The following is a 121896-nucleotide window of genomic DNA, read 5'->3' as shown; positions in this document are numbered from 1 at the left end:
ATTAGGAAATTAAACCATCATGAAATGTCTACTCGGGCGCTAAAGCCAAAAAGAGAAATCGGACCTTATCGGCTAGACATTGCTATGACATTAATATGCATTTATCATTCTTATAATCTCTAAATTTGGTTCTGTTCTGTTCAATAATATTCAACAGTTCTTCTCACTTCTCACGAATGAAATTCATTTCAAACAAATGCGATAAGAACAGCGTGGAAATTATTAACAGCAAAGCTAATGATTTATACACATTAAAAACTAAAAAAAAGTCAAACTTATAACGTTTCAATCATTAAATTAAACTACCTGATCCACAGGCTATCATCAGATAAAGTACAACCAAACTCAACAGTTGGAGAAACACAAATGAAATACCTTTCAATATCTGATGATGTTTCTTCACTAAAGATTGGTCCACCACCTTTTGAACGGTCACTCTTCACAGACCCAGAGTCTGATCTTTCACTAATGACAGAGCAGAAGGAAAAAACACTTCAATGAAGACATTTGATGTTATGAAAACTGTTTAACTAAAACTACATTTATTTCTACCAACTGCAGACATTAACTTTGGACACACTAATTATCTTTGGTGGTGTGTAACATTTGATTTGCCTTTTGTTTTTTTCACTGCAGAAATTTGATGGATGGAAACTGTTTGTTCTAGAAATAGTGTAAATTGTATAAAACATTAGGAAGTTCTTAAAGTTTTGCACACAATAGTGAGAGAAGCTTGAGAGAAACTCCTTGTTTGTTCCTCAGAGGGAAAAACCTGAAACTCCAGAAGTGTTTAACATGACTGTGTGAAAACAGCGGCAGTGTTACCTCTGTTTCTCTGAGAGACTCATCTTAGAGAGAGAGTCCTTTCCTCGCTCCTCTGACATCACTGCAGCTAAACACCCAGTGCAGACAGATCAGCACGGGTTTGTAAAACAGTCAGCTCAACATGACCTGGAGATGACAATATGTTAATGAGATATCACAAACAAATATACTTATTAAAGGATAATTCACGAGCAGCTGTAAATTAAATGATTTTAAAACCATTTTTATATTTAATTAGCCTAGTTCACGTCACCGAAAGCAACAGATAGGCTATGAGCTACATTTTATTTATCATCACCTCAAATCAAAATCAAGAGAGCGTCAACAGTCCTTCTAAGATCATTTCGTTTAATTTTATTGAAGATGAATGTGTGTTAAGCGTCTGCGATTTACTTTCACTTTGTGATAGTTTGCACGTTGACTTGATGTAGCCGCCATTTGAGGAAATGGACATTTGAGGCGGCATACAGTATTGCAGTTCAATAATTTTATTACACTCATTTATTTCCAAAAATTGTTTATTACTTCATTAAATTAGGCTACTTTTCTTTTCATTTTTTATTTGATCAAGCCCCAAGTTCACAATTTATTTCATTATTGTTTAAAATGGTCCTAAATTAATTTGTACATTGAGAGAAAACGTATATGCTGCACCGAATATACTAATTAATATCTGTGTGAATCAAAATATTATATTCAGTAGATCATTATTAATATTTATTTATTATTTAAATAATTGTTTGACATAATCGAACATTCCATGAGGTTTATCTGCCTTGGCTCTGAACGTCAATTTTATAGGCCTACTTTCGATTTCGTATTACCACAAAACAGCCTCCAGAAATGAAAATGGAAACCCCTTCTGAAACTTATTATTCATTTCCAATAACCCTTTCGAATAAACTTCATATTTTAACTTTCATCGCCTTCAAAATATGTATTTGTGTAAATTCATTTCTAAAAGCCTGCGTCTGTTTAGAGTAGCAATCCTAAAGGCTAATATTTCCGGAATAAAATAGGCCTAATTTAACTCGAAATTTAAATTACGGTGATATAAACAGTATAAAATCAATACTCTATTTCCCCAAATAACTAATCAAAGTTAAAACTTACTTGAAGTGTGAAGAGAATTTAGACTTAAATATCATTTTCTGTCCTTCACAATGTTGGCTTGTCACATGGTAGGCTGAGTCTAAAGCAAAGTCCAGTATCTGGTGGAAGAGATTTCTCGCCTGTTTATAAACTTTGTTAACGATTAACTGCTCAATAAAACCAGAGCCCGTCTAACGGACAATGGGCTATATGCACGCATAAGTTCCGCATTTGACGCAAGGATGCTCGTCTATTTCCGGTTGTGGAGATTAAAGCGGAGGAAAACCGGAGAAAACGGGATTATGGCAGAGTCTTCAATATTTACTGTCCTCCCGTCTTTGAAACGAAACGTACATACGTTTAGATGTAATTTTATATATAGTTATGTTTATTTAATATAATTTTAAAAAGAAGCATAAACACAACGAGGGGTGTCTGTTTTATCTGTTTTTGTGACTAACGTTTCATTAGTATAACCATGGAGTATAAAATTCAATATAAATTTTCGCTATTGCATTGGACTCTATGATCGGCGGAAGTTATCGAGCATCCCTAATGCTTCACCGGAAATACCGCCGTGCATAGAGCCCATTACACAATCTCTGATACAACCTCCTCTTTGCGGAAGCAAAAAGCAACCGAAAGCATGGGGTACGTTCAAGTTTCTGTTTAAAAAACGTTGTGCAACGTTTTGTCGGGGCTGAACGCAGATTGGAGGAACGGCGGTCGGGCACTGAAGTGGGGGTTTTTTTCACAGCATTGCAAACTTTTGTTCATAACATTTCTTTATTTATTAGCATTTAGTCATTTATTTGTAATAAACACTTTACGTGTGCTATCTAAATAGTGATGACCTCCGATGCAAAAGCCTCTAAAAGCAACTGTCAAAATTAAATGAGATAATATTGAGTAAATGCTCTCCGCATGAGCATCTTTAACTTCAAATTACTAGATCCAGTCCATTCGGAAATGCCTGTATTTGGGTAGAAACCTATAGGACTTAGGAGCCTGATACAAATGTTAATTTTAAACAAAAACTTCAGACGGTCTTCAGGTGTCAGTGCATTTATTAGTGCTTAAAGGGATACTCCGCTTTTTTGGGAAATAGGCTCATTTTACAGCTCCCCCAAAGTTAAACAGTTCAGTTCAGTTTTACCGTTTTCAAATGCATTCAGACGATTTTCTGATATTTAGAAGAATATCAGTAACCAGACAGAGTGTGTACACCAATATACTGTAAATGCACTGATTAGCACAAAAACACTTCAATTGATTTTAAGTGTAGTCAAAGTAAACCAAATATACATTTGTGTGTATATATATTCAAAACCTGTATCAATTTAGTTGTTCTGTTGAAAACAAAGGAAGATATTTTGAATAAATTAACAAATATTTTTCCGAGTTATTTGGTTCATTCAACGAACGAAATGAACGAACTGACTCGGAAAAAGATTTGTTCATTTTGATAAACGAGTTCGAACAGGAGAGTCACAAATGCGCATCACAGAACAGAGCAAGGCAAGCATTTGGGCTTTTTTTTTAATGAGCGATCATTATGCTTGATAAGACCCTTATTCATCGTCTGGTGTCGTTTGAAGCCCTTTGAATAGTTTGCACTGAAACTGTCTTTTGGACCTTGAACCGTTTGGTGCCCAGTAAAGTGCATTATATGGAGAAAAATCCTGAAATCCTGTTTATCAAAAACCGTATTTCTTTTTGAAGAAAAGAAAGAAAGACATAGATATCTTGGATGACATGGGGTGAGTAAATTATCAGCATTTTTTTTTTTTTTTAAGTGAACTAGGCCTACTTTAAGTTTGATCTAATTTTCTTTTCATTTTCAGCAGTGTTGGCTAAGTTACAAAAGTACTTGATTACTATCTTCAACAGTGTAATTAGATTACCGTAACTGTTTGGCATTACTTTATTTTCTAAATCCATATAAACCTCAAACAGTTGATCAATACAAGTATAACTGAACTGTTCAAATAAAATATAGCCTACAATTGCACAATTATTTTTGAACAACCAAAGTGTGTAAAGGGAGAAGGTTACATTAAAGACATACATTTTAACATTAAACCTGCTATTTTTTCTTATAGAATTGTATTTACAGTATTTAATGCAATTACATCAGGAAGGACAAAGTAATAAGTATTAGAGTAAAAACTAATTAGATTACTTATTAACTACGCCCAACATTGGCCACTAATCCAGTTGATTTGTAATTTTCATTAAAAAAATATTAAAAATGTCTCATTTATCATTATTAGTTAATGCATTGACTACATATGTTTTACATTAGTTATTTATTGATCTTTGTTCATGTTAATACACAATATTGTTGATTGTTTTTAAAAAAGATATTCAAATTAAACCATGTCAGATACATGTTGGCAGCTATATATTGATCTTTTTAATAGCATTTTATTGTTAGATTATTATATTTAAAAAAAAGTTATTTGAATACCCTGTTTGAAAAAGTTTCTGAGGGGTCAAAAGCTAAGAAATATGATACATATTTTGCTACATATTTTAAGCAATATATTGACATTTTAGAATTCATTTAGCATTTTAATTATTTAAATTCTTTATTATAAATTCATTCAAATTATAATAAATCCTGTTTCAAAGACAGTTGCAGCGCTTAAGAAATAGGATGTCAGTTTAGATGCCATCTTGGCATTTTTATTTCATTAAATTAGCCTATTTTAACTTAATGACAAAAGAGAAGCAATGCTGTAAGGGTTAGGGTTAGGAGATATGAGATATATTTTAAGATATATGATTTATTTTGTATCAACTTGGTAAGCTTGTTTTAAATTTGTTATCGGTATGATGGATGATATATTGTATATTGACTAAACTGCAAAAGAAAACGCGTCAGTGCTGCAAAATGGCCGACAGAGGTCAGTAATGAACCGAGTCACTAAAAGATCCGAACCACACCACACAGAAGAAACGAGTCGCTCTGATGGGGACTGTTGTTGATCACAATATTGGTGATATTCATCGATTTGTTGCTCAAGGTTTTGGATTTCTGAATCGGTTTCTCATCTGCAGAAGCCTTCTGAGCTGAATATAACCGTGTGAGGCGCTTAGATGCTTTGAGTTTTCGAGCCCGTGAAAATGTCTGTTGTTTTCGTTCCCAAACGGCAGCGCGGAAAAGCGCAAATCAACCAGGATATAATTCAAAGAGTGAGTAAACATTTAAACTCAGTGCTTAATTCGTTATCACACACACAGTTCTGTTATTTACGTGAAAAACTTCTTTCTACAAACGACCTCAGCCATATAACGTTATTACGGTATGTTTTCAGGACACACACGGAAATGACGGAACCGTACTCGACAACTAACGTTAGTTACGCCATTTATGTGCGTCTCGTATGTGTTGTGTGTGTTTTGGTAACTTACGGAGATGCAGATATTTGGCTAAATTCAATATAAAGATTGGAGATCCAGTCCGTTTCTGTCTTTCATCGGAGTGATCTTCTTCAGTTGTCCGTTATGCGCGTTCACGCAGGTTTAGTTGAAAACATGTTCGTTAAGATTTAAACTTTAAATTCGCGCCACTTCTGTTTGCTGCAGTGTAAACGTGAACATTTTACATTTACTGATGTACATTTACTGATCAATTCCAAAGCGACTAAAATATAAATGCTAAAATATGTTTCAAACACACACAGATTAACTGAAATGTGTTTGCATTAAAATCCCTAGTTTTGATTTTGTTCTCTAAAAAAAACTTTAATTAAATTAACTTGTTAAGCTAGGCAAGGATTTGAGAACACTGCATTTGAAATCCGAAAAAAGGGAAAATACAAAGTTAAACAAAGAAAGCCTTTATCAGTATGGCAGATAATATAATAAATGTGTTATTTTAAATTGAGTTAAAGATTTTACATTATGGGAACATTTTAACATGGAAGAATCTAGACAGTGAGGAGACTTGTTCTTGTAAATAAACCAAAATCTGCAATGCAAAACAAGAACATTTCAGAAAAATAAAGAAATCTTTCAGTGAAAATTTTAAATCACTTGTGTATATATATAAAAAAGGAGATGGTGAAAAGTTTAAATCACATATTATATAAAAAAAAGAGATGGGTACAACCTAAAGGCATAGTTTACTCAAATGAATATGACACCACAATTTACTCACCCTCTCAAGCCATCCTAGGTGCATGCATGACTTTCTTCTTTCAACCAAACACAGTTATAAAAATATCCTGACTTTTACAAGCTTTATAATGGTAGTGAATGGTACCTAAGATTTTGAAGCCCAAAAAACCCCACATCCATCCATTATAAAAGTAATCTGTACGGCTCTAGGGGTTAATAAAGACCTTCTGTAGCAAACCCATGCGCTTTTATAAAGAAAAATCTACATAATTATAACTTTATAATAAACTATAATCACTGGCTTCCGGTAACGCCCACACATGCGAGTCTAGTTGCGGCGGTAGAGTGACCTCTGACCCGACGAATGATGTAGTATTTAGGAGTAGCATGAGCCAAGTAATTCATGATCAGTGATCTTTCATCAGGTCAGAGGTTCAGAAAGATGCTTTAAAATAGTTATGAACTGGTGCAGAAAATCTTGACCTACTAAAGTGTATAATTAAAAAAAAATTTCCTAAAGTGAATCTACTAACTGATTGCCACTGTTTTGCAGCTGCTGGACGAGAACGATCAGCTGGTGAGATGCATCACAGAGTATCAGCAGAAAGGCCGAGCCACCGAGTGTGTTCAGTACGTGTGTTTCACGCGTCTGTTCTCTTCATATGCTTTAGTGCTTTTAACGACGGATGTACTTCATCTGCTTCACAGATACCAGCAGATTTTGCACCGCAACATCGTGTATTTGGGAACCATAGCTGACGCGAGCACAGAGATCGTGCCGGAGGAGACGCAGACGTCTGCAAACGACTCGGTCAGTTAGATGTTCTCTGTACGGGAATATTGTAAATTAAATTATATTGTATTGCTCAAAGGCTCAGTTGTTATGTACATTCGAATACGAGTGATGCATGTGCCAAATTTAGGCACCAAACATTTCTGTAAAAATGTTTGCCTGCCTTAATGTTTAGTTGTATATATATTTATATATATTTATTTTTTCTTTCTATCACAGAATCCTTAAGGAAACAGAATCCCATTGGCCAAAAGGAATCTCAGATGTTTTTGCTTTTTTTATGTACATAATTTTCATAGTATTTATACTTTAATACGATGTATAATAAATGCCATAAATAAAATACCATGTGTAAATCCATTCTGCACAAAATGCAAATCAGATTCCTGTCATTGAAGTACTTCTAGATCACGGTGGTATTGTTGTATTCGGCCTTCAGATTTTTAACTGCAATACAGAAAATTGAGAACATGAATTAGCAAACGTTACAGAGACACAAAATGTGAAAGCTCAGTTTGTATGCAAATTGAGTCAAAGACAAAATGAAAGCAGATGTTATGTTATATATTTATTTTTTGCATTGCTGGTACACTTGGAAATAATCAGTTGCCAGCTCTAGTGAACAATAAGCAACATAAGCCAAGCAGTCACCCATCATATCTTCTGTCAGGGCAACATCATTTCTTTCTTTTTTTTCTCTTTTTTTTAAACTCCTTTTAATTTTTTTGAAGCCACTAGTAAACCATTTTGACACAGCTGAGAAATGTTGAGCGTTACAGTCCAAGGTCATTGAAGATGTTTTATATTTTTAAAAAAAGAAAAAAGCCGAAACAGTTTGGGAGGAAAACACGGACGAAGCAACGAACCTACATTTTTTGATTGTGCAAAGCACAGAACTATAAAAAGATATATTTATATACAGCAAACGATTCTCTGTAAACATGGTAAGTATGTTAGTTTTCAGAAAACATGGTCATATCATAAATACAGGCAACATTGGCATCGGCAAACGTCACGAAATGAACATTCTGGGCTTTTAAGATGCAGCCCGAAACCACAGAAACCAACGGGATCTGGGCTCAAAAATAATAATAAATCCACCCCAATCCGACCAGAACCATTTATTAGTGTTTATAATGGCGTATTTGGTAACCTCTGTAGAAAGAAGGTACAGTTAAACTCTGTAGGAAAGGAAAACAAATGTGCTTCACATCTTGGGAAAATAACGTTTTACTTATCATCAAGCCTATATTATGCTAACTTATAGAGTAATGGTATAATGTGTAAGAAAATACAAAAATAAGATTAATACTGTCAATATTTGTACAAGAAATATATTGTATTTGAAAGGAATAAAATGTTATATTTATGAGAAGTGTTAGTGTCGTTCTGAAGAAAGCCGATGGGAAAACAAACACGATGACCATACAGAAGGGTTTTGTGTTTTTCATAAAAGGATTTTTTTCTTCTCTCTCTCTCTCTTTCTAGATATAACTACTACTACGCTCCCAAACAACGTTTCTTTTTTAATTTCAAATTTCAAGCACCATTTCCCCCCTCTAAACAATACTTTGGTTAGAGAAAATATCTGCAAGTGCTATTCAAAACAACATGGCACAAAGTTACTTACTGCTAACATCCTTTTTTTTTTTCTTTTTTTCGTTTTAAATCTGTCAGACGTTGGAAAAGTAGTGTATTTCTTTCAAATTACACCTCTGCTATGATTATTATATTTCTGCCGAGCCTGCTCAAAGCCTCTTCATAAAAAGTAAATTATTTATAGTTCTTTTTTTGTGTCTTTTTTCCGAGTCCTTTACAAGCTATGGAACAGTAGCTGAGAGCTGCAGTCGGGGTCGTCCCACGTGACATTTGGCAGTTACAGCTATTTTAACACAGTATCGTTATATGGGGCGAACCGGGACCCCGGGTCTTCGTAATGCGGCTGCAGTGAGTGAGCACGTGGCCATGCATATCGGAAAAGTCGCGTGTAAACTCGAAGCCGAACGAATCGAGCTCGAAGCGGCTGCCAGTGAAATGGTCCGACTTGCTGCTGTTTGTTAACGCGAGTCATGCATCGCTCAGACAGCGTGGAAGGCAGTTACGTTTCTGTTTGGGGACACGCATCTGTGTACAAAAATGTTATTAACCACTATGTTAAATGCAAATTTCCCTATAAAAACACTTCTAGTTCACAAGGTTGGAGTCTAGACCAGGTTTACGGCACACTTCACCACAAGATGAACAATCCCAGCTGGGATTATAAAACGTCATCGGTTCGACCCTGTGTTCGACCTCTCCCAGCACGGGTCCAGCTCAGTACTGGTGTAGGTATGAGGGTCGATGCTCGGGTTTGAGCGGGAAGGTTTTGAAGCCTTTGCTCAGGATCTTGTGCTGGGAAACCTGTTGCTGCTGCTGCTGTTGCTGCTGCTGTTGTTGTTGTGGTGTGAACGGGAAGCCGGAAGAGATCCCGGAGGATGGAGGGCAGTCATTGGCTGTCGACCACACCGGAGACTGCAGCATTTGCATGGAGTCGCCCCATTGGCTGGAGGGGATGGTCATCTGGTAGAGGGAAGAGCTGGGATTGGGCATGGTGTTGGTGTGTGAGGAGTGCTGCCATGGGGCTTTAGGAGGCCATGTTTTAGTTTTGCTGTCCTGTAACACAAACAGCACAAAACACATATGGAGCGAAACTATGAAAGGGTGCCGAAGGGCTAATGACAAATATTCATGTTCAAGAAGGTGAACGATTAAATCGCATCCAAAAGTGTGCGTTTACATAATATATGTGTGTGTAATGTGTATAATTATACACATATGCATGTATATATTTAATAAATATTTACATGTATATACTGTGTGTGTGTGTGTGTGTGGGGGGGGTGTATATATATATATATATATATTAGGGCTGTCAAACGATTAATCACATCCAAAATAAAAGTTTGTGTGTACATAATATATGTGGGTGCACTGTGTATAATTATTTTGTGTATATATATATATATATATATATATATACACACACACACACACATGCTTGTTTATTTAAGAAAAAAATATTATTTCTATATAAAATATTTATATTTATATATAATATAAAGTATATATAAATCTATATACAGTATATACATGGACATATTTCTGAAATATACAAGCATGTGTGTGTATTTATAAAATGATTATACACAGTGCACCCACATATCATGTAAACACATACTTTTATTTTGAATTTGACAGCCCTTATATATATATATATATATATATATATATATATATAATTCATTACAGTTGTCAAAAAATGACAACAACATGGTTGTATAGTGCAAACTGAGCCTTTATGGAAGGACTCCACATCCAAACTAAAGCAGCTTTTGCATTCTCTATCTTTATTATATTTGCTTGAAAAAAAAATTAATTTTGTATTCTCTATTTTCCTATTGAAGAAACATTTCCATTTTATTTTTTCCTTGTACATCTCAAGTTGAAAATAAAATATAATATTCTGTAATAGCATACTGTAGCCACTAGATGTCTGTATAGTCCTTTACATAAACATATATTTAGGGCTGTACAATTTAATACATAAAAGTTGTTTTTTAAAATAAAATCAGTCCTTGAAGTAATCAGTTACATTACTTTTATATTGTGGTGCTTGGATTACATTGCTGAATACTTTTGTTAAAAAAGTAATTTTGTATCTGTAATGGAGTACATTTTTAAAGTAACCCTCCCAAGCCTTTATGTAAACACAAACCTTTATTTTGTATGCGATTAATCGTGATTAATCATTGCCCAGCACTTGCATTTTAAAGTTTATAGTTTCAAAGTTTCTCATAAATGTAATTGTTAAATTCATGTTAGTCTGATGTAATATAAATAAATTTTAAATTCAACTTTTAAAAAACAAAAATTTGTTTAGTTTTTTTATTACAGTACTTGATTGCTAAACTTTTCTACGTCAATTTACAAATATTACTTTTTAAATCATTTGACAACAACATCTGAAGTAACAATCATAAGCGATCAGAATCAAATATGATATTTTAAGACTCCTCTGTGTGATGTCACTTCCTGGGATCCTGCATGTAACACCACACTGAATTTGACATGACATCATATGTCAGAAATTATGTTTATTTGGCTAAAAACTCCACTATAATCCAAACGTTAATTATTTAAACATTCTATGACAGAAGCGATTAACAGCAGCGACTGAATGTGTGTAAACACCTACTGTGAAATTCCATCTCATATTATTATGAAATAAACGTGTGTGTGTGTTTGATTCCTACCTGGTTACTGTCGTCACTGGTGTGGTGCAGTGGAGGAGAGGGCAGAGTACACACTTCCTGTTCACCACAGCTGTGTTTCCTAAAAAACACACTCAACATGAGCAACATCATCTCACATGAAGCGAGACAAAGCAACAAATCAAATGTTGGTTACCGTCTTTGTTTGACAGCCGCCACCAGGTCCGGCCCAGAGAACATGGAGAACAGACTGTCCCCATTGGCCGAGGAGGTCTCGTCACTCGAACTGGCTGAATCGCCCTGATTGGCTGACCAGCCGCTGTTGACCGCCTCCCTGCTTAAATACAAACATCTATATCAGTGTTTAAAACTATTAAAGGGGATCTAAAATGCCCCTTTTCACAATATAAAATAAGTCTGTGTGTGACGTTTCAGCTCAAAATATCCAACAGATCATTTTTACAGCATGTTTAATTGTCTCTTTTGGGGGCTCAGAAAAATGCACTGTTTTAGTGTGTGCCCTTTAAATGCAAATGAGCTGCTGCTGCTGGCACAGGGGGCGGAGCCTCACAGGCTCACACTCGTCTTCAGCGGCTGGCTCAGGTTTCGGGAGTAAATGTGGATTAATACATCCAGTCACACAACACCTACAGCGCTTGAGAGACATGCTCGTCAGTGCAGCGATGGCGGATGTGTACAACTCGCTGTGAACTGGATCAAGCCGGTTCTATGTTAAACGTCAACATTAGTGGGCGGGGCCTGTGGCTGTTGTGACGTCACACCAGCCCCATGGCTGAAAACAGGTCGTTGGGAGACACTGGTTATGGTTTAGTGGGATTAAAAAAAAAATGAGTGAGTGGATTATATCACTATAGGGTGGTTGAGCACCATGTGACTGGTCATGTGTCACTCACCCTTCGCTGTAGTATTCGGGGTGTGCCCAGCCCCTGTGCTGCTCCTCAGGGTGGGGCCAGTTGCTGCGGGGGTTGCTGGGACGGCGGACATGTTGAGCCTGGCGTTTCTGCTGCATGGCCTGATTGACCCCGGCAACATAACGAGCAAACTCTGGATCCGAGCCCACTGACCGAGACCGAGACACAGAGATGAGTGGGGTTAGTCCTGCTCTTTGTTTAAACTGACCAGCACAGCAGAAACACATAATGGAGACCAACACACACACACACACACACGCACACACTCTACTCCACTCACACCGAGAAAACAATTAAATTACCACATGCTATTTGCATTCAATTAAATTTTAAATTCATTACATTACAATTGCAATGTCAATTTGATGCATTGTTTAAGAGCAATTAAATAATTATAAACTAAAAAATATAATAATAATAATAATACAAAAAATGCAATAATAATACTATAAAAATATGCACATAATGGAAATGTGACTGAATGAATGTTTGCATATAATATATATATATATATATATATATATATATAATAAAATATAATAATAAATAAAATATAAAAATATAAAATGTATTAAATATAAAAAAATATAAAATAAAAATTAATAATAAAATGTAACATTACACTAACTATATTTATACAAATACATGCATAATAACTAACTAAATATGTAAAAACTAGTAATTAGAAAAATTCAGATTTGTTGTTATTTTTTTCAAAAAGTCATATAGCAATGTTTGTCAGCACAGCTTTAATCGCGTCAAAGTAAGTTAAAAGTATATATAAATCACTTGATCAGAACAGCCACTCTACCATGAAGCTGAGTTTTGCTCAACCAATGATAGTCAAACACGTCTGCTCACCTGCAGGGTCAAAAGGCATGGAGTCTCCCAGCACCCCGAACAGACTCTGCTCGCTCTGGTCTCGGTTGGGCCAGGTGTTGTTCCGCGGCCCCTGCGGGGGCTTGTGTCCGAGCATCTCTGACATGACGCTGTCCATGTATGTGCTGACCAGCCCGAGACTGTAGAGGTCAGAGCTGAGGTCGGGCAGACCCGGAGCGGGCCACTGCGTCAAGGGCCCGATCGGTGACAGGCCGCTCAGCGGACCCTGGGGCCACTTACTGGGAGCTCTCGGCTGCGGGGGCTGCTGGGAAGAGATCTGTGGAGAAACCGGGGCTTGCTGTTGCTGAGGCTGACCAATCGGCTGCAAGAGATGCTGGTAGAACGGCAGGGTCGGTTGCGGTTGCGACTGCGTTTGCTGTTGTTTTGGTGTTGAAGGAAGTTGTTGCTGTTGCTGCTGCTGCTGCTGTTGCGTCTGCTGCTGTAAGGTTTGCGCTAACGTCTGCACGGCGTTGTGAGACACTTGCGAGGTCGGCGGTTTCAAGTCGGACGCATTTGTCGACGCAACCGAGTTCCTTCTCTTCACTAACGGAGACGCCTGCTGGGATTTTCCCATGTTGAACCCTGATAGGAAGTCGATGACGTCTTGCATCTCCTGGTCGGTGGGAAGGTTCATGCCCTGCTCGTCGGCGCCGTTGGCGAGGTGTGTGTGGCTCGGGTCGGGGGTGCAGGGCATGCTGCTCATCTGAAGGATGCTGTGCAGGCGTGCGGTTTTGTCGTCGGAGTTGGCGCTGCTGCGAGACGGGGTGTTTGGGATGGAGTAACTGCCGCCCGCGCTGGAGTTGGACGAGGTTTTCTTGGTGAAGCGTGAGGTGAGTTTGGAGATGGTTTTGGGGAGGCCGCTGGAGGATTTGGTGCTGTTCCCGGGAGGGAGATCCACGGGGCCGCCGTAATCAGTCGTGTCCCGTTGAAGCTGGATCTGAATGGTGGGCAAAGTCTGTTCCCTGCACACACACACACACACACACATCAGCAGAAAATTACAACTTCTCTCTAATCAGATCAATATTATGATTGTAATATTTTCCATTTTCTATATTTTTTTCTATATTTTTTATATTGTCTATATAGTTTTTGAGTTTTCTTTCAGTTATTTTAGTACATGTGTGTATGTGTGTGAGAGAGATAGTGCATGTAAAATATTCTACATGCATGCCTTTAGTATAAAATTGTATATATTATAAATGCATATGAATGTATCATTTTCTACATTTTAGTAGAATATTTTGCACACACAATTTTTTATTTTACATTTTTAGTGATTAGTTGAGTTTTTACTAGTTTAAAAAAAGGGGAAATTTTATGTATTGATGTACATTTCAGTTATTTTAGTAAAAATCAAGTTATAGAGTTAGTTAACCCCAAATAAAAATTCTTATTCCCACAGAGAAGGAAATGAATAGTTGATAAAAGTCGTTATTTTAGTTTGTTTTTTGTGCACAAAAAGTAATCTCATCGCTTGATTAACGACTTGATAAAGATTGAGCCAAAAGCTTGAAGAAAAGATTAAGATTGAGCCAACGTCACTTGGACTATTTTAATGATGTCTTTAATAACTTTTCTGGGCCGGCCAGTTTCGATCACTTAAAGGAGTAGTTCACTTTTAAGAAAAACTTGCTGATAATTTACTCACCCCCATGTCATCCAAGATGTCCAAGTCTTTCTTTCTTCAGTCAAAAAGAAATTTAGGTTTTTGATGAAAACATTCCAGGATTTTCTCCATATAATGGACTTCAATGAGAACCAAACGGTTCAAGGTCCAAATGCGAGTTTTAATCAAAAATATCTTCATTTGTGTCCCGAAAGTGAACGAAAGGGTGAGCAACATGAGAGTGAGTAGCCTAATTACTGACAAAATTTTCATTTTGAGGTAAACTAACCATTTAAACTAAATGAAAATAAGAAATGCTTGAAATATTTATTTTCAATCATCCCTGAGTGAAGTGAGGTAAGTGTGTGATGCGTTTGCCACTGACTTGCGCTCCTTCCAGCGGTGGAGGTCGAACACAGCCGTGTAAAGCACGTCCACCAGGCCGAGGGTCTTCTCTGGATCCAGACTGCGCTGCAGCAGAGACATCGTGGCTGGATCCTCCTTCAGACACCTGCAAGACAAAACAGCACAGTCAGATTACATTTACAAGTCTTTATCATTTAGGTTATCAGCAAAGGCTAAGCTTTGAGAAGAAGCTTAAACTTAGAGAAATTAAATTAAAACAGACAATTATATACCAAAAACGCAATATTTTTCAAGCAAAATTAATCAAATATAGCAATTATATAATCCCTTTAAGTTTTATATTTGATAGAAAAGTTGATTTTAGCTAAATTAACCCAATTTAACAGGGGTTAAATGTCTTGACCAGCTTTTCTTTATTTTTTAAAGTTACCAGCCTTTACCAGCATTTTAATTATTACTTTCACACAATTTTCACCGGCCCCAGAACATATGTTGTAGTATAAATATCTAAACATGCAATATATCAGAAGAAAGAACAGATGATCTGCTTATAAACAAAAAAAATGTTTTTATTATAGCTTCATGCATTCCTTTTTAATCAACCCTTGAATGTGGGTTAGACTTTTAGAATAAAAGCAACATTCAGAACAAAAAGCTGAGAAAAATCTAGTTATTTTCAAAGACTACAACATGAGTGCATAAGCAATGCTTTTCTCGTTTGTTTTGATCCAGAGATTCAGTTCTCTATCAAAAGATTTGTAATAGCGCCCCCTACCGTATAACAGTGAAAACAGATAAATTCAGTCAATGGCGGTGAAAGATTTAAGAGCAGCGTTTAATTTTATTCATAAATATTCATTCAACAACATAAGCCATCTCAACTCTATACAAATGCAGTAAAGCAGCTCAAACTCTAGCAAACTAAAGAGGATGTCCATCTTCCAATTACGTTTAGTGATACTGAGATTTAATAAACTATTGCTATAATTCCCACAAACCTTACCCTATACAGTTACTCACCATGTGGAAGGAACCTGGATCACAACTTTAGATCCTTCAAGACAGATCTGAGGGGCGTAAGCTTCCTTATTCTCAATCTGAGCCGTGTCAACCACAACCTGCACAAACACATCATCATCAGATTTAATAACTGCACACACTGCAATGAAGCTCTGCCAGAGAATAAACCATTCATGTTACTCGTCCTGTGATCATAAATCAACACTTGGACACTCGAGAGCCGACTTTATCACCGTTTCCACCAGAAAACACAAATGAAACATTTCCCACAGTTCTTGAAAAGAGGTCGTGAAGTTTGAAACAGGGAGGCTGTTTCCTATCAAACAGGAAGTGGGCTATTGTTATTAATAGCGCAGGTGTATCCTCAATGTGACTCAAATGATGGGGACTCTACACAGAAAACACACACGCCCAAAGGTTACGGACCACACACACACACACCAAGGAAAGAAACGGCGTCATGGAAACGGCTTTATGATTTTTCAGAAATCATTTTCCTCACAGCCGGAGGCCTTGAGTTCAGACTTTTATTCTGTCTTCCGTGTGAACGTTGCCGTCAATGACCGAGTAGTTCGAGGAACTTAGTCCAAGGATCGAGCCACCAGGGTGGTTCCCCGAGAAATAATGGTTCCCCTAGGAACTCTGAAGTGATGTAAGACTTTGTTGTTGTGACTTTCATTTTGACTTTATTTTCATGACACTGAGAACGCCAGAGCCTGAACACACAATGCTCGCTTTCTGCGTGTTCATTCGTTTAAAATTTGTCTAACAGTCCCAGATATATCCAGACCCACAGCACCACCAGTTTCAGAACCCCAGCGCCAGAACCGGAAGTGAGGGAGGGGCGGAATTATTATTATTGCATTTTAGTTATTTTAGCAAGAATGTAAGGACAAAAAAGGCCTGAGAGTTCCTCATTTGATACATTTTAAGTTAAATTTATACAAGATTGTTGTGATAAAACAGGCCTAGCTAGGGTTGAATTGGTCATTTTATACATTTTTATTGTTTCGCTTAAAACAATGCCAAATTTTCTCTCTCTTTTTTAGATTTTGACATTATTATTTTACACAAAAAAATTCATGCTGCACGTTCTTGTGAAATAAAGTACATTTTATAAAAAAAATACCCATGCGTTTTTTATTATTATTTTTTTATGATTAAACAATCAAAATCATTCATATCTTCAATATCAAAACAATTTAAGATTTTTGTAAACACAAATAAATAAATAGAACATAAAATATCACAGAAATCTAATCAGTTATCGAATTGTGTATAATTTTGAAAACCTCCAATGCTTGTCTTGTTTTATATCTTTCAAAGCTTTATTATACAAAGTTAACTCATTCATAAAAAACAAAAAACAAAAGATCTTACCTTCATAAATCTACACGTATGCATAAACTGCTTAGCTAAAATTATGAAACCGTTATACATTAAAATGCCCATAAGTTTCAAGTATTATTTTTTCACCATCATGATCAGGAAGTAACTCATAATCCAATGAAACGGATAACTGAAACTATATACAATTATTTTACACAAAATCAATGTTTTAATGCTTATTGTACTGTAGGCTAATGTAGCATCATAACGAGTAGGACGTTTCATGTTCAATAAAAGCTGTTTCATGTGTAAAATACCCTCCAAATTACGTTAGGTGGCGTTATTAGGTTTCGAACCTAAGCTCCGCCCCTCACTTTGGCTCCTTAATCACGTTTTCTCCTCAGCTAAAAGGTTAAGAGGCTCATCTATCACTGTTTTCTATGTTCGTAGAGTTACTTTGTGGTGTAAACATATAGGTTAATCTGTGCGTTTAAAAATGGCTGGTGTTTCTCGTGCTTTCGGCCAATCAGCGTCACGTATAGTTCCTATAGCGCTGGTTTAGACCGACTCTGAAGTAGGAGCTCAATTAGTTCCTCCAAAAGGACTTCTAGAACTAAAATAGTTGCTAATTCCTGCGGTGCGAACACACCAACATCCGTGAACTAGTTCTAGCAACTATATAAAGGTTCCTGCGGTGCAAAAGACTTTCTGGCGTTAACTCACCAGTCCCGCCTGTCCGAACAGCAGCTGTACCGCGGTCTTACAGGCTCCTCTCCAGCTGGAGGGACACACCTGGTTCAGGACCTCAGTGACGGGGGAGTCGTCCCGCACCGCCACGCCGTTCTGGTCCAGCGCATCTTTGATCAGCTGCAGCACGGCATGCTGGGAAGAGATTACATTTGATGAATTGTAAAATTACTATACAATTTAAATAGACACTACTGTTTGAAGGTTTGGGGTCTGTTATGCTCACCAAGGCTGCATGTATTTGATCAAAAATACAGTAAAAACTAAGAAAATATTATTGTAATTTAATACAACGGTTCCAGAAGCACTTCCTGTTTCAGTTTTTTAACACTACATAAAATACAACCAGCAGAACATATAAAACTGAATCAAATAAAAATAAATTAATAAAAGAAAACAGTTTCAAACTGAAACAGGAAGTGTTGTTTACATCTAGCAAAATGGTCTATACAAGTGTAATACTTTACACTGAATACTCAGCATCATTACTCCAGTCTTCAGTGTCACATGATCCTTCAGAAATCATTATAATATGATGAAGAAACATTTCTGATAATCATTAATGTTGAAAACATTTGAGCTGCTTCATATTAATATATTATTTTGTGGAAACTGATGAATTTTATTTTTCAAGATTCTAAGATGAATAGAAAGTTGAAAGCATTAGAAATATCGTTAAAGATTATTTTCTGTCACTTTTGATCAATTTAAGGCATGCTTGTTTAACAGTATTAATTTCTTAAAAAAAAAAAAAACCTTACCAACCCCAAACTTTTCAATAGTGTGAGCATAACATTGAGAGTAAAACTTAAAGGGTCTTTAAAAAGCCACATTTTCTTAATAAAAAATATAATCATTTTTGTTTTGGATGTGAGATTCACGTATCAGTGTTTAAAACCATCTGAGTCATGCATGTTCCACCTAGCTTTACTTCTTATTTGTGTACTTGCTATCATAGATTACATTTGCACCTAGATCTCATCTCTAGTCATAATTCATAATATTGTGTTCAGAGAGAGAACAGAATACCGTTTTAAGCTTGAGGTTATCTGATGCACTTTCGTTGAAGGAAACTCCTCGGAGGAGATGCGAGCCGATCTGGACAGGAATTGTGGGTAATTCACACTGGATTGGCTGAGACGTGGTGTGAAACCGTCCGGCCTGCTGGGCTTCAGCGTCACTGCAACAGCCCTGTTCATAATCAAACACTGTTCATATGCACACACTCAATTAAACCAAGTAAATGACAAAACCTGTGAAGACGCAACAAAGTCATGTTTACAAGTAACAGCTTGAGAGCTCCTGAGGAAGATGAGGAAGTGAAATGTTATCTATTTGTGAGTTCGGCAAGCAGTTTTTTGTCAGATTTGTCATTGATGTCCGAAATAGCTGCAAATATGGCCGGCGAGTGAACAGACGTTGAATATGTGGAGCATATTTAAATATGTGGACATACACGTGTCTCTCTGCTGAACACATGCACATCCTGAGAGACGCTCTAATCAGCACTAAGCTGTAATTCCACACACGGCAAACATACCTGCAAAGCTGCTTCCACTGATTTGGGATTGAGGTGAAATCCGGCCTTCAGCGCGTATTCACTGTGACCCAGAGAGTCTAACGCCACTTTATACGCCTGCAACACACATGAACACAACGCCAGTGGGTCAGTCTGTGCCTCTCAAAAACCCTCATTATTAACAGAACACAAAATGATTACCTTTACATTTTAATAGCACTATAAACTGCTAGATCTATAATACTAAACATCTGTTTCTACATTCAACCATGTTACAGGTTACTTTTTATTTTAAGTTTTGCACCATCATGATTTTTTGCTCATTACATTCTTAAAGTAAAAATATTTAATTTGCTCAATTAATACGAGCTGTGATTAGGGTTGTAACGGTATACCGGTATGACGGTTTATCGCGATATTGACATGTACGATTATCATATCGTGCACATTTGCTTATCCGCGGTAAAAAAACAAAAAAAAACAAAAGAATTCACCTGCACTGCCGCATGCAACTTCTTTCAGCTTGACTGCTTACTCCATATCCGTACAGCACTGAAAATGTCCGAGACAGAGGCTGCGAATCTCTATCTACCGCCAAAAAAATAAAATAAAATCTGCAGTATGGGAATATTTTGTAACTTATATCCGAAAAACGATCGTGATGTTGTCCTTGAAGATGGATATCCAGTTTGCAAGATATGTGGACGAAGAGTGGCTGCAAAAGGAGTAAACACGTCGAACATGTTCTCCCATATTTAGGAACACCATCCCTCCGTGAAGATAAAGGTTATTCATAACTTTTATAACTTAAGGCCATATTATTTCTGTCATGCTGAGGGAATCCCGGTCTGTCAAAAAGACGCACACATGCGTCTTTTTGCGTTACAAAACAGATGCCACGTAAAATGTGCGATTTAAAAAGATAGATGGATAAATAAAGCAAAATATAGCTATGCAGTAGCCTAAATCAAATCGCGATGTGCGTGTCTGTGAATATACAACGCAAAAAGACTGGTGTGCAAGAATGAGAACGTGTCTCTGAATGAGCAGCGCCGTTTCGTCTAGTAGATCTACACACTCAAGTACGCATGACGCTCATGGTTTTTAAAGCTGTCTCAGCCACTACGAAGACGTGAACACATGAATATATCTAGACAGAGAACACTTAATGTGCACTTTATAATTATTTTTTTAAAGAATAATCATCAAATACACTGACTGAAACTCATAGGTGTTCAGTAGGTGTTAACGCGGGGTTAAATGTAACACGGACCGTTTACACAGTTCGTCAGGATCAAGCAGGTTGTCTTTCCGCTATTTTTCTCTTGCTGCCAGAAGACGGTCTCCCGCGAATTTGCGGAAAGTTTTGATTATATTTCGTGAAGATACTGGACAAAGAGTGTTTTGACACCATGAAAGTAATTTTTTTCATCATAGGTTTTTTTCGGTTTCTGAGTTGGGTGTATACGTTTCCAAATCTAACTTTATATTGCCTTAATCACCGTCTTGTTGGCTCAAACATAGCACCGTTTTGAAACATGTCAGCAATTCCTAGCGACTGTTAGCTAGGTTTAAAATATGTAATACACAGCGGGGTTAATTCTAACAGAGTGGTACAACTAAGCCTCCAAGTGTACAATGATAATCAAATGAAAACGGTGCCACACAACTTTTCAGGTTTGAGTATACATTTAACTTTGTTAGACGTTCACAAACAATGTTGAGATTTAAAATGTTTAAAATTTAGTGTTCTATGAATGATAACTTGTTTATTTATTAAAAATATGGCCTGTTATTAATGCAATAAACCCTTTACATTTTTATTTTAAGCTAATTTGTATTATCATTACTGTTATTATTATTAATAATAATAATTGTACATCATGCAGCTGCCACACACAAATCTAATTTAATTGCAATTACAATATTTATAATTTTATTTATTATTATTTATTGCAAAACTATGCAGCCCTTTTCTATGTCTCTATCCATGATATTGATCCATAATAGAAGGATGATTGGATGAGGGATATGTATGGATATCTGTCTATACAGATGCACAAACAATATCAAACTATACAAATAAAATAGTACTGAATTATGTGTGTTACACACAAGTGTTACAACTAACCCCTCTCTCTGTTACAATTAACCCCGCATATGGGGTAAGTTGTAACATTTGCCCTTCTGTCACTTTCAGTCCAACTGTACGAAAATGGTAGGTCCTAGAAAAAAACTTTAAGTGTTCATTTGTAGCAGAGATGTGCATGTTGCTTGTGTAAAAAAAAGTATTAATCTAACCTAATTATTTTTTAATTAATTGAGCCAAAAGCAAAAAGCGTTAGGTTGTGCCCCGCTCTCCCCTACAACCTGGAAAAAAAAAGTTTGGTTTAGCCTATGATTAAAATATATTACTATTGTGTATAGTTTTTTTGTCCATGTTTTAATTTATTAAACTTCTCTTGTGTAGACAAACTAAAGTTGTTACATTTTATCTGATTGCATTCTCAAAAATACATTTTGTATTCAATCACAGAATCCAGATCAGTTATTTCAGACAACCCAGAATTTCTGAGGAAATAAATATACATTTCATAAAGACTCTATTGAAAAAACCTTTGTTACAATAAACCATGTTCAACCAAAAACAATATCTGTTTTTATTCATTTAAGGGCCATTGTAGCTGATGCTGATTATAATAATGATAGGTTTAATATCGTATACCGTGAAACCGTGATATTTTCTGAGACGATTATCATACCGTGAAAATCTCATACCGTTGCAACCCTAGCTGTGATATAACTAGTAAAGTAATTATGGCATTAAGTAGATTAAACTTAAAGCAATGCACTAGTATTGCTGAGGTCATGGGTTTGATTCCCTGGGAATGAATGAACTGATAAAAAGTATACAGTATAACTTAAATAAGATGTCGCTTTATCACAATTCAACATTTTTTTAATTGTGATAATTATTTGATAAATGCTACTATCTAGCATGTACATTTATGCTTTTTCACATCAACACCCAGTCATCACAAAAAGACAACTTACAATGACAAACAGATTGACGTTCATTTATTCTGATTTCACAGCACTAGCAGTAAACTGTTGTGAAGGTGTGTGCTCACCTGTAGAGCGTTGTCGATCTTGGCGTTGAGCTCTTTGAGCTGGTGTTCAGGTATGGAGGTGTTCTGAGAGCAGAAGAGCTGCTGTACCTGAATGCCAGACAGACAGCCGTCTCTCCCTCTCTCCCTGAGACACGCCGTCACCTGAAACACACACACACACACCTATTTAACAAACAAAACTTCCTGCTACACTGCTGCTGCACACATTTATTCATTCAAGTAGTTTAGGAAGGTAGTATGCAGTCTGAACTAAATAGGATGACAGAGACTAAACACCGCATTTATATATATATATATATCAAAACGTGTGTGTGTGTATATATATTTTTTTTTAAATAAAAAAAAACATAAATGTTATATAAATGGAATATAAATTAAAATGAAATATTCCTAAATGTATTATAAAATATATCTAATATATATCCTATGTGAATTTTATAATGAAACATACATTAAAACATTTATTTTGCCAGAGCTTGTTGACTGCATCAGTGTTTATTTATTTTTATTTTCAAGTAGTTTTCATAGGTATTTAGGCTGGGCGTGGCAAAATATTAAGACAACATATGAGTAAATCTCAAAATGTTCTTATATATAAAATATAATGTGAAAATATATAATTAAATAAATAATATATTCAAAATTATATAACTGTCAAATGATTAATCACATCCAAAGTAAAAGTTTGTGTTTACATAATATATGTGGGTGCACTGTGTATAATTATTTTATATATAAATACAGACACGCTTGTATATATTTAAGAAATATGTTCATGTATACACTATAATTTATATTATATATAAATACAAATATTTTATATAAAAACTTTTTTTTTTCTTAAATATACATGCATGTGTGTATTTACTGTATATATATATATATACAAAATAATTATACACAGTGCATCCACATATATTATGTAAACACAAACTTTTATTTTGGATGCAATTAATCGCGATTAATCATTTGACAGCCCTAAATATTTTAAAATAATTTTGTAAGGGCTTACCGACTAAAATATATCAGTGTGTGTTTATTTTTGGGCAAGTATTTGAGGTATCATGCAGATTTGAACTAAATAGCATAACAAACTGGACATTATAAAACAATATTTGGACAATGAAATGGGTAGATGTCACAAAAAAAATATTTTTAAATCTAAAATGTAATGATTATATTGTAATCATTTTCACTCTGGTTGTGTGTGCATTGATCGGTGGTGTTGTTCACCTCTGACGCTCCTCTCCATGAGCGGATGGCTTCCTCCAGCTCCGTCAGGGGCCCGGGGTTTGTGTTCTGCGCGTGGGCATTCCCACGTCTCTCCTGAACCTGTGCCAGCGCCTCCGCCAGGCAGGACTGTGCCACCGGCTGGACTTTCTGCAACGCCTGCGACAGGAACTGAAAATGCACCTGCATGACCGTCAGGAAGCAGCGGCCCAGCACCTGAGAAGAAGAGGCACATCAAGCCTTTAACCCAAAATCACTCTCCTGCTCTAGGGTAGGTTTAGGTTAACTTTATTGTTCCCGAGGGGAAATTTTGCTTTGGCACCGTGCAGAGTTGTTTGATTTGAGATCTTTAAATAAAAAATACAAATATTAATCAATGAAACAAGGAATATTGATAAAAAACAAAAATGAACAACAAAGTAAAAATCCATACTTTCCAGTACTTCAAGAAAAACAAAAACAACCTTCTATTTACATGTGCAAAAAGCAGTAGGAAGAAGTAACATAAATGTTTCATTAAATAAACATCATAAAATCACAAAACAAGCAAATATAGACACAGAAGAAAAAAAGACATTATTGACTGCACACTTCCATGGATTAAAGTGCTAGTGTGGTTGTTGCACATTACTCCATTGTATTGAAGTTTATGTAAAGTGCATATGCTAAGGTGCTAGTATTTATATTGCACCGAGATCACAAGTAAGGTGCGGAAGTGCCGACATTTTATTGCACACAGTTTTATGTCACATCGTTCAGCAACTAGATAGAGACTGGCACAAATGATAATTTTAAGTGATTAGTTTTGCATTTGGGTACACAGAGTCTTCCTCCTGATGGCAGGGTTTCATATTCAGGAAAGAGGAGATGTTGAGAGTCTGATTGAATTTTCATAGCCCGTATCAAAACTGCCTGCTCTGTATAGGCTCATATTCTCTCCTCCCTATAATTTTCATGGGTATTTTGTGCATGTTGGCTCTCATTGTGAATGGATCATCAATGCATATTACTCGGCAGACAAAAAAAAAAAAGCTTTTATCAAAATCGATATTTATTTATCGATATTATCGGTCGATATTAGGCATTTTCTATAATATCGGTATCGGCAATTATAATGGCAATAAATGAATATTTAAAAAAGAAAATAAAAATGGACGAAACACGCTTCAATCATCTCTCCTTGGCCTGTTATATTGAAAATGTATGTTTTACAATTTGTAGTATGATGTTATCTATTGCTAAATTATGGCTCATCATAGACTAGCTAACCACAAAGCAAGCTAATGCCGCTATCATCAGTGGAAGACCGCTAACGTTAACATTAATGAGCTTGGAAACCACAATTAACTTTTTCTGCCTAAATAAAGTAATTATTACTGTATTTATAACTAGCATATCTCTAGTTACAGTCCCTGCATTGTAAAATGTAAGTTAGACTTGTGAGGAGTGAACATTTAGACATAGAGAAAAAGTATCAAACGTATCTTGTGTAGAAAAGTTAGCTTTTCTTTTACACGTGTGTGAAATCCAACAATATTTAATAATAAATAAATAAATAAATAAATATCGGCCGATATATCGGAATATCGGACTTTAAAACCCAAAAATATTTGTATCGGTATCGGCCTTCAAAATCCTTTATCGGTCGTGCTCTAGTCAAAAGAAGTCACTCAATGTGACGTTTTAATGTAAATACGAAAGAAATATGTGAAAAATATTCAGCCTGATTTCAAATGAAAATAAATTGTGTTTACATTATATGTGTATAATTATTTTGTATATATACACACACACACATGCATGTATATATTTAAGGAATATCAGCATGTATATACTGCATATATATTTATAACAGCAACATATAGCTGGTAAAAATAATGAGATATAGACACTGGATCATTATGTGCTCAGATCACTTGTTTGTCTTGTTGGCCCTGCGTGTGTTTATAATAAACAACAGAATAATGAATAAGATTTAAAATCGCCGTGGATCGACATAAAATAGTCAGAAATGCAATGCATGAATTGCTTCTGTTCATAAAGAGAAAAAGCAGGACACAGACCTGCCATCCACGTATACGTAAATATTTGCATACTGTATATATATATTTATATATAACATATCCAACACATAACAGACTTGTGGTGTACATCCGGTGCTGATGTCTTATTAATAAGCAGAACAAAAACCATCAAGACCAAGAAACCCCAACGAGGCCAACGCACCAGACAACGCTTGGAGTTCTGGGAAACGGTGGTCGATCCTGATAGTAATGAGCGCGTTCGGGAACATTCCCAGACACAGAAGCATTCTGATTTACAGCGTTACCGTCGACTCGCTTCCTAAATAGGGAGTCTTTCCTGACTCTTGTCTTACTCATCGCCACGGGAAAGTGCAGACAAGCTCGTGAAAATAATGAGATATAGACACTGGATCATTATGTTTGTCCTGCTGGCCCTGCGTATGTTTTCAAGAAACAAAATAAAGATTAAGATTCAGAATTGCAGTAGATCGGCATAGAATAGAGTGAGAATTGCTTCGGTCTTAAAGAGAGAAGACAGGAGACAGGCCTGTCCCCCCCCCACCCACAGCAGAAAGGGTTTCTTTTACAGGTATCTGCCGGAAATATCTACAGGCCAAGTTGTAAAGACAGAAATATGCCATCTTGTGCAACAGGAGACAGGAAAAACAAGGTGGCGCCAGTTTCAGTCTTTCACCCCTCGCGCAGAAGCACCTGAGAGACGGAAGCATATATAGGAGCCGCTCTTAAAAGAGAGCGAAGACAGATTTAGACTAATAAATCAACTAACTGTAAGGTTACCACTTGAACATCTTTATTCACAGCTAATTTAATGGGTTCAGGGCTCAACATTAACTCTTGTCTGCTTGCTGAGAGTTGGACAAGTGAAGGTTCAAACATATTAAAAATCAAATGTAAGGTCCAGAAAAATAAAATGTGTAATAAAATTGCAATCACTAATCATGATTAATTCATTTATTATTAATCAATCGATATGCAATTGCAGAAAAAGCATTCAAAGTTGATTCTTGATTCTCATGTACAGTGACAGACAAATAAAATAAAAAAATAGCAAAAAATAAATAGTAGCAAATGAAATATTTTCTATACACACACACACACACACATATATATATATATATATATATATATATATATATATAAGCTTAAAAAGTTCTTAAACTTTTATATATATATATATATATATATATATATATATATATATATATATGAAGAGTTCAGATGCAAAAGCCTCTAAATGCCATTTGAAATTTTCTTCTTTAATGATGCTTTTTATCAAACTTGTATATTTAAGTTCAGTAATTCGACTTAAATAACAATTAATAGGTAATTATCATTGCCATTTAATTGAAATTACTGAACTTAAATATACAAGTTTGATAAAAATCGCCATTAAAGAAGAAAATTTCAAATAGCATTTAAGGGCTTTTGCATCTGAACTCTTCAGATATATATATATATATATATATATATATATATACACACACACACACACACACACAAGTTTAAAAAGGGATTTTAAAGGCTTTTAAAACAACCTTAAAAATGGGGAAATATATTTTTATATAATGATGCAATAACAATAACCGGTTATATTTTAATTATTACTAATTACTACTACTAAATTATTATTATTATTATTATTATTGCTATTACCAATAATAATATTATATAATATTATAATATAAATATATATAAATATATAATAAATATTATATTATTATTGCTATTACCACTAATAATAATAATTATTATTAGTATATTATTATTATTATAAGTATTATTATTAACAATTAATGTTAATACATTGTTTACTAGCATTACTATTATTATTCATACATTATTATTATTATTATTATGACAATAGTATCGAAAGAACAGTGCAAATGAGAAACAGAAACTTAAGTGACGAAAAAGAGTGAAAACATGGAGTCATGATCCAAATAAAACTTCTCCGAATAAGTCTGTTCAACTGTTCATATGCAAACAAACCACATCACACAGTTTGGAAATCCGATCTAGGGTCAGTATTCTTACTGAGGGCATGCCGAGACCCAAAAAGAAGAGCGCAGCTGATTGGCCCAGCGATGCACTGGTGTATTTCTGTAGCGGCGCTTCATTGACACAATCGTGGAGTCAGGTAACACACCCCCGGGGACGGGAATACCCTGCTGTCGCCCTGCCAGCCCAACGTAAACAGGAGAATGAACTTGCCCCTTCACACACACACACACAGCAGATTCCCTCGAGGCAGGAAGGGCCACTTGCAAACAAAAACGCTCATTAGCAAATACAAGACGCTGAATAGACACTAGCTGCCGCCTGTAAAGATTGTGCCGTGTTTACAGAGAGCGTGTTCTGCTAATATATGTGTGCGTTTGAGAAACATTTCCTTCGGTTTCATTCACGATACAGTAGGCCGTGACTAATAAACAGCATGAAAGTGTCAAAAAACAGTGCTATATTGTTAAAAATACAACACTCTTGTATTTTTGTCTCGCCTGATTTCTTTTTGACACAGAAAAAGCATTCCAGTTTTACTGCTTTAGACACCAGGGCTATGTTTCCCAAAAGCATCATGAGCAAAGTCATAGACATAGATCATAGAGACTATTGGTGGTAATGGATCGAAGACCTACTGTACTTAGGCTTACAATGCTTTTGGGAAACGGAGTCCTAGTGTTTTTTAAAGCATCAAAACTGGTATGTGTTTTGCATGTCAAAATAAAAAATAAAAATAAAAAGAGAGAGACAAAAATACAAGAGTCAAACACTTGAAAACAGAGCCGTAAAGTTTCTGTTTGAGTATTCAGGGCATTTCTGCTTGTGCAAACATTATAAAACACTTTCAATATTTGAATACATTCCACAGTAAACTCGTTCAGGGGGAAAGAACTCGGAATTACCAGAATATTCCGTTACATACTTTTAAAAACTTTGGCGTTTTGTGTTTTGGCACGAGGTTCCGATGGGACTTTGTAAAGCTGGTCTCTGTAGCTGCCGGTCTGGCCCGGGTCCCTGCCACAGCGTGCCCGTTTTAAAGGCCTGCGGTGTGAATCCACATCCACCGGGCGCAAACCCTGGCTCATAAAGGCATCATTTCAGCTCATATGTGTCCCTCGAGTCGAGACACGGAGACTGACCAGCACAACACACACGGGGGAGGGAGAGAGAGAGAGAGAGCATCTGGTTTCTGAAAATATCTCGGAACAGAGGAATTCCTCTATAAAGGATCTGGAGGCCTCTCCTCGCCTCGCCTTTGAAAAATAATCAGTGTCTGGAGAAACAACAGGCCGATGGGAAGCACAAACACCACAGGTCTGATCGCAGGTAGAGCTGGATTTATAAGCATTCCTGACTGTCCTGTCTTTCTAAAATTGAGCTTTGAGCGAGACACTTAACCCCTTAGTTGCTAGATTTGACAAGACTGCCGAAAGCTACAGAACAGAGAAGCAAAAGATCTCTGCAATTCACAGAAACAACGTGGATTTTGCCATTTTCGTGTCAATAACATGGTGAATTTGGAGTAAAATCATAGGTAACACTTTACAATAAGGTTCATTAGTTAACATTAGTAAATGCATTAACTAACATGAACTAATAATGAGCAATGCATTAGTTACAGTGTTTATTAATCTTTGTTAATGTTAGTTAATACAAATACAGCTGTTCATTGTGCGTTCATGTTAGTTCACAGCCCTTTAACTAATGTTAACTAATAGAACCTTTGATTTTAATAACGTACTAGTAAATGTTGGAATTAATATTAACTAAGATTAATAAATGCTGAAGAAGTATTGTTCACATATTGTACACGTTAACTAATGTAGTTAACTAATGTTAACTAATAAACCTTATTGTAAAGTGTTACCAAATCATACCATATTGCATTTACAACTCGATTAAATATTTACCATCATATATTCTGCAGAATTAGATGTTTTTAAATAAACACTGACAAAGAACGATACAAGTTAAGGCTAAGATAAGATGATATATATAACATTAATATAAAGTGATCACCCGGATTTAGACATACCTATATTGTATTTATATAAAGAGGTTTGATCGCAGGATTTATAAGCATTCCAGTCCTTCTAAAATTGTTCTTTGAGCGAGACACTTAACCCCTTAGTTGGTAGTCTCCGCTTTTGATAGAAACAATCGCGATTCTAAAATCAATTTTTTATTCCAGAATCGATATTAATTCAAATTCAATTGCTTATAGACGAGGTTGACATATGTTAGCCACTTTCGTTCCAACAGAGGATGAAATGTGTCATTATTTATGAGTGTTGAGTGACGTAATATCCAAAGCGTAAACCCTCGCGCTACTCATATACTGAGAGATAAGACAATAGAGCTGCACGATTCATCTTTAAAAGACTGATCTGGATTCAAACACACACGCGATGATCTTTCAATTCGTCTGTCTATTAAACCTTAGACAAACTCATATCGGAACCATCAAAGCGGTGTTGGCGCTGCTGCTGCCCCGGAGAGAGTCGTCATTAAACCGCTTCACAAACACTCTTTTCAACCTCATAATAATAGCATTATTTCTGAGATACAATAGTTCAAATTATCATAGAAGTACTTGGATGAAAGTCTAAAGCTCAAATATGAACTCTGACGTCTATGATAGCATTCAAAACCAGCTTTTGATAGACATTTATACATTTACATTTATTCATTTAGCTGACGCTTTTTATCCAAAGCGACTTACAATTGCTATATAGGTCAGAGGTCGCACGCCTCTGGAGCAACTAGGGGTTAAGTGTCTTGCTCAGGGACACATTGGTGTCTCACAGTGGATTCAAACCCAGGTCTCTCACACCAAAGGCATGTGTCTTATCCACTGCGCCATCACCACCCCACTTTTTGATAGAAACTTGGTTCTTAAAATAACGCATTTATTGATTACATTGAATGTCAAAAAAGAATGTAGTTGTGTATGATGCTTCTGAAATAAAAGTCAGAAAGATGTGATGCTTTGTTTTTTGTAAATATGACTCATCTTATACATCATGTACAGTCTGTATAAGTTAGTGTATGATTTAACTTTTCCCCATGGTCAAGTACAAAAAAACAAAAAAACGCAATATTTATTATAATAATAATAATAATAATATCAAAATAGATAGAGAAATTCTTGATACGACAGCAGAAACATCAGCATGTATTAATATTAGGGCTGTCAAACGATTAATCGCATCCAAAACAAAAGTTTGTTTCCATAATGTATGTGGGTGTACTGTGTATAATTATTTTGTGTGTATATATATATATATATATATAAATACACACATGCATGTATATTTAAGAAAAAAAATATGATTTACATATAAAATATTTATATTTAATATAAATTATATATAAATCTATATATATGAAAATATTTCTTAAATATATACAAGCATGTGTGTGTATTTCTATAAAATAATTATACACAGTGCACCCACATATATTATGTAAACAAACTTTTATTTTGGATGCGATTAATCGTTTGACAGCCCTAATTACTATCAGTGCAGGTGGTTGTTGTGTGACCTACCTCTACGTCCTGCAGGCTGAAGTCGTTCTGGTCTTTAAAGTTAGCCGCACCTGCGCTGAGCTCCATCAGCATTTTGCCGATCTCGGGCTTTATTGCTGTGGTGAGCCGGCTGGTCGTTTCCATGACATGTTCCTGCACGTCCTTCAGTTGCATAGCCGCTTTGGAGTAACGGGAGTCCCGAAACACGCTGCCAAAGAGCTCGGTCAGGAACGCACTCGCGCGGCAGAACGCGTTCAACGCGTCCAGGTATTTGGAGATGCCCTGTTGGATGTCCGCGATCGCAGTCGTAGCGCCTGGGGGCGGGGCATGACAGCCAGAAGGGGAGGAGCCTATCGTTGCCATGGGAGAAGGGGTGGAGCAAGACGTGCCCAACGGGGCGCTGAGGGTCCGGCTGAGTTCGGGCAACTGGAACTGCTGGTGCTGCTGCACTTTGTGCTTGGACCCGCCAAGCAAAAAGCGCAGCTTGTAGTCCATTTTACTTTCTTGCGCACTGCAACAATACATAAGTGTCCAACGTGCCCAGGAAGAGTCGGTCCTCACGAAGCAGACAACTCTTGAATTTGTTTTTATGTGCACAAGTACTCTGCCTAATTTGGGTCTCCTGGAGTCAAGTAAATAGATAGCTTAAAGATCATGTCATGACAGTATTCCACTCCTGAGAGATGAGAGCGGCGCAAAGAAAAAGGGTTGAGGAAATCTTGCAGCCCAGCTGCAACTCTGGACGCTGCTCACATCAAAAAGTTTCCACTTATATCCCAGTGAAACTCCAATTAGCTTCAGGTATTTTCTATTAGAACTGGTTCCTTACGAGCAGGGGAAATCACTGCACATCACAAGCACAGCTTCAATTCTGGACCAAAATCCAAAAGTGCATAATCAATCCTTCAAACGGAAGTGAAAAACCCTTCTTTCCGAACTCTTTCCGTAGGCCTCTAATAAAAATAGAAAAATCTTAAAAATCTGTCAGCAAAAACAATATGAATTTTCAGAAGAGGGAAAACAGTGACACCGGAGGATTGGCGTGAGCTACAGGGTGACGTGGCCTGAGCCGCTCTGACGGATCCAGTCGGTCAGAGGGTTTTCGGAGGGCCGAACAGTGGATCACACGAGATCGACGGCTCCCTCTTGATCCGTTTCCAGAGCCTGAGGTAGTTAATACTCACAACGGAAACAAATGTGCTTCCAGATAGAGGTCTCTCTGCAAACGCGGACCGCAGCAACAAAAGCACAAATTATCTGTAAGGCCTCTCGGTCGTTTCCTGCGAAAGAGACAAAGAGAGAACGACGTCAGTGAGATTTCACAGGGAGGATGTGTTTTGACATTTGTTTCCAAGCATTGATTTGATCAGACGTTTGTTTTCAAACGCCACACTTATTACAGTATTCGGTTTATCTAAAACGCTGTCGTGTAATCGGCCGCCAAGTGGAAGTGAATGAATCAAAAACTAACTCTAGCTGGACAATAACTTTATTGTAGAGCTGCTGTGAAGACAAAACAATATCAGTTACTCTCATTTCCTATTATCACTGTGCAATTGAACAAGTGCTGAAGGTAACTTGACTTGACTAGTGGTCATTAAACCACTCAACTGCATACAGCCCAAATCAAGGGGTTTAAAGGTCAAAAGCCTCCCTTTGGACACAACGTACACAATAGCACCTTCATCGCCTCCAAATTCCTACTAATTTTCAGTAGCGAGAAAAAAAAAATCTTAATTAATGAAATTCAAAATATTAATAAACACTTGATGCAACACACCTCTCTTCAACAAGACATGATTTGAGGAATCATTCGTGTCAAATGGAGCATGTTTAGATGCTAAAATGTATTAATTTCATTAGGGCTGTCAAACAATTAATCCCGATTAATCGCATCCAAAATAAAAGTTTGTGTTTACATAAAATTTGTGGGTGCACTGAGTATAATTATTTTCTATATATAAATACACACACATGCTTGTATATATTTAAGAAATATTTTCATGTATACTATATATTGATTTATATATAATTTATATTATATATAAATGTAAATATGCACCCAAATATATTATGTAAACACAAACTTTTATTTTGGATGCGATTAATCACAATTAATCGTTTGACAGCCCTAAATTTCATATTACATGTTCCTTTAAATTGGAATGAGCAACAGTAATGCATGAGTTAGTATTCACTTGTATATGACAGGCACTGAAACAACAAATCACAATAGGCCTTGAACAAAAATCAGTGTTCGACCCTCATTATTCAAACCTGACAGAACACAATAGGATCCGAAAGAGCACAGCATCCCACTGTCTAAAGAACAGAACAGGGCCACAGTCCATCACAATATCTGCAATTCAAAACCACCAGGCAAAACCCATGAGAGACGTGTTGTTTCGGTCTGTCATTATGCAAAGAGTCCAGTCAGATTTGCATAAGCTGAAGAAGAAGAAAAAATGCTGCACAATTTTGCACATTTTCACAGCTCAAGTCGCCACGTTTCAGGTGACAGAGACAGGTGCAGGAGAGTCTATTATTGAACACAAAAAGACACCATTTTATACAAGACAACCCGTGACTAGCAGAAAAACTGTATTTTAGAAAGGCCAAAAATATTATTCAGAAACACCATTTAAAGATGTCCGTGTTACAGTGTATTGTAATTATGTTTTATAATAATTAACTACATGTACTAGTATGGGGTTCAGGGTTGGGTTTAAGGTTAATTATGCATAATATATAGTTATTATATACAAGAAACACTCAGTAAATCAGTATTCATGACGATATTCATTTCATCCAATTATTTATGAAGGAGATCTTTTCACATGTTTGTTGGACCTAAAGAATGAATGTAAACATTACTTATTTGTGAACATGTACCACAAATCTGTTTTACTTTTTCTAGATTCTGTGTTTTGTGTTTTAACTCAAATATATCATCAAAAATGGTGTCTATTAATTAAATGAAATCAAAAATGCAACTTAAATTTAAAATAAAAAACAATTTAATCAATCCTCAAATTTTAAAAAAAATGAAACCGATTTAAAATATCAGAACATTGAACACATTTTCTAATTCGGTGCTGCACAACAGAACAAAAGTAAACATTAAAATATAGATGAAAAAATATCTTTGATAGTTGATTATTATAAAATCTAGGGGTGCACGATATATCGGCCACCATATCAGTATCGGCCGATATTTGCTCATTTTTATATCGTTATCGGCCCGATAATAAAATTTGGCTGATATATTAAAGCTGATAAATAATGAATTATTTCCTTCAACACTTGACACCTGAGACACTTAAGATGCGGACTGTTTAACATGATTGATTTTAATTGCTTGAAATATGATTGGAATCAAAAAGGAAAATATAGTTAAGTGCAAAATGTGCCGTCATATCGGCTACATGAAATTATAATGAGAACATTACAATTGTGTTAGGGGACGGATTTTAATTGTGAGACTTTTGTTTTTGCAATCAGGCTTTCAAAAATTGGATTTAGATTTATCGGCCGATATATCGGTTATCGGCTTTCAAATATAAAGAATTATCGGTTATCGGTATCGGCCAAAATGTTCATATCGGTGCATCCCTAATAAAAACACTATAATAAATCAATTTAATGCCCTAAGAAATTTTATTATCATCATTTTATTGTATAATTTTTCAGTTCACACAGATGAAAAGCGTCTTTCCACTGTCACTGTGCCGCTACGGTAACTTGTGCCGTTAAACGGCATAAAAACATTCCAGAAGTCCCTAATGTTTATCCGCCGTGTTCCAGTGACCTCAAAATCTCACTTCCTTTGACAAACAGCAAGCAGCTATCTAGGAAAACACTTGCTCACTTGCACAACGGGACCAAATCGCAGACAAACACCTTTAGACGACAGACACGGGCTCCTCGGGCGAGCATCTGCTGTCTTTCAGAAAGAGAAGAGCAGACGCCTGTCTCCTGTAAAAGCCCAGTCTTTGAGCACTGACAAGGAATAGGCGAGCACACTTCCTGTCTGTAAACCCTGCGGATTAAAGTGTGTTTTCAGTGCCAACCGGGTCAAAGCGTTCACTGCTTTACCTGCTCACAAAAACAAGCTTCACACACACACACTACCCGATTGGGAGACGTTTGGGAAGCGCCACGGCCCAGAGAAGAGATTAAAAGGAAGTCTTGTGATGATTGATCATCTGTGCTGAAGGTCTCGTGCTAAATAAAGTCCAGAGCTTCCTCTGTCAGAGCAGCTTCTTTTAGTGTTGACAAAAGAGCAATACTAGAGTATCAGCTCACAGAACACAAATGAGCCTCGACGAACAATCAACTAGGGGTGTAATGAAACCCTCATGTCACGATTCGATACTGAACTCACATTACGATATTGCGATACTCCAAGGCATTTGGTAAAAGCTTTTTTTTACTGTTCATTAAAATGAATTGCCTTGGACTTGGTGCTGAAACCCAAAGCACAGGACAATAGAGACACCAGAATAACAATATTCATGATTCTGAAGATGAAAATACAGAATTATTTTAGATGAATATGCTTGCGCTCGGTCACTGATTAGATGTATTTAAAATAATGTAGGGCACTTTTTACTGGTAACAAGACAATTGGCATTATCAGAATACACTAATATTCAACCTATTGTATTATATACATTATATATAGCAGTTTAATGTAGTTCTGACACTAAAACTCTAAGTAAACTTGATTTTTTTTAGGGTGAACTATACACAACACAATACATATTGTTGCATAGTTGTATTGTGATATATTGTGACACCTACAATTAATCAGATAATATTGATGCAAGCTTGTTTTCATCCACTATGATCCTAAACTCACTGATAACACCAGAATAAGGTACACAAAAGCAAGAAGTCAATTGCCAAAGACGTTTATCCAGAGATGCACAGACACACAGTTAAAGGGATTGTGCATTGAGTTATAAAGGCTATAGCATTTTTAGGATTTCATGTTATTAAAATATAAATATTAATAAGTCATCCCAAACTTTTGAATGGTGAACCAGGCATAATTTCATTGAATTTCATGATAATTTACTCACCCCCATGTCATCCAAGATGTCCATGTAGTTCTTTCTTCAGTCGAAAACAAATTAAGGTTTTTGATGAAAACATTCCAGGATTTTTCTCCATATAATGGACTTCAATGGGAACCAAACAGTTCAAGGTCCAAAAGACAGCTTCAGTGCAAACCTCAAACTGTTAAAAGGGCTTTAAACGATTCCAGACGACGAATAAGGGTCTTATCAAGCGAAACGATCACTCATTTAATAAATAAATAACAAAGTTTAAGTTTTATAAGCTCAAATGGTCGCTTTGCTCTGTTCTGTGACGCACGTTCGTGACTCCTATTCGAACTCATTCGTCAAAATGAACAAATATTTTCCAGAGTCAACTCGTTCATTTCGTTCGTTGAATGAACCAAATGACACGAAAAAAGATTCGTTCATTTTAATGAACGAGTTCGAGCAGGAGAGTTACGAACGCGCATTACAGAACAGAGCAAGGCGAGCATTTGATCTTATAAAACTTAAACTTTGTTATTTATTAAATGAGTGATCGTTTCGCTTGATAAGACCCTTGTTCATCGTCTGAAATTGTTTAAAGCCCTTTGAACAGTTTACACTGAAACCTTGAATCGTTTGGACCCCATTGAAGTCCATTATATGGAGAAAAATCCTGGAATGTTTTAATCAAAAAGCTTAATTTCTTTTCGACTGAAGAAAGAAAGACATGGACATCTTGGATGACATGCGGGTGAGTAAATTATCAGCAAAAGTTTTATTTAAAGTGAACTCCTTCAATAGATATTTTCTGACTATATTAAATGTGTGTTATATTTCAGGGTTGTGTTGTGTATAAACGCGCTGTTGTTCATGATCCACCAGCCGTTTCCTGACGGGCAAAACAACTGTCCCCATATACACGAATAATAAACCTTGCAAACACACAGCTTTCCACTCGCAGGACACACTTTGAACTCGTCCTTCACATCTGTTACTAATGAAGGCCAGGAATGTTCCGCTCCGCACAGAAAGGTGGATCAGTCCAGAGACACAGACAGAGAGGATGGCTTTCGTCTCGTTCAACGTCAGAGGAAGATCACGACGTCATTTATAACGCAGATCAGACGATCATATCTGCAGTGAGAGGCAAAAATTCAGCAAGTTTGGGAAACTCAACACAAAAGGGACTAACCGGCGGCACACGTTCAGCTGAATTCCACAAATGTTTTCCAGACAGGTTTCGGTCTGTTGTCTGTTTCGGGGAACGAGAATTATTAAAATATGAACTTAAAATCTAATGTCCAAAGGGGTTTGGCTGACAAAAAAAAAAGCATATTAAAATAATATTTATACATCTTAACCAGCATAATTATTTATGGCTTAATGCAAACTTAAAGGAGTAATTCACTTTCAAAAAAACGTAACTCTCCTGTCCGAACTTGTTTATCAAAATCATTTGGTTCATTCAACGAGCAAAATTGAACGAGTTGACTCTGGAAAAGATTCGTTCATTTTGATGAACGAGTTCGAACAGGAGAGTCACGAACGCACATCACAGAGCAAGGTGAGCATTTGAGCTTATAAAACTTAAATTTTGTTATTTTATTTATTAAATGAGCGATCGTTTCGCTTGATAAGACCCTTATTCATCGTCTGGAATCGTTTAAAGCTGCACTGAAACTGTCCATGAACCGTTTGGTTCCCATTGAAGTCCATTATATGAAGAAAATCCTGGAATGTTTTCATCAAAAACCTTAATTTCTTTTCGACTGAAGAAAGAAAGACATGGACATCTTGGATATGGACATGGGGATGAGTAAATTAGCAGCAAAAGTTTTTTTTAAAAGTGAACTACTCCTTTAAGAAGCCCAAAATAATTATGTTGATTTATTCATTTTACTTTGGGGAATGAAGCTTCATGGAAAGGGTTTTAGTGTGCTAAAATAAAATGCAATATTAATGCATCAAATTCCTCTCTCTTTTGTCTTGTCAGCCTATAGTCAAGGCTAATGAAATACATATCTTAACAATATTTAATTCAAAATCGTGTCAAACGACTATTTTCACCCTTTTAATGACGCATAAGCCTTGATTTTCCCACAGCTAGACACACTTCATGCCTGAGAACACCATAACTGTGCTAAAAATCACTGTAAAGTGTCTTCATTGCATTAATCATGTTTTTTAGAGCCTGTTTTTTGTCATTTCTTCTCAAGGATCAATATAACATTTCATTCTGTGGATCTATTTATGCACCTCTAAGCAGACTCCAGAGCGTCTATGGGATTATTTCTGGCGTTTCCCATTGAGAAGACAGACAACTGGCGAACACAACACAAGTGTTACACACAGCGGAGACCCCTAAATCGACACGTGCAGCGTGCAGCTGTCATATGTGCTTATGTCAGCAAATAGCACCTAAAATCGCCAACATATATCAGTGCCGTATGTCTATACAAAACCCAGTTCAATAAGAGAAGCAAAACAACAATACCAGATCTAACTCTGTATCACTCATATACAGTATCTCTCAATTTTAGATGCGGTAACAAGCGTATGACCCCCTGAATTCAGACCCCTTCTCCAACTCATGACTCCATTTCAGCCGTACGCCAAAAGAGAGCACGGCTCGGGTTTCACACGCACGTGGTGCATTGTGGGAATGATGGCCATCTCTGCTACTTGGCTCGGTCGCAGGCCTGACGTGGATAAAGACTCTACTGGGAGTCTGAGGACTCTGTGATTTCTGCGATGGAAATGGTTTCTGTGGCTGCGATGGTTTCTAAATGCAGAATACGGATATAAAACTGAAGACGACAGGCGTGTTAAAGCACAAACTTGATTATATGTGCATATTTCCCAGCTCTACAGTTCATCTGACTTTATCCTGCACTGTTCCCAAAGCGAAACTCATTTTACATTCCTTGATACCCAACAGAACTGGAAAGCATAAAAATTACTCCTGACTTTATGAGCTCAGGCATTATTACCCCTAAAACCGTATTCTGGACAAATGTGGGCAAAATAGTTTTGATTTATTTTTAAAAAATACTTCCCTTGATCTGAGCGGTACAAGACTTGGCTACTTTTCCTAACTTTTCCTCCTGAACTCACTTTTTTTTTTTTACTCAATTCTACAATATTAAGTGGGTAAAAAAAACTCCTTAATCTTGTATTTGGGTCAAAAATGGGCACCCATAGAAATGAATGGGAAAAACTAATTTAGAGCATTAAACTAAAATAAGCCAAAATAAGACACCAGGTGACGACAGCAAAGTCACTTCATCTTTAGGTTTTAGCTCTAAGAACTTATTGGAATGATATTTTAATGTAGTTAAAAAAAATAAAAAATAAAACATAAAAATAAGCATAATTTACATAGAAAATATGGTACTTTTTAAAGTAAATAAATTCAAAATACCCCCAAAATAAAAATAAAAAACACCATAAATGGATAGACAAAACTTTATCGAATACCGTGATATAACATTTATAATAAATAAAAAGTCCTCTGTGCCCACATTTGTCCACAATTACAGGATTAAGGGCTATAAAATGAATACGGGCTACTGCACAACTCTCTGTTTGGAGGACTAGTGTTGTTATTGTTTAATAAAATCACTTTTTTGATGATTTCAATATGTATTAAGTCAACAACTGTGTATTCATTTTGATATGTCATGATTCAAATCACTGCAATATATCATGATGTTATATCATGAATATAACTGTACCAAAAGCTGAAAATAATCAAAGCAGATTTTTCTGTAAGTTTGCACAAAATAATTATATTTAAATGATAAATTAAGATCACATGTACCAATATAAATGTAGTACATCTATAAAAACCATTATTCACCAAGTGCATATTCAAAGTACTTCAATATTACAGCGATATTCAAAACAACATGTACTGTATATCAGCAACAAAGGAATGAAACGGATTCAAACGTTTTTAACTATTAATAATAATGATCCCCCAGTAAAATAATTTTCCCATTCACACTTAATATATAGGTCAGCGAAGGACCTCAATAACATCATTACCCAAAATAAAACACAAACTTCTCTCACTGAACACCTGTATTGTTTTTGCTATGGACAAAAATCAGCAAATTTACAGATGACGTCTGATCGTTAAAATGCAAGCTTCATAAACTAAAGTATTCCATGAGCTATTAACAACAGGATTAAATTACGACACATGAAATATGTTGGTGATACCATGGTACAGTGATGCCATCAGATGCCGATACTATGAAACAGAATGATTAAAATTCACAAACCAATTGAAACCATTGGTAACATAACATCCAAAACCATAATACTAGTCTGCTTTTGAGCACTTTGGGAGATACTACACTTTCAAAATGGAAAAACATATTTGAGAGATAAACTTTGTGTGTTTCAGCAGAAGTCAGAAATATTAATGCAGACAAGACTGCTTGCTTGGGTTTTCTTCCCCTCAGGAAATTAGACAAGCAAACGAGTTTATGCTGGTTACCTCAGAAACCAAACAGAAACTACCCCACGTAACCCCCATCCAAATCCATCACAGTCCCGGATATCAGGCCAAACCAAGCATCTAAATCTGTACCATCACAACGATTTGGGACAATTTGTACAGAACGTTTAGTGATCCAAATATAAAAAAATCATTTGCTCACTCTCTCATGTCAACACTTTCAAATGTTGTTTGTGCTGGCGCAAATCTAAACTTTAAGATCACAATGATGCGTTTGGGAATGACTGGGATTAACTGAAGGCAATCCCAAATAAGATCTGAAATGCTATTACGACTCAAATCACCACTAATTGATGGACAAATCACCTCTAAGTAGGGTAACGATACCCTCATGTCACGATTCTGATACTGAACTCAAGATATGACATTATTGCGATACTCCATGATAAAACGTTAACAAAAATAACAAAAGAATGTACTGACTAAAATGCTAAATTTAGTGTTTGAGGGTGGACATTAATAAGATTGCACTTAAGCACAGAACAACAGAGACACCAGAATAACAATAATCATGATTCTGAAGATGAAAATACAGAATTATTTTAGATAAATATGCTTGCGCTCTGTCAATGACAACTGGATATAATGTAGGCCACTTTTTACTGGTAACAAGACATTTGGCATTATCAGGAAGAACACACAAATATTCACCTATTGCATTTATGACACATTATATATAGTAGTTTAATTTAGTACTGACAAAACTTTCTTACACAGTAATTTTCATTTTGGGTGAACTATAAACAATACAGATTGATTGTATTGCAATATGTTGTTTTACCCCTACCTCTGAGAAAACAGCATTTTCTCAAAGACTACACTAAATGGAGACCCAAAAGAAATCCCAGATCCATCACTAAACAATTATTTGACACTTAAATAAAAATGTTTGAGGGAAGACTTTCCTCTAGCACCCTTTGGCAAACTTGAAACAACGTGACCTCTGCAAACACAAAGCTTAAAACAAAAGAGTCTTGCATTCATGCTGAATGACCTCATGCTTACTAAAAGCAGTCCTGATGGCTCCGATTCTGCCGTGGATAAACTCGTAACAGTGAGAAAAGTCATTTGTTTTGAGTCTAGAATGTGCTCTTTGTTCCTCAAAATCTTTGGCTTCGGCTAATGAAAAAAACAGCAAGCCTGTGGCGCACGTCGAGGAAAGCCCTGCTTCCCGTGAGGACATGTTTGCGGAGGGCGAAACTGAACCCTCTGTGAAACTCACGAGTCCTGCAGCACCTGTTTTTCAGATGACATCATCGGCGAGATGATGGACGCTTGATTATCGGAAGATTTTCGGATTTGAAGGGGGAAAAAACTCCTAACAAATCTGAGGTAATACATGTTGTGCCAAACCTGTATGACGAAGTTTAAATAACTACGTTGATTTGAATTTTAGTGAGTTATTTCATATTGCAATAACCCACAATATTCTGTTTCAATGGTTACGTCAACATGCAATCAATATTAAAGGAGTAGTCCACTTTTCAAAAAAAAACTTTTGCTGATAATTTACTCGCCCTCATGTCATCCAAGATGTCCATGTCTTTCTTTCTTCAGTCGAATAGAAATTAAGGTTTTTGATGAAAATATTACAGCATTTTCCTCCATATAATGGACTTCAATGGGAACCAAACGGTTCAAGGTCCAAAAGAGAGTTTCAGTGCAAACTGCAAACTATTCAAAGGGCTTTAAACGATTTCGGACGATGAAATGAAGGGTCTTATCAAGCGAAACGATCGCTCATTTAAAAAATAAATAACAAAGTTTAAGTTTTATAATAAGTCCTCAATCATGCATCTCTAAATAAATGGTAATTGAATTTTGACCCTGTTATTTTTTTAACCCCTCTTTAATATTGCATTAGTGTACCATCTAACAGGGTTCCCATATATGCGAACGATTAATCGCATCCAAAATAAAAAGTTTGTGTTTACATAATATATGTGTGTGTAGTGTGTATAATTAATTTGTATATATAAATACCCACACATGTATGTGTATATTTAAGAAAAACATGTTATTAACATATCAAATATTTATATTTTTTATATAATATTAATTATGTATAAATATATATAAAGTATATACACGCAAATATTTCTTAAATATATACATGCATGTGTGTGTATTTATATACAAATTAATTATACACACTACACACACATATTTTATGTAAACATAAACTTTTATTTTGGATGCGATTAATCGCGATTAATCGTTGCCCATCCCTAAAAGAGCTTGTGGAAGGAGTCAAATTGATTCTTGAAATCTGTGTATTATAATTGTACATATTGTTTTTTTGTCTACTGTTTATTTGCCACATATTCGTTATATTTTTACTTAACCTGTTAGTGATGTCTCGTTTATTCTATGTTTGAATTAATCTGTTACATAAACAATTTTTTTTGTCATAAAAGAGCCAATTTTTGTTTTTTGCTTTTCAAACAAATTTATATCAAATCAGAATCACAACAGAAGCCAATCAAGAGCAAAATCAATTCTTGAAATCGGTGTTAATACTCAGCCTTAAATTGTTTAACAGTGAATTAAAGGTGATTAATAAGTAAAGACTGAAGCAAAAACAAAAAAAGCTGAAAGCTCAATACTTCTTTAACACCACTTTAAAAAAAAAAAATAGTGTAGCCCTAAACTTTTAGATAACTAGTCCTAAAAATATTGAGCTAGTTAAGTTCGACTTCAGACAAAACTTAGCACTTCAAAAAATCCATAAAGAGGGAGAACTGCTAATCTGACTTCTGTTAGAAACACACACACACACACACACACACACACACACGCCCTTCCCCCATGAAAAGATTCCATTGTGACATTCTAAACTGCAATAGCAGTCAGCAAGAGAATGCAGCATATTCCGAAACAACACTGGAATGCTTTGTTAGTGGGATATCTTTCAGCCTGCTGGCCCGGCCAGCAAGCGCACACACACACACACACAGAGACCTCTGGCTCCCAATGTATCCAAACCTAAATGCATGCAACCTTGAACGTCCCTCTCAACTGAGCTAGCAGTCTAAGAAAAAACAATTCTATTTTCACAGACTGTTAAAGTTGCCGTGTGTTGCTCAAAGACTGAGGCTTCGCTTTAAGAGAACAGAAACTTCATGAAAACAGCGTGTTTGGTCGCTGGCTCGCTCGCAGCTGACCTGAGCATTATTGCCATAGCAACAGTATTAGCCAACACCACTGCTCATATTCCAAACGCTGGTCAAATAAAGAAACAGACGTGATTGTGTTTCACAGGGCGTACAGCTTGTGCATGATGCAATATAAAAATGCAGAAATACCGAGAAATGCATTTCAAAGCATCTTGGGACAAAATGCAAAACAATTTATATCCGTTTGAAGCATCAAATTATGATGACTTCCGTATAAATGTGACGTCAGAACTACTGTGTTTTCGTTTAAAAACGGAGATCTGTTTCTACGTTGGCACCTCCCGTCCAGACAAAAACGAAGACCTAAAACGGAGAAGTTTAGAAACCCTGCAGCTCCGTTTTGCGTTTTTGAATCTCCGGAGGGCCAACATGACATCATGACTTTTTTGCGTAAACATACACGCCACTTTCGAGTCAAGTGGCGTGTTATCTCGACGCATTTTGAGCTATCCGCGTGTACGTCTACGCCATTAACGTCCGCGTCATTCCGCGTGTCTGTACACGCCGTCAAATGTCCGAGCAAAACAAAGCAAAATGTACATCTACATCTGGGGAGCTATGTTTTTCTTTCCTAGGATGGTAAGGGAACAGTCATAAATGCCATTAACCCCAGTGACGGTTAGGTTTAGGGACGGGGGTCGATATATACAGTAATAACGTTAAGTCAACGGCGTTCATAAACACGCTGTAAAGCGATTATGCGTCTTGATAGCACGCCAAAAATGGAAATACGAATTGGCGTGTCATACACGCGCTACTTCATGAGATCAGTCCGTTTTAGTGCAGACGGGACAAAACGGAGGACTTTAGAAACGCTGACGCAAAGCCTCACACTCGGCTCTATGATTGGGTGTCATCAGTCATGACGTATCCTTCCCTGATTCGTCAACCACTGTTGACACCGGCACGCGCATGCCCAGTGTTGGTGAATGGTGACGTGATCCACGTTTTCAGTCGTTTTAATGTGAACGGAGGTCAATTCTAATACGCAGATAAAACGCTGGTGTGGACGGAGACCGTATTCGTTTTAATTCTCCATTTTTAAACGAAAACGCAGTAGTGTGGATGTCCACACTAACATTAATATAAGAGACCAGCGGCTAAGGCTACATCCACATTAATCCGGATACATTTGAAAACGGGGTTTTCGTTTAAAAACGCTCTCCGCCCACACTAGCGTTTTCAGGTGTTTTCCGACGTTTCAGTGTGGATGAGAAACGTATAAATTCACTTTACTGCGCATGCGTGAAACTTCACAAAAGCTCACTGAGATGATACAGATGGGAAAATAAATAATAATGTTATCGCACAATAACAGGATAATTTTATTTAGCAAAATATCTCACCATCACGGATGCGTCCAGGTTGCATTCAGTCACCATATGTTTGGTCTAAAACGCAACTGCTCTCCTGTTTTGCCGCAGGACAGCAAATGTGAGTAGACTACATTATCTGTTATCTTTGCAGTACTGTGCTATGAAGAACAGTAACATAGAAAGTAACATATTTTAGCAATAGTGTAAAAATGAATAACACATAACAGGCACAATACCGATAAACATGAATATCTATTGGTACTACATGGATCACATGACTAAACTTACGTCATCGTTTTGAAATACCTCCGGTTTCACCGTCCACACTACAACGCGAAAACGGCGTTTTCAAATTTATCCACTTTGGAGAGCGTTTTCCAAACAATACGTTTTTGTTGACTTAAAACGGCGTATCAGTGTGGACAGAAGGCCAAAACGGAGAGAAAAATATACGTTTTCAAACGACAACGTATTAGTGTGGACTAATGGCCTAATGTTTATTTATTCAAAAACGCCACAGCAATTTAGTCCGACCGTAACCGTCTGTTCTGCACATTTCACAAGAGACTGCTCCGTCAAACAGGCCGGTTTATCAAAGCAGCTTCTCCTCAAAGATGCTGCAGTCCCTACAGTTCATACTTTTACAAGTTTACCTTGGGCGTCATTTACAGCTTCTGTTCTCGCGTTCCTTGCACATTTACCACAAGTACACCTTTCACAGAAAAAAAGGAAAGAAATTGTACCACGTCAACTTACTGCATCAGTAGGAAAGCAATAGTTACATAGATTACCGCATTCAGTGTCTGTCTGCTAACGTTACATTTTATAAAGCAGTTAAGCGTTTCAAAATCCGAATATAACTAGCTATTAACATACATATTTTGGAGATTTAGAGTATGTTTACAGACAGTTTAAATTCGCGTTAAATCTGCGTGCAGCACTGATGTAATGGTAATTATAATCCTCTTACATTAACGCTGAGAGTAAGGAGGTGGTTGTGCAGGTCAGGACACAGCATACATGACCAATTACCGGTGGTTGGTCACTCAGTAAACAGGCCAATCAGAAGAGAGGCTCATGAATATTAATTAGACAGGCCAAAATCGACCTGTTCTTAGCAGAGCTCTTGAGAAAGGAGCTGTAAAATATACTTATACCGCAACTATATATTCTTAAGGACACCAAAACCAAAAATAAAACTTCAGAAAGGTGTACAATAAGGGAACTTTAACACAATAGTGGCCAAAAGTGATGTCCGAAGGGAATATTTGAAGAGTTCAGATGCAAAAGCCTCTAAGTGCCATTTGAAATTTTCTTCTTTAATGATCATTTTTATCAAGCTTGTATATTTAAGTTCAATGATTTCACTTAAATGGCAATGATAATTACCTATTAATTGTTATTTAAGTGTAATTACTGAACTTAAATATACAAGTTTGATAAAATTCATCATTAAAGAAGAAAATTTCAAATGGCATTTAGAGGCTTTTGCATCAGAAATCTTCATTTGTTCTTAATGAAAACCATCAAAATAATTTATATTTATATATAAAATAACACACATAAATAGGTCAAATCCCTTTCATGCATAGTGAAAAATCTCCTAGACGACTATAAAATATCCCTGCATGTAAACAGGTCAGGAGAAACAAAATGTTCCAGGCCATCATGAGAAAACACTTCTTTAAATAACTAGTACTGCTGCAGCATCCATTAAGCAGCGAGTAATGCTTTTTCTTTCATTCCCAAAACTGAAGGGACCCAAACAGGAAATACATTCCACATGAACTCAGAGAAGCCACTGCCAGAGTCGGGATACAAAAGCTCGGAGGGGCCGGCCGTCTGCTCGCAGCACTTTTCAAAAGAGGGCTTAGCGAAAACCCTGCTTGCAAACACACAATGAGGTTCACACAGAATAGAGCGTAATTGACCTACTCGCAGAAATCTAACAAACTAATCACAGGCTTTTGTGGAATCCAGGGTGAAGAATGTGGAAACCAACCATTAGGATCACAATCGCACCGTGTAAAAATGCTGTTTGTTTAGTTTGTGAGAATACTGTACATCAGTGGGTCACATGTCTGTTTTGACTGATCATAGAGAGCAGGGAACACATGCTGAAGGCAAATAATGTGACAAAAAATAGGCTTATCAACACCTAAAACAGGAGGGGGGATATATTTTACACATTTTTAGATGTTGACGTCAAATGTAGAGTACACAGCATTTTGAGACTACAAATCAACTCTCACATGGAAAGTCAGGTTGAGTGACATGCCCTCGTTCTCAAAAACCATAAACACTACAAAAGGTAAAACTCTTAAAATAGCAATGTCATAGAGGAAGCATTTTTGGTTGGGTCCCAAAAGAACCTTTCAGTCAACAGTTCTTAAATGTCTTAGTGTGAAGTAGGGATGGGCAACGATTAATCGCGATTAATCACATCCAAAATAAAAGTTTGTGTTTACATGATATATGTGTGTGAGGTGTGTATAATTATTTTGTATATATAAATACACACACATGCATGTATATATTTAAGAAAATTTGTGTTCTTAATATATATCAAAAATTTATATTTATACATTATATTAATTAAAAAGTATATACATGCAAATATTTCTTAAATATATACATGCATGTGTGTGTATTTATATATATAAAATAATTATACACACCACACACACATATATTACGTAAAGACAAACTTTTATTTTGGATGCGATTAATCGCGATTAATCGTTGAAGAACATTTTTAAAAGAATCTTGTTCTACTTTAAAGAACCTTCGGAGGTTCTAAGTATCTTCTTGGAACCGTCAAAGCCAACAATAAGATGATAAATATAGTTTGCACAGACACAACCATGTGTATTGTGTGGTGCATCACTGGCTTAAAAAATAGCATAATTAATTAGCCTATAAATTTCAACAATTGATCAAGATAACCAAATCTGGTCCTGTATGGTCCCTGCCTGCACACACTGTAAAATTTGGGTCCTCCTGAAATAAAACCAACTGCTAGCGCACCTTAAAGGGACAGTTCAACCAAAAATGAAAAATTTTCCGCAAGAACCAGTGAGGTTCATTCTCGTGTTACGCAGGGCGTTTGAGCTTGAACCAATGAGGTATGTTCTCAAAAAAGCTTTTGTTTATGTTCACTGATCAATGTTTATATGTGAAGACTAAATTCAATCTGTTCATCATATAAAGAGATAGAGGAAAATCTGGACTAAACCACTCAATTCATTCAGATTAGTTTAACAATCTCTTCATGATCTTTATAAAGCGGCAAAGTGGTAGTTGCGTAGCTGTCAACGGAGGGACAGAAAGTTCTCAAATTTCATCAAAAATATCTTTATTTGTGTTGCAAAGAAGTTTGAACGACATGAGGGCGAGTAATTAATGACAGAATTTTCATTTTTGGGTGAACCGTCCCTTTAAAAACAACCAAATAAAATCCAATGAAAATACCTTTTCACTTATTGGGTGACAAATACATTTAACTTCACACTGCAAAGTGTAATTTAAGCTTCTTACAGGGTTACACTGGTGTGCAGTTGACTCGAGTATAAATATCCTGAAATATTCTGAGCAACAGCCTCTAGAACCACAACAGGAATCTGGATCCTCCTGACAGTGACACTCGGACTGATTCTCCGACACATTCAATTAAATTCAACAAAAGACACACTTCAACACTCATTCCAGTAAATAGTCCAACCAAACCTAAGTTAGAACTGTTACACAGCGTTAAACTACCAGTAGAGCCTGATTATGATGTCTGATTACTGATGACATGATCATACATTGATTTGATCTTCACGATGCTGCAGTTCAAACTAAATCCAGCAGTTTCTGACACTTCAAATCCCCAAAACACTAATCCATCGCCGATGACACCCGCCAGGGGTTTGGGTGTGTGTCACCCGTCGGCTGTCATTAGGGTGTTAAAAGGCTGCAGTGAACCGTATCTGTGCCTTTTCAAGGCGTTGAAGGGTCTTCAGCCCCAGTGTGATTTAGGGACACCGTGGGCAGTTAATCACGTCGTTAATTGGAGTAATTAAGACCAGACAGTCAGACTGCAGCAGATTTGATGAGATTTAAACGGCTCAATGCTGATACAGATGAACCAAAACCCCTTAACGACCAAACATACACGCTTGACGTCGCTGAAATATCACTTTAATGGTGTCCTCCTGTCATTTCACTTTTTTTAACAACAGCGAACTGATGTTTCAAATGATTTTACAAAAAAAAAATCATCAGTATTTATAGAGCTAATCTCAGTTAGCCGTTAGCACATATCGTTGACACGGATTCAAAAACATCTCAAACACGTCAAAACACAAGCGCGTGAGTGTTTCTATTCAACGTGGGATTAACGGACACGAGTCCTACCTGTAGTGGCTCCGGGAAAGGCGTTTATTGGTGTGAAAAACAGCCCGAGCAGGCGGTCGGATCACGGCATCACTTACCAGCTGTTTGTCCCCACCCTCCTGTCTGTGGAGAGGAAGTGACGGAGTGCGGCTTCCGGGCGCGCGCATACAGAAGACGAGCACGAGCGCGAACTTTATGGTATCCACAGTTTTCATCAAAGTAAAGTTACTAATTAGCCATGGAACTTTTTTGTTAATACTGTAAAATATTGATAATAATACATTAAAATATTTTCTTCAAAGAGTCTACGTTTTTAGAGGTGGTCTGTTATGACAGACATTTTTGATCATTTTTTATTGTTTTATAATATTTTGTTTTACATTTTCTCATTTTATTTTATCCTAATACTATTATTATTATGTTTTTTATTTTTTATTTCCCCAGCCACAGATGACTGAGTTAGAGGGTGTTATTGATGTGATGGACTCCTGTGTCCCCTAGTGTTCAGTGTTTAAACAAACACAATATTCAATGTCTTTCACAAGATATATCGATAGATGGCGCCACAATCAATCACAATTTCCAGACACAAATGTAAAGCGATATTTTTGTGTGTGTTTAGGCCACATTTTATTCACTAACTACAATTTATAATACAGTACATTATATATATATATATATATATATATATATATATATATATAGAGAGAGAGAGAGAGAGAGAGAGAGAGAGAGAGAGAGAGAGAGAGAGAGAGAGAGAAGGCCACATTTTATTCGATAAATACAATATAATACAGTCAATTATATATAAGAGAGAGAGAGAGAGAGAGAGAGAGAGAGAGACAGAGAGAGAGAGAGAGAGAGAGAGAGAGAGAGAGAGTAAGCCACATTTTATTTAATAAATACAATATATCATGCATTATATATAGAGAACAGAGTGTGTGTGTGTGTGTGTGTGTGTGTGTGTGTGTGTGTGTGTGTGTGTGTGTGTGTGTGTGTGTGTGTGTGTAAAGGGGGTGTGTTGGGCTGCAGATCAGCTGCTTTCTTCGCCCTTCATAAGGCGGATCTGTGACATTTGAGTTCAGTTCAGCCGGAGATTCTTACACACACTCACACACACACACAGGTTCGGTCCGATACACGTCACTATGGGACTGACAAGTGACCCAAACTTTCAGAATCTAGAAAAATGGTACAAATCAAACGCCGCGAATCTCAACATGAGGCAGATGTTCGAGGCTGACAAAAACCGATTTCAAAAGTTCAGGTACTTTACTTTATTTATTTATTGAACTTACTCTGCATAAAACGGGTCATTATTTAAAGTAATTTAATTTATAAAAAAAATATAGCAATTGACCTTCACAGATCCTGCAGTAAATCTAGTGGGCGGAGTCACAAGTACAATCGTTTTTTGATATCCTGTCAATCATTATCAAACCCCGCCCACATCTAATTCATAACTTTTCAAAATATGTGTATTTATGAATTGTATGTATTTTCTATGTAATTTTAACTTAAGTTTAACTATCTGGTCTCAGGTTTTGCATGAGTTCAGCTTTATTATTTTTTTCCTCTGAACCAAGAGTTCATCTGTTTATTCTTTTAACAGCTTAACTTTAAAAACAGATGAAGGAGATATTTTGCTGGATTACTCTAAGAACCGTATAAACGAGGAGGTTATGAAGATGCTCGTGGAACTGGTAAAGTTTTGAACAGATGAATTTTCATGAGAATTAAATAGATAAATATTGTGTAAATATTATGATTCGCATCATAGGCAAAGTCTCGTGGTGTGGAGGCATCCAGAGACAAGATGTTCTCAGGAGAAAAGATTAATTTCACTGAGGTATTTCATGTGTGTGTGTGTGTGTGTGTGTGTGTGTGAATAGTTAATTCATACTTTTTAAAGCATTAATAAACAATTAATAAATCTCTTTTGTAAAAGCTTTTTGAGGCATAAATAGTCCTCACACTCTCAGAAAAAAAGGTACAAAAGCTGTCACTGGGGCTGTACCCTTTCAAAAGATTCACTTTTATACCTAAAGGCTGCATATTGGTACCTTAATGGTACATATTAGCACCTAAAATGTACATATTAGTGCCTAAAATATACATATTAGCACCTTAAATGTACATATTAGCACCTAAAATGTACATATTAGTACCTAAAATGTACATATTAGCACCTGAAATGTTCATATTAACACCTGAAATGGACATATTAGCGCCTGAAATGGACATATCAGCACCTGAAATGTACATATTAGCGCCTGAAATGGACATATCAGCACCTGAAATGTACATATTAGCCCCTAAAATGTCAATATTAACAGCTAAAATGTAAATATTAACACCTAAAATGTACATATTAGCACCTGAAATGGACAAAAGTTTACCTTTTGAAAAGGTACAGCCACAGTGACAGCTTTTGTACCTTTTTTTTCTGAGAGTGTACTTTAGATGAGCTCGAAGAAATAGTTAACTGACAACAAACTAAATGTTTCATAACTACATGAATTACAGTAGCATTTATTAACACACTGAGTAACTTACTATATGTCTAAATAATAAGATGTAAAAATATACATTTAATAGTTTAATTATAGTTTACTTCCAACTCCTAACTGGTTTGTAAATAATGCAATACTTAATTTAGAAATATAGATAAAATATGAAAATACAATTAGGCTATTAAACACATTATAGATATGCCATGCTTTGCTTTGTATTTATAAACTTATTAATGTCTAATAATGCTTTATATATACTAATGCTTAAATAAATATTCATAGCATGCAGTTATCATAAAGTCTTACATTTTTAAATGTAAGTTGCACTTGTAAAATGCTTGCAGCTCTTATAGTCTAGTAGCAACAGCAGGAACGTGGGTTTGATTCTCGGGAAATGCATGAACTTATATATTGAATGCAATGTAAGTTGCATTGGATTAAAGTGTCTGCCAAATGCATGAATCATATCTGTGAGCTTTGCATGATGATTGTGTCGTCTACAGGGTCGTGCTGTTCTCCACGTGGCCCTGAGGAACCGCTCAAACACACCCATAAACGTGGATGGGAAAGACGTGATGCCAGAGGTGAACAAGGTTCTGGAGAAGATGAAGGGCTTCTGTCATGTGAGTGTCATATCTGAGGATGGGATGCTGTTCAGAAATAATCCAAGTAGTAAAGTGTTTTAGCAGAGACCAGGTGCCGTTTTTGGGCTGAGGAAGAAGACGAGGCAGGTGTAGCAGATCTAAATGCAGAAGTCACTCTATTAAACAAAACAAAAGACATATATACACAAACAAGAGTCAATGAAACGGTGTCCAACACCAGACAATGAGCAAACTGAACTGAGGGCAATGGCACTTTTCACTTCGAGGTATCAAGGCACGTCCGAATCCAATGTTAGCTTCACTTCATGTGTCCTGAGATTCCTTCATCAGATCGATTTTTAAAGGAGTAGTTCACTTAAAAAAAAAAAAAAAATTAAAATGTGCTGATAATTTACTCACCCCCATGTCATCCAAGATGTCCATGTCTTTCTTTATTCAGTCGAAAAGAAATTAAGGTTTTTGATGAAATCATTCCAGGATTTTTCTCCATATAATGGACTTCAATGGGGACCAAACGGTTCAAGGCCCAAAAGACACTTTCAGTGCAAACTGCAAACTGTTCAAAGGGCTTTAAACGGTTTAAAGAATTTTTTTTTCAAGGAAAAACATTTAAATTTGTCATTATGGTGATCAAAGATGAGTTTCAAGGGATAAAAGATAAAAGTATTGACTACTGGGGGACTTTAATAAACAAGAAAACTAAGGAAACACCGGAAAGAATGAGAAACAAACTAAAAGTCCATGAAAACGAAGCTAAAACGACAGCTGAACGTGACACCAGGATGTTATTATAACTCGCAGGTTTTTCTTCCCGCCACAGAAAGTCCGCAGTGGCGAGTGGAAGGGATACACCGGGAAATCCATCACTGATGTGGTCAATGTCGGCATCGGTGGATCTGATCTGGTTTGTGAAATCTTATTGTGTTCTAGATCAAGGTTTTCAATCTTTTAGATGCCAAGGATGCCCATCCTAACATTGTACAGGGCAGGCATCTAAATAGTTGTTTTGTGTGTGTGTGTGTGTGTGTGTGTGTGTGTGTGTGTGTGTGTGTGTGTGTGTGTGTTCAAGGGTCCTTTAATGGTGACAGAAGCCCTGAAGCCCTACTCTAAAGGCGGACCTCGCGTCTGGTTTGTGTCGAACATCGATGGAACGCACATCGCTAAGACTCTGGCTGAACTCAACGCTGAGACCACACTCTTCATTGTCGCATCGAAGGTATTTAGAAACTAAAACATATTTTACAGCATTAGCGTTGATACACAAACAAGCAGAGGAAATTCACTTTTAAAAGAGGCCATTTTATGCACTTTTTCAAAGTCTTGATGTAGTTTCAGGCTCTTTCCTGCTTTAATGTTTAATATTTTCCTCATATTCTCCATTGTTGCGGCTCCTCTTTTCCCAGTCTGTCAGTAACGCTCTATTCACTTCCTGTCTCTATGAAGCCCCTCCTTTTGAAAAGCACACTGTGCTCTGATTGGTCAGCTGGATCTCTGTGTTATGATTGGTTGAGTGTGTTTGGGAAATGTCCCGCCCCATTCCATAACCGCCAGTTTAACACACTACTAACTAACTCAACCAGGCCCCGCCCCTTTATTCTGCGCATTAATTATTATAATGAGGAATATTGTGACGTGTTCGTTCCTGAGAGAATCTCAAGACTACAATGGAGGCGTTTCAGGAGTTCAGACACACTGATATAGATTTTTCATGCTCAAACAGCAACAAAATCAATTTGATATGTATCATAATGATAAAGAAATGAAGTGGTTTGTTGTCTGTTTGTCTTCCTCAGACATTCACGACTCAGGAAACCATCACAAATGCTGAATCAGCGAAGGAATGGTTCCTGCTGGCCGCCAAAGACGTGAGTCGCAGCTCTTTTACAGGGACGTGAGTGAGACGTCTGTGCCACTGCCACGCATTGATTCGTCTGTCGTTTTTGTCATTCTCACAGAAATCTGCAGTTGCCAAGCATTTCGTGGCGCTCTCGACCAATGGGGTAAGTTCATTCTAGTTTAGATGTAAAGGGCTCATATCATCAGGAATGGCATTTTTTCATAAAACTTTAAAAATGAAACACTTCATTGTACCATATTAAAACAAATTGTAATTTTCAATACTCAAAACAACACTGTAAAAAAATATTGATGGTTTAACTTAAAAAAGTAAGTAACCTGGTTGCCTTAAAATTTTAAGTTGATTGAACTGGAAAAAGTGAGTTAATACAATGAAGGAGATTAATTTAATCATCAGAAACTCAAAATTAAATGTTATCTGAACTAAATAAATTATTTAAGTTGATTTGACAAAAGAAAAAATGTTGTGATTACTACACTGTAAAAAATATTGTTGGTTTAACTTAAAAAAGTAAGTAAAATTTTAAGTTGATTGAACTGGAAAAAGTGAGTTAATACAATGAAGTAGATTAATTTAACCATCAGAAACTCAAAATAATAAGTTCTCAACTAAATAAATTATTATAAAGTTGATTTGACAAAAGAAAATATGTTGTGATAACAAATCTTGAAAATATTTTTTACAGTGAAACCAAAAAGAGCATTTATTGAAATTATTTTGCAAAATAAATTTATTTTGCACTTGCACTTTATCTACAGAATTATTTTTGTATCATTGAGAGATGATAAATATTTTTAATTATATTTATTTGTATGTTTTCTGTCCTCAGTTTTATTCAATTTTGTTGTGTTTTTTATCTTTTTTTTTATTCTGTGTCTTAAAGATAAAAATTATCAAAGAGACTAAATTATGACCAAATTATGAGTAATTGACCAGCATTATATTATGGACATCTCAGAGAGAAAACATAATCAGTAAAAACATGACATGATAACTTTAAAAAAGCAGACTTTTTTTTTTTCACCCACCTCCATCCCCCCTCTTCGGAGGACAACTTTATTTATATATTTAGTATTATTATTATTATTTATTTATTTATTTTTTATACAGAAACTTATATCTTTTTTTTTATTTATTTTTATTTTAAAATATTACATCAGTTCTCAGACCGACTTCATTCCCCTCTGTGTTTCAGCCCAAAGTGAAGGACTTCGGCATCGACCCGGAGAACATGTTTGAGTTTTGGGATGTGAGTGTGTGTCCGTTGAGGACCTGAGTTATTTTTGCCCTGTTGAAGTAGGTGTGTGTGTGTGTGTGTGTGCTCACAGCAGCAGCTGCTGGTAACCAGAGTCTCTCGACTGACCCGCAGTTATTCATGATCCTGACCTTCTCCGAGCGCAGGTCACTGGAAAGGCCGACGGGCTACTTTTACTCACATTGTTGATATTTAAAGGGCAAGGTTCCTTACAATCCCGTTTATTATGGACACTATAAACTCTCCAGCTTACTGTGTGTTTGAACAAGTACAGAAAAGCTTGATCAGTATGTTTGCAAAACTTATCTAATAATGCATAAATCTTCTGTATTGTGCCTCTTTTTTGACGTCAGTGGGTCGGCGGACGATACTCATTGTGGTCTGCGATTGGACTGTCTATTGCACTTCACATCGGTGAGTGTTATCATGTGACTCTCATGTCAGACAGTGAGTGTGAGAGATTCTCAAGCGTCTGTCTGATCTCTTCTGTCGCAGGATTCGAGAACTTCGAGAAGCTGTTGGCTGGAGCTCATTGGATGGTGGGTTTCATTATTGAGGACGTTATTAGTATAGTATTTGACCTTCATTGGCAAACCAAGTCAAACATTTATGCATAATGACCTGCAGATATACTTGTGTTTCAAAAGTATGGGGCTGATAACATTGTGTAACTTAAGTTAAAATGTCAAATATTATTAGAATTTCGAAAAAACTGTTTTCTATGAGGATATATATTAAAATGTAATTTATATCCTGTGATCAAAGCTGAATTTTCAGCATCATTACTGCAGTCTCCAGTGTCACATGATCCTTCAGAAATGATTTTCTGCTCAAAAACATTTATGATTATTAATTTTAAAGGAGTAGTTCACTTTTTAAAACACTTTTGCTGATTATTTCACCCCCATGTCATCCAAGATGTCCATGTCTTTCTTTCTTCAGTCGGTTTTTGATGAAAACATTTCAGGATTTTCTCCATATAATGGACTTCAATGGGGTCCAAACGGTTCAAGGTCCAAATGAGAGTTTCAGTGCAGCTTCAAAGGGCTTTAAACGATTCGAGACGATGACTAAGGGTCTTATCAAGGACCCTTAGAGTCATGACTCGAAAAAAGATTTGTTCATTTTGATGAACAAAGTTCAAACAGGAGAGTCACGAACGCGCATCACAGAACAGAGCAAGGCGAGCATTGGAGCTTATAAAACTTTGTTATTAATTTATTTTTTAAATGAGCGATGGTTTCGCTTGATAAGACCCTTATTCATCGTCTGGTGTCGTTTAAAGCCCGTTGAAGCTGCACTGAAACTCTCATTTGGACCTTGAACCGTTTGGTCCCCATTGAAGTCCATTATATGGAGAAAAATCCTGGAATGTTTTCATCAAAAACCGACTGAAGAAAGAAAGACATGGGCATCTTGAACAGTCGTGCTGCTTCACATTTTTCCAAGAGTGTTTGATGAATACAAAGGCATTTATTTGAAAACGTTACTGATCACTTGAATGCATCCTGTGCTGATATCTTTGCATAAACTCTCTGGCAGGACACTCATTTCCGCACGGCCCCCGTGGACCAGAATGCACCGGTTCTGCTCGCTCTGCTGGGCATCTGGTACATCAACTTCTTCCAGGCAGAGACACACTGTCTCCTGCCGTACGATCAGTACATGCACCGCTTCGCCGCGTACTTCCAACAGGTAAAACACACACTCCTGTACAGAGCTTTTAGAGTATGCTACAGTATATCTAATGCTGTGATTTTACAGGGTGACATGGAGTCGAATGGAAAGTACATCACTACTAAGGGTCAGCAGGTGAACTATCACACCGGGCCGATCGTGTGGGGTGAACCGGGCACTAACGGACAGCACGCTTTCTATCAGCTGATCCACCAAGGTTCACTCGCTGACCTGCTCAATCTGACATACACGACGAGGAGCGTCTGTCTGACCCTTCTGTCTCCTCAACAGGGACTCGAATGATTCCTGCTGACTTCCTCATTCCTGCCCAGACTCAGCATCCAATCAGAAACAGCCTTCACCACAAGGTACCGAGCTGCAGGGTGGTTTACCGAAGCCCATTTCAGACAAATCATGCTTTACACTCTTAGAAAAAAAGGGTTCATTGGGATTCTCTATATGAAGCATAGGGTTCTTCACTCAACTCCAAAGAACATTTTATGCTAAAAACGGTTCTATAATGACAAGAACGAACCCTTTTGGCACAATAGGTGATTATTTATTCATATATGACATTATTCTGCAACATTTTGTAGTTGTAATTAAATTATTGTTTATTATCACCATTTTAATTATGCTGATTTTTGGAGGACAAAAACTGAAATGGCTCTCTTCATGTGATATTGATTAACTACATAAAATTATATAAACATTTTCTAACCCCCATATCATATTTTGTGATCATTCACTTGCATTCATCAATACATTTTAGGCTCTTGATGTTTGTCAATAATATGTAATATTTAATCCGGAAAGGACAAAACAAATGATAATGTATGAATCCAAAAGGTTCCATATAGAACCTTTTTCCTGGTTACAAAGAACCTTAAATTGTTCTTATTATTGAACCCTTAAAAAGGGTTCTGAATCGAACGTTCCAAATATGTAGCGCTGATAGAACATAAAAAGTCGAAATTATAAAAGTTGTGATCATGAGGCTTAAAAAATATGAAATTAGACAAAAAGTCATAATTAGGACATACTAAGTCAAAATTAGTGCAACTTTTACGTCATAAGTTATGACATAAATCGAAATCACGACTTAAAAAAAGTCATAATTATGACATACTAAGTAAAAATTAGTGCGAGTTTTGACATGAGTTATAAGTTGACTTAAGTCGAAATTATGACTAACAAAGTCACATTTATGAGATAAAAAGTCGAAATTATGACAAATTTAGTGATATTTATGATTGTTTTATGAAGTCGAAATTATAAAAGTTGTGATTATGAGGCTTAAAAATATGAAATTAGACAAAAAGTCAAAATTAGGACATACTAAGAAATCACGAAGTATGAGAAAAGTCATTATTATGACACTAAGTAAAAAATAGTGCGAGTTTTGACATGAGTTATGACTTAAGTCGAAATTATGACAAACAAAGTCACATTTATGATATAAAAAGTCAAAATTATGACAGTTGTGAGAATTGTGATGAGATGAAAAATTTAAATTATGACTTCAAAAGTCATAATAATCACATGAAAAGTTAAACATTATGACATTAAGTCAAAATCACGACTTTAAAAACTCAAAATCACGACTAAATAAATTAAAAAACCAAGAGTTGTCTATTTTGATATCATGGTGACTTTAACTTTTATTTTCCTGCTGTTTTTTTCCGTGAATCTGCTTTGAAGCGATCTGTACAGTATTAAATGCTATATCAATAAATGTGATTTGACTTGTAGATCCTGGTGGCGAACTTCCTAGCCCAGACCGAGGCTCTGATGAAGGGAAAGACGACAGAAGAGGCGAAGAAAGAGCTGGAAGCTGGAGGACTGAGCGGAGAGAAGCTGGAGAATATTCTCCCACACAAAGTGAGAATATAAAGTCAAACACTGGCTTATACTGACCCCTACATGACACAAATCACAACTACACCACTCGTAATATTCATGCAGCAGGTATAATGCGCAGAGTGTGGATTTTCTGTACACAAAGAACACCCATATCATATATATTATGGAAAATATGATATTTTCTACTTGTGAACTGGTATTTACCAGTGTGTTGCGTTCGAGTGCTTTTGTTGTGGTAAAAAGATGGATATTCAGACCTGTTATTTAGCTAAAACTATTTCTGCTACAGCAAAAAAAAATATATTTTTCAAAACTCAAACGGTAAATAATATGCTGTGTATTTTCTAGATCATGAATTGTATATATTTTTACCATTCACGACTCTAGCGTCGTGAACCTCTGCCATTTTGAAAAGGTCAAAGGTTATCTCATCTCGGCAACTCGTGCATCAGAATATTCTACGAGTTACCCAGTGGAAAATACCACATGAGGGGGTGTTCGTGTGCATTTCCCACGTCGGCTTTTGGTATTTACCATAATTACCATAACTCATGAACACCATTATACTGTATTATATAGTAGTGTATGAGATAATGTATCCCACAATCATGACCTTCAGTTTTCCCAGTGTGATAAAATTTGACTCACGATTTAGTTTTCCATACAAATTTATAATTACAAATGCTAACTTTTATTTATTTATTTAATATTTTTATTTTCATTCATTGCTCACATAACAGTTATTAAATGTGCAAATCACATGCAAATTGAATATTTATCATTGCGTAATGATGATGTCAGATGCTATTATTAAAAAATAGCTGTGATACAATGTACAATACGCAAACATGTCGCAGTAGCACTAAAACATCATCCATGCGTTTCTGTCCAGGTATTTGAAGGAAACAAGCCAACGAACTCCATCATCTTCAAAAAGTTGTCTCCGTATACTCTCGGCGTTCTGATTGGTGAGTTAAACGCTGTTTTTGGTGTATTAGATATCATCGGATTTGCAGGTTCCTGACCTCTGACCTTTCTTAACAGCCATGTACGAACACAAGATCTTCATTCAGGGCGTCATGTGGGAAATCAACAGTTTTGATCAGTGGGGGTGAGTGAATATGATTAGATAAATTGAGTTTTGATGAGTATTATTACCAGACTAGTTTTATTTTATTATTAGTTTTTAATAATATTGTAAAGTAGCTTTTATTTTAATATTTTATATTATATTTATACTTTTTTTTTAAATGTATTAATTTAAAAAAAAAACGTATGTCTCGTTTTTGTTCATTTTTATTTCAGTTTTAATTTTAGTTGTTTCAGTGCATCAAGTTAAGTATACTTTGTTTTATTTCAATTAAGGAAAATGCTTTCTTATGGTTTTAGTTTTAGATATAAATATATACTATATATACACTATAATAGCTTGATAATGTGAATGTATCAAATAAAAAATAAAATAAACTATTTAAGAAGAATAAATAAAATTATCTCTGGAATGTTAATAAAAAAGGATGAACCCGTCAAAATAATTATATTTTTGATCCTGAGCTCAAGTTTAATTTATTAAATGATTTCTTTTAAAATTTAGTTTTAATTTAGTATAAATAAATAAATAAATATATATATATATATATAATTTAAAGATATATATATATTCATTTTTTGGGAATTTTTTCATTTTCATTTCTGTCAAAATTCTTGTTTTATCATTTTTTTTTATTCTTTGTTTTTTTTATTTTATTTTTTATATATATTCCTGTATAGTTTTCAGTATTTTTTCATAGCCTTTTTGAAATTTCAGTTGTTCGCCATTAGAGGGCGATTATCTCAATGAATACTGTCTAAAACTGTTTTATAAAGTTGTAGACAATTGTAATGACACATTTGTATGATAAAAAACACACAAAACAATCCCAAAAAATTCATAAAAGAGCTCATTTTATACCAACACTTCATATTTAATGGTGCTTGATGATTTGTAGATTTCATTTGATAGACTAACCTTTCAAGAAAACATTTGCAAATGGTTTGTAAAAGGTGTTTTTATGCTGAGTTTTCGTTGTGTTTGAATCAGTGAATCATTTTGAAGGAATTGATTAAGAGTATTGAAAAGCTTTGTTTCTCACGTCACTATTGTTAAGTACAGATGAGGAAGAAGACGAGACGTAGCTTTATTTTTACTAAACCAAAAGAGAATAAACAAACACGAGAAAAGACGCAACATTCAACTCCGGACGAAGACAAACTAAACTGAGTGCGTTGTAGACACAGAGAACTAATGATCTAAACGAGGAACAGGTGTGAGACATCAATGAGTAACCATGGCAACCAATGAAAACACACGTAAACACAGGGGATGATGAGAAATAAACGAAATATCCACGAAAACAAAACTAAAACAACTAAACTGAACTGATTCAAGATACAAAAATGTTTTCTTACGGTTTTCGTGGAGATATATTGACGTCTGACTTGTCTCTATTCTCAGCGTGGAGCTCGGGAAACAGCTGGCGAAGAAGATCGAACCCGAGCTTCAGGACTCCGCCGAGGTCAGTTCCCACGATTCATCCACCAACGGCCTCATCAACTTCCTCAAGAAGAACTTCGCTTGAATGAAGTTTCACCTTTTCCCAGAATCCCCTGCTGCACCTCAAAACCCCACCATCCCTCTGGAAGCACACGGCACAATTGTTTTTTTTTAATTAGATTTTAAAATATTTTGAAACTAAAATGTAGTTTATTTTTATTGTGTAACCATACGCATTATTGTGTAACCATAAATAGGCAGTATTGTGTTCAATTATGATTATGCATAATTATAAAAAGTTACCATCTTTGTTACACCAAACTCTGTTTGTACTTCATGAAAGTGGGAATTTTTTCCCCCCAAAATAAATCACTTTGCACTGAACTTGTTATTCATAAAAATAGCACTATTTGAGCTGTTAATAGTGTTAACACTATCATATTTAAATGTAATAATTATTGTAATTAATGGGGTTATTATTCAGTATTTCCATTAATTAAATGGACATTTCAGACATCTTCGCTTTCATTAAAACCTATAGGTTAGTTTAATGAAATCATTCAATAAGCGTTCTTAGTGTTGCTATTATGACATATCTTCAATTAAAATATAGGCAATTATTCAGATTCATAACAGACTGGGATTCTGCTTGCTCTGTCATTGGTTATTCTTCAATTATTATCAACTAAATTGTCAAAATGCACTTTAAAATATATATAATTATTAATAAGAATTATATCAAAGGTCATTTGTACAGTCTGTTAAAGTTTAGGATTTTGTTTGATAACTAAATTAGCAAATGTTTCTATTTATTTCTTATAATTTACTAAAATAATAATAATAATATATTTTATTTGTAACGCACTTTACATCAATTTAATGACCTCAAAGTGCTACAACATAAAAACAGAAACATTAAAAATAAATGAAATAAAAACACTGTTAGCCATAAAAGGCTTTTCTAAAAAGTTGGGTTTTAAGGCCTTTTTTAAAAGTCCACAGTCTGAGGGACCCTTAGATGGGTCCATATCCATAACAAATCAGATGCAGCTGATTTCTTCCATATATATATATATATACTGTATATATAGGAGAAATGAGCTGCATCTTATTTTCATGAGAGATCAGAAAGGCGAGTTGTTGACCAGCTGCAGGTGGCGCTGTAAGTCCATATGCATAACAGTTCATCAGTGTACCGGTTCCCAGTGTTTCCCTCTTTTGGATCACGAGGTCAAAGGTCAGTTGTTTTCTGTTCCACTCAAATCCCAAATCACACAGAGTCAGAACCAAAACTCACATCTGGAAAACATCATGTGAATGAACAACACTAAACGACCCTGTATTAGCACACACAGAAACGTTTAAACGCACGAGTTCTGGAGCTGTAAATAATTCCTGCATCTGATGAAATGATTGACAGATCAGAGAGAAATCTCAGAGAGAGAGAGAGATCAGATCAGGGGAAAATGTGCCTGTTGCCTGGCAACATGTCTTTCACTTCAAACATCGCACGCCCGGTTATTTCCGGCGTTTTCCCTGGAAGAAGGAGAAATAATTATCAGGAAGAGAATGATTTCTGAAATTTCATCTGAGCTGAGATTAAACTGGCGGTGAGCAAAATGAATGAACATATCAAGGTCCTCACAACAATTTGAAAGGCAATGCAGTTACCGTGGCAACAAGGCTAAAAACTGTAATAGGCAACAGTGATCTGGCATTTTCCATAAATGGAGCTGGTGTTCATTTAATTAAAGCGATAAAGCCTCCTGTTCAACTGAGCAATAATGTGAGATAAGACGTTTCTTCAGCATTTCTGCTCAATAACTCATATCTGATGCGCTTTCTTTCATGTGAACGTACTGAAAATACTGCATTAATATTTCTATTGAACAACCACTGAACATTAATGTATAATGCCAAAACATTTGGTCTGTCTCACCTCAGCCAACATGAAAGAATAAAATCATTTTTAATAACAATAAAAAAAAGTTATGAAATTTGGCACACGTCTCAATAGCTCATTTGGAGTCTCTAACTCAATCCCTCCAGCGCCACCAACTGTCCAAAGTTGCACTCACGTTTGTTAAGAACTTTTGAAATACAATTAGGCCGAAAGCCTTTTTCCACGCGCCTTTTTTAAATGGTTTAATGGGTTTTTTTTTCTTTCGCGCTGTGTTTTTTTACTGGTCGCCGAGAGTTGAAGAATGTTCAACTTTGGATAAAACCTCTGAGTAAAACGCAGCGCTCATCACTGTCACTGTTTACCCAACCGACCAATCACAGTGGAGGAGGGGCGGGGCTAATACCACACTGACCAACTGTCACAACATTCTTTTCGTACAATGACATCAACCAGCAGAGCTAACCAAACAACATGGATGAGAAATAATTTTTTTGTATGAAACAAAATTATCTGCGAAATCAGTTACAAGTAAACTGTGTGTCGGATATTCTGTATCATAGCAACGAAACGTCTCAACGGAAAAAAAGCTCTCAAGCGCCCAGCGCTAGGCGTCTTCAGCAGAGCGTCTAACGCTTTTAGCTAGCTAAAAACGCTTTGGTGGACACACGACCTTCTTTCCCCCCTGATTCCTTGGCTCAGGATGATTTTATTTCATCGTATGAGATAATTTTCCATCATGAAATTTTTTCGGCCATTCTGAATTTTCCGAAAAACATACCTTTTCGAACTCCTCCTAGGACATGATTCCACAAAAAAATGTAACTGGATCATTGTTAACACAAAACTAGCCTCTGTAGATTCGGTTCAGCTGAGTCGAACGATACCCAATTTTCCCATTCCAATAATTTAGAATTTTTGTCGTAAAATGCTATTTTTGGAAAAAATGCAAAGAGCTTTTCATAAGCTTTGCCTATTGTAATGAAACTGGTCTTAATAGATTCTTTGGGTCATGCCGAAAACATCCTGTCCGCCATGTTGATTTTCTTTCTTAACTTACAAACTCATCCTAGACGATTTTCTCCAAATACCAAATCATATCATCTTAAGATCGTGCAGGCAAAACGTTATGAGTGTCGATAGACGAAACCGTTTTCATATACCGCACCAACAAATAAAAGTTGAGGCTGTTTCTCTGCATCGACACCAAACTTTGCATGTGTTATTGTCGCCTCACACTAACCACACCACATCAATTTCATATCAGCGCCACCTATTGGTCAAAAGTGATAAAGCATTAAATCACATCGCTTGTGATTATATTTTTGATTTTCCAGCCATTTTGCCTGAAATGATCTTAATGACTTTTCTGACTCGTGTGTTTGGCCCCTTAACGGCTGCTGTCAGCTATATTTATTGTTAATATTACAATTATTGTTTGCAGATTTAAACATGCACAGTGTTGTTCACATGCTATTTTTGCATGCATGTACACTAGTGCAGACATCATCCCTGTGTTTATTAGAGGTCACTGGCACCAGATTTCATCCGACCTCAGGGATTTTCATTCATTCTCTGTCCAAACTCCATCATCACAGAGACTGGTGGAAAACTCTGCTTCTGAACTGATACTCTTCAATCTAGAAAAACAAGAGCAGCAAAAAGTCCCGTGATTCAGTTACACATCAATCTAATGGCAGAGATGCCGAGTGGAGCTCTGATTCCCAGCGCCACGGCTGGATTTACACACACACACACGTTCCCACGGATCCGGCAGTTATGCGAAGCCGATCCTCACTGTCCAGAGGTTTTTGGGTGGTCCTTTGGCCTGGAGCCCCGACACTGTCAGTGACAAAGAAACCCGGTCTGACATGGAAAATCTGCTTCAGTGTCAGCACTGATCTGGAGTCAGATGAGCACGATTTTCATCAGAGACCTGAGGACAGGGTCACAAAACCAGCACAATAATATCAAAACTCAACATAAGCTCTTCCATACACACATGGAAGAGCGAGTGAGTGGAGGCGGGGCTCATTTGCATATTCATGGGACCGCGCATACTAAATGATGCAAAGGAAAAAAAGCTTGAATATGTCATTTTGGTGGTCACAGATGAGTTTTAGGAGATAAAATTAATGACTACAGCGGGACTTGATATGACCTTATGAAAAACACGTACACTTTAGCATTCATGCTTATAAAAAGGAGTATGAATTACAGAAATAATACACTATCTTTGTGCAAACTGAATGCAATGTTTTCACACTTAAATGCAAGTTATTTGCAATTGAATGAAAATGTATTAGTTTAAATGTATTATTTGACCCACTGAAGTAGGACTTTTGTAAATCTTTATGAAATTTTATTTTATGAAAGTGCTGCATTTTTTACAGTCTCTGGAATGAACCGAGAAGGGTTTATAAACTAAAATATACTTCAATGTCATTTTCTAATTAAACTTGTATGTCATGTAATCACATATGAATTGCAATCTAGTACATTTACAATATATATTACATATAATATTAAATAATCCTACAGATAAAATGATTTCAAACTTACTTTTAAGATTTGAAGTACAAGTGCAGATTCGATGCAATTAGGCCCACTTGTGTTTCACACGGGTCTGTAACAGTCAGATGACCAGAACTGAAGCAGAGAAATGAAGAAAAACACAGTAAGAGTCTCATTAAAGTCAAAACACATCTGCGGTTCGTCATCGCGCCGCTAATGAACTCAACACCTCCTCTGTTCAACACCGACAGAAAATTCAGGAGGAAATACCACACTTTTCAGCATTATAGACTTCATGCCACTGTATAACTTAAATCCATGGACTTATATACACACATTTAACTGTTTGTTTTTTAATTATATATTTAGATAGTACATTAATATAATATTTAATTTAATATAAATTCATAAGAAAAAAGAACTCATTTAGACAAAAAATGTGTGTGTATATATAAAATGTATAAAGAATTTTACATAGGCCTACATCTATATATAATTCTTTAAAAATGTTACCTATACATGTTAATAATATAAGGAACACACACAGGCACACAAACACACTCATACAGAAGCACACACACTCACACATAAATTTAGTCTCAATGTTTAATATGCCATTATTTTCTTTTTTATATATATGTATTATCTTTCTGCAGTGTGATGTAAACCCAGATGAACACAGATTAGAAGATTAAAAGAAGTCGTTCTTTATGACGTAATTAATGTTTAATCCTCAAATCTCCTCCGCAACAGTAAACACACCAGATTCAGGGAAGAAACGATTACTTCTCTGATCCGATTACTGGCAAAACTAATCAGACAAAAGCTGACGGCAACTTCACATTAAAAGAGCAACACTTTATTTTGAGGAACTTTGTCAAGTAACTCTCATATTAGAGTGAGACTGATAGTTTCGGGTGAGTAGAATAACTTGACATGAGTTGCAAAATGACTTCTAGTCAATGGATTGTCTGAAATGGACAATCAAAATAAAGTGTTAGCCGATGATTTGATTAAGAAAAAAATGTTTTACCTTTATTTAAGCAGGAAGAGACTCCTTGGGATTAAAAATCTCTTTTTCAAGAGTGTCCTGGCCAAGAAAACATTGAACAACTGAAACGGCAAATCCTTTTCTCAGTTCTGACGTTTGTCACAAAAAAGTTGACGCACACCTTTAATAATTGAAACATTGGGTTTTCATGCTAAAAATTCATAATAAAACCATATAATCTAGTATTTTTCAAATTATTATATTATATTATTAAAAATAAAATTATAATATACTGTATATATAATCCTCTAAAATATAATATATTTTTTATCGCTTTTTTATTATATCACATATTTTAGTAGTTATCGTAAATTAGGTATCATTTGAAAGCTTACAAACTCAGAATTCATCCTGTGAAAACCGTTTTATAATTCAACGTTGCGTTACCATAGAAACGGTACTCTAAATTATTTGATCAGGCTCTGCCCCTTTTGGGCATCATATTTCATAATCTGATCAAAACCTTTTCTAATCTTGACAAAACACATATTGTCAGAAAGGTCTGAGTCTCAAGGTTCCCAATTTTGTGACAGAATTGATATTTGGACAGAAATGTATTAATTTGTTAAGGCAGAATGTATACAACTACATTCAACGGAATTCAATGGCACCCGGTGGCTGTTTTTGGTACTACGCCTAAACAAAATCTCATGGGAACTTCAGTTTTTGTGATATCAACTTCAAATTTGGAACATAACTTGGTTAGATTTATGACTTTGATTTTATAATAATTTTAGAGTAAAAGCTATTTTGTAAAATATCTATTTTATACCAAATAAACAATATATAGTACAGTATATTTGACTTACTGTAAATTTAAACATCCATAACTTTTTCATACTTTCATTTTTTGAAGTGTTTTCACTTGAGCAATATTCTGCAGAGTGTTTTCTTTAAAACAAGACCAAACTTGGGTATATTCCAAAACATTCTTGAATTACAACCATTTCAGTTTGAATAGTGCATTTTCACCCCCATTCTCAAAAAGGGGGGTGACAGGAAAAGGGTAAAATACTGATTTGATTGGAGTGACATCATTTTTTCCCCCTATTTTATTGTGCAATTAAAATATAATTACAAAGACATCTAAATGAAAGTGAGTGTGAATGAGATGTAGTTTTGATCCACACAAATAACTTCATAAGTCACACAGTTTAAGTTAACTAAAAAAACCACTTTATTGAAAAAGCAGATTACATAAATCTACGGTTAAATGATACGCCCCGACTTTTCATACATTAAATAACTTTAAACTTTTCATGTTTAGATAAATAAATCTACTTTGCTTTTTTCTTTATTTATGAAATATCTAGGAAATCAAAACATTGTACGATAAAAAAAGTGATGAAAGATGTGCATTTTTACCAACTAACTGAAGGAAAGCTACGCTTCACGGATTCTCCGATAAATGCAGGAAATACATTCTACTGTTTATTTACAGGGACTCTAACGTTGTGCTATACAATAGTAGTACGTTTTAAAAGTGGATTAAGACAACGTGGAGAAAAAAAAAAAAAAAAAACACACCGGTGGGAATGATAAGGTTACTGAACCGTTTAAAGGAATGTTCTGTCATTACACTGAATATTGATGCTGGCGATTCCCATAGAAAACACATCAGCTGCTCAAATAAAACAACCATTTGATTTTCTCTGAGAGTCGACGGCATTCATCCAGAATATTGCTTTAGCTAAATCTGCGGGAAAAGCCGGTCAGGATGACGAAATGCGAGCGGTCAGCAAACGCACATCTTCACAAGCTTTATCAGACGTTCTCAGGTCAGTAGTATCACAGCAGACAGAAGTGTGTACAGCGGCCCTGACGAGCATTTCGACGCTTCAAACGCTCTGAACGCCTCAGGATACGTTTTAATCAGCTGGTGATTTCGTTTTAGAATTTCAAACCACTTTTTGTGTCTCTTTAACAAACGACACTCGCATTGATATTTGATTCACACTCTTAGAAGAAAAGGTTCTAAATGGAACCTTCAAGATTCCGTCAGGCACTTCATTCATTTTATAGAACCTTTGGCTTTAGTTCATTTATTTTGTTTTATTTTTTAAATTTATGAATTAAACGGCTTGCAAACACGCCAAATTAAAATAACCCATTATACGTATTATGCAATAATTTAAAGGAGTAGTTCACTTATAAAAAACTTTTGCTGATAATTTACTCGCCCCCATGTCATCCAAGATGTCCATGTCTTTCTTTCTTCAGTCGAAAAGAAATTCAGGTTTTTGATGAAAACATTCCAGGATTTTCTCCATATAATGGACTTCATTGGGAACCAAACGGTTCAAGGTCCAAATGAGAGTTTCAGTGCAGCTTCCAAGGGCTTTAAACGAAACCAGACGAGGAATAAGGGTCTTATCAAGTGAAATGAATGCTTATTTAATAAATAAATAAAGTTTAAGTTTTATAAGCTCAAATGCTCACCTTGAGAAACATAGTCTTAGTCTTTTCAGCTGGCCATTATAAATCGTTATTTTTTCTGCACTAAACTAGTGAATTTTCCCAAGATATATTAAGAGATGATAAACAAGATGTTATAGACATCGAAAAACGAAATGAACTAATTGACTCAGGAAAAGATTCGTTCATTTTGATGAACGAGTTCGAACAGGAGAGTCACGAGTGCTCATCACAGAACAGAGCAAGGCGACAATTTGAGCTTATAAAAATTATTTATTAAATGAGAGATTGTTTCGCTTGATAGACCCTTATTCATCGTCTGAAATCGTTTAAAGCCCTTTGAACAGTTTGTAGTTTGCACTGAAACTCTCATTTGGACCTTGAACCGTTTGGTTCCCATTGAAGTCCATTATATGGAGAAAAATCCAGGAATGTTTTCATCAAAAACCTAAATTTCTTTTCGACTGAAGAAAGAAAGACATGGACATCTTAGATGACACGGGGGCGAGTAAATTATCAGCAAACGTTTTTTTAAAAGTGAACTACTCCTTTAAGACATTTCGCACCTTATTGGTATAAAGGGTTCTTTAAAGGTGAGTCAAGAAGAACTTTGTTTTCTAAGAGCGTAATGACATTCAGATGTTTTAAAGTGTGTAAATACTTATCAGGGTCACTGTATATGGAACACACACACACTCACAGCGGCCCAGCCACTAGTGTGCATGAACACATACACAACTACACACACAGACGAACACACTCACAACACGTCCTAACCAGATGCAATGCAATAAGCTTCTAATTATCATTCATGTGAATCTACTCAATCTAGTTTTAATCATTACATCATTCCCAGACTTCTACGTTCATGACTTTATTATTCTGACATGTGCAAAATGTTCTGTTGCTCGTGGCTTGATTGCATCGCGGCTGGTTTGGACAGCGGGTCACACACACACAAACATTGACTGCAGGACAAATGCAGGCCTGGTTGAGTCCAGCACATCCAGGCTTGACCTTTGACCCTGGCACACATCAGAGTCCCTTCAGAGTCTCCAGAGACACGTTACAGTGCGTCTCCTCCACGGTAAGGAACATGTAAGGCAGAAAGGCACCTCATCCGGAGACAAACCAGTGTCTGAAGAGCACGACGTAAGAGTTCATGGATCCAACCCCATTGTGCTGGTGTCGGGTCGTAACGTCAAAAGTCAGACTTCTGCAAAATATACATTTGTTAGTCCTGCTATAAGCAGCAGGTTTCACAAGAAGATTTTATCAGTGTTCGGCCCACTGCCGCCACTAGTTTAGGCATGTAATCGATGCTTAAAGGGACAGTTCACTATTATTCACTCGTTCCAAAACCGTACAAGACACCTCCGGGTAAAATATCAGCTAACAGATATCACTATAATTCCCCAGCTGATTAATCACAGTAATCTGAAACAATAGTTCTGAATTACACGTTTTATGAATATGCAAATTAGGCATGATCTAATTAAATATGCATACATTTCCAGAACAGAAATCTGAACATTGGTTCAAATTTCTAGTTATTTAGTCATCGTCTCAATTGTGCTGTAACTGAAATCCATAGACGTGTAATTACATAAACACTGAATAAAAACATGTTCTGGACACAAAAGAGCCTCAAAATTAACCAGTGCATGATTAATTGTGTCTTGGCTTAAAAAGGCATTTCAATAAATAAAAGTCATTCTGGTTTGAAGAAACGACGGTGAATAAATGATCAATGCAATTTTCGATTTTAGTGACCTGTCCCTTTAAAGACGCGGGCAGCTTGGCACAACACACACGCAAACAGAAACGGTGCATGTCGAAGGCAGTGAGCGAGGTGACGGGATACTCGATGAAGGCACAAGAAGTCGTAAGTGTGTTCAGTGCTGTTGTGTGGCATTCAGAGGACACGTCCCATGTGGCAGTGCTGGGTCACGACCCCTCCAAACAGCGAACCAGACCGGAGCGTGAGAGGAAGAGTGTGATGAGGGATGAAAGCAATAATAAAAACCTCCCTGGTTGGTCATATAAACCCCAAACAAGTGGAAATATGTAGACCGATTTCCCTGTTTATTGTTTGGGGGAATGCAATGACCCTCTTGCTTGTCGTTCCACCACTGATCTTCGGCGCGAGCCCGTGTGTGTTCACAGTTCAGTGACGTGTAGCGGGTAGCTCGGGGGCGGGTGTGTTGGTACAGGGGTCTTTAAGCGGTGCAGATGGCATCGGTGGCACAACAGGTGCCCCTCCAGCGGGTAACAGCGATGCCCCTCTTCATCATTCAACTGAAGACCACAATCCTGCAAGACACATCTTATCGTCTTAGCATGTTTGATAGAAAGGAAGTCAGGCCCAATAAAAGGCCTTTTCATGCATCAGAATATAGTGAATCATCATCATCATTACCACTGTAAATAGGACCTACACTGTAAATCATTTAATGAACAACGCTTCCTTTTTAGATGGAAATTAATTTCCTTCTGCAAGCCAACTGGGGAAATCCAGAGCAAGAGGAAGAAATCCAGAAGTGCGGTTTGGATTGTAAATAAATGACCGTGAAAAACAAATATGGATTTAATGTTTTGACAAGGCCTTCAACCCATTAACCCAATCTCAACCCTGTCAACGTGACAATTTTGTTTCAATTGTGAATGGGAATACATATTTTCGTGATAAGGAAATGATAAGTGATGTAAAAGTAATCAATTGAATATAAGCACACACACGGTATTTTTAATTATAATTTTTTATAATTATTAACAAAAGTAATATTACATTTCTATTGTTTAATATATTTAATATAAATTTTACTAATACAAATAATACATTAAATTTGAATAAAAATATATATTTCTGTTATATATTGTTATATTTATTTACCAGATATATATTTTTATTCAAATGTAATATAATTATTGTTCTATATTTTTATATTTATTTACCAGAAATCTATATTTTTATTCAAATTTAATATATTAATTTTACAAATACAAATAATAAAAATGATTATATTAAATTTGAATAAAAATATATTTTTCTGGTATATATCTAATTATAGTTATTGTTCTATATTGTTATATTTATTTACCAGAAATATATATATTTTATTCAAATTTAATATATGTAATATTAATTTTACTAATACAAATAATAAAAATGATTATATTAAATTTGAATAAAAATATATTTTTCTGGTATATATCTAATTATAATTATTGTTATATATTGTTACATTTATTTACCATATATATATTTTTATTCAATTTTAATATAATTATTGTTATAGTTATATTTATTTACCAGAAATATATTATAATTATATATATAATATAGTTAATATTAATTTTACTAATTCAAATAATAAAAATAATTACATTCAATTTGAATAAAAAAATAAATTTCTGGTAAATAAATATAACAATATATAACAATAATTATAAGTATATACATACACGGTTCATTTTTTATATTAAATATATAACCTAAATTCAATTTATTTGATATAATATTAATTTTAATCACTAAAAAAATATATTATATTAATGTATATAATAATCAACTGCTCATTGACAGTTTTTTTTTTTTTTGGTTGCTAAATTCAGAAAATTACTTGAATATCATTCAAAATATAAATAAAATTATATGTTAATAAAATATTAAGATAAAAAAAATTGCTTTCTTAGGCAGAAAAACTGAGATTTCAATAATTAATAAGTGAGATGTTTGACTCTTTGAGAAACATGTTTAAGTGAACACTACCTCACAGATTCAAAGTTTAGCTGAATGCCATCAGTCAATGATTCACAACATTAATGCACATTTATACCCGAGCCGGGGCCTAATACAAACAAAACACATCTTGCATAACTCCGGAGCATTGTCCAGGAGTGTAAACATGACCCCATTTACCTCTGAGCCAATCACAGTACAAGCAGCAATAACCACTGACTTATGAACGAGTCTGAATTACCTCACAGTGATAGCATTCCACATGGTAATCTTTATCCATGGACACCACCCGTACGGTCTCCTCTGAACCCTACACACACACACACACACAGCTAGTTAACCTCTGTCCTGAAGCGTGACCTCAATCCCCAGTCAGGGTTACTGTATTCAAACTCTCGTACCTGTGCTGGGAGGATCGGCTGGTTACACGAGGCACATTTAGGAGCAAAAACCCTGTGAAGATGAAGACACATAAAACCACATTATGTTTTCGCAAAATAAATCCCGGACTCTGGATGTACAATATCTCGCTTATGGATCTTCCGATAAGAAAGCAAGCAGCTTTGAGCCTAGATGAAGGAACAAGTTAGAACAAGACGGACATTTAAGTAATATTGCACTTTTGAAGCTTTTCACCACATGAAATATTGATTTGGGAAGAAACGGTTAAGAAATGATTCCTCAAAATCAATTTCTCTATGGAGAACATGAGTGGAGTTTTTACTTCCGGAACGTGACTGTAGCACTTTATAATAACGCTAGATGTTACGAATATTCATTATTATACAAAAACACCTTGGCTATGAAATATAAAACGGGGTGACGTGAGGATATCACTCACGTGTGGTAGTCTTTCACACAGTAGATGTTGTTTTCCACGTCCACGGTGAAAGGAACGCCGTCCAGACCCTCCTTACACACAACACAGCGGAAACAGCCTGGATGATACGACTTTCCCAGAGCCTGCAGGATCTACAACACACACACACACACACATGAGGTGATGCAGCACTAATGAGGCACAATAACAGCATTTCTGCATCCAAGTATAGACACACATCACTGAGCCGGAGTATTTCGAGAGATTATATCGCTTTGATAATCCATCTTTGGTTCCACATTTATTTAAGACGGTAAAACTAATTTTAACTCCTTTAACTGTAACAGACCGGGTGGGTCTAAATAAGTCACACATTTTCCCACTCCGATTGATTTGTGTTGTTAAAAATCAAATGCTTCTTATTGCCAAATCAAGTCAAGTCATACTCATTTATATAGCGCTTTTAACAATGTAGATTGTCTAAAGCAGCTTTACAGAGATAAACATATAATTTAAGGAAACAGAGATTAGTTTGGTTTTATAGCGGTTCTTGAATAATGTTATTTTCCAGCTAAAGTTAGTTGTGATTGATTCACTTCCGTCGAAATGATCATTTGTTATTAAATTAGGGTTAAGATGACACCGTTCTCTCTAAACAGACTTTAAACTGAACCTGTGATAAACGCTGATGGCGTTCACATGCACATTAAAGGAGTAGTTCACTTAAAAAATTTACTCACCCCCATGTCATCCAAGATGTCCATGTGTTTCTTTCTTCAGTCCTTTATTCCTTTAAATTAACCTTCAAATTAAGGTTTTTGATGAAATCATTCCAGGATTTTTCTCCATAATGGACTTCAATGGGGTCCAAACGGTTCAAGGTCCAAAAGACACTTTCTAAGAGTCTTATCAAGCGAAACGATCGCTCAATTAATAAATGAATAACAAAGTTTAAGTTTTATAAGCTCAAATGGTCGCCTTGCTTCTCAATCAACTTCTCTGGAACTCATCCAGAGAAATGAACGAATTGACTCGGAAAAAGATTCATACATTTTGATGAACGAGTTCGAACAGGAGAGTCACAAACGCTCATCACAGAACAGAGCAAGACGACCATTTGAGCTTATAAAACTTAAACTTTGTTATTTATTTATTAAATGAGCGATCGTTTCGCTTGATAAGACCCTTAGAAACTGTCTTTTGGACCTTGAACCGTTTGGACCCCATTGAAGTCCATTATATGAAAAAAAATCCTGGAATGTTTTCATCAAAAACCTTAATTTCTTTTCGACTGAAGAAAGAAAGACATGGACATCTTGGATGACATGGGGGTGAGTAAATTATCAACAAAAGTTTTTTTTTTAAAGTGAACTACTCCTTTAAGAATTTATTCTATAGTTATGTGCGCAAGTTTGTAATTCCCTACAAACCATGCCAAAACAAATTACTTGTCTTGCCTATAAATTTGAAACAGAATTTTATTTTATCACGTACACGAACTGAAATTTCACAACGCTTTATCTGTAGGGTGGAATAGGGATCCTCCATAGGGAGAGGCTAGTTTTGCCTTTGTTATGTCACTATATTGCTAAAAAAAATCTAAATGACAAGAGATCCTTCCTCTGATAAACTAGAGCACTAGTAATAGTGAAACCATACCATCTCCATGATGAGGTGTCCACACACAAAGCACTTCTCCGCTGTCTGCTGGAACCCGGAGTACTATGAAGAAAACACCACAGCGAACATGCAACATCATGTTTGATCAGCAACAAACTACAGGGCAATGAACCATTTAATGCATCCTTGCTGAACACATTTTTTTGCTCCAAACTTTTAAACATTTACATTTATGCATTTGGCAGATGCTTTAATCTAAAGTGATTACATTGCATTTTCAAGGTACACATTTACACTGTAATCAGATCCAAATGCTTCCAAATGTTTGTGAATACATTTTTCAAGTGCACAATCATTTAGATGTTTATTAAGGAGATTTGGTTGAGATATTTTATTTATCTATTTATTAATATTCTAAAATGGCACAGGCATGTGATATAAATATTATGCAAGTAGAAAATAATTATAATATTTTTTAATACAAATAAATATATCTCATCAACATGAAGGTATCAGGTTAAATTAACAGGTTCAGTTTTTCTCAAACTATGAACATTGTGTGCCAAATAGATTTAAAAGTACAAATAATTAATGTTTATGAGAAAATCTGCATGTATAGCAATCACAGAAGAATGTTTAAACTAGTTAATGAGAAATTACAGCATGTCACTCTGCTTCATGTTTCATGTCATAAGATGCCTCGTTTGTTGTATTCCTCATTTGTAAGTTCGCTTCGGATTAAAGCATCTGCCAACTGATCAAATGTAAATATACACTAAATAATATAAATGTATAATACTAGAAATAAATAGAATATTATACATATATTTATATAAATATTAGGGCTGTCAAATGATTAATCGCATCCAAAATAAAAGTTTGTGTTTACATAATATATGTGGGTGCACTGTGTATAATTATTATATATATATATAAATACACACACATGCTTGTATATATTTAAGAAATATTTTCATGTATGTACTGTATATAGATTTATATATAATTTATATTATATATAAATATAAACATTTTATATATAAATAATATTTTTTTCTTAAATATACATGCATGTGTGTATATATATATATATATATATATATATATATAATAATTATACACAGTGCACCCACATATATTATGTAAAAACAAACTTCTATTTTGGATGCGATTAATCATGATTAATTATTTGACAGCCCTAATAAATATATAATAAGAAAATGTATGAGTAAAATATAAAAATAAATATTACACAAAACATTAAAATAACATTATATTTAATACATAATGAACTAAATAAATATATAATAATATAAAATAAAATATTGCACAAAACATATTTAAAATAACATTATATTTAATAAATAACGAACTAAATAAATGTATAATAATATACACTAAAATATAGCATATCACACTCCTCCACCTTTCATGTCAACTTCCAAAATGCACAAAATATCTAATTCCAATAGCGTCCACAAATCAATGAGGATCATCGATTTATTGAACTGGTCTGAAGGGGGCGCTCTCTCTCTCTCTCTGTCTATGCTCACTGTCTCTCTCTCTCTCTCTGCATCTGATTAAACCCCAGATGATGATCGGCACGACTCCTGAGCAGATGATCTCACCGGACTACAGTGATGGCCACTGCGCGTGTGGATCTGAAGGGCACCAGAGAGGTTCCTCGTCTTCAGCACGATGGCTTAGACCTCTAAAAGCCTATCCCGAGATTAAAAACATCTAGTCTCGAGTAAAGTCTTCAGGGGCTCTTAATGGTGCGCACACAGGTTGCATGCGTCTGAAACACAGACTCGACCCCGAGGGGAGCCATCTGTCTCGGAGAAGGGTTCTGACCTGGTTACCAGGGTTACAGGGGTTTGGAGCGCAGCCATTAGAGTAAAGATGTTCTCAAACATGAACTCTATGGAAATGAGTGGCAAAGGCCACACAAGATCTTCGGATTCTATTGAAGGAACCAAAGGCCACGTTTTAACGATGGAACTCGGCTCATTCCCTACTGATGACATCACTGCTCGCCTGCATGCTTTTCTTTGGTGTTTGTGTGTTAATTGTGGCGCGCGGAGGACCAGCAGGTGGGGTTGGGAGGGACTGATCAATACTGGGACCCACCCACCCCGTCCCATCAGACAGACCATCTGCCCGACCCCCGGAGGCTGATCCGCAGTCAGTCACGTCAGCAGAAGTGCTGTTTGGGGGCAATCACCAATCTATTAAGGGGTCGACTAGTGTGTTTTTTTTTCAATGGATGATACTAAGTAGGGGTGGGCGATATTTTTATCACAATATTTTTCACTGTCTGGATGATATTGATATTATATTGCGATATGAGGGGGAAAAAATTGTTAGAAAAAAATTATTCTTTAAAAAAAAAAATATTCTAGAAAAATTATTCTCGGTATCGCTAAATAGTCACGTTGATAACGGTATAGCACCCACCTCTAATAGCAATGATGATATCTGTGCTACGTGGCCAACAGCCACCAATATATATATATATATATAAAAAAATAACAATAATAAAATATATATATAAAATATATTTACATAGATATTCTTAAATATATTTACATAGTTAAAATTGGACTCTAATCTAAAGGGTGTCAATACATTTTAATTTAAATAAATAAATCTATCAAAATATTGACCAAATGATTGTCCTGGCCAATGTACATCATCTGCCCATATAATCAGGACTGTCACATATCGAATATCGAAGCAGATTTAAGACAGGAAGTTGAGTCCTGCATGATGGATCTGCTCTCCTGACGTGTGTGTGTGTGTGTGTGAATTGGGGAGGTGGGAGCATGCAGCATCTGCTCTCCCAAGAGACTTCGACATTCATCTATCCACTAATGAGTGCTAATCAATACAGCCCTGCTCTCCACCTCCCTCTCAGGAAACATTCAATTAAATGGGGCGGTGCAGTGTTTTTGTTGGGACACTACAGCTGGTGTAACCCTAACCCGACAGCACGACTTCAAGGAGAACAGGTTCTACACAAGCGCATTAAAACGAGCATCAACAATAGCAGAACAATCTGTGACGGGGACAGACACGGCCTGCTTTCTTTTAATGGATTAATGCGTCACATTGTGTCAGAATTACTGTAATTATGAGATTAAAAGCTTGAGTTGTGTTTGTGTTAAACATTTATGATTTCTATAGCAATGGCAAAAATTAGGCACAAAAAAGTTGATGGGGGGGATCATTGCATTAAATGATATCCATGTTCTTGGAAAAATAGTAGGGCTCTCAAACGATTAATCGCATCCAAAATAAAAGTTTGTGTTTACATAATATATGTGGGTGCACTGTGTATAATTATTTTGTGTATATATAAATACACTCACACACACATGTATATTTAAGAAAAAAAAAATTATATATCAAATATTTATATTTATATATAGTATAAATTATATGTAAATATATATACATGAAAATATTTCTTAAATATATACAAGCATGTGTGTGTATTTATATATAAAATAATTATACACAGTGCACCCACATATATTATGCAAACACAAACTTTTATTTTGGATTAATCGATATTAATCGTTTGATCGGCCTAAAAAATATGTATTTAAAAAAATACCTCAGGAAACATCAGGCAACATATTTAGCAATGATGCATTGAATTAAATAAAAAGTTAAGACGAAAAAACGACAACAGTATAATAAATATATTGAATTTATATTTTCAAATAAAAGCTGATCCTTTGGGCTTTCTATTCATCAAAGTTTCCATACAAATAGCAAATAGGTTTTCAACATTAATAATCATAAATGTTTATTGATCAGCAAATCCTCATATTAGAGTGATTTCTGAAGGATCATGTGACACTGAAGATTGGAGTAATGATCCTGAAAATTCAGCTTTTATCATTTATAAAATTATATATATTTATCATTTATCTTTGATTAAATAAATATAGCCTTAAGAGCATAAGAGAATTCCAAAACATAAGAAAAATTTGTTTACCCTTTATTTTAAGGTGACGTAGTTACATCATACTTAAATACAAAGTAATATTATTATCTACATGTACTTACTATTGAGTTAGGGTAATTGTGCATAATGTACTGTCATTACTATAGTAAGTACATGTAGAAAGGGGTAAACACGTCACCTTTAAATAGTGTTACCAAAAAAAAACATATTGACCTGAACATTTTTTACTCATACTCACCAGGAAGTCCTCTTCACAGTACACCTTTCCATTTACATTATAGAAAGCCTTTCCTCGTAGTCGCCGTCCTGAAAAAAAAATAAACACAAAATGAAGCTGATATTTCAAATAAGTTTCATCTTACACGCTGCATAAAGTGTTGACTCCATGTGTCTTCATGCCGTGCATTTACAAACAGCTTCCACAACAAACAAGCAATTATTTTTAATTGGCAAACATCAAATGATGGTGTTTTTATCTTTGATGCATGTTAAGTGGACAGCTGTGTTCATTCCCACAACACAAAACCACCAGCGCCGGATGTGTAATGCACACAAATGCTTCTTGGGGTGTGTGCACACTTTGGTCTGGACCAAAAAACATTTAGTTCTGGTCAAACCTAAAGGCATGGGATATATATTTATTTATCACCCATAAACTTTCACTGTTAAATTAAATGCAGTTTAGAGGTGGATGAACAATGTCTTTGTCACCATGCATTTTTCATCTGTTGTTTGTTTGTTTGTGTCAATGTATACAATATTGTTTTGTTGTAGTGAATGAATGAATTTTTTCTAATTCTGGCATATTCACATGGTGTATTTTTATACAACGATGTTCATGAACATGCATGGTCCCTATTAAAAAAAAAACAATAAACAAAACCTGATTGGTTGGCTTTTATTACGCAAATTTCCCAAACAATGCTGTGTTTAGGGTTAAATGTGCTCGTTGTGTGTGTTTAACCTACATAAGATGGTATTTAGCCAAGCTGAGAACTCGTAAAGAGCTTGTATAATGTGTACAGGAGTCAAACCAATGACATCATGTCCTTTTTTTGGTTCGTATACATGCGTGACATACTATATCGGCCTCCAAATCGGTATCAGCCAATACATTATGGATTATTTTCTTTCGGCTGAGATGCTTCAGATGCGCATTGTTCAACATGATGGATTTGAATTGTTTGAAATATGATTGGAAACATGTGCAGTGCAAGTCTGTCATATAGGCAATATACTAATAAAATTATAGTGAGAAGAACATTATAAATTGTGTGTTTGGTACATGGATTTTAATAGTGAGACTTATCAGGCTCTCAAAAATGATATAAAATTTGGACTTATATAGCAGAATATATCAATTATCAACTTCCAAATATAAAGAATTATCAAGTTATCGGCCAAAATTTGGTCCGTGTTGCGTTCAGATTTCATTCGAACCACTCGAAGAGTTCGTTTGGAAGTTGGTTCACATTAGAGCCAGACCGATATATCGGCAGGCCGATATTAACGGCCGATATTAGGCATTTTACAAACTATCGGTATCGGCAGTTATAATGGCCGATAAATGAATATTTCAAAAATAAAATAAAAATGGATGAAACACGCTGTTGAGTGTTGGAGTTGTATAAGTTTGTCCACCAGAGGGCACTCTACACCGTCCCTGGCCTGTTGGCAACACTCGTTTATAACGCGCAACACATTCTAGCTGACCACAAAGCTGGCTAAGGCCACGATCATCAGAGGATTTTAATGAGCTTTGTTAATTAATTAATGAGCTTTGGTTCCTCCTCTGTTCTGTTGCGACAATAAAAGAAACAAATTTCTTTTTAAAATGCATTATCATATTATTTTAATTGAAACTCATACATAACTACAAATAACTAATGTTAGGGAAATCTATTAATGATTTGTTGTGCGTTCCTGGAAAAAATAAAATAAAAAATATCGGCCGATATATCGGATTTTAAAACCAACAAATAATTGTATCGGTATCGGCCTTCAGAATCCTTTATCGGTCGGGCTCTAGTTCACATTTATTCGAATGAACCACCGCACTAACAGAGCAATCGCGCCAGGGTTCGTTTTAATCGAGTGCACAGGTTTATACCAGCCTGAACACAAATGCAAACTGTGCTTGGTCAGACGGTTTCTGTCGAAATGGCCGTTTCTTGGACAGAAGAAGCGATCTGACTTTATGCTGCTAGTCTGACTGAGCGTCTGTATTCAAACACACACAGAAAACACGAAACACTCATCATTGTCTCTCTCTCTCTCACACACACACATAAATCAGACTGACCCCTTTCCCCGTCCCTTAATTTACAGCGCTCAAGCGGACATCTCGTTTCTTTTCACCATGGCAAAATTTATGCACTCGCCACATTCAAACAGCCAGCGGCCCGACAGAGGAACGAACACCCGACCTGATTCAGAGTGATGAAGCGCGATTCACACACAGACGTGAGGAGAGATTTTCAATTAGGGGTGCAAACACATGCTGGAACATATACTACTTTATTTGAACATTTAGATAACATGTTAAGTTGTAAGTCATCCAACCAATCGTTTTTGATATTAAAAATTTTATGCAAAAAAAAAAAAGTGCATAGTGCTGCTAATTTTATGTGTTCATTGTTGGTTTTCAACACAGTACTTTTTGAAAATTTCATGCACATTTTAAAAATGCTGTGATAAAATTGATCATTTTGGTCACTATAATCATGATATGATATTTTCATACTGTTTCATCTCTACTAGCAACCATCCAGATCACTCTAGCATGAGTGCAGTTTTGGTCAAGAACAATAAAAGAAAATACAATAAAAAGGTGTAAATGGTTCAGAGAATTAGTTTTTTTTTAATGAGATTGCAAAGTCAGATGTGGACGTGTGTAAACACAACAAACGACGCTGAGATCACTGAGATTTCTTGAGCTGACAAATGTCTGGGGAGGACCAGAAACTGAACACAAATAAAGAGAGAGAGAGAGAGAGAGAGGTCTGAGTAAACGGGGACATTCTTTCGGACTGAGGTCACCGGCTGGTCCCAGTGTCCCCCCCTCCACCACCACCACACACACACACACACACACACACACACACACAGAGAGAGGGGGGAGGGGGGCGGCTAGATTCCTCCAGGCTTTGTCGGCCACAGTCAACTACATCTCCCCTGTCCTAAAACTGCTTATATCAATCAAACACAAAGTTAATTCGTGGCAAATGTCTAGCTCTTCACCGGTAGTGGTGAACTTTCAGAAAACCTTAAGCAAATCTCTGCAACTACAGATTACCGGTTGAAACAAATCAATGCTGAACTGAAATGAAAATGCATTTAAAAAAAGTTACAGCAAAAACGTTTCAATAGACCCCTTTCACAGACTGTGATGATGCGTTTCCAGTTATTCACATTGGAAATCGCCTATAACACGCTCTCAAACGTACATGAGTGAAATACACATTCGTGGTTTCAACAACCAAATGCATTTATACCAGTTTTATCTCAGATCACCTCATGAAGAGGTTTGAGTGATGGCTCGGATGCATTTACACTTGGTCTTTTCACAATTGGATCGATTTCCCTTCAGAGTCAACTCAGCAACAGGAGCTGTTTGTACCAAAGAAGCATGCAAAAAAGAGAGAGACAGACAAACGCCCAGCATCAAGTGCTTCCACTCCACAAAGCAGTGTTGTAGTCGAGACCACCTCACTCCAGTCCGAGTCGACACCGAGACCAGAGAGAGTCGAGTCCGAGACCAGAGACGGTCGAGTCCGAGTCGAGACTGAGACCAGTGAGGGTTGATTACCTAATTTACTTTTAATTACTTAGAGAAATCCTTTTTTTTGTTTTTTTTTACTGAATTTACTTAGAGTTTAAAAAATATGATCAGTTTAGGGTAAAAAGGCCACATAGTAGGTGGTGTTAAAAGTAATTTTATTACAATTTGTCATGCGCAGTTGTGCACTAGAAAATCACCAATCACTGGGCGTGTCAATCAATTTAAAGAAATATTTTATTAACATACATTAATAATCATGAAAAATATTTTGAATTGAACTCGAGTGGACTCGGGAATAAGTCCGAGTCCTAAAAAAAAAATTTTTCGAGTACGAGTCAATTCCGAGTCCAAATGGACACGAGTCCATGACAAGACCAAGACCATTAAAATATGGTCTCGAGAACGAGTCCGAGACGAGTCTCGAGTACTACAACACTGCCACAAAGCAGCTTTCGATAACACAAGCATTTACAGATGCTATACAATATGAAAAGGATTAGTTTTTTTAGTTTAATACAAGTTATATTTTACTTTTTAGATGGCAATATTTACAATAATTTATTTTATTAACAAAAATAACTATTTTCTACATTTTTTTATATTTTTAAATATTTAATAAGCATTAAAAGCTATCTGTGTGTTTTCTTATTTTAGAATCTCAAAGATTATGCACTCTTTCATTAGAAAAAAAAATACATAGATATTTACAGAATAAGCCTTGTCAGTGACATATGAGAAAGAAAAAAAAAAGTAAAATAATCGTTCAATAATCGTAATCGAGGTGACTTGTTCGATTAATCGTGATTATGATTTTAGCCAAAATCGCACAGCCCTACTTCAGAGAAAACGTATGAAGTTACCAGGTGTAGGGCCCGATGATTTCCGCGATCACGGAATCGGCCAATTAACGTGGAATCTAGTGTTAACGCGGAATTTCGTGGAATTTTACATATTTGGTTTTAAATTCTGTTGTGTGGGAGAAGAACGTACGTCTGGTGAAAATGCAGACCAGCGGAAGCAAATCTGGGCGACACAACCTCTTATCCCGTCATTTCAGTTACAATGACGAAATCAAAACAATGAAAGCGGCGAAGTGGCTCTCCTTTCGTCGGCAAAAAGTTAAGAAACTCGACGCTATAAGCCGTCAGTGCCGAGCTGAGAAGTTCGCATGTGACTTATGCAGTGTTTCCCACACATAAACTGATTCGCCGCCACATGCTGCGTTTTATTTTTTAACACTATTTACAACACGCAGCGTATTCTTTCAGTTGTATTTCCCCGCTCTCTCTCCGTCTCTCTCTCTCACACACACACACAACGTGCACACCGCGTCTGTCTATGAGGCGCCGGACTGGAACTCCGTGAGTGACAGAGTGTGACTTTATTTAAACTTATATAAACTAATAAAATGTATATTACTGGACAGTTTAAAGCTCATAACCATATTTTGTTGTTACTTGAAGAGTGCAGTGTTATGTTGCACCATGCAGTGTGTGTCCTGAAAAGGCTACTGAGTAAATTTCTGTTCCCTCAATAAATTTAAGGTAATTCCTAATTTATGTGTATTTTTTAGTACATTTTTTTTTTAGTACACTCTTTTTTTTAATAGGGAAAATGTTTATTTTTAAAATAAAAACATCGTCAAGCTTGTGTTTAGATCACTTTAATAATGTTATAAGGTCACATCTTCGTTTGGAAAAGATAATAGCAGAAAGTAAAAATAAAATGGATGAATATAATAAAAAAATGGAGTAATATTTTATGTATATTATAATTATATGAAATTTCTGAAAAATCTTTTTCATATCATATTTATTCTTCTGTCATAATATATTTGTAAAGTGTGTCAATCTTTTCTCATGTATGTTCTGGGGTATGAATGTGAGGATGAATGTATAGGCATGTAGAGTTTCTGTCTGTAAAGTGTATTTCTTATTAAAAACAACAACAACAACAACAACTAATTCCCAAAAATTCAAACGGAAAAAACAGAATTTGGGAAAAAATAAAACGGATTTCATAGGGCCCTACAGGTGTAAACAGGAGGGGTTTTTTTTACTATTGGGGAAAATGGGAATGCAAAAATGTATCCACCACTATAGAAGTTTATCCAATGATAATTTCTACTTCTGAGAGCTTTGGAAATGTGAAAATGGTCCATCACCCAAAAACTTTTTCACGCACATGCATCTCTTCTCCTCCGCTCTTCTCAGAAGAGTGTGTGGGCAGTTTCATTTCCATGGTCTGCTGTGTTAAATGCATCTTTAATTTAATTTTTACACTTGAGATGTTTCCCATCACTGAGTCTGTAGATATTCAGTCCTCGACTGAACTTAGTCAGGGTCGTCGACTCTAAAAATTCATATTTACAAAATATTTCTAGTGGACAGCAGCCTCATTTAACTGGTTTTCAATGTTTTGTCAGATAATTGATGGACAGCAAGATGCACAACCTAATGGACTGCACTTATGACAACTAACTTCATGACAAATTAAATGTGGCATTAACTCTGATTGAAGTACATAATCCCTCAGTGAAAAGTAGGATCATATAATGAACCTCAGGGCATATACAAGAAAATAAACACCTGTGATCTCCTATTAGACAACCATCTGAGTGACTGACAAATCTCATTTTGCCAAAGCGTTCAAAGGGTTATATGATTTTCACACTGACAGCTTGCACACACAGACCACATCTAAAGTGTTATAAAACCATGTCATTAAAACAGCACACAGCTGCTGAGGACTGCTGGGAAATCTCTCTTGTACAATCAAAGATTCAAAAAAAACAGAGTGCAGCCCTAAAAACACTTAACCAGAGAAAATAGATGTCCAGCAGAATAATACATATACAAACACATAAAACGAAACATTAGATAGAAATAGGAGACAATTAGGAAATAATTTTTTGACTTTTATTCAGCATGGGTGCATTAAATTGATCAAAAGTGACAGCAACGACGTTTATAATGTTACAAAAGATTATATTTCTGATATGCTGTTCTTTTGAACTTTCTATTCAAAAAATCAAGGTTTAATATGAAGCAGCACAAATGTTTTCAACATTGTTTTACTGTATTTTTGATCAAATAAATGCAGCCTTGTTGAGCAGAAGAGACTAATTTTGGACTGGATGGATGGATGGACAACGATAGATTAAATGATAGATTGAACAATAAGTCGGTAGATGCTGTGAGAAGAACAAAGCATAACTATGTTTCCTGATGCTGCAAGAACACACACACACACACACGTACACACAGCGAGAGAACAAGCAGTTCTTTATCATCTGCAGGTGGGTTTGCCCCAGTGCATGATGGGATACTGGAGGTGATGAGTCACTCAAAGAGTGCATGTACACGTTTGGGAATTCACATCCAGATTGAAGAGAGTGTGTGTATTAGTGTAAAGAGGGGAATTTTAGTCTGCGGTTCACGGCATGTGCAGACCTGCTGGTCACACACATGTTCTTCTGCGACCTCTCTCGCTATATATAGTTTATAAACACTGTATATATACTGTCTGCATCATCTATGCTAATTTAATGGCCATTTTATGTGCTTTACAGGAAAGACAAACATCTGTTCTGACTACCAGAGCACAAAGTGGACCATGGAAACCCACTTAAGTCAGTGAATCAGTTCAAATGAATCATCGGAATGAAACATGCGGTTCAGAATGACTCGTGTGTGTGGAGGGACATGAATGCAGTTCAAACACATGCTCACAGAGCACATACACTCACCTTTAAAACTGTTACAGTGTGTTTGAGATGCTGTGAGTGTGTGTTTATGAGAACAGGTTATGTGATACAGCGAGACGAGACACACTGAGAGAAAGAAAGAGATGGAGTAATATATGATAAACTGCACCGGGGCGGGTGCAGTTCTGGATATCCGGAAAAGCTAAATTATATAGAGAAGCACAAAACGGCCAGATATAACTGATGGATGGATGGATGGATGGATGTGTGAATGGATGGATGAGTGGATGGTTAGATGGGTGGGTGTATGGTTAGATGGATGGGTGGATGGTTAGATGGTTAGATGGATGGATGGATGGTTAGATGGATGGATGAGTGGATGGTTAGATGGATGGGTGGATGGTTAGATGGGTGGATGGTTGGTTGGATGGGTGGATGGATGGGTGTATGGTTAGATGGATGGGTGTATGGTTAGATGGATGGGTGGATGGTTAGATGGATAGATGGATGGGTGGATTGATGGGTGGATGGGTAGATGGATGGTTAGATGGATGGGTGGATTGATGGGTGGATGGTTAGATGGATGGGTGGATGGATGGATGGTTGGTTGGATGGGTGGATGGTTGGATGGTTAGATGGATGGGTGGATGGTTAGATGGATAGATGGATGGGTGGATTGATGGGTGGATGGGTAGATGGATGGGTGGATGGTTAGATGGATGGGTGGATTGATGGGTGGATGGTTAGATGGATGGATGGTTGGTTGGATGGGTGGATGGCTGGATGGGTGGATGGTTAGATGGATGGGTGGATGGTTAGATGGATGGATGGTTGGTTGGATGGGTGGATGGCTGGATGGGTGGATGGTTAGATGGATGGGTGGATTGATGGGTGGATGGTTAGATGGATGGATGGGTGGATGATTGGATGTGTGAAGGGATGGGTGGATGTGTAAGTGGATGGGTGGATGGTTGGATGGATGGTTGGATGGATGGTTAGATGGATGGGTGGATGGATGGGTGGATGGATGGTTAGATGGTTGGTTGGATGGTTGGTTGGATGGATGAATGGATGGGTGGATGGTTAGATGGATGGTTGGATGGATGAATGGATGGTTAGATGGATGGGTGGATGGATGGTTGGTTGGATGGATGAATGGATGGGTGGATGGTTGGATGGGTGGATGGATGGATGAATGGGTGGATGGTTAGATGGATGGGTGGATGGATGGTTGGTTGGATGGATGAATGGATGGGTGGATGGTTAGATGGTTGGATGGATGGATGAATTTATGATTGGATGTGTAAAGGGATGGGTGGATGTGTGAGTGGATGGATGGGTGGATGGATGAATGGATGGGTGAAGGGATGGGTGAGTGGACGGATGGATGGAAGGAACATTAGTCAAGTGTTATTGAAGCTGTTTTTACACCTAACCATTTGATATGAATAATGTGTGGTGATGGCGCAGTGGATAAGACACATGCCTTTGGTGTGAGAGACCCGGGTTCGAATCCACTGTGAGACACCAATGTGTCCCTGAGCAAGACACTTAACCCCTAGTTGCTCCAGAGGCGTGCGACCTCTGACATATATAGCAATTGTAAGTCGCTTTGGATAAAAGCGTCAGCTAAATGAATAAATGTAAATGTAAAAGATCTTTTGGTTTGTATTCATGATGTTAAATAAAATAATTACAATAAACAAATACATTTAAAATAATGTTTAAAGTATTTACATCACTGGATTCTACAAAAATTTCCATTAGCTCATGTAATTTGAAAAACATTGTTGGGTTGATCTTTAACCAAAAATAACTATGACATAAAATCACTTGCACAACTATTTATGATTTTAGTCACACTGTACCCGCCCACCTCCATCCACTTCACAATCATAACATAAGAAAACATCCTTCACTGCAACAGCCTTTTCAAACCTCTAAAGCAACACATGGTTTATGTTGCATCTTCTTCACTCTTTAAACATCACAGTGGCTCTTGATTACACTGAAGCACTACAGATCGACCACAACAGCTTATTCATCACAGATAATCCAAACATCCACAAACACACTCCAACGTCACGCTAAGAGGTTCCTGTGAACTTCAAGAACCCATTATGCTTTTAAAAGAGGCTTCCAGTTCCTCCCAGACCACAGCGCATCCGGTTTACTGGCCCTCTTTCTTTCGGCACACAATACATGTACAGCGGACGGCTAGCATTACGTGTAAATTATCTGCACTCGCTGTAAAGCGTGAGGAAACAGTATCTGTGCGGAGGGGAAGAGAGAATGAAAGAGAGAAAACTGTGCTCTACAGTACCGCCGTGATTTCAGTGGAGAACAGAGGACCTGCCCTGCGGCGCACACACACACACACACACACACACACTGATCAGCCATACATGACATGCTCAAACACATTCATACACACAAATGCACATGCACGATTATTCTACTAGACAACATTTATAAGAGCGAGTCTTTACATGTGGCTTGTGTGATCTTTGACATATTGGCAAACTAAACTAGATTGCAAAGCATGACAAAATACACATTTTTAGATGCACAATTCTAATTAAAGGCATAATTATTGCAGTTTGAAAGTATTATTGTAATTAAATGCATAATTATTCAACTTTCAATGCATAGTTCTAATTAAATGCATAGAATTATTATGATTTAATTAATTTAATTTTCAATGCATAATTCTTACATTTTTGATACACAATTCAAATTAAATGCATAATTCTGCAATTTTCAATACATAACTAAATTAAATCATAAGTCTTTCATTTTCGGTGCATAATTCTAATTAAATGCATGATTCTTCAATTTTCAATAAACTAAATAAATCATAATTATTCTATTTTCAGTGCATAATTCTAATTAAATGCAAAATTCTTAAATTTTCGATACATAACTAATTAAATCATAATTATTCTATTTTCGGTGCATAATTCTAATTAAATGCAAAATTCTTCAATTTCGATATATAACTAATTCAATCATAATTATTCTATTTTCGGTGCATTATTCTAATTAAATGCAAAATTCTTCAATTTTCCATGCATAACTAATTAAATTATAATTATTCTATTTTCGGTGCATAATTCTAATTAAATGCAAATTCTTCAATTTTCGATACTTAACTAATTAAATTATAATTATTCTATTTTCGATGCATAATTCTAATTAAATGCAAAATTCTTCAATTTCGATACATAACTAATTAAATCATAATTCTTCTATTTTTGCTGCATAATTCTAATTAAATTATAATCCTTCCATATTCGATGCATAATTGAAATTAAATGCATAACTCTTCCATTTTTAAAATGATCCGTACAGTCACTGCTGGATCAAAGACCAAATGGACCCCTGCTGATACCAATGACACAAAACAACATGCTTAGACACACAAAACACAACAGTGTGTATGTGTGTGTGTGTTTGTACTCACCGCAGGAGCAGCAGGTGAAGCAGTTAGTATGATACAGGTTCCCCATCGCCTGACACGCTTGACTCGCTCCATAAACACCTTTACCACACTTTACACAGATCCCTGGAAGAGCACAAACACACACACAGCTGTTAGAGCACAAACGGGTGTATTCTGTGTACAATCACTGATCTTCAGACATCAGACAGCACTGACGTTACTACTTTTGTTGACAAATAGAGTCTGAATAAAACGGTTCAAACTTTAAATGTGGTTTGATGAGAAAGAGTCTGATGACATTTAAGGCAATGATATTTAAGTGTCTACAATAAATAAACAAAGTATTTAAATTAAGTAAAAAAATATATAATGGTTTATAAAAAATTTCAAAAAAATAATATATAAGCGTAAAAACGTAACAAAATCAAAAACGTATTTTTCCTTCAAATATCACGAATTATTCCTTTACAAAAATCATGCCATTTTACAACCTTAACCTTTGCCCTGTCATAAAAATGATCTGACATTTAATACACTAATAAAAACAATATGATCATCAGTATATTTATGCCACTGATATGAATTTCATTCTGAATGTATTTTGAATTAATTAATATAAAACTTTCTTTTTTTTTATAAAATCAAAAAATTGGGTTGACAAAAAAGGGACATAATTTAACTCCATCCATGCAAATAAACTATTAAAGAACTAACCAAACATAACATTATCCTATTTTTTGGTTGACTGTACTAGTGCTAAATAAATAAAGGTTAGAGAAATTATGAATTTAGAAGTGACTGAAGATTAAAAACTCAGTCGTTCTTCACCCCAGTTGCACAGGAAGTGCTCGGCATCATGGGAGAGTGAGTCAGCAAGGCTAATGCGTGCGGTGTCACGCACAAGATGGCCTCCGTTGGGGTCGCATTCCTCACCGGGGCCACGGTCAACATCTAGACATGGTCACGCTGAGGTCACAACACCCCCGAGACGGCCAAACAAACGTGACTCTTCCCAACAACAACATTCAGTGTTTCGGGAAATCCAGTCTCCAAACCACAAAACGATCGTTCGATAAGACAGGAAACATATTCAGCCCTTAACGATTTTAGAAAAACCCTCTTTAAAAGCCTAATCTACATAAAACCCATTTGCGCGTGTGATAACAGGCTCTCGAAGAGAAACACTCATCAGATAAGCTCTCGGTGACTTAATGGTTAACTCGTCAAGATAATTATAGCATCATCGAGAGGGAATGTCGTGTACCAGAATCCAGCACTTCTGATCTAATCGTGTTTGTAAAAGTCCCGGGTTTACGGCCGAGAGGTGTGGCTGCATAAACACACACAACTTCTGCGCACAAATACACATTATTCACCCCGAGAATCAGAAGACGGGCCGCTCAAACATGGCAAAAATCAGAATAATGATTAGAACGGTCTAGGTCACAGTTATTCAACACAATTACTAGTTGACTTTGGAAACATCACACTTTGATTATTATTATATTTATTTTTAAGTCTTTTTAACAGTATTTCCTTGAACAACTGAAACAAAAGATAAAAATAAAAGTATAAATAATATAAAAACATATGACTAAGTATTATAAATACTATAAAAATATATTAATGTACATATAAAATGTAGATATGATAATAATAAAATTACATTAAAACAAGTTGAACTTGATCAACTTTGCTGTAAAGACATTGGTGTTCTTGATTTATAACACAACACAAAAAAAGCATAATTTTAGCACAATGAAAGCACTAGTGCTAGTCAGTACAAAAACTCTGGAATAAATAGGCGAACAATGCAGTGTTTCTTTCTGATCATTGTTTTTTTTTTGCATTCAGTCAGCCAACATGTGTAGAAAGGAAATGTCTTTGACTTTAACACTTGTGTTTTATTATATCAGCATGTAACCAATAGAAATAGCTTTAATAAGCCAGAGGAAGGCTACAAATGAATAAATCAGAAATATGTTTAACTTAAAGGATTGTGTTTTTGTTGTGGAATCACAAAGCTTTGTGAATAGAAACTGAATAACCCTTAGGAACAATAACCCAGCGGTGACTAAATACATGTTCAGCTGAGTGAAGACGCATGAATCACAATGTTGATCCTCAGTTCAGACTGACTGTCATTCGGTGTGGTCCTCGTGTGTCACACACTCTAGAAAAATGCTGTGTTATTTGTTTTGTTTTTTAACCCAGGTGCTGGGTTCAGCATGTTGGGTCCTTTTATTGGGCTGTTTTTAATATTTTTTTACCCAGGTGCTTAGGGCTGGGTATTGAGACAAATTTCACAATTCGATTCGATTTCGATTCACAAGCTTGCAATTCGATTCGATTTCGATTACGATTCGATTCAATATTGATTATTTTGGATGTCAGTTACAATAAATGGCCATTTTTCTCAAGGAAATCAAATCTCTTAAATGCTGTTAACTATGGGAGTCTAGTTGTAGCCTATAGACTTCATTAGCCTAATATGAAGGTAATAATGAACTGTTTTGTAGCTACACAAACACTTAAATTACACTTATTTATTTTTATAATAAGAAGATTATATGAAATATAAACATTTCAATGGTGGCTGTCATAAAAACATGCCAGATTTATTCAAATATGCGTTAAATATTGAAGAACATTAAGATTATAATGCATATGTAATAGTTATTTTTTTCTAGCTGACTAACGAGTTTATGTGGGTTTTCTGAGGTAAATATGACGATACATGACATTGATTACAAGCTGTTTAACTGACGTCTTTCCACGGTTGAAACGCTGATAATGATCCGGATTTGGATAAGTTGTACTCTATCTTTAACACACTTTCAGATGCTCATTCATGTTTATTTGGCGCTGTGACTGGTATTATTAAGCCGGAAGAGAGATCAGCGCTGCTGCTTCGCCAGAGCGATCTCACGCCACAGCGCCAAAACGTTATTTATGTTTTTGAATTTCTAAAGAAAATTGACATAATTTGAAAATTGAGACTTTGTTTCATATCAATAGTAACAAAGGACAAAGATTATTGCGATTTTTTTTGGATGCGCGCAGCCGCCATACAATGTCCCATTCATTCAAATGAAACAGGATGACTAATCGATTCTTGAGATTTAAGAATTGATATCGGTTCGTAAAAATGAGAATCGATTAATATCGAGAAATCGATATTTATTAACCAGCCCTACAGGTGCTAGGTCATTTTTTTACTGTCAATACAAATGGTCAATGTCCAGGGTTCCAGAGCGTCCACTTGCACATAAAATTTTAACTCGCACGTTCTCAAAAAATGGTCGCATATGAGACCAATTTGGTCGCAGTCTGGAACCCTGTAAATCCAGGCCTGGCCTCTCTCGTCCATCACCGGCGTCGCTCCTCCTTTAGATACGAGACCGGTGCGTCGCGCAGGTGTCTCTCATCAGCAATCACGCCACCGTCCTGCTCGCCATACTCTACATGTACAACCAACAACAGCCAAACGCACTGAACACGGTCGTGCGCTTAGAGCTCAACTCACAGAATCATTGCATCTCTTTTGCATCCAATCAAAACGTTGGAAAGACAAGCTGCAGCTAGACTTTTAGCAAAACAAATGTGAACAAAGTCTCATTCTGTGTTTATTTTAAACCAGACCACGAATCTTGAGTGCCTGTGTAGATACATGGAGGTCAGAGGTCAGCTGATTCAGCACAAAAGCTGTGCCAGCAAATATCCAGCTCTTCTCAGGAGAAGATTACTTCGAGAAACTCAAATAAAAGCAAAGCTATGTATGTGTTGCAGCGCAGACTGTTTCAGTGTTTTGAGCGTGTTTGTGTGCACGTGTGCGGACTAAGATCATTGTTATTCTGAGCAGGTGATCAGCGTTGACCCCCAGCAGCTGTGTCTGGCTCAGACACAAACAGTGTGTGCCAAGAGTCTGCTTCTGAACCGCCAGCGCATTCAGGCCCGCCAACACTTCGCAGTCGCAATGAATGCACATTCAACCAATCCTGCATTATTTGCGATATCACACGATTTTGTGTAGTTTTCTGCAAACAATGTAAACTAGTGAAGGAAAAAAGCAATATTAGCCAATCAATCAAAATAGCAAAATTCACTTAAAGTGAGCACTTTGGCCCCGTTTACACCTGGTATTAAGATGAGATTTGGTCGAACGAATCACGAACAGACGAGGGAGACACATTTTCGTTTACACCTGTGGCGTGTTGCACAAAGCTGGCTTCACTTGCTACCCAGGTAAGTTCGAGATTCAGACTGATCTCATGAAGTAGCGTGTGTATGACACGGCAATTCGTATGTCCATTTTTGGCGTGCCATCAAGATGCATAATCGCTTTTCAGCGTGTTTATGAACGCCGTTGACTTAACGTTATTACTGTATATGTAAATATATGACTTGCCTCAACCCCGTCCCTAAATCTAACCATCACTGGGGTTAATGGCATTTATGACTGTTCCCTTACCATCCTATGAAAAAAAAAAAGATCGCTCCCCAGATGTAGATCTACATTTTGCTTCATTTCGCGCAGACATTTGACGGCGTGTACAGACACGCGGAATCACTCGGACGTTAATGGCGTAGACATACACGTGGATACACGCGGATAGCTTTAAATGCGTAAAGATAACACGCCACTTGACTCGAAAGTGGCATGTATGTTTACGCAAAAGTCATGATGTCATGTTGCGAGATTAGTTTGAGCAAACTTTGGATTAAACCAGAGTTGACAATTTGATTTACAGGCGATCTGACCAATCATAATCTGCCATTTTTGTCCGTTGGAGGATTTGAACTTGAAAAATGGAGTGTACGGACCTCTTTCCGCGGTTATAACAACATTCGTTCTTATGTTAATGTTTTTTTGATGCTATAAATGATCGGTTCACGAGCAGCTTTAAAGGGATACTCCACTTTTTTTGGAAATAGGCTCATTTTACAACTCCCCCAGAGTTAAAGTGTTGAGTTTTACCGTTTTCGAATCCATTCAGCCGATTTTCTGATATTTAGAAGAATGTCAGTAACCAGACAGTTTCTGGTCTCATTGACTTCCATAGTATATTTTTTTTCCTACTACGGAAGTCGATGAGACCAGAAACTGTCTGGTTACTGACATTCTTCTAAATATCAGAAAATTGGCTGAATGGATTCAAAAACGGTAAAACTATACTGTTTAACTCTGGGGGAGTTGTAAAATGAGCCTATTTCCAAAAAAAGTGGAGTATCCCTTTTAAACAACATTGCTTCTTATGTTGTTTCATGTATTTTTGATGCTATAAATGATCGGTTCACGAGCAGCTTTAAAGGGATACTCCACTTTTTTTGGAAATAGGCTCATTTTACAACTCCCCCAGAATTAAACAGTTAGGTTTTACCGTTTTCGAATCCGATTTTCTGAAATATTTAGAAGAATGTCAGTAACCAGACAGTTTCTGGTCTCATTGACTTCCATAGTAGGAAAAAAAATATACTATATATATACATATAGTTTTTTTTTTTTTTGATGTTACATGATTACAAATAAGCTTTGAGAGCAGCAGCAGAGTAACCGAAACATAGCCCCGCCCACAACATTTGAGGATGGGAAGTTCGGTCTGGACTTGATCCGTTGTGAAGCAAGTATGTCCAAACCAAAGCTGTTTGGACCAATCAAATTGTCAGGGCGGGCTTTATAGGATGGACAGATGATCAATCATAATGTAATCATCCACGTCACCAAAGAGCGCTTGGGTTGAATTCGTTTACAACAAAGATGGCCGCCGCTGGAGAATGTGTAGATTCAGCCATCGCATCTTTTATAGAAGATGTAGACAGCGCATTCATTTTAAGAGAGGAACAGAGAGCCGCGATCAAGGCATTCGTCGGTCGGAAAGATGTTTTATGACGTCCTTCCTACGGGATTCGGTCCATCCAATTAAGTGCAGAGGCATTTTTTTCGTGGTTCGATTGAAACGCCCCACAATCACAGCCCAATGGAGCATCAGACTCATATTCTGACCAGAAGCGGAATATAAAGACGTCAGGCTAGCAGCAGAGGGAAAGATCATCGATAACTTCTTGATTGATAAATAGTGCAGTTCTGTCCTTTTAGGAGCTTGACAACAGCGAGACGATTCTGATGCATGTTTGGAACGACACGACAGTGAGAAAACTATAACATATTTTTCATTTTTAGTTGAACTAACCCTTTAGGAGTGCAGAAAGACACATCACGAATACCCGGCGAGATTGATTTTAAGGGAGCTGTTGTCACGGTAACGGTAAGGGCTCGCAGACTAATGCAGACTAAAGAGGGTTCGGCATGCAGTGAAAAAAAACATCACCTGCTTCTCAGAGGCAAAAACACAGTCATACCTCCATCTCTAGAGTTCTGCTGCAACTAAACCTGTACTAATGTGTTTCCAGGCAGCAGCAGAAGCAAAAACATGTTTGCTACCTACAGAGACACAACAAGCTTTTGTTAGTGAGCTCTACTTCATCACTTGTGAAAGTCAATCTAGCTCATGAAAGGCAAGGCAAGTTTATTTATATAACACATTTCACACACAAAGGTAATTCAAAGTGCTGTACATAAGAGAAAACAAATACATAGGAATAAAAATGGAATGCATAAGAAATCAAAATAACAAGAAAAGGATGGAAGAACTGCTTGTTTTACTTTAAGATTTTCCCATGTTGATTGAACTGTGCCGGTGGTGTTTTCTCGGATGTTTGCCAAGCAAGCATCACAATTACTTAGAGTTAATGATCTGAACAAACACTGTATTAAAGGGTTAGTTCACCCAAAAATGAAAATTCTGTCAGTATTTACTCACCCTCATGTTGTTCCAACCCCGTAAGACCTTCGTTCATCTTCGGAACACAAATTAATATATTTAAGATATTAAGATCGCTCCTGCATACTAGTCCATAGGCTTCTTGAGGGAATGACTTGCTGGCCTCGAAAAGTCATTAAAGACATCGTTAAAATAGTCCAAGTGGCTACAGTGGCTCAATTTTAACTTTATCAAACGACGAGAACACTTTTTGTGCGCAAAAACAAACAAAAATAAAGACTTTATTTCAACTATTCACTTCCTTCTCCATGGGCCTGTAGTCAGTTAACGTAGTGTGATAGCGTAAAGCTACGTCACACGTAGGCTCACTATTGGCCGACGCTGGTCATGTGTGTGATGCGTGTGACGTACAATAACAGAAGCTTACGCTATAAAACTAGTAACCTGACTCGAGGCAGAGGGAGAAATAAACGAATAGTTGAAATAAAGTCGTTATTTTTGTTGTTTTTGCGCAGAAAAAGTGTTCTCGTCGTTTGATAAACTTAAGATTGAGCCACTGTAGTCACTTGGACTATTTTAACAATGTCCTTTAATGACTTTTCGAGGCCAGCAAGAGTCATTCCCTCAAGAAGCCTATGGACTAGTATGCAGGAGCGATCTTAATATCTTAAATATCTTAATTTGTGTCCCGAAGATGAACGAAGGTCTTACGGGGTTGGAACAACATGAGGGTGAGTAAATACTGACAGAATTTTCATTTTTGGGTGAACTAACCCTTTAAACTTCAGTGTGTAACTTGACCAGCAGCATTTGTGCTCCAGGACATGAATGATTCCTTAAAGCACACATCTAGTTTAAATTCGCTTTACTCCGGTAATCACAGCAGTAAATGTAAGTTTTATAGTTTAAAGAGATTTTAAGGCACTTCACCTCCACTAAACCAATGCTAGATCAGCCAAATCACAAATTAGGATTTCCCTAAGAAAAAAAACACGTGCTCACATGCCTCTAAAGAACATTTCTGTTGATGTTCAGGACTTGGAAGGACACTGGCAGGAAGTGGCGTTCAAACCGAGAGACAATGTATGTACTCTCCGAAGACTTGCCTTTTTCCGTCCAGGTCCGGGCCAAAAACATGCCGCTAAGAGCCCTGTTTGTCTGCTCACCAACTACAATGTCCTTTTTGGGCAGTGCCAGTCGGGATACCAGCAGCCTTTGTTGTGATTGGTCTACCCCTGATGCCCGGTGTGACCAAAACCAATCAGCAATCAGCAGGTTACACTGCGAAACGAGCCAGATCACCCAGTTACTGCGGTGTTTAGCCAAAGTTCGTAGTTCACTTGGCACTGTGCACAAACCTGCAAACTTAAACCCTGTGAGTCGGGTGCAAAACTAGTGTTTTATCAAAGCAACACACTAAACAGATAAACAAACAAACAAAAACTATGATTATATAATAGTGTCAGCAGATTAAATTCAACAAGGTCTACCTGCAGGATCTTAATTGTTTCTTCAACAATAGTCCTTTTTGCTGAAGCTCTTGAGAAAAAAGACTTTCACATTTCAGACGAGATCTCAGCAATGTCTCAAACTGTGCTCATGTGTGCCAATATGCACTCGGTCAAACCAAAGGATCCGAGCTGCTCCGCACATTCATTTTATAGCTCTATGCTAGGGATGCATATGAACAGTTTGGTCAATCAATACCGATGATGCTGGCCGATAACCGATATATCGGCCGATAAATCTAAATCCAAATTATTATGTAATTTTTGATTCATGATTGCAAAAACAAAAGTACCACCATTAAAACCCATGTCCCAAGCACACAATTCTGTATGTTCATTTTATGTAGCCTATGTGACAGATGTTGCATTTAAATGTATTTTTAGTAGTGGTGTGACGATACCCTCATGTCACGATTCAATACATATACGATACGATATACGATATTATTGAAAAATTGCTGTTTATTGAAATGTTAAATTTGGTATTGCATTGGGGATGTAAATGAATAGTCTTGGACTTGGTGCTGGAAACCCAAAGCACAGGACAATAGAGACACCAGAATAACAATATTCATGATTCTGAAGCGGAAAAGAATTATTTTACATGAATATGCTTGCGCTCTGTCACTGACTAGATGTATTTAAAATAATGCAGGGCACTTTTTACTGGTAACAAGACAATTGGCATTATCAGGACCCACAAATATTCCCCCATTGGATTATTATACATTAACTGCAACATTATATATAGTAGTTTGATGTAGTTCTTCTGACACTAAAACTCAAACTTGATTTTTTTGATTTTTGGTGAACTACACACAATACATACTGTTACTTTCCACAATACATATTGATGCACTTTTGTATTGCGATATATTGTGACACAATATATTGTTAGTTACACCCCTAATTTGTATTTTTTTAAGTAATTCCAATCCTATTTCAAGCAGTTCAAAAGCAGCATGGTGAACAGTGTGCATCTAAAGTGTCTCAGCTAGAAGGAAATAATCCATAATTTATTGTCTTTAATATATCGTAAAATGTTCATATCAGGCCGATAACGATAACATTAAAAATGAACATATGGGACATATAAACAATGGTTGATATTTTGTGCGTCCCTACTCTTACTGGATTACTATCAACTATAAAGTGAGTTGTGTCTATGTTTATTCCTCCATTAGAAGTTTAGGAGAAAACCCAAAATAAAGTGATAAATTCAGAGCTATAAAGTAAAGCATTAAAATTGCACAAATGAATAAAACGACACTGCCGTCTGATATGTTGCTACATGCCTTGTGATATGATCCAGGTTTTGGGAATTTGCTGTTGTTTGCATGCTGCCTTTCGGTGAAACAAAGTCTGGATTAATGATGATTTAAACCGCTCCAAGATAATCATAATGTCAGACATATAAAGCACTCAAGTATAAACCCTTTTGTCGAGAAAGCACACTGATTCATTGACAAAACATGATTTACACCTGTTTTCCCACACTCTAATGATACTTTAATGAGTCCAACACAAAGGCTGCTCTGTGCTGCTCTGGTAGAGGGTGTTTGCATGTGTCAAGGTGTGAATGTGACTTTCCACCAACAATTTTGGACAAGTTTATTTTTAAAAAAAACCATGTTTTTATGAACTCAAGAGGACAAAAACAAAGCTGATGCCTCCTGATGGAGAGCTTTAATACACGCTTAGGCTCTTTAAAGGGTTAGTTCGCCCAAAAATAAAAATGATCCCATAATTGACTCACCCTCAGGCCATCCTCCTATGTGTATGACTTCTTTCAGCCAAACACAATCAGAGTTATATTAAAAAATACCCTTTCAAAGCTTTATAATGGCAGTGAATAGTACCTGAGATTTTGAAACCCAAAAAAGTGCATCCATTCATCATAAAAGTAATCCATACGAGGGGTTAATAAAGGCCTTCTGAGGTGAAATATATGCGTTTTTGTAAGAAAAATATCCATATTTATAACTTTATAAACTTTATACATCATGCAGGTCAGAGATCACTCTTCGCATATGGCTTTTACCAGAAGCTTGTTTATAGTTAATAAAGTTATAATAAATATTGATATGTTTTTTTGTTTTTTTTTAAACATCACTTAACCCCTTGGAGCCTTATGGACTACTTTTATGATGGATGGATGCGTTTTTTGGAGCTTGGAAAAGACAGTTTTTTCAAATGTATTTAACTTAACACTTAATTGTGTTCAGTTGACTTGAAAGAAGAAAGTCATAGGATGGCTTGATTAAAATTATGGGATATTTTTCATTTTTAGGTGAACTAACTTAACCCTTTAATACACTCTTAAAAATAAAGTTTCTTTAACATCCATGGAACTTTTCCATGGGCACAAAAGGAGGAAAAGTGTTATTTTGGACAAAAAGAGAAACAAATGTTTCTTTTAAGATTGTTCACTGAAAGGTCACCCAAAATGGTTATTCTACTGCGAAAAGACCCTTTAACTGCTAAAGTGTGTGCTCTAAACTAATAAGAAGTGACTCCGGATCTACTCACCAAAATATTCCTTTTTCATGTGCAGCTCGAGCTCTTTCTCCAGCTCCAGGGTGAGGGCCTCCAGGCGCCGCTCCGCCTGACTGGGACCGCTGTCCCGGGATGGAGTGACCTGGTACGGGAGCTTGAAGCGCTGCCCCCCGGTGCCCGCTTTCCCGTAGCTAAACGCGATATTGACGTCTGAACTCTCCTGTTGCGGTTCTTCCAGCACGGGAAAAGTTTGGAGATGAACACGGTGGCCGTTTGGCTCAGTGAAGTCCTCCGGTAACGGGATCTGGAGCTCGGGGTAAGCGCTCATCGATCCCCGGGAGCTCCGCGAACTCCTGGAGCTGTGGCTGGAGATGCTCGACCGGGGACTGATCACGCAGTTTGGTCGCACGCTTCCGTCCTGACTGCAGATCCCGTGCACCGCGGAGCTCTCCGGGTCGTGGTTCCCCGCAGGCGTGAAGCGCGAGTCGGAGTAGCTTGAACGCGGGCTTGTGGTGCTCGACCTGGGGCTTATGTGCCGCTGATCATAGCCCATGCTGATACCGCTAGTTCGGTTGCTGCTCGGTTTGCTCCCGCAGTCGTAACCTGTGAGGCTGGTTCTGGGGCTGGAGTGCTTGCTGGTGTCACTGGCCGTGCTCGCGTAACTAGACCGGGGACTGATCACGCTGTTCCCCCCGTCCTGACCGGGTGACACCAAGCTGGACCGCGGGCTGCTGATACTCGACCTCGGGCTGGTGTGTTTGCTCTGATCCTGCGACGAGTGAGTGGAAGCCAAGCTGGACCGGGGGCTCGTGCCCGCGTACCTGCCGTCGGGGTTGGCCAAACATAAGCTGTTGCTCCTCGCGCCCGAAACGGGCACCTGTTTCCCCGGAACGAGCCCTTCATATGCGCAGCCGGTGCTGTACCGGTGCACCTCCGCGTGCGTGTATCTTCTGAGACGGTCCGACGCGCCGCTGTAACACGGCAAGGCAACTTCAGATTTGGTGCAGTACGCGTCGGGATCGGGGTAAACCGATTCCCTTTGCGGAGAACAGAAATCCAGAGGCACTGAGGGTCGGTTACCGTTGACGGAGCGCACGGGAGCCGCGCCGTAGACTTTGTTCCCGGAGCTGCCATTCATTCGCTTAGTTTTCTCCATGTCGGGGTTCGGCTCCCCGTATATCCCATCCCGATAAGCGTCATATATGGAGAGGTTTTCCATCAGTTTGCTCGCTCTGCGCCCCGGATCCTCGTCATATTCATCCATGTCGCGCGGCGAGTTGAGGGACGTTGAACGCGGGAGCGCGCGGAGCACTAACTACAACACAAACTGCATTTTACACGGAAAAATGCCGCCTCAGGCGAGCCATCGTTGACTGTTCGCGCTTACTCTAGTCCATCACCGTCATTTCGTCACGATACATGATCCCCGTGCGTCGATATGTGGCGATTCAGTCGTCGTGACAAAGTTTCCTCACAAGCGAACGTTTGTCAATTTCAGTTTTTGTAAAGTTGAAAGGTCTTTACAGTCAATGGCGCGCTGCGCGGAGGAATTTTCTCGCTTTGATTTTACGTGATTGTTTCTGCAAACTTGTTTCCAGCGAATCCAACTCGCCTGAAATTCCTCCCAGAAAATTTCGCAACAATCTGGAGAGATGTTGAGTGCGGAGACGAACGAGAATGCGTGTTTTAAACGATGTATTTAGGACTAGTTTGTGTAAGAGGAATGCGCGGAGGGAGACGAGTGGCGCTGCGGCGCTCTGGAATGTGGTTAATGCCGGAGCGAAACAATGATAGAGAGCAACTCAGCAAGGGGGAGCAGAATCCTGAAAAAAAGTCCTTTGGAGAGCCTATGTGTGTCCACTTTCATCCAGCGGGCCAGATTAAAGATTTAACCACACAGACCAGCCCTCAGAAAATAATTAAAATCTAAACTGAACATCTCTAAACTTTAAACAAGAGGCAAATCTTTTATACTATTGAATTGTTTATATTCTTGAGGGAATATAACGAGTAGCCTATTAATAAAACTCCTGTGCAAGTGAAATCTCTCTATATGATTTGTAATATTCTACCTGTCTTGTATTTCCCAGGTAGTTTATGCATCAAAAACAATAGTGCTATCATGCACGTATAGCAGGCCAGCGAGTGTTTGAACCGAATCTGGGGGAAGGGCAGATCCCAAACATTTCATTGTACATCAGTGACAAAAGCTATTGTCACGAACTATGTTTTCCATCACCATAGAATACAGTGGCTCACATTTTGACACTTGAGACACTTTTAAAAGCAAGCACACTTTTCAAGCAAAACGTTTGACAAACTGGTTTGGGTTGAACAACTAAAACTAAAAGATAAAATGAAGACATTGTATGACTTTGTGTCATATTTGTTTGCGGTTAGAGAAACATGTTGATAATTCATGTGATGAGCTGCACCGATCACCGCTGACTGAGAACTGAAGGACAACTTGATTTATCTATTTCTATTCAATGACATTCATACCTTTTATGCAATACCTTTTTTATAGAGGAAAAAAGCAAATATTTAAGCATACAGCCTATGAATTATGCATGCATCAATTAAAAAAAATGTTTGTTTGTTTGTTTGGATAAAATTGTCTAATGCATAAATGCAATTTAGTGCAAAGATACAGTGCAAAAATAATGTATTATATATATATATATATATATATATAGCTGTCAAATCAATGAATTGCAACACAGAATTTTGTTTATATATGTGAGTGTCAGTATACACTCATATTATATAAACAAACTTTTATGTTAGTTCTTCCAATTAATCTATTTGACAGCACTAATACACACTGAAAACATTTTTGTGATCTCAAATGTTTGGTCCTTACAGTACATACAACACATACACTGTAAAAAAATATTTTCATGATTTGTAATCACAAGATCTTTTCTTTTGTCAAATCAACTTAAATAATTTAGGTAGTTTATAGAACATAATATTTTGAGTTTCTGATGATTAAATCAATTTTTTCAAACTCAATTTTTCCATTTCAATGAACTTAAAATTTTAAGGCAACCACTTCATTTTTTTAAGTTAAACCAACAATATTTGAAGAGTTCAGATGCAAAAGCCTCTAAGTGCCATTTGAAATGTTGTTCTAAAATGACCATTTTTATCAAGCTTGTGCATTTAAGTTCAGTAATTTCACTTAAATGACAATTAATAGGTAATCTTCATTGCCATTTAAGTGAAATTACCGAACTTAAATATACAAGCTTGATAAAAATCATCATTATAGAAGAAAATTTCAAATGGCACTTACAGGCTTTTGCATCTGAACTCTTCATTTGTTTACAGTGTATAATTTATTTGAACCAAAAAGCACAATTGTATTTTTTAAGTAATTTAATATTATTGTACATAAGGGAGATCATTTAAAATCCCCCCACAATTCATTTAAACCCTTCGAGGAAAGGACAAGAGTGGAAATAAAAATGATCAGCATTTAGTCTTTACAGCCTTCTACAATAACATGAACCCTCACATAAGGCACAGGCCTGAAATGAAAGCCAACGCACATTTCAGTGTCCCACAACTGGAAGGCAGGACAGAACCACGGCAGCAAACGCGACCACCAAAACAACATCTAAAATTAGTTTCCTAATTGGCGACCGGCTGCTCTTTTTCCCGTGACCTCTGCCTCGAAACCATTGCACCACATCTTCCAGGTCATACTGTTTCGGCTCGTATCCCAGCTCTTCTCGTGCCTTACGCATACTGAAATAATGCGTGACGCCCGTCTTGTAGACCTCAGTACGGGTCAGCAGGGGCTGGAAGTTATAGATCCGACCCACGGCATGGTGAAGCATCTCGGTCAGGAACGCGAAGAGGTATATGAGCGATATCGGCAGTCGAAGCGTGGGGAACGAGTATCCCAGACCCTCAACCAGAGGCCTGAAAAACTCAAAGTTGTTGACAGGCCTTCCATCAGAGATGAAATAGGGCTGACCGGCGGCACAGTGCTGCTGCTTTTCCGTTAAAGCCTCGGCTGCTAACACGTGAGCGGACACTAGATTATCCACGTGAACAAACTCCACAAGACTGTCAGGATCTCCGTACACAAACCTAAAGATCCCCTTCTCGATGTAAGTGACGATCCTGGGCAGGTGCCTTTGCTCCCCGGGGCCGTATATCCCAGCTGGACGCAGGGCACAAGTCCGTAACACACCTGTGCTGTTACTCAGCGGTGAACCGTTTGCTTTCAACACCTGCATCTCAGCGATAGACTTGGTCCTGGAGTAGTGATCCGGGTGCAGGTGCAAGGGCAGGTACGGCAGACTTTCGTCCCCGTTCTTAATCTCCTGACCACCGAACACTACGTTATATGTGCTGGTGTAGACCAGCCGGGGGACTCCGTGTGCCACGCACGCCCTGAGGACGTTCTCCGTCCCCTTCACGTTCACCTCGTCGATGAGTTTCGCATTGAGCTGCTCCCGTCCTGACATCCCATAGGAGGCGACGTGGAACACGCAGTGAACGCCTCGGACGGCTTCTTCCACCTGCGCGTAATCCCGGATATCTGCCCGCGTGAACACCACTCCCTCGGGAAGCTCTTGGCTCGGGGGGTTCGTATCGAACAGCACGACGTTTGAGGAGGTTTGGAGGAGAGCACTGGCGAGACTGAAAGAGAGAACAGCGAACAATCAAGCTTTTATTACAACAGGGCTAAAGGCACACCTGCTTTTCACTAGTGTACGACTGCAGGAAAAATATATACTGGTGTGGTTTTATTTGAAACATTGATGTAGAAACAGATTTGGTGTGAAAATAAATCATAAAAATCGTACAAATGTATGCCCACAGACCCACTGATACAAATACTTTAGCTAAATTATATTTTTTATACTATTTAGATATTAAAATTCAGTTAATGCTAGTTCAAAACTATCACTTTAGCAAAGTTTGTAGTATTTTCGGTTTATTTTGACAAAAATAGATCTTTTTTTTTTGTTCTACTGTCATTAAAATGTGTTTATTTTAAAAATACAGAGATAAAATCATTTTTTCAAAAGTTAAGATTCTGAAAGCATTGAATGAGATCCATAATAATTTAATATAGCTTTACAGTAACAAATAAATATTTCATTTGACACTTTATCATATCATATGATAAATATCACATTTGTAAACACGACGGTTTCATTATAAATATGTTGATTATCATATTTATGATAAAGTGTCAAATTAAATATTAAATTTTTATGGGATGTCATTCAATGCTTTCAGAATCTTAACTTTTCAAAAAATAATTTTATCTCTGTATTTTTAAAATGAACACATTTTAATGACAGTAGAACAAAAATAATTCTTTTGTCAAAATACAGGGATAAAATTATTTAAACAAAAAGTTAAGATTCTGAAAGCTTTGAATGAGATCCCATAGTAATTTAATTTAGCATTATAGTAACAAATAAATATTTCATTTGACATTTTATCATATGATATGATTAATATCACATTTTGGTTTCATAAATATGTTGATTATCATATTTATGATAGATCAGATAGCAGTGGGCGACTTTTACCCCAAAATACCATCCTTTTACATATTCTTCATAATTTTTAAAAAGTGAATAGTCAAGTGCGCCTTTAGCCCCGTTGTATCCAACATTTTATTATCCTGTAAAAATGTTAAGCAAAAAAAGTACATAAACTGAATAAAACATATGGGATTTTGCGATATTTAACAAACCTTAAAAACTCAAGTTTTATTAAATTGGAAAAATACTACTAATACTACGATGCACAACTCTCTAGAGTAGGAACTTATTTTCAATACGCAATTACTAAAAAAAAAAAAAAAAAAAAAAAAAAAAACAGCTCATTTGTAGAGGAATGAAAGTCTTAAAATGATTGTGTAAGATAAGGGCATACAAATGTGTACTGCTGGAACAGGATTGGGATCTACTGTAGTGTGATGGCGCTCTCTTGTGGTTCATGGAGGTACTCCTATTAGGGTTATGTGGAAAATAAGACAAAAAGATTGTAAGATGTCATAAAACCTTACCGGAATCCGAAATAACCTCCTCCACCGGTTATGAGGAAGGTTTTGGCTGTTCTGTTGACTTCCATTGTGTTAAAAAAGCAGGGTGAATAAAATCTGCAAAAAAAGTTAAAAAAAAAAATTTAGCCCTATACATCCAGTACAGGTCAAAAGTTTGGAAACTATTTTTTGATGTTTACTATTTTTATTACTAATCAAATTATTACCATTTTTAATGTTTTTTGAAAGAAGTCTCTAATGCTCATCAAGCATGCATTTATTTAATCAAAATACAGACAAAAATTACAACATCTTAAAGTAATGGTTTTCTATTTTAAAATATTTTAAAATGTAATTTATTCCTGTGATCAAAGCTGAACTTTCATCATTACTCCAGTCTTCATCACAAATCACTCTAATATGATGATTATATGATATGATGACATCATATGAATGATATGATTTTTTTTTTTTAAAAGAACATTCATTTATTTAAAATATATATCTTTTGTAACACTAGCGTTCAAAAGTTTGGGGTCAGTATTTTTTCATTTTTTTCTTTTTTGAAAGAAAGAAAATGAGAAATTAATACTTTTATTAAGCAAGGGTGTGTTAAAGTGATAGTAAAGATTTATATTGTTAAAAAGATTAAAAAGATCTGTTTTGAATCAATTCTGTTATTTTTAACTTGTATTCATCAATGAATCCAAAAAAAGTATCACATGTAGCAAAAAAAAAAAAAAAAAAAAAATAAGCAGCACTGTCACGTCACATCAAATCATCGAATTAGAATGATTTCTGAAGGATCGTGTGACACTGAACACTTTTGCTAATCATTCTATTATAGAATTAATTGCATTTGAGTGAAATGATAATAGTTCAATCAGACTATGCTTTATGCTATGCTATGATTCAAATGATGTCTAATATTCATGCAGACTCTGGAAATGGATGAGTTGGCAGCAGCAGGCAAAATATATTAATCATAACATAATTATATTAATCACGTATTAAATGACTTTGAAGTCTCTCTTGACTCCAGCAGTGTTAAGTAACATCGATGTGCTTTTATAAAAAAATACATAGGCTAAACACGACTTATACAAGATCTAACAGAACCTGCACAGAAAACATCCAACGCAGTCTGTAAAACGGTTAACCATAACCTTATACAACATTAATATAAATATAAATACATACCAGTACAATCGCGGTTTGAATCGATCGTAAAGTGTGTAAAAACCTGCACTTCCTAGGAAACGCGTGAATGGGCGGGACTACATGGTAAATCGTATTCATTGGATAAGTGTGAGCTGGGCCTCGCTGTGATTGGCTGAAAATGAACTCTGTCCGATATTCATTACAAATAGATAACAGATGCACATTAGTGTACCGGTACATTGATACTATTTTAAAATACTTTGAAAAAATATGCACTGTGGTTTACGATGGTGTTGCCTTTGTAATACACACTAAATGTCCCTAGAATTCTTTAATATCTATCTATCTATCTATCTATCTATCTATCTATCTATCTATCTATCTATCTATCTATCTATCTATCTATCTATCTATCTATCTATCTATCTATCTATCTATCTATCTATCTATCTATCTATCTATCTATCTATCTATCTATGCCTCGACGTTCAGTACTTGGTACACATACAGTATTGCAGATGCCAGTAATTATAATAATCATAATAAACATTTCACATGACTAAAATGTACAATTTGAAAGAAAAACAGAGATAAGATTTACGTCAACAAAACTGTTCCACTGCCAAGGACAAACACTCATACTGTTGTCATGACAGCGTTCAATCATGAGAAAGGGGCTGGGGGCGTAGTGGGCGTGAGCTGCGCCGTGGGGGCGTGTCCGCGCGCCCGCTGAGAGGATGTACATCGGTGTAGTTTCCAGTTTCCACGGAGCATTTGTCCAGCTAACGCTCCGCTCGTGTCATATCCACGGGGAAACGATTTCCGTGGAAGCGTAGCGCACTCTTTGACAGTTCGCCTTTTATTTGTATCTTTCTGGGGTTCATATCGACGCAGGTTGGCATCCTGGCGCGGAACATGAACATGGCCGCGCTACTCCCCGAGGTTCGAGGACTTCAGACCGAAGAGGTAAAATAATTCAGCTGTCATATCATGTGACGTGTAATATCAGTCATAGAAATTCTGTTATATTGCATAAATATCACCGCTGTCCACAGCTCTTATGTCATATGGTCTCTCTGGGATCCGGTGGGTCTCTGAGATGAAGTTCTGCTCCACTTTGGGTTATGATAACAGTATGACGTGCTGTTTGTTTACTTAACGATGCACAACTGACATATAACCATGTTTTCTTTAGATTAAGAAAGGATGTGTTTGATTTGCTGATAAATATCACTTTATTTCATTGATATTGTAGTCTTGTGACTCTCAAGTGTCACTCTTCTTGCGCAATATCTAATTACTGGCTTGTATGACGCCAGATAGCGCATGTCACATGTTTTATAATATATAGCATATTTTTGATCCCATGTGGCACATATCATAATAGTATATTTATTGTTCGTTGTTTTTTTTTATGGGGAAGTTGCTGTCGTTTTTTTTTATTTTATTTTATTTTTTCACTTTTTCGGATATAATCATAGCACATGTTTTTAAGACGTCATCATAACTGCATTTTGATAGCTTTTGCTTGTTACTTTTGAGGATATGCATATTATATGTAGGCTATACAGTACAGGTCAAGGGTTTGGAAACATTACTATTTTTAATGTTTTTGAAAGTCTCTTAATGCTCATCAAGCCTGCATTTATTTGATCAAAAATACAGATTTTGTTTTTAAATATTGTGATATATTATTACAATTTAAAATAATAGTTTTTCTATTTTAGTATACTTTAAAATATAATTTATTCCTGTGATCAAAGCTGAATTTTCAGCATCATTTACTCCGGTCTTCAGTGTCACATGATCCTTCCCTTCAGAAATCATTCAAATATCCTGATTTATTTTCAAAGTTTGAAACAATTCTGCTGCTTAATATTTTTTCATAACCTGTAAAAACCCTAACCCATAGCCCTAACCCTTTTTAGGATACTTTAATTAATAAAAGTTATTAAAAAAAATGGAAATCTTTTTTTAACAATATAAACCGTTCAATAGTTTGGGGTCAAGTTTTTTTTCTTTATTTTTTTTAAATAAATCAATACTTTTATTCAGCAATGTGTTAAATTGATAAAGAGTGATAAATGAAGATTTATATTATTAGAAAATATTTTTTAATTTGAATAAATGCAGTTATTTTTAACCTTTTGTTCATCAAATATATTAAGCAGCTGAACTGTTTCCAACATTGATAATAAATCAGGATTTTAGAGTGATTTCTGAAGGATCATGTGTCACTGAAGACTGGAGTAATGATGATGAAAATTCAGCTTTGGTCACAGAAATAAATTACACTTTACTATATATTCAAATAGAAAACCATTATTTTAAGTTATTATAATATTTCACAATATTACAGTGTATTTTTGATCAAATAAACACAGCCTTGACAAGCATTAGAGAGAGACTTCTTTCAGAAATATAAAGAAATCGCAATGTTTCCAAACTTTTGACCGGTACTGTATGTAAATTGAAAATAGACTATTTTTTCCTATTTTTAGGAAAATAGACCAAAAATAATAATTTCATCTTGCATTAATGCATTCTGGACAATCAAATGTTCTCTGAAAGAAGAATGCCCCTCCCACTTATGGGTCAAAGTGGATCAAACTTCCTGTTTCTGTAGGAAATGCATCTTCTTAAACCTCTAGTTAATTGTCATTTGTGAACCTTGAATATTGTTTTGCTTTCCTTCAGGATGAATCCAGGATCTTAAGGGTGAAAATCATTGCTGGAATTGGTTTGGCCAAGAAGGACATTTTGGGTGCCAGGTCAGTACATCGGGTTGTTATGAGCCATTGCACCACACTAGATCATTTTAATGGACATATTAAAATTATGTTCATTTTACATATTAAAATCAGATCATTTTAATGGACATATTAATTAATGGACATATTAAAATGACGGTCAGGCTGATTAAACAGCAGATACTTGACCATTTTGGCATTAGATAATATTATACAAACTGGCTTTTCAAAACAAGCAAAAAATTGTGTAAAATGTGCTTATTTTCAACAATCTTATGTCTCATCATCTTTAAATATCACCCGAAGAAAAGCCCATACGGTTGACGATCAATTACGGTCCTTTTCTCTTTAAGGTTTAATTAAGGTTTTTCCCCATAATTTCATTCAACACTCACTCAAAGTCACGTTTTTGGTGCATCAGCATAGTCTCTAGACATTTTAAGTTGTTTGCTTTATATACCCGCTCCGCCAGCATCATGTTCTGGTCACGTGTGCACGCACATTCAGTTTGTTATGAAAACACAAAATAGTTTATCTATGCCTCATGTATCCTGCATAACAGACAATCTGACACCCATACAGGCTTTCATCAGTTCCTAAAAAAAGCTTTTTACAGAGTTGGATTCAGTAAATCTGATTCATTTAAATATTTAGCTGAATCGTTTTTGACATCATAACATTGATTTTGATGTCAGCATGAAATTACGTTCTTAATGCACATTTTTTTTTTACTTTATTATGCCCGTTTTGTCATATTCAGCTTCATTCTGCTACTTTCATCATCAATCTATTCCCAAAAGTGTAAAATCACGTCCCGTCCTACTTTTTTTTTGTCAAAATAGTGATATGGGTTACATTTTGACTCTTAATGATTATTTAGTTTAATATTTATCCATTTGCCAATTTATTTGATCTAGGTTTGCTTTGTAATACAATGCAAGCTTGGTATTTTGCCAAGAAAAGTTATTTACAAGCCACCACATGCTAAGGAATTCATATTATGCATAGTCTACAATGAACTGCATGCTGATGGGAACGTCCCGGACCGGTTGCGTCCCACAGTACAGTAGATGGCAGTGTTAGCAGCCGTCCTGGCCGTCCTTGAGGAATCAAACAGATCGGGCCGTGCTCACTTTGACCTATATAACACAGCTTTAGGTATGCAATCGATATCTGTGCTGAGCGATATCATCTCTCCTTCTCTGTAAGACTCGCTTGGAAGAGGCCAGATATTCAGTGAAGACATTCAGCGACTCAAATGAAACAGCTGTAAGATTGTGTCTTGCGTCTTCCTGATGTTGCACGTAGGTTGAATGATCCCAATATAATTAATCTGAACTAGAAAGAATCGTTCTAGACTGTATGGAGGAAACCTGACTTGTTATGGTTAGTAAAGATAGATCCATCCAGTATCACATGACCACTAATCCTGCAAATAACAATGGAACGTGACCGCATTACTAAAATATTTAGTAACACTTCCTGTATGACTCATATTGTCATATTGTTTGCTTATGTAATATTTGTCTGTTTTCCTTTCATCCGCAAGTGATCCGTACACAAGAATCTCGCTCTATGACCCGGTCAACGGAGAAATCACCAGTCTACAGACCAAAACCATTAAAAAGGTATGTGTAGTCAGACTCTCTATTACACAAATCATCTTTTTTGTCAGGAGATGTTGGACAAGATTTCTTCATCTTTCTGTTCTTGTCTGTTTTTTAGACATTGGATCCAAAGTGGAATGAAGAATTCTTCTTTAGAGTAAGTGAACGGGTATTTATAAAGATCACATCCGCTGGCAATGAGTTGATGAAATGCTAATAATGAATTAAATCATACAAATAAAAGAAAAAATATATATATTTACAAGAATAACTAAAAAAAAAAAAGAATTTAAAATATTGTTAACCTGTATGTCATGTGACCATTAGCACCATTAGAACATGCAATCTGTTGTTAAATTATTGGAATATTAACTTTATTAAAAAAAAAATATTAAAATTAAAAATTGTATTTTTTAAAAATTATTTTAGGTCAAAGGGGTTTGGCTTGGAAAAAAGTTTAAAAAAGTGCTTTTAAAAAAATCTTATTATCAATACTTTAATATATAAAAAATAATTAAAATAAATAACAATATAATAATAATAATATATACTGTATATATGAAGAGTTCAGATGCAAAAGCCTCTAAATGCCATTTGAAATTTTCTTCTTTAATGATGATTTTTATCAAACTTGTATATTTAAGTTCAGTAATTTCACTTAAAAGGCAATGATAATTACCTATTAATTGTTATTTAAGTGAAATTACTGAACTTAAATATACAAGTTTGATAAAAATCATCATTAAAGATGAAAATTTCAAATGGCATTTAGAGGCTTTTGCATCTAAACTCTTCATATATATATATAATTTACATTTAGAACTACATTTGTAAAGTCTACATTTGTAAAATACTATCTTATAATTAAATCATCATATCATATAATTAAAATAAATAACAATATAATACATACATACATATATATATATATAATTTACTTTTAGAACTACATTTGTAAAGTCATACTATCTTAATACATAAGATCTATCTTAATAAATACATTTAGTTTAGACAAGACAATAAGTTACATGTTTGGGCATGTAAAGAGAGAGGTGCAATCACATGTTTTGGGGTCAGAGGTCAGGGTTGAGTTACGGGGAGCTTTTGAGATGTAGGGTGCCACTTACATTCTGTGCACTTTCCCTGCTGTTATGTGACGCATTTACTGACGCGTTGTGCATATCTCTCCCCCATAGACATCGCTCGTTTACTCAGCAAGACAGATGCTGCTGCAATACAGTGGCAACATCAAAATAAAGCTCTTTCCCATTTCAAGATGTTCTGAAGACTCATCAATACTTTATATAAGGCATATTGAGCTTAGAAAAGTAGTTATTTTAGCACGATTTGAGGCTTCAATGAAAGCAAATGACTCGCATGATCTTCATTGCAATGTTTATTTTTTGATCGGCGACCTACTGTAGGACTAGTGCATATTCTGAAGTGTTTATTATTAATTTTACACACCTATAATTTTTGTGTTTAGAATTGTAAAACTCTATACCTGCTCTAATCCTTGATTGCAGTGTGGTTTCAGACTTTTTTTTTACCTTTCTGTGTGTGTGTTTGTGTGAGTTTTATTTCTTTGCATGCAAATAAATGACATGCTGTACCTGATATTTAGTGCATGAGTCATGACTATAATGATCTAAACAGTGGCTTTAAAGATTCTGACCTATTTGCGATACTGACCACTGGCCCAAATACCAACATAGGGACTGAATGAGACACACTGTTATGAGTCACTCTCCATTTACAGGCCTAAAGTCAAAGGAAATGAATGGAGGATGAACTCAGTTTGCATGTAATGAGACATGCAAAAATAAATTCTGTATATTAGTCCATAAATGAACAGTAGTACAGTTTTTTATGTGTTTCTTCTTTTATCTCCCGCAGGTGCATCCCAGGAAACACCGTCTGCTGCTGGAGGTGTTTGATGAAAATCGTTTGGTATGTTCATGAGAGCCTTGGTTTACTGTGATCAAAATGTGCTAGAGATGTTTGTGCACTACTGTTTAAAAGTTTGGTGTACAGTTAGTTCAATGAAAACAGTAATATTGTGAAATATTACAATTAAAAAAATATCTTTCAAACTGTAATTTATTCAAAGTCTTCAGTGGTAAATAATCCAATTTGCTGATTTGATGCTCAAGAAACATTTCTGATTAGGTCCAGGTTGTAACCAGTTGAGCTGCGTAGCCCTCAAACCGTATTCACTTTATAGCCCTTAATCCTGTAATTGTGGACAAATGTGGGCACAGAGGACTCGGGTTTGATCCTTATTTTTATTTATTATAAATGTTATATCACTGTCTTCGATAAAGTTTTGTCTATCCATTTATGGTGTTTTTATTTTATTTTGGGGGTATATTTGAATTTATTTACTTCAAAAAGTACCATATTTTCAATGTAAATTATGCTTATTTTTATGTTTTATTTTTATTACATTAAAATATCATTCCAATAAGTTCTTCGAGCTAAAACCTAAAGATGAAGTGACTTTGCTGTCACCTGGTGTCTTATTTTGGCTTATTTTAGAATGCTGTAAACTACAGTTTTTCCCATTCATTTCTATGGGTGCCCATTTTTGACCCAAATACAAGATTAAGGAGTTTTTTTTCACACACTTAACATTGTAGAATTGAGTCGAAAAAATTGTGTGTGTGTTCAGGAGGCAAACTTAGGAAAAATAGCCAAGTCTTGTACCGCTCAGATCAAGGGAAGAAAAATTTCCCTTATAAAAAAAAAAAAAAAAAAAAAAAAAATCAAACCTATTTTGCCCACATTTGTCCAGAATACGGTTTTAGAGTTAAATTCTTGTGGAAACCATGATAAATTTTCTTTGATGTATAAAAAAAGTTTAAAAAAACAGCATTTATTTGAAATAGAAATATTTTGTAACTTTATAAATGCCTTTACTGTCACTTGTGTTCAATTTAATGTATCCATGCGAAATTAAAGTATTAATTACTTTTGATAAAAATCTAACTTTTTAAACATTTGTGTAGTAGAGGAGTGAACTCGACGTTTAAATTTAGAAGTTTCCATTAATACATTCTATGTCTATGTTTTGCTATTGAATTAGCAAATAAATTGTTAAAAGGTGCTGTGTATAATTTCCGCTCCACTAGTGGCACCAATTGGCATTGTTGAGTGTCCTGATATAGAAATGTTGCTTTAATTTGAGGCAGGACTATTTGTTTGGCTGTACAATGGCAGACGTGTTAGTTTGATAATGAGACCATTCACAGTTCAGCAGTCTCAAATGTCCTGGGCATGTTAGTGTTGGGTTCAGGTCTGTAAAATCAGCAGCTACCTGAGTGTCAGTGTGTAATGAATGAACAAGGATGCCTTTTTGCAAGTAGCCACCATAAAGCTCAGGTATGGGAACTGAAATGTACCTTTGGGTGTTGTAAATGTGAAAAGTAACTGCTTGAAAACGCATAAAAGTCAATGAGGCATGAGCGGTGTTAGGGGGTTTTCTCCGTCACATGCTGACAGCTTCCTTACTGAATAACGAGGAGGGTTAAACAAACCATAGCATAAAGGACCCAGTGTTCAAGTAAGAACACTAACTCCTGATAAGACTGTAAACTGCAGTCGTCTTCCTGTATGTGACAAGTAAACCCAGTTACTGGGTGTAAGAAAAACCGATATGCCATTGCCAGAATGTGTTTGTTGGCATGAACCAAGCATGCATGCTATTTCCATCTCCTGAGGAATGTGTTAGCTTACAGAAAGGAAGACAAATCATTTGAGACTTTTGACAGTAGATGATCAATCTTTGTTTTATAAATTCCAAATCCCATGTGCACAAAATTTAAAGGAGTAGTTCACTTTTGAAAAAACTTTTGCTGATAATTTACTCACCCCCATGTCATCCAAGATGTCCATATTTTTCTTTCTTCAGTCTAAAAGAAATTACGGTTTTTGATGAAAACATTCCAGGATTTTTCTCCATATAATGGACTTCAATGGGAACCAAACAGTTCAGGGTCCAAAAGACACTTTCAGTGCAAACTGTTCAAACTGCAAACTGTTCTTTAAACGATTCATCAAAATGAACTAATCTTTTTCCAAGTCAATTCGTTCGTTTCATTCGTTGAATGAACCAACTGACTCGGGAAAAGATTCGTTCATTTTGATGAACGAGTTCGAAGAGGAGAGTCACGAACGCGCATCACAGAAGCATTTGAGCTTATAAAACATAAATTTTGTTATTTATTTATTAAATGAGCAATCGTTTCGATTGATAAGACCCTTATTCATCATCTGGAATCGTTTAAAGCCCTTTGAACAGTTTGCAGTTTGCACTGAAACTGTCTTTTGGACCTTGAACCGTTTGGACCCCATTGAAGTCCATTATATGGAGAAAATCCTGGAATGTTTTCATCAAAAACATTAATTTCTTTCCGACTGAAGAAAGAAAGACATGGACATCTTGGATGGATGACATGGGGGTGAGTAAATTATCAGCAAATTTTTTTTTCAAAAGTGAACTACTCCTTTCATTTAATGAATTGTTCATTCACGTCATAAGCAGGACGATTTCCGAAACTACAGTACTCCTGAATTACCCCGGGTGCAATTGCCCCCTGATTGATGAGATGGCTTTTCTCTGACAGAAGCATGCTCTTAAATGGCTGCAACAGCGGGTGTCGGATGACACATGATGTTGCAGTGGCACATGCCCATATGTGAGCTGGCACAACAAGCTCAGTGCTTGATTTTGGAGGCACTCTTACATTTCCTTCTGCTAGTTTTGAAGCTATCAGTGCAGAAATGAGCAAAATGCAACTCCGGCATATCCCCCGACGGCTCAGAAAGCTTAAAAAAAAAATGACGGCAAAACTCGTTTTCTGTAACTCTATCCTGGTGGGGTAAAAATATTAGCTGGGGTGCAGCTTTACAAGAAACTCTAGACACCGGGCTGCAACTTGTGTAAAAAGGAGGTGGCAGAGACGAGGGACGAGCTGTTCCACCTCCATCCTGGCATGCACGCAGATTGTTGTGTTTTTTTTGCAGTGGGGTGACCAGCTGTGGGAGGGAGGGCACCCGTGCCTGAATCGGTGCTTGCGAAACCACAGAAGGCACAGCTGAGGCTTTCTGTTGCCTCAGTAAAGCTAGATCTGTAGATGCAAACACTCTCACGTTTGATCCGTCATGTTTCGAGAGGAATGCCTTCTGTTATTTCGGCTTAATGGAACCGATCGCAGCACGGGACCAGTTGCTTTTTTCCACTCGTTTTATATTCGTTAGTTTGGGGTTCCTTCATTCCACTGGACCGGCATGGCGCGACACCTTCGACTGCATTTCGCTTCGCGTAGAAGCAACACCGATCCGCTCTCGGAAACGTGCAGCGCTCAAGCCGAGGAAAGCGTGCGCATGTCCGGACACATGAAGCTGACCCCAGGACAGCTGGCTCTAGCTTTGCCACCCTTGTCGCCAGAATACGGTAATTTACAACGGCACCCCACCCTAGTTATGCCCAAGGTGAACGGGAGCAAAAAAAGCACGCTTCAGATCTCCTTACAACCTTGCAAGCAGAACGGAGACGCGGACGGCGGGGAAGACGGAGAGAAGGACGGAAACGGGGATGGAGGTTCGTGCTGCAGCAGCACAACAAGCGACGCCGGATATTGCAGCAGCAACAGCATATTCGAAGCGGATCTCCCGGATCGCAAGCCGATTGCTCGGCGGAAAGCGAGGGCGCCGTTACGGCGCTGCTCGTCTTTGGTTATTTTCCCACGGAGCCCGTGCACCACGCCGCCCGCCTCGCCCGTTAGTCCGGTTGCGTCTCCGATGATTCCTCCGCTCCCTCCGTCAGCACGAAGCTCCTTCCAAACCTCTCATCAGATGCAGCTGTCCAGCACCGATGCGTCTCACGAGGACAAGGGATCCATCGCCACTGCAGTTAATGGTCTACGCTTGTCTAAAAACAGCACGTCAGCGGAGCACCGAGACGCCAAACCCATCGTGCACTTCAGCGTGCCACCGGAGCAACCCGAAAGACACTCCAGCGTTTTATTGCACTTCGCAAACCAGAGACCGCTTCCCTCGGGGAAAGTAAGTTCGGCCAAAACTAAGCTTAACGTCGACTGTCCCAAACCTCTCGAGGAGCCTCAGAAAGCCAAGCTTTTCCGCAGCACCTCGGCTTGTGTGTTGCCCAGACCATCGTCGACGGAAAGAAGGCACAACACTTTCCCGACTGCTTGTAGTTTGCATCAGTCTTCAAAGAAAGGATCTCATCCCATCCTTCATAGGAGTATTTCTCTGGAGTTACCCTGTGCGAACGCTGAGATATCTTGTCACGTTTCAAACGCTGCAGACTTGCACTCCACGAACGGCCCTCCGCATGTACACATCCACGTATCGCACGGGACAGGTGCCAGAAAATCAAACACCGCGCAGGACAACGGCATCAACAACACAACGTGTCACGTGCCGACCTGCGCTGAGAGAAATTATACCGTAAGGCTTCCCGTCTATCTAGCACTTAAGGGTGTAATTTTATCCGTAGAAATTTAGTAGTTTTGTAGATTACGTGATTTGTGGAGTCGATTGTTTTCAACGAGGAAGTGGTTTGCTCTAGTTCTCATTGAATAGGAGTTTGAACATCTGTGGATTGAATATTGTGCAATGATTGAGCAAACACACATTGTACCTAAAGTTCCCTAAAGTAGCTTGATGCATAATAGAGAGTAATGCATTGTAGCCCTCAAAACTGTAATTGTGGACAAATGTGGGCACAGAGGACTAATTTTTATTTATTATAAATGTTATATCACTGTCTTCCATAAAGTTTTGTCTATCCATTTATTTTTTAATTTTGGGGGTATTTTTGAATTTATTTACTTCAAAAAGTACCATATTTTCTTTGTGAATTATGCTTATTTTTATGTTTTATTTAAAAAATTTTTTTTAACTACATTAAAATATCATTCCAATAAGTTCTTCGAGCTAAAACCTAAAGATGAAGTGACTTTGCTGTCTTATTTTGGCTTAATTTTAGAGTGCTCTAAATTAATTTTTTTCCATTCATTTCTATGGGTGCCCATTTTTGACCCAAATACAAGATTAAGGAGGGTTTTTTTTTCACCCACTTAACATTGTAGAATTGAGTAAAAAAAAATTGTGTGTGTTCAAGAGGCAAACTTAGAAAAAGTATCCAAGTCTTGTACCACTCAGATCAAGGGAAGTATTTTTTAAAAAAATAAATCAAAACTATTTTGCCCACATTTGTCCAGAATACGGTTTTAGGGTTAACATGTGATTATGAAATTCCCAAATTATTTACAGTCCATTTAAATTTTTATTTGAAGGTGTCATTGTTACAACATGTACTTACTACGGGTTTATGGTCAGATTAGAGCTTGGTTTAGGGTTAGTTGCATCCAATTATGCATTATTTACAGTTATTACTATAGTAAGTGCATGTAACATATGTTACAAGGACACTGTAAAAAAAAAAGTGTTACCAAATATTTAAACCGCATACATGCAAACCTCTCTCAGTGTTTATCTGCAAACCTGCGGGAGCTAATTTCAGCTCTTTGCATTTGACATTGATGATTAATTTATAATAACTAATAATAACTTTAAACAGTGTTTATTTGCAATGGTTTGCTAATCCATTTAGGCTTAAAAATTGCAGTCGCATGCTTGCACAGCACATTTTACAGGCTTTTTCAGATTTTATTCATTTGTTAACACTCACTGTATGTATTTACCTTTGGGATAATTATAGACAGTGGTCCCCAAACCTCCCCCCAGCCCTCCATCTATAAATACAGCCTTGAAAATATTCTGCTTGACTCCAGTTAGTCTGGTTGAGGACCATGCTGGATTCAACATGATATGCAGGAGCTGCACATGGCTGTCTGTCAGCTGTTGGGTCAAAGGTCAGCTGATGGGGGGGGGTTGTGATGTGATTCCTTAAGGATAACATGTGCGCTTCCCAGCGGGTGTCCGCTTAGCTGTGGTATGTTTTCAGAGCATCAGGTATCTCGCTCCCAGTCCCAACACTTATTTCATTTACACTCACTCTTTTTGCCTGTGATTTTACAGTGTGTTAGAAACAGGTCACACAAGCAATTAACAGCGCTGTTACCTTTACTGCACCGGCTCTCTTATGTAACCTAATCTAAATTCAAGGCTCTAATTTCAGTGCGCTGTTTGTTTGTGCAGCTGATTTGATGTTCAGGGCTGTTGGACATATTGTCTTTCTCAAAGCTCGCACTCATCATGTTGAGAAAGTACTTGGGGTAACTTGCATTGCAAAATTGTGCTACGCTGTACTCGTTAACACTTTTCCACAGAAACCGAGCTGGTGCTCGGGGATTTATGAACGTCTTAAAGTAATTTGATCCAGTATGTTTGTTGTTACGAGATGCTGCTACATGCTTTTGATTCAACAGTCGGAAGGTATTTACATTTAA

General features: G+C 36.4%; 6 protein-coding genes across 10 annotated transcripts in view; 3 read left to right on the top strand and 3 right to left on the bottom strand.

The window, feature by feature from the left end:
• The first annotated feature begins 4837 nt into the window (after nucleotides 1-4837).
• ss18l2 (ss18, like 2) lies at nucleotides 4838-7195 on the top strand. 2 transcript variants are annotated; one of them, XM_039683909.2, is made up of 4 exons: nucleotides 4840-5115; nucleotides 6596-6672; nucleotides 6751-6853; nucleotides 7055-7195. In XM_039683909.2, exons 1-4 carry the CDS (start codon nucleotides 5047-5049, stop codon nucleotides 7061-7063), a joined length of 258 nt encoding a protein of 85 aa, XP_039539843.2. In that variant the 5' UTR covers nucleotides 4840-5046; the 3' UTR covers nucleotides 7064-7195. The 2 variants fall into 2 exon arrangements, with proteins under 2 accessions (XP_088972678.1, XP_039539843.2); XM_089116552.1 differs by lacking the exon at nucleotides 7055-7195 and having other exon boundaries at nucleotides 4838-5115; nucleotides 6751-6862.
• Nucleotides 7196-8306: 1111 nt separating this feature from the next.
• garre1 (granule associated Rac and RHOG effector 1) lies at nucleotides 8307-50040 on the bottom strand. 2 transcript variants are annotated; one of them, XM_039683908.2, is made up of 14 exons: nucleotides 49963-50040; nucleotides 31444-32702; nucleotides 23851-24063; nucleotides 22618-22758; nucleotides 19508-19603; nucleotides 18997-19158; nucleotides 17944-18102; nucleotides 15892-15989; nucleotides 14891-15016; nucleotides 12879-13858; nucleotides 12000-12165; nucleotides 11282-11419; nucleotides 11128-11206; nucleotides 8307-9487 (listed from the first exon to the last, which is right to left on the bottom strand). In XM_039683908.2, the coding sequence occupies exons 2-14, from the start codon at nucleotides 31945-31947 to the stop codon at nucleotides 9149-9151; spliced, it is 3201 nt and encodes a 1066-aa protein (XP_039539842.2). In that variant the 5' UTR covers nucleotides 31948-32702; nucleotides 49963-50040; the 3' UTR covers nucleotides 8307-9148. The 2 variants fall into 2 exon arrangements, with proteins under 2 accessions (XP_039539842.2, XP_039539841.2); XM_039683907.2 differs by having other exon boundaries at nucleotides 49886-50013.
• An 863-nt stretch (nucleotides 50041-50903) lies between these two features.
• On the top strand, nucleotides 50904-62682 carry gpib (glucose-6-phosphate isomerase b). 2 transcript variants are annotated; one of them, XM_039683818.2, is made up of 18 exons: nucleotides 50905-51131; nucleotides 51477-51567; nucleotides 51645-51713; nucleotides 52881-53000; nucleotides 53803-53886; nucleotides 54052-54198; nucleotides 54776-54847; nucleotides 54938-54982; nucleotides 56036-56089; nucleotides 56449-56509; nucleotides 56591-56634; nucleotides 57638-57790; nucleotides 57860-57989; nucleotides 58064-58140; nucleotides 59525-59653; nucleotides 60528-60603; nucleotides 60680-60746; nucleotides 62130-62682. In XM_039683818.2, exons 1-18 carry the CDS (start codon nucleotides 51013-51015, stop codon nucleotides 62251-62253), a joined length of 1662 nt encoding a protein of 553 aa, XP_039539752.1. In that variant the 5' UTR covers nucleotides 50905-51012; the 3' UTR covers nucleotides 62254-62682. The 2 variants fall into 2 exon arrangements, with proteins under 2 accessions (XP_088972677.1, XP_039539752.1); XM_089116551.1 differs by lacking the exon at nucleotides 51645-51713 and having other exon boundaries at nucleotides 50904-51131.
• Nucleotides 62683-68786: 6104 nt separating this feature from the next.
• wtip (WT1 interacting protein) lies at nucleotides 68787-103719 on the bottom strand. The gene is made up of 8 exons (XM_039684160.2): nucleotides 101955-103719; nucleotides 91157-91258; nucleotides 80445-80512; nucleotides 76270-76332; nucleotides 74632-74762; nucleotides 74192-74243; nucleotides 74032-74100; nucleotides 68787-72361 (listed from the first exon to the last, which is right to left on the bottom strand). Exons 1-8 carry the CDS (start codon nucleotides 103183-103185, stop codon nucleotides 72209-72211), a joined length of 1869 nt encoding a protein of 622 aa, XP_039540094.1. The 5' UTR covers nucleotides 103186-103719; the 3' UTR covers nucleotides 68787-72208.
• Nucleotides 103720-105301: 1582 nt separating this feature from the next.
• Nucleotides 105302-109216, bottom strand: sdr42e1 (short chain dehydrogenase/reductase family 42E, member 1). Its single transcript, XM_039683826.2, has 3 exons — nucleotides 109141-109216; nucleotides 107965-108057; nucleotides 105302-106577 (listed from the first exon to the last, which is right to left on the bottom strand). Exons 2-3 carry the CDS (start codon nucleotides 108027-108029, stop codon nucleotides 105479-105481), a joined length of 1164 nt encoding a protein of 387 aa, XP_039539760.1. The 5' UTR covers nucleotides 108030-108057; nucleotides 109141-109216; the 3' UTR covers nucleotides 105302-105478.
• A 588-nt stretch (nucleotides 109217-109804) lies between these two features.
• nedd4a (NEDD4 E3 ubiquitin protein ligase a) overlaps nucleotides 109805-121896 on the top strand; it is a 42329-nt gene continuing 30237 nt past the window's right edge. The window contains exons 1-5 of one of the 2 annotated variants that reach the window (XM_039683928.2): nucleotides 109805-110067; nucleotides 111799-111872; nucleotides 113401-113479; nucleotides 113577-113615; nucleotides 115355-115408. In XM_039683928.2, the coding sequence (XP_039539862.2) occupies nucleotides 110017-110067; nucleotides 111799-111872; nucleotides 113401-113479; nucleotides 113577-113615; nucleotides 115355-115408 (297 nt within the window). In that variant the 5' untranslated portion in view covers nucleotides 109805-110016. Of the gene's footprint in view, nucleotides 110068-111798; nucleotides 111873-113400; nucleotides 113480-113576; nucleotides 113616-115354; nucleotides 115409-118565; nucleotides 119930-121896 lie in introns of those variants that run through there. The other variant, XM_039683927.2, reaches the window with a different exon arrangement.

Source organism: Pimephales promelas, chromosome 10, assembly GCF_988280905.1.
Source record: "Pimephales promelas chromosome 10, fPimPro1.hap1.1, whole genome shotgun sequence".
NCBI lineage: Eukaryota > Metazoa > Chordata > Actinopteri > Cypriniformes > Leuciscidae > Pimephales > Pimephales promelas.
The sequence above is the reverse complement of the archived record's forward strand: the minus strand, read 5'-3'. Positions and strand labels throughout refer to the sequence as shown.

Excerpts from the sequence above, each read along its gene's own strand:
- wtip (XM_039684160.2), bottom strand. The coding sequence starts at position 103,185 with ATGGATGAATATGACGAGGATCCGGGGCGCAGAGCGAGCAAACTGATG. Across the intron at positions 74,763-76,269 it reads GACACCTCATCATGGAGATG|ATCCTGCAGGCTCTGGGAAA; the intron begins GTATGGTTTCAC and ends TGTGTGTTGTAG. Across the intron at positions 72,362-74,031 it reads TGGAATGCTATCACTGTGAG|GATTGTGGTCTTCAGTTGAA; the intron begins GTAATTCAGACT and ends TGTGTCTTGCAG.
- ss18l2 (XM_039683909.2), top strand. The coding sequence starts at position 5,047 with ATGTCTGTTGTTTTCGTTCCCAAACGGCAGCGCGGAAAAGCGCAAATC. Across the intron at positions 5,116-6,595 it reads ACCAGGATATAATTCAAAGA|CTGCTGGACGAGAACGATCA; the intron begins GTGAGTAAACAT and ends ACTGTTTTGCAG. Across the intron at positions 6,673-6,750 it reads CGAGCCACCGAGTGTGTTCA|ATACCAGCAGATTTTGCACC; the intron begins GTACGTGTGTTT and ends TCTGCTTCACAG.
- gpib (XM_039683818.2), top strand. The coding sequence starts at position 51,013 with ATGGGACTGACAAGTGACCCAAACTTTCAGAATCTAGAAAAATGGTAC. Across the intron at positions 51,714-52,880 it reads AAAAGATTAATTTCACTGAG|GGTCGTGCTGTTCTCCACGT; the intron begins GTATTTCATGTG and ends TGTCGTCTACAG. Across the intron at positions 56,510-56,590 it reads GTCTATTGCACTTCACATCG|GATTCGAGAACTTCGAGAAG; the intron begins GTGAGTGTTATC and ends CTTCTGTCGCAG.
- garre1 (XM_039683908.2), bottom strand. The coding sequence starts at position 31,947 with ATGTATTGTTGCAGTGCGCAAGAAAGTAAAATGGACTACAAGCTGCGC. Across the intron at positions 19,159-19,507 it reads CAGTGGAAGCAGCTTTGCAG|GGCTGTTGCAGTGACGCTGA; the intron begins GTATGTTTGCCG and ends GATTATGAACAG. Across the intron at positions 13,859-14,890 it reads CACCGCTGGAAGGAGCGCAA|GGAACAGACTTTGCCCACCA; the intron begins GTCAGTGGCAAA and ends GTGTGTGTGCAG.
- sdr42e1 (XM_039683826.2), bottom strand. The coding sequence starts at position 108,029 with ATGGAAGTCAACAGAACAGCCAAAACCTTCCTCATAACCGGTGGAGGA. Across the intron at positions 106,578-107,964 it reads GGAGGTTATTTCGGATTCCG|TCTCGCCAGTGCTCTCCTCC; the intron begins GTAAGGTTTTAT and ends TCTCTCTTTCAG.